At 43.2% G+C, this 123069-nt stretch overlaps 1 protein-coding gene across 1 annotated transcript; it reads left to right on the plus strand.

The window, feature by feature from the left end:
• Positions 1–30518: 30518 nt before the first annotated feature.
• Positions 30519–99391, plus strand: LOC146060774 (sodium/hydrogen exchanger 2-like). The gene is made up of 12 exons (XM_083174391.1): positions 30519–30920; positions 37663–38126; positions 70052–70302; positions 77392–77609; positions 79125–79330; positions 81437–81526; positions 83706–83776; positions 85285–85443; positions 86188–86284; positions 89565–89699; positions 96640–96730; positions 97823–99391. Exons 1-12 carry the CDS (start codon positions 30683–30685, stop codon positions 98191–98193), a joined length of 2391 nt encoding a protein of 796 aa, XP_083030517.1. The 5' UTR covers positions 30519–30682; the 3' UTR covers positions 98194–99391.
• The last annotated feature ends 23678 nt before the right edge of the window (positions 99392–123069 follow it).

The following is a 123069-nucleotide window of genomic DNA, read 5'->3' on the forward strand; positions in this document are numbered from 1 at the left end:
CTGAGGAAGATAATAAATCGAAACGTTGTATCACAACTTGGCTGCGGGGGTCATTATTGGACATACCCCACTAGCTATTCAAGGACCGAGAGTGCCGCCCGCCTACATATATATATATATAAAATGGAGAAGGCCTGGCACTCCCGCAGCTGGGTCCGAATACCCCGGTGCCTTCCAGGACAGGTAGGTAGAGGAATGGAAGAGGCGGCACTCAAATGGGATTTTTCAAAAGTGTATTGTGGCAAAAGAAAGGACCAACGTTTCGGGGTCTTAATCACCCCTTTGTCAAGGTGCAAGTGGAAATCCACTTGCACCTTGACAAAGGGGTGATTAAGACCCCGAAACGTTGGTCCTTTCTTTTGCCACAATACACTTTTGAAAAATCCCATTTGAGTGCCGCCTCTTCCATTCCTCTATATATAGCGTGGTGTTTGCACGGGGTGTTCATGTTATATAAGGTGAGTGTATTTACTGTATGTCATATCCTGAAGACGGTAAAATAAATTACCGAAACGTTGATTAAGAAGTATGACTACGTGTCGTTCATTATACCAGTGACGTGAGTGCCACATCTACCCAAGTATGCTGTATTGAACCTTCCCTTACCAGGCTGGTTTATTGGAGGCACCCGCCCAAGTACTTCTGGTTATCTGAGTGCCGGACTACTACCACTTGTATTGAAAACGGCAACTTCACATTTGCTGCTGTTTTGGTCAAGGCACCCGCCGCGATTGTTTGTCGACAGGAATTATCCCTGCACACTGGATTCGTCCACTTGCTTGCACTGAGCACTTTTTTGGGTGTATACACGGACTGTTACATATTATCTGCAATGGCGGAATCTACAGCTGATGACCTCCCGTTCAACCCTTCCCTCTTCAATGTTGGTGACACGTTTCTATTCTCTGACACGGATATCGAGGGTATCCTTAATAAAGAATGGCTTAAGGATATACCTGAAGTGACTGCCACCGATATCCTGTATCGCGACCTCCTAAGCTTGAAGAAAAAGGAGACTGATTTCACCTACCACGCCATATCGCTGAGCGATTATTACAAGACTAAGAAAATACCAAGGGGTTTCCGAATTAGGAACTGCCCCACAATCGGCAGAAATGACCCAGTCTTCTGTAAAAAGTGGGTGGGAATATTAAATCGTTGCTCCTATGACTTGATATTATTAGTCATTGACCAGTCCAACAAAGAACTTGCTACTATACAAAAGAAAATCCAAACCTTTGAGTCTATACATCTACCAAGCCTTTCATCCGACAAAGAGACAGATTGGATGGATAAATTGGCACAACAGATTGCCGGCTATAAACGTGAATTGATTAAATTCAAAAAAGAGAAATTACTCAAGGTTGAATTGGACTACGAATATCACCGTGTGTATCAATGGCTGATTGGTGGTAATCAAGATGGTCGTCGCAACTTCAATCGATCAAATCGATCTAATCGTGCCAGATATAACCGTGACCGCTTTGAGACAGAATCCTCCTCTGAGCAATTCAGCTCAGCAAGCGGGTCTGACAATTCTACTAAAAAGTATAATAGAAATCGACGTGTCCCTTTAGATCTACCCCCACGAGTCACCAGAAAAAATCCCACTGGTCAGAGAGACGCACCAGACGGGGGGGACAAAGGAAGAGGCAGAGGCAGGGGTCAAAAACCTCCATTACCCCAGAAGATTTAATCTTCAATTTTTCTTCATATGAACTCTCTGCATCAGAAATCAGTCTGTTAAACAAGGGCTTGTCCTTTGTTCCTTCAAAACCAGCTAAGGACTTAGACTGGCAGATAGAGGAATACAGATTGATGCGCCAGTTGCGTTTAAAGGAACATTACAACAATAAAGTACCGACTGTGTCGACTGGTTCTACTACTGCAGCTATTCCGACTATTCCACCTGCTTTGAAACAATTTAAGAAACGCTCTACTTTTGACCCTGGTTCTTTAAATGCGTCCATTAAAACATTTGGGCGCATGATTGATCTGGGGGTTAAACAGGTGATCAAGAAGAAAGAAAAAATGTTTTCCAATCTCAACGAACATGAGAGTAACGCATTAAGGCTTTTGACTAATAATGAGAACTTGGTCATACGGCCCGCCGACAAAGGCGGAGCCATTGTTTTGCAAGACTTACCTGCCTATAAAGCCGAAATCATGCGTCAGTTGAGTGATATTTCGACTTATATACCATTAAAAGGTGATCCTACTTCTGCATTTAAACGTGAATTGCTTGAATTTCTTATTTACAGCAAAGATAGTGGTATTTTAAATGATGATTTATTTGATGTTTTGATACCTGAGTTCCCTGTAATACCACTTATGTATACCCTTCCCAAGGTGCATAAGGGTATTATTCCCCCTCCTGGACGCCCGATTATTTCGGCGCGAGGGTCGCTATTACAGCCTTCATCTGTCCTACTTGACACTATTTTGCAGCCACTCATCCAACAGAATCAATTCTTTTTGTTGGACACCACTATGTTCCTTAACAAACTGGGTACCGTGGGTGTAGTACCCGAGGGGGCTTGGCTTGTGAGCGTCGATGTCACAAGCCTATATACCATCATACCCCACACCCTCGGTATCCAGGCTGTGCGGAGGATCTTGGTGTCTAACTCAGAATTGACAGCTGGTTTCATTGATTTTTTGTTGCAACTGTTGACATTTGTGTTGACTAAAAACTATTTCTTATTTGACGGGTTATTTTACCTACAGGTAGCTGGGTGTGCCATGGGCAGTTCCGTGGCCCCCAGCTACGCTAATTGTTTTATGTTTAGCATTGAACATGATATTTTTTTCTCTGACTCTGCTATTGGCTCATCCATTTTGTTCTATTCACGTTTTATCGACGACCTGTTTTTAATCTGGACGGGCTCTAAACAAGCCTTTCTTGATGTACTAGATCGTCATAATGCTTCTGATAGTACAGTTAAACTCACTGCTACGATGAGCCAATCACAGATTAGCTACCTTGATGTATCTGTATCGTGTACTGGAGGTATTATTTCTACATCTGTGTTCACGAAATTGACTGACAGAAACACGTTCCTCCATAAGTCAAGCTGTCATCCTGATAAACTTAAATTGGGGTTACCTTATTCACAGATGGTGCGCATTTGTCGCATAAATAGTGACCCATCTGTGTCATGTGCCCAAATTGATCTATTGATTGACAAATTTTGTGTAAGGGGCTATGATAGATCGTCCCTATTAAAAAACAAAACAAAAGCCCTGGCATTATCCAGAGTGGATCTATTAAAACAACATCCCAAAAAGTCTTTGGTTAATAAACTACCGTTTGTTTCTAAATTTAATTGTCAATCTGAACAAATTACCAGCATTATCAAAAAATCTTGGCCGATGATACAGACTGATAAAGCATTGGGGTTACAGAACCATGCCATTATGCCCTGTTTTAAGAGAAACAGTAACTTACGCGATCTACTAGTTAAAGCTGACGTAACAGGGATGGGTAAAGAACCCGTTAAATCCTTTTTGAGAAAGAAATTGGGGTGCATTAAATGCCAATGTGCCACCTGCAAATTTATGATTAGTGGAGATGTATTTCCCCACCCACATACTGGAAAACCTTACCGTATTAAGTATTCTTTAGACTGTAATTCTACTTACACTGTCTACCAGATCTTGTGCCCATGCGGCTTATCCTACATTGGCAAGACGCAATGTAGGTTTAAGGACCGTATGGCCGCACACAGATCTGCGATTAAAGCTGCTATACTTAGTGGTGTCAGCGAACAACCTGTCGCTAGACATTTTGCACTTTTTAAACACTCATTGTCTAGCTTAAAATATCGGATGATTGACTGGGTAGCCCCGCTAAGACGTGGGGGGGACCGTAATTTAGCTTTGCTTAAACGTGAAAGCTACTGGATCCATCATCTCAATACTATTAGCCCCAAAGGGCTAAACGAATATTTATCACTATCTTGTTTCTTATAATGGTACCTTTTAATTGATGACTTGATTTTGCAATTATTATAAGATTTTTGTATTACTATACATCTAACTATGAGTATTTGTTGTTTCTTAATTATATTGTTATGATATCACTGTACTTTTGATATTGTGCTTTTCTCATCTTTTTATATCTTTTGTACTTATATGTCTGCCCGTGTATTATAATGTTATGTATTTGTATATAGTGACTGGCGGTTGCTGGGGATACCGGCTGGCGTCCCTTGGCTCCGTTTGTCTTGGTGGCTGGTTGCTAGGAGACGCCGTTGTGCGTCCTGGCGCTCCGTACGCTGCCCCCGCCCTCTGGTTCTGACGGCGAGTGTGGCGCGCGGCGTCCAGCGTGGTGTTTGCACGGGGTGTTCATGTTATATAAGGTGAGTGTATTTACTGTATGTCATATCCTGAAGACGGTAAAATAAATTACCGAAACGTTGATTAAGAAGTATGACTACGTGTCGTTCATTATACCAGTGACGTGAGTGCCACATCTACCCAAGTATGCTATATATATATATATATATATATATATATATATATATATAGGAAGATGGGTGATAAAGAGGCTGCACCAGCCTTGAAACATTGGTCACCTACCCAGTCGTCTGGTCTGTTTATTTTGACGAGTGCCGCCGTCACCCAGCACCTATATATATATATATATATATATATACAGGTGCAGGGTTCGGCACTCACTGCTGCATAAGACAAAAAGTCCCGGTGCCCTCCAATGTTAAAGTAGATAGTCGACACAGGTAGCGGCGGCACTCACGGGGAGTAATGATCACAAACAGCCAAGTTTGGAGCTTAACGTTTCAATTCTATTGAATTTTCATCAGAAGCAATAGGAGTACACAAACAACATACCTTAAATACACCCGATAATCCCCACCACGTGAAAGCGGCAGCCTCCTGCTTCCGTCCCCGCTTGGCGCGTACACGGGCGCTGTGACGCATCATCCGTGACGTCACTAGCGTCTCCCGGTTGCTAGGTGACCAGCCGCTGTAAGAAACAAATGTAATGAGTTACATAGTGGCATGATATAATAGCACATACATACAGTAGATAGCAAGAGAATTACAAAAAGCAATTAAGATTTAATTGTTCATTTAAACCGTTCGGGCTATTATTTCTACATCTGTGTTCACGAAATTGACTAACAGAAACACGTTCCTCCATAAGTCAAGCTGTCATCCTGATAAACTTAAATTGGGGTTACCTTATTCACAGATGGTGCGCATTTGTCGCATAAATAGTGACCCATCTGTGTCATGTGCCCAAATTGATCTATTGATTGACAAATTTTGTGTAAGGGGCTATGATAGATCGTCCCTATTAAAAAACAAAACAAAAGCCCTGGCATTATCCAGAGTGGATCTATTAAAACAACATCCCAAAAAGTCTTTGGTTAATAAACTACCGTTTGTTTCTAAATTTAATTGTCAATCTGAACAAATTACCAGCATTATCAAAAAATCTTGGCCGATGATACAGACTGATAAAGCATTGGGGTTACAGAACCATGCCATTATGCCCTGTTTTAAGAGAAACAGTAACTTACGCGATCTACTAGTTAAAGCTGACGTAACAGGGATGGGTAAAGAACCCGTTAAATCCTTTTTGAGAAAGAAATTGGGGTGCATTAAATGCCAATGTGCCACCTGCAAATTTATGATTAGTGGAGATGTATTTCCCCACCCACATACTGGAAAACCTTACCGTATTAAGTATTCTTTAGACTGTAATTCTACTTACACTGTCTACCAGATCTTGTGCCCATGCGGCTTATCCTACATTGGCAAGACGCAATGTAGGTTTAAGGACCGTATGGCCGCACACAGATCTGCGATTAAAGCTGCTATACTTAGTGGTGTCAGCGAACAACCTGTCGCTAGACATTTTGCACTTTTTAAACACTCATTGTCTAGCTTAAAATATCGGATGATTGACTGGGTAGCCCCGCTAAGACGTGGGGGGGACCGTAATTTAGCTTTGCTTAAACGTGAAAGCTACTGGATCCATCATCTCAATACTATTAGCCCCAAAGGGCTAAACGAATATTTATCACTATCTTGTTTCTTATAATGGTACCTTTTAATTGATGACTTGATTTTGCAATTATTATAAGATTTTTGTATTACTATACATCTAACTATGAGTATTTGTTGTTTCTTAATTATATTGTTATGATATCACTGTACTTTTGATATTGTGCTTTTCTCATCTTTTTATATCTTTTGTACTTATATGTCTGCCCGTGTATTATAATGTTATGTATTTGTATATAGTGACTGGCGGTTGCTGGGGATACCGGCTGGCGTCCCTTGGCTCCGTTTGTCTTGGTGGCTGGTTGCTAGGAGACGCCGTTGTGCGTCCTGGCGCTCCGTACGCTGCCCCCGCCCTCTGGTTCTGACGGCGAGTGTGGCGCGCGGCGTCCAGCGTGGTGTTTGCACGGGGTGTTCATGTTATATAAGGTGAGTGTATTTACTGTATGTCATATCCTGAAGACGGTAAAATAAATTACCGAAACGTTGATTAAGAAGTATGACTACGTGTCGTTCATTATACCAGTGACGTGAGTGCCACATCTACCCAAGTATGCTATATATATATATATATATATATATATATATATATATATATATATATATATATATATATAGGAAGATGGGTGATAAAGAGGCTGCACCAGCCTTGAAACATTGGTCACCTACCCAGTCGTCTGGTCTGTTTATTTTGACGAGTGCCGCCGTCACCCAGCACCTATATATATATATATATATATATATACAGGTGCAGGGTTCGGCACTCACTGCTGCATAAGACAAAAAGTCCCGGTGCCCTCCAATGTTAAAGTAGATAGTCGACACAGGTAGCGGCGGCACTCACGGGGAGTAATGATCACAAACAGCCAAGTTTGGAGCTTAACGTTTCAATTCTATTGAATTTTCATCAGAAGCAATAGGAGTACACAAACAACATACCTTAAATACACCCGATAATCCCCACCACGTGAAAGCGGCAGCCTCCTGCTTCCGTCCCCGCTTGGCGCGTACACGGGCGCTGTGACGCATCATCCGTGACGTCACTAGCGTCTCCCGGTTGCTAGGTGACCAGCCGCTGTAAGAAACAAATGTAATGAGTTACATAGTGGCATGATATAATAGCACATACATACAGTAGATAGCAAGAGAATTACAAAAAGCAATTAAGATTTAATTGTTCATTTAAACCGTTCGGGCTATAAGTATTAAGAAGGTAAATCCATTTAGCCTCTTTTTGCAAGAGGCACTTAGCACGGTCACCACCTCGTATGGACCAGGGTACACCATCGATGATTTTGTAGCGAATTGATGAGGGTCCATGTTACTTATAGCGAATTGATGAGGGTCCATGTTACTTAAAGCCCGAACGGTTTAAATGAACAATTAAATCTTAATTGCTTTTTGTAATTCTCTTGCTATCTACTGTATGTATGTGCTATTATATCATGCCACTATGTAACTCATTACATTTGTTTCTTACAGCGGCTGGTCACCTAGCAACTGGGAGACGCTAGTGACGTCACGGATGACGCGTCACAGCGCCCGTGTACGCGCCAAGCGGGGACGGAAGCAGGAGGCTGCCGCTTTCACGTGGTGGGGATTATCGGGTGTATTTAAGGTATGTTGTTTGTGTATTCCTATTGCTTCTGATAAAAATTCAATAGAATTGAAACGTTAAGCTCCAAACTTGGCTGTTTGTGATCATTACTCCCCGTGAGTGCCGCCGCTACCTGTGTCGACTATCTACTTTAACATTGGAGGGCACCGGGACTTTTTGTCTTATGCAGCAGTGAGTGCCGAACCCTGCACCTGTATCTACTAAGCGAAAGCTTTCAGTATATGGCACCCTGGCATTTCTTCATTTAAATTTCATTGGTATCCTCACTGTTTGTTCCACACGCTGTACATATTCCTCACAGAAGGTGAACACAGTTACATCATGGCGGATATACAACCATCAGCGAGTGGCCTTCTGGATGTTGATCTCCCTGTTGGAGATTTATTCTCCTTTACTGAAACAGAGGTGGACAGAATCCTACGACGGGATAAGTGTCTACTGGCAGCCGACATATCGGTCCAACACATTTACCAAAACCTTCTGCACCTGAAAAAACGTGAGGTGGACTTTGACCTCCATGGTATTACTCTATCGGAATATTATTTAGAGAAGAAAATACCCAGGGGGTTTAGAATAAAAAACTCACCAACTATTGGCCGTAACAACGGTGAATTCTGCAGGAAATGGGCTGCCATATTAAATCGTGCATCCTTCGATCTAATTCTCCTTGTTATTGAGGAAGCTACAAGAGAATATACCCTCACAAAGGAGAAGATAAAATCCTATGAGTCCATACACCTAAACCGCCTCAAAGAGGATACCAATGACGATTGGATTAAAAAACTTCAAACCCAAGTGGAAAAATATAAACAGGAGTTAATTACGTTCAAAAAGAAAAAATTAACCCTGGTTAATAGAGACTATGATGAAAAAAGAGTCTACCAATGGGCGTCAGGTTCATCACGCAACTACAGGCAAAACAAGTTTCGCCAGAGAACTAACAACCGATTCCCCTTGGATGCAGAAACCTCTGACAACTTTTCCTCAAGTGAAAATGAGACCAACAGAGGAGCCACTGCCAGTACTTCAGCAAGACCCCCTTTAGGGGCGATTACACGAGCCAAAAGGGGAAAAAAAGATCTTACACCAGACGAGCTGGACAGTGTTCCCGCATCGCAAAAACCAAACTCAAAAACCAAAGGGAAAAAGTAATATTTAATCTTTCTTCTAGAACCCTCTCTCCCTGTGAACAAGCGGTACTGAAACGTGGCCTCAGTTTTGTGCCAACTAATAAATACAATTCTTTTCAAAATAGAGTGGACCTCCATCGATTAAATCGTCAACTTAAACTGAAGGAATTTTTTGGCGACAAACAGACTGATGATAATACCCTTCCAACAGGACCGTACTTGAAATCTAGACACCTATTTGACCCTCCATCCAATAATAATGCAATTAAAGCATTTATTACCTCAATGACCAATACCATTAAGGAAGAAAATAAAATGCATAGAGTGATTAAAAACAATATGTCTAACGCTGAAAGAATTTTTAGGGGTACTCAATTAGTCTGGAGGTTATTTTTTAGCTAGCCAGAAAAAATGGACTTTCTCTATTCAATTGCTGTTTTCAGATGTTTTTTCTGCTGTAAAAAAAGTGAAAACTGCATCGGTGGAAAATAGTCGATAAAGACTGCAGTTTCGACTAAACAACGTGGATTGTCAAGTAATTTGCTGATCTCCGTGTTTTCCAGCCGTGCCGATTTTTCCGACACTTTAATCTTTACTTTTTCGACACTCGAAAAATTGTCACTTTTCAACGACTCAAGGTAGATTTTACATTTAATGGAATACCTCCTTTGCAGAATGCTTGAGGGCAGAAACTATTGTGACCACTGTTTGCCATGGTGATCAGAAGTGCAGTACTCCTATCATCGCTGCTGGCAGGAGGTTTCCTTGTGGCTGTGCAATACCATTAAAATAAGAATGGTACTTGTTTCCTAGCACGGCGCCCATCGCATCGCATACCATAAGGCATACGATGGTATGTGATGCGATGTTAGCCGATGTTATTCAATTTTAAATTGTATACCATCGAATTGCATGCCATTGTATGGCATATACAATGGTATACGATTTTAAGTTGTATAAGCACCCTAATAGGTGTTTTCAATGTTAAATGTGCCCCCTATAAGATAAATAATTGTATAAGCACCGTAATAGGTGCTTACAATGTTAAAAGCACCCCCACGCCACCCGTACTATCAATGCCAACCCGAAGCGTGGCGAGCGCTGCAAGCCCGCGAGGGGCGGCGGTATGCGTCCTCTGACCTTTTCATACCCCCACTATCCACATCAGCGTGGAGTTGATTTTATATAGTGTGGCGAGCGCAGCGAGCCACCGAGCCCGAAGCGTGGGGACGCGCATTACTTCACATGTATTCCGCCGCCCCACCCGGGAGCCCGTCAGCACCCCCCCCCCCCCCATGCTGCTCTAGGATTTCTCCCGGGCTGGATTTAATTACCAATCCACCCCAGACTTAACCTAATTTGTTTCATGGTATCTACACCTGCATGCAGTCATAGATTAAGGCCTTTATTCAGATCTGATCGCACTAAAAATTTGTTCTCAAAATGGGCAAAATCATGTGCTGTGCAGGGAGAGTTACATAGGGGTGTGTTCAAACTGAAATCTAAATTGCAGTGTAAACTAATGAAGCCAGTATTTACCCTACACAGAAAAAAAATAACTCACCCAAATGTAACTTTCTCTGCACATGTTACATCTGCCCCACCTGCAGTGCACTTGGTTTTGCCCATTTTGAGAACAAATTTGTACTGCAACCAGATCTCAATAAGGGCCTAAGTTAGTTATACTTTCAGTATTTTCCACTCTGTTTATGTCATAAAACTTTAAAGTTAAAAGATTTATTCTCAGGGTAACTACCAATTGTAACTCTAAATAGATTATGCGAGTCATTTCCCAATACACAATAATGATAGCACATTAGTGTGCAGAAACGCCTTACTGAGTCACATACTGTAGTTATTATTTAGGAAACAACATCAAGTGTAAATGTTAATGTTAAAAGAATACTCATTGTATAAGATCTTAAGGAAGAAGGGGCTGTCAGACCCCAAAACTTTAAACAATAAATACTGGGTTGTGGTCTACAATAGGTAGGTATATGTACGCAAAAGGAAAAATGTAACTTGAAGTTCTGCTTTTTGACTGCATTGCCATCTCATTTTCTTTATTATTACCACATTATTGCAATTGTCCTAATTGAATTCTGTATGTTTATATTTATTTACTTTGATTAAGATGTGCTACTCTGTATAATGTGTTCCTAAATAGTGAAAAAGTCACCCCAATATTAGTGCTGGCAGTCAGACGCTTGCTTACTTCTATGTTACAGTGTAAGAATCAGTGTCATGAATTCTTCACAGGCCTGGATTGTGGAAATATCAAATCTCCTCGGGCATAGGGAAGGGCAGAAAGCATAATTAAATCTTAATATATATTCAGATAAACAGAGTTATGGGTATGTGTTTATCTTCGGATGAGAAACAGGAAGGAGCTACAAACTGAGGGAGAGAGCATGAGGTGACACTGGAAAAATATCTAAGCTGTTTATTTACTGTCCAGTCCAGTGGTTTATCAAAACCATTAATAATTTGTGACCATCACAGATGAGCTTAAAATGGCAACAGAAATATACGCTAATTCAGGTAAATCTACCACCTAATGTATAATTTACTACTTCAACAGTCATTGGGTATGGATCATTGGATAGACAGCAACTAGGTTGACAAGCATTAGGTCGACACCACTAGTTCAAAATGACTGAAGGTCGACATGACTGAACAATGACATGGAGGGGTTTTTCACTTTTTTTGTCCTGAATGTCAACACAGTCGACATGGACACTAAAAAAAAGTGCACTGCATGCCCTCGCATGGCTCACTGCACTCGCCATGCTTCAGCCACGGTACCTCGCTAAACTTGGCACACTATTTTTTTCCCACCATGACCTAGTGCAGGGCTGGGCAACACCGGCCCTCCAAATGTTAGTGAACTACACATCCCAGCATGCCTTGCATCAGTTTCAGCATGGCCACATAGCAAAACTAATGCAAAGCTTCCTGGGATGTGTAGTTCACTAACATCTGGAGGGCCGGTGTTGCCCAGCCCTGACCTAGTGGATGGTAGGGCATGAAATACCGCCTGTCGGCACATGTCAGCTAAAAAAAAAAAGGTAAAAAATCCCATGTTGACCTATAGTACGGATGGTGTAATGTTTAGCATTACCGCCTCACAGCACTGAGGTCATGGGTTCAATACCCACCATGGCTCTAACTGTGCGGAGTTTGTATATTCTCCCCGTACTTGCGTAGGTTTCCTCCGGGTACTCCGGTTTCCTCCCACAATCCAAAAATATACTGATAGGTTAATTGGCTCCCCCCCCAAAAAAAAATTAACCCTAGAATGTCTGTGTGTGCATGTACATGTGGTAGGGAACATAGTTTGTAAGCTCCACTGGGGCAGGGACTGATGTGAATGGTCAAATATTCTCTGTAAAGCGCTGCGGAATCTGTGTGCGCTATATAAGAAACTGCTAATAAATAAATTTACTGTTGACCTTCCCCATATTGACCTAATGACTGTCGACCTTCATGCATGTCATCCTAGTGGTGTCGACCTAATGCTTATTGACCTAGTTGTTGTAGACCTAGTAACCGTATACCCAGTCATTAATTAACAAATACCACCATGGTTACATGAGGTTGCACCTACCACTGTACAGGTATCCACTTTATAGCTCTCCAGTAATAAGATGGACAGTCAATATGTTCCATAGCAGGGTCAAAAGGTTGACAGGTAAAAGGTTGAATCACATACAGATGTAGCCACGCCCATTGTTGCCATGATACGGCTGCTCATGAGTGTTTGGTGTGCCAAAATCGCTCCCCCGGTGCAGAATCGTCACTCTGTGACATCACTGCTCAATACTTTTCTGTGTGCCGCGGGAGCATATTTGATCCAGTCTCCACGGAAGTCGCACTTGGCGATTGGCGCAGCAACAATGAGCAAGGCTACTTCTGTACATTGGACAAAAGTGTTTTTTTTATTTTATTTCATCAATTACCATCTATGTGAATGGTCACCTGTGGTAAGTGCAGCAGTAGCAGAAGAAGGCACCTTTCCTGAAGTGTAGTGAGCGAAGCCAGCCCGCGAGAATACATGTTTTTACAAATTTTACTCAGATATGGTGAAACATACAAAATGACACCAAAAAAACTTGGACCAACCCTTTTTTGTATCGACCATTTTCATGTAAAAATATTGACATTCAACCTTTTGTACCTGTCGACATTTTCTTATGTCTACCCCATGTTGAATTTCTGACCCTATCGACAATTGCATGTAAACCATTTGATGTCGATCTTTTGACTTTCTATCTTTTTACTGTAAAGTGCAGTGTGGCCAGGGAGGTGCTTGAAGTGCTATTTTTTCTGTATTTTATTCTAATGGTGCATGGCCACGCCTCCCACAATTAGGCCACGCCCTCTGAAAAAGTACCTGGGCTCTCAAATGCCCTAGCAATAGCTACTTTTTTCAAAATGACTAAAGTTTGCCTCCTAATGTTTGCTTATTTTATGTGACATCGTGAAATTTAAAAAGTCCACCCACCCCTCTTCTAACCGAGCTCTCTGAGGTGTTGTGTGTATGTTTATCAAGCAAGTCCCATAAAGGCTGTGCCAAGTATGGGTTTCTTTTGGACTATTTCAGAATGAGAACATCTTCCTCGTTATGCTCCAGGCGAACAATTAGATACTTTTGTGTAAACAAACACATTGTGCAACAACAACTGAGCTTTTTATGTGCACAGATCGTAATGGAAAACTGCAGGATCCTACAAAAACACATGTGCAATTTCTATGCATTGAAATATCTGTTTGTAATAAATTACCAGCAGCAGACATAAAAGCATTATTTTGTGTAGAACAAATTGGTCAGCTCACACCCAATTAACTTTAAATGTAAGTATCGTATTTGGGCAGTATGGATGGTGTAATGGTTAGCATTACCGCCTCACAGCACTGAGGTCATGGGTTCAATACCCATTATGGCCCTAACTGTGCAGAGTTTGTATATTCTCCACTGGGGCAGGGACTAATGTGAATGGTCAAATATTCTTAAAAAAAAAAAAGCGCTGCGGAATCTGTGTGCACTATAGAAGAAACTGTTAACAAATATTATACAGGAAGACTTTGCTATTAGTCATTGAGAATTCAATAGGAAAGGCTGCTATTTGGTTAACAAATCTGCCAAGATAAGCAACAGGCAGGTACAGAACTCTGATATAAAATGCATAAAAGATAACTTGTATCAATCTAGTTTGCCATTGCTCATTAACTGAAACTCAAACCGGTTTTCCTTGATATGTTACAAGTTAAACATGTTTGGTTTTGAAGCAGAGAAACTTGTTGCAATTACTTAACCATAGGTTTACTAACAATATCATTTTATGTTCTTGTATTTATATAGACAACAAATCATATAGACCTGACCTGGATAATTACATATAATTGAGAGATTCTCAAACTTAGGGCCTTATTCTGTTTCACTGTTAGAGGCAAATTCCTTCTGAAATGGACAAAGCCATGTGCACTGCAGGTGGGGCAGATAAACATGTGCATAGAGAAAACAATACCAAGCGCAAGGATCTGTTGTGTTTTAAATGAGCAATGTCCACATTTGTAGAACCAGGACTGGATTTGAATACTTTCCATACATTAACACAGAGAACACCTCACTCTAAACATGCTGCTGAGAGGGACGTGTCTATATGAAAAGTGCACGTTGCTCTGACGAATGTACATAAATGAGTAAATTGTGTATTTGGTTGTATTGTATTCCCCTGTTCATCCATGTTTTGACCTACTATTTGACCTAACACCTCCATGTTTGGTATTTAGTAGATTTCTGAAATTACAAATACACACGCGTCTGCCAAATACATTTAACACATGGGGGGTATTCAATCCCTGCCGCTATTTCCAACAGGGTAAATAGGCGGGCACCTATTCAATATGTTCCCAACAGCATTGAAGAGGCAGCACAACAGAACGGCCCCGACTTTAAAAGCAGTCAGGGCCCTTTTGCCGAAAACGCCCAAGCCGGGTCTCCACAATACAAGTTTGCAGGCCTGTTTTCGCTGATCGGTAGATGGGATATTGAATCTCGCCTTCCGATGAACTGGCGAGCAGACCAAAAACGGCCCAGAGTCCCAACTGTCGGGATGAACCGACAGTTGGGACCCTGGATTGAATGCCCCCTAAATCTCTCCTTTTCTCCACCATCAATGACTCTACAGTCCAATCTCCTCTCTTCCACCATTAGAGCTGTTACAAATGTCAGTGACCTTTCTGTATGGCCCTCTCAGTGCACTTCCTGGTACATACAGTTGTTCTAGCATTGACATTGGCCACTGATTGTTCCTCTGATAAAGTAGTGCATGGTGAGTATACACACAAAATATGCCTTTGAAGTATTATACCCCTTTCACATCGCACTTTTTAAACGGTATATTGCCGCTTTTTTTCCATTTTAAAACGTTTAAGGCTGCAGTGTGAAAGTGCCAGTGTTGATTTACCGGTTAAAGTTAACCGGTATTTCAACACGGTTAAAAAGCAGAGTCCTACACGTTTTAGAGCCATTTTTTTGGCAGTTTGAACAGCTCTATTTCAATGGCTTGAAAGTGTCCCTTGGGGGTTAAACGGGTTGAATGTTTGAATGGTATTAAATGATTTTTAAAACGGTTTTCACCTGCAATGTGAAAGGTCTCAAGGCTCAGACCCGTTTTAAAGTCCCATTTAAGAATACCGTGTCATTACCCATTTCTGCAATGTGAAAGCAGTATAACACTGTATCTGATGTACCAGAAACTGTTATAGTGCAACAGCATTCTTCTGATAGAACATTTGTTTTAGTGGAATAACTTTAACACATTCCTACATCGTGTCATAGGGGCACAATGTAAATAATAATAACCAACAGGAAAGATGGCTGCATATGTCAAACCCATAGTCTTTGAGGCCTTCCAGAAAACTGGTCCTGACTTCAGGTCAGCATACGCAATACAATTGCAGAGACTATGGGCCTGATTCAGACATGTTAGCAAAACTGCAAATTTTGCAGATGAACAAATCCATGCTGCACTGCAGGTGAGGCAGATGTAACATCTGCAGAGAGAGTTAGATTTGAGTGAATTATTTGTTTCTAAATACTAGTAAATGCTGTCTGCTTTATTTTTAAGGTCCATGCACACTGGGTGATTTTGCCCAGCGTGTAGGAATAACGATGATGTTGAAAATCGTTGGGCTGAACAAACGCTCCGTGCATACATACTGAGCGGTTTTCCCTGTTTTAGTGATTTTTCCCCAGTGTAGACAACTTTCCATAACAGGACACTATGGAAAGCCGTCCACCTGCTCGCTCATCTGTTGGTAATACATCTGCGGAGGAGCGGCCGGGACAGCGATGATACAGGTACATACTGGACGGTTTTCAAGTTGACTGAGCAGCTTTCAGCTCAACGTCGCCCAGTGTGTATGGGTCTTTACACTGCAATTTAGATTTCAGTTTGAACACACCCCACCCAAATCTTACTCTCTCTGCACATGTTATATCTGCCCCATCAGCAGTGCAGCATAGTTTTGTCCATCTGCAAAAATTGCAGCCTTGCTAACCAGTCTGAATCAGGCCCTATGAGTAGACCATATGGCAGTTTTGTGATGTTCCATTGAGATGCTTGGAGGTCTATCAATTTACAAGATTTTGTTTCACATTTCCAGTTCTTAGGATAAACCACTTGATTATGTGAGTCTGTGGAGTAAATTTACTAAAGCTTATAAAAATGAAAGGAGATGATGTTGCCCATAGCAACAAATCAGATTCAGTCTATCACTTCTCTATTGCATCCTAGAAAATGGTAGACAGAACCTAATTGGTTGCTATGGGCAACATATAGGGCAGCACGGATGGTGTAATGGTTAGCATTACTGCCTAACAGCGCTGAGGTCATGGGTTCAATACCCACCATGGCTCTAACTGTGCGGAGTTTGTATGTTATCCCTATATGTTTTTTCTCCGGGTACTCCGGTTTCCTCCAACAATCCAAAAATATACAGGTAGGTTGATTGGCTTCCAACAAAATTAACCCCAGAATGTCTGTGTGTACATGTGGTAGGGAATATAGATTGTAAGCTCCACTGGGGCAGGGACTGATGTGAATGTTTAACTATACTCTGCGCTGCATGTATGTATGTATGCGCTATATAAGAAACTGATAATAAAATAAATAAATATTTAGAAGATTCAATTTACCCCATAATGTTTGCTGTTTTAGGCTTTTCTCTTCCTTTAACCCAGGCATTTCCAACCACGGTCCTCAAGGCACACCAACAGTGCAGGTTTTAGTTATGTCCAGGCTTGAGCACAGGTGACTTAATTAGTACCTCAGTGATTCTGATTAAACCATCTGTGCTCAAGCCTGGATATAACTAAAACCTGCACTGTTGGTGTGCCTTGAGGACCGTGGTTGGGAATGCCTTTAACCATATTAATAAGACAAAGATCAACTGAGAAAACGCTGCCATCTAGTGGTAAGTATAAAAAAGGCGTGCATGTAAAGTTTGTAAGATGTGTGTGTGTCTAAAAGAAAAGCAGCACAATCGGGTTTACAGCTTTTAGTGCCTTACCTGTCTCTTATTCACACAGAAGTTGATGCATTAAATGAATGTATCAAATACAGAAGACCTTCTAAGGGGGTTTTAAGTAAATCTCATGGCAATGGGGAGTCAATGGGACAAATCAACAGTTTAATTAATAATTGATCGAGCACCACTCTGCTGCAGTTTCAACAGCAGGGGGAATAAGCTGCAATTGAGGGTTGTCAAAAATTATTGATATTAATATTAATAAAGGAATGAACCAAAAATTGGATACAATATGCAGATAAAAATATAAAAGATAAAAAGGGCATATAATAAAGGACAAGGAGTTATTACAAGTGCAATAATCAATATGAGTCCTTATGTGCTACTACTCTGGGCATTATATGTAAGCGGTGGTACTACTGAGGTCATTATATAAGTGATGCTACTACTGTGGGCATTATGAATTAGGAGTGGGGAGGTGGACAGGGGCGTTGGCGGGGAAGGGGCAACGGAGCGCCAAGCACTTAATATTAGAGAAATCATGGTTGCAAGGCGATACGGTGGTGGCGCGGGGCTGGGGGAGTTGGGGGTGTTGTCTTATCCCCACTGCAGGGACAATGCTTGCCCTGCTACTGGCTCTGGGCTGCGCTGGAGATCTTACGATAATACAGAGATCTAGCGCATGCCCTGAGAGCCGAATGGAGGAGGGAGAAGGGTTATTTAAAGGGTATTTAATGCTGCTGTGGCCGCTGATAAGAGCCATTAACGCTGCCTATAATGGATCTTTATCAGCGGGGGTTAATACACTAGGCTGCTTCTCCTCGTTATGCAGAAGAAACCGGACCCGTTATTTTACAAACTTTAAGGGCAGGTTAATACATTTGCCCCAGTGTATTTACGTGGGATACAGTTGATAGGTCGACAGTCATTAGGTCAACCACTATTGGTCACCAGTCAAAAGATTGACACATGAAAAAAAGGTCGACATGCATTAGGACATGGAAAAGGTCCACGAGTTTTTTTTTTTTAAAAGGCAGTTTTTCATTCTTCCACTTATGTCGACAGACACACAAAAATAAAAAAATCCATGTTGACATTTTTCATGTCGACTTATTGCATGTGTCGACCTTTGACCATGTACACCATGGGTCTTCAACCTATGGCCCTCCAGATGTTGTGAAACTAAACAGTAGAAACTGTTTCCAATATTTGTTCCCTAAATATCCATCCATTTACTACTTCAACAGTCATTGGGTATGGATCATTGGATAGACAGCAACTAGGTTGACAAGCATTAGGTCGACACCACTAGGTCAACATGACTGAAGGTCGACATGACTGAATGATGACATGGGGTTAGGTCGATGGGGTAATTAGGTTGACATGGGGAAGGTCGACAGTCAAAAGGTCGACAGGGGTTTTTCACTTTTTTTGTCCTGAATGCCGGCCACTGGAGGGCAGTTGTCTGGAGCTGGGAACCCCCCTGGATGTAGATAAGCGGCTCCCCCGCCACCCCCAGCAACCTAGTTGGCTGCCGATGCATCTCCCCCTGTCAATTCACTTCCGGCGACAACCCACCCGCCCAACGCCGCTGTGGAGAGACGCGGCACCCGGCAGATGAGCAGCTTCCCCCCACCCCCAGCAAACTCAGCGACTGCCGCATCACTACCCTACCCCTGCCAGACGCCGCTGTGGATCGACGTAGCAGGCACCCGGCAGGTGAGTGGGTTCCCCCCTACCCCCAGTAAACTCGGCGGCTGCCGCACAGCTCCCGCTCTGCCCCCCGGAGCGACTGCATCCGCCATCCCCCCTCCCGCAGCGGCCGCATCATCCCCCCTGAATGTCAACACATAGTGTCGACATGGACACTAAAAAAAAAGTGCGCTGCACTCGCCATGCTTCAGCCACGGTACCTCGCTAAACTTGGCACACTATTTTTTCCCACCATGACCTACTGGATGGTAGGGCATGAAATACCGCCTGTCGGCACATGTCAGCTAAAAAAAAAAAGGTAAAAAACCCCATGTTGACCTATTTACTGTTGACCTTCCCCATATTGACCTAATGACCCTGTTGAACTAATGACTATGTCGACCTTCATGCATGTCGGCCTAGTGGTGTCAACCTAATGCTTATTGACCTACCTAGTTGTTGTAGACCTAGTAACCGTATACCCAGTCATTAATTAACAAATACCACCATGATTACATGAGGTTGCACCTACCACTGTACAGGTATCCGCTTTATAGCTCTCCAGTAAAAAGATGGACAGTCAATATGTACCATAGCAGGGTCAAAAGGTTGACAGGTAAAAGGTTGCCTCACATACAGACGTAGCCACGCCCATTGTTGCCAATCGCTCCCCCAACATGCATTGCCACATTATTTACTATAAGAGCATGCCAAAACGGTCAGGGCATGCTAGGACATGTAGTTCCACAACATCTGGAGGGCCACAGGTTGAAGACCTGTGATGTAGACCAAATGCATGTTGCCCTTTTGACTGTCAACCAATAGTGGCTGACCTATTGACTGTCCACCTAATTATTGTTGACCCTATGACCCATACCCTTGTAACCGACACTACTACTGTGCAAATTGGGCCCAACTCAGACCAGCTCGCTAGCCTGCATATATTTGGAGCCTAGCGAGCAGGTTAACGTTGCCCTGCCACCCTGGCAAATGGACACCCCCCACTGCCTGAATCCCCTCGCTACGCATGCGCCCGCACAGAGGAAAAATCATACAATGGTCGCTCACCATCAAATTATTTTTCCTCTGTTCACAGCTAAAGTAAGCCAAGACCAGTATTCTGCAAATTGGGTCGGGCGTTGACATAATGAAGCTGGCAGGGGCACATCCAGTGTTTCTATGGCCCCACATGAAATGCTGGGTGTCCCCCCCCCCCCCCAATGTGTGAATGCCCTGTGTGAATGCCCCGGCAAATGCAAATCTTGCCGATGGCGTTCTTGCAGGGGTTTGCACATGCGCATTAGCACCTATGCAGACCCCCACCATCGGAGACAGGGCCTAATTTGGAGCTGAACAAACAAGTCTGAATCGGCCCCATTATGTGTAAGAGGCATTACTACTACTGTGGAGACAGAGGGACAGGGGGCATGGTCAGCAGTTCTCAGTTCTTGCCATGCCCCCACAGTGTTGAAAATGGGAGTGTGGCTCACAATCGCTGCCTCCCCGTAAAGCCAAACTCCTCTTCAGGAGTACATGGCTCTCACTGTGCATGAGAGTAATGCTACCTCATCTTTAAATGATGGGAGGTATGGGCTCCAGTGTCTTTTTCCAGGTGAGAGCTGCAGTCTTTCAATGTTCCAGGGGTTACGGTAAATTAGATCTACAATGTCTTGGTCTACAGTCAAAAGGTAGATCACTATTGGTTGTCAAGGTCAAAAGGTCGACAGTGAAAAGGTCGACTGGTCATAAGAGTGGCATTCAACAGTCATAAGGTTGGCATGATCAAAAGATCGTCATTCAAAAGGTCGACATGGTCACAACGTCGACATTGAAAAGGTCTACATGGTCCCAATGTCGACATTCAAAAGTTTGACATGAGTTTTTAATAGTGTCTATAGGTTGACATAGGTCGGTATGGACACCGCCTAAGTGCAGGTCGGTATGGACACCGCCTAAGTGTAGGTCGGTATGGACACCGCCTAAGTGTAGGTCGGTATGGACACCGCCTAAGTGTAGGTCGGTATGGACACCGCCTAAGTGTAGGTCGGTATGGACACCGCCTAAGTGTAGGTCGGTATGGACACCGCCTAAGTGTAGGTCGGTATGGACACCGCCTAAGTGTAGGTCGGTATGGACACCGCCTAAGTGTAGGTCGGTATGGACACCGCCTAAGTGTAGGTCGGTATGGACACCGCCTAAGTGTAGGTCGGTATGGACACCGCCTAAGTGTAGGTCGGTATGGACACCGCCTAAGTGTAGGTCGGTATGGACACCGCCTAAGTGTAGGTCGGTATGGACACCGCCTAAGTGTAGGTCGGTATGGACACCGCCTAAGTGTAGGTCGGTATGGACACCGCCTAAGTGTAGGTCGGTATGGACACCGCCTAAGTGTAGGTCGGTATGGACACCGCCTAAGTGTAGGTCGGTATGGACACCGCCTAAGTGTAGGTCGGTATGGACACTGCCTTAGTGTAGGTCGGTATGGACACTGCCTAAGTGTAGGTCGGTATGGACACCACCTGAGTGTAGGTCGGTATGGACACCGCCTAAGTGTACCGCGTCCCTTAGCAGGACTTGCTACGCTCGCCCTTCTCCAGGCTATTGTATTCTCCCACTATGCCATAGTGGATGGTGAGGTATGAAATCCCGCCTTTCGGCACATGTTAGGTCCAAAAAAAATTTCAGAACCTTTTCATGTCGACCTTTTGCACATCGACCTTTTGACAATGTCAATAGTCTGAATGCCGACCTTTGACCATGTCGACCTTTTGTCTGTCAATGGTTTTGTTTGTGTCAACATTTTCACCACGTCAACCTTTTCACTGTCTACTGATAGTTGTCGACCTTTTGTCTGTCGCCCTAGATAATGTAGATCTAATGACTGCATTCTGTTCCGGGGAGTATACTTTTCCAATCCCTAAGGCCGGTTTCACACGCTCCGGCTCCTGCCGGACGGAAATCCCGCACGGCCAGGGAGCCGTGCCGCACACACTAGTTTATCATGGAAGGGATGGCCACAGCCCGGCAGCCGTCCCTTCCAGAGTGGCGGGATCCGGGTGCAGCCGTGCGGCCGGGCCGTGGCCATCCCGTGTGAATGGACATGGGATTTCACCGTCCGGCAGGAGCCGGAGTGTGTGAAACCGGCCTTACCCTGTGTAAGGTGTAATACCTAAATGTGTCCTGCTAATGCTACGCCTTATGCAGACTTCTAGTCTGCTTCCTCAAGATAATGATATAGAATTGAGAAGAGCAATCTATTAAAACTTTTACGCAAAATAAGATTTGTGCTCTACACCAAGCCCATTGTCTGCAATAATTCAATGTGTGCAGCCACCTTAATATGTAATATAGTCAACCGATTCCTGTAGATTCAGTGATAAATACTATAGAGACACAGCTGCTTGCATATGATTCTGGCAGGGGGAGGCGGAGCCTGCCTGTTATGAACACCTTTACTGATTAAAAATAGTTAAGGGAGTTGCAGCACGACAACACTGCTGTTCTCCTGGCACAAACCATCTAAAGCTTTTATTGCACTTCATTAATAACAGTCCTTACTGTCTCTGTAGATCCCCAAACAATTAACAGCTATCATACAGTAGTTCACTTCTTAGTATCACAATAAAAGTCAATTACTGTAATAATCTCACATAAAGTAGTTGCTGATATGCTGACTGCCCCCTCTGGTAGGAGGCAACAAGCTTTGTAGGGCAGGCATAGTGAGGCATTCTATGAGCATGGTGGAATGAGGGTGATGCTAGGTAGGGGCAGAGCAGGGAGCATGTCTGCAAATTGTGAACTTCAACACAATGCCAAGCTTCCAGGCATTGTGAAGCAGGGGGCGGGACCACAATTACCCATTAATGGTGGCATTGGACCCATGGCCAGGTGGAAAGGGGGTTGGTTGTGTATGTGCAGGAAGTTTTTGGGAAGTCTCCCTGTTAGAGTAGGCAAATAACCTCAATCTTTACATACTATGTATGTAATATTGTAAAATACTGTATGTTCTACTATATTACTATTTATAAGTATGCAACACACACACTAAGAGTTTGTACTTATATGTTAGTTGGGCGCCCACTATAGTTAGTACGCTCATACCCCACTATCCATGTCGGCATGGAGTTGATGTTATATAGTGTTGCGAGCGTAGCGAGCCACTGAGCCCGAAGCGTGGGGAGCGGATGTGGAAAACTAAGCAAATAGCTTAGTGGGTGCCCAACTAACATATAAGTACCATGCATTATTATTGATAATATTGTAATTACAGCTTGTGCAGAGGTACTGTATTATCTCCATCCCCTTTCCCTTGTCATTTACTGATGGCCAGGGCCGGCTCTACCACTAGCCAGCTTTAGGCAGCTACCTAGGGTGCCAGCTTCTGGGGGGCCTTGCCGAGTCTGAATCCTGTGATAGAGCCAGTTACCTATGCGGGTGGACCGCAGAGCTCCAGTGGAAGAGCAGCGGTCACACTTGGATCCCACTGTGAACCGCAAAGATGCTGCTGTCCATGCAGGTGCACCTCCAGTGCTGTTAGTCTGGTGGCAGGTGACTCCATTTCCTCTGGTAGTTACGCCACAGTAGGTTGATGTTTTGCTTAGGGTGCCGAGAAACCTTACACCGACACTTACACTGACACATTGACAGATGCTAACACGAACAAATAGACATGTTAACAAATGCTCACACACAGACAGACACTGACACACGGATGCCTACACATAGACAGGTGCTGACATAGACACACTGACACTTACATTTGAACAGACACTGACAGATACACTTACCATTTTGCACAGGTTAGCCACAGCCGCTGGGTGGGATGTTGAGGGGTCGGCAAAGATACAGCCACCGGGTATGAAGGGGAGAGGACAGGAGGCACAGCCACTGGGTGTGAAAATGGGGGTGGAGACATTGCTTCTGAGTAAAAGGGGGCTGACACTGCCGAGGATGAGAAGGGGGGGTGGAGAGGCAAACAACAAATCCAAAGCAGGGGGAAAGCTTAGGGACAGGAGAAACTACTAGGTATCGGGGGGGGGGGGGGGGGGGGGGGGGACGGGGGGACGGGGGGGGGGGGGGGGCATTACATCAATCAATCAGTGCTTGAAGTGCCAGTATGAAATGTCACACACAAAACACCCACACCACTCCTATGCATCTGTGTTGTTCATTGAAGAAAACTATCATCTAATTACCAGATTAAGATAAAATATCCAGGATATAAATGTTGCACATCTTGCACAGTCTTGTACTATTATTATCCCATTACTCATCCTCCTCCAGTTGTATCATACTTAGCTAAATGGCACTGGCTTCATGTGATCATATTTCAAATGGAGTAAAATAAGCCTTGGCCTGCCAATGTCACTGTCACACAGCAGGAAGTGCAAAGTGTTACCTTTGCTTTGAAGTCACAATAATATTAATTCACATAATTTACATCATCATTTGGTTTGGGAAAACAAATAAAGCCACATTACATTTGCTGACACAACAGAGACTTACTGAATCAAAAAGAAATTCTAAAGACTAAATCAACCAGAAAGAATGATGAGTTAGTATCTGTGAGTTTTCCACTTACTATCACATACAAATGCAACATTAATGTAAAGGCTACTGTAGACATTAGTTGTACATACTGTACAGACCAACAAAAGGTGTCACTGGAATGTACTGTGTCACTAGTAAACAGTTTGTTAATATTTCTATTAGTATAGCGGATTTGCAGCTGAATGATTACAGTCACAATGTTACAGGCCCTAGATACGTCAATCGGAAAATCTGATTTATGGCTACTTCAGACATGGGAATTGCCACCAGCACGAGGGATTCAGTGCTATGACACTAGCTAGCCTTAAGGGGTGTACACATGGGGCAATTCTTCTAAGCGATTTTGACTTCATCGCTAAAATCGATTCGAAGGTTGGCCTGAATCTCCCCATGTGTACACAGCGGGCGATAGGGATGTGCTATTTGCCTGGCCAAATAGACACAGGGCCGGCGCCACCACTAGGCAAATCTAGGCATTCCCCCCCCCCCCCGTGCCGCGGGGGTACCTGTCCTGCGGCTGTGTATATAAAGCTTGCGGCGGCAGCGGGGGGTCCCTGCAGTCAAGAAATAACGAGCGCTATCCGCCTTGCTACGCGGAAGCGCTTCTGTTGTGGAAACACTGGCCGCACGCTGATTGGCTGAGATTCAGCCAATCAGCGTGCGCCGTGCGGCCAGTGTTTTCACAACAGAAGCGCTTCCGCGTAGCCAGGCGGATAGCGCTCGTTATTTCTTGACTGCAGGGACCCCCCGCTGCCGCCGCCGCAAGCTTTATATACACAGCCGCAGTACAGGTACACCCCCCCCCCCCCCGGCAACGGGGCACCCCCACCCCGACTCGCCTGGGGGGCGCTGCGGTGCCTTGCACCGGCCCTGAATAGACAGAGCAGGCAAGAATGTTCTTGCTAGACTATGTATTTGGCCGCTGCTCCCGGGGCTGGCAGGATATAGTTTGCCATCGCTCTGACGGCTTGACTACATCTTGATACACAAGGGGCTCAGCCGAAATTGCCGAGACACGGCTTTAGCTTCTACCTGCATGATCAATTATTAGTATTTCACAAAATAGGTAACATGAGTCACATAGGGTCATAGTTCTAAGAACACAAGAAATCTGAACTAGAAATTATGATTTAATATCAAGAATAACATCGGCACTTAAAGTTATAAAAAAAGATTGCAGAGAATATTATTTGGTACTTGTGTATTATCACGGCGCCCATCGCATCGTATACCATTACACTAAATAAGATATACGATGGTATGCGATGCGATATTGTACTATAAAATATCGCATTGCATCATATGCCATTAAATGGCATGCGATGGTATATGATTTTTAATTGTACAAGTACCCTGATGGGTCCTTACAATGTTAAATGCCCTCCATTGTCAATGCCACCCCCAGTATCAACGCCAACCCGAAGCGAGGCGAGCCCGCGAGGGGCGGCGGTACACGTCCTCCGACCTTTTCATACCCCCACTATGCACGTCGGCGTGGAGTTGATTTTAGATAGTGTGGCGAGCGCAGCGAGCCACCGAGCCCGAAGCGTGGGGAGCGCAGCGAGCCCCGTGCGGGGACGCGGAATACATGTAAAGTAATACTCGTCCGCTCGCCACGCTTCGGGCTCGGTGGCTCGCCACACTATCTAAAATCAACTCCACACCGACGTGGATAGTGGGGGTATGAAAAGGTCGAAGGACGTGTACCGCCGCCGCTCGCCACGCTTCGGGTTGGCGTTGATACTGGGGGTGGCGTTGACAATGGGGAGGCATTTCACATTGTAAGCACCCATGAGGCTGCTTGTACAATTAAAAAGCGCATTGCATCGCATGCCGCTTTATGCGATGCACATCGTGGGCGCCGTGACAATACACAAGTACCTATTATTTTATTAAATGTACACTCAGATTTCAGACAATTTCAGAGAAAATAATAAAAAGGATAAAACAAACCCAGAGTCTTCCTCACATATGATGAGAGCTCTTGTAATGAAGGGTCCATGTTAGAAGCGCTCGATACATAATCAGACACACTGTGATACCCAAAGGGAACAAATTCTCCCCAGACTTTATCTCTCAGTCCGCCTCTTTTGACCCCAATTCATATGGATTTTTGGAACCCTTTCAAAACCAGAATTGTTTGTTCCTAGGTACGTAAAGGTCCTTTTTGTACCTATCCCCATGGTTTTCCTGTCAAACAAGCATTGACCCTTCCTTAACTTGTTTCATGCTGTATGAAGTCTAAAGCTTGGTACACACTAGATGATATGTTGTCCGATCTGGCAGATTGAAACGCCACATGGGGCACATCCAGGGGTGCCGAGAGGGAGGGGGAGCAGGTACAGTTTACTTGGGCCCAGGCCTGTCAGGGGGGCCCAGGTCTGGACACACAGTTTTTTTTTAATTTGGTGGCGAGTGCGCTGGGTCTAAGTGCACCGTAATCAACTTTTCAGTGGCGGCATTGGGAGTGCGGATGTGGGTGGACGTGGACCAGCATGGGGGCAGCAGCATCACAGAGGTCCTTCCGCTCTCCGACCCCAGGGCCTGCTGAGAGACCGCCACGTGATTTGGGAGTTTGCTCCTGACAGAGCATGTTAACACCTGGCAGAGCATGTAACTCTGGGCAAAGCATGTAACCCCGTGCAGAGCATGTAACCCCGTGCAGAGCATGTAACCCCTGGCAGAACATGTAACCCCGGGCAGAGCATGTAACTCCAGGCAGAGCATGTAACCCCTGGCAGAACATGTAACCCCTGGCAGAGCATGTAACTCCAGGCAGAGCATGTAACCCATGGCAGAGCATATTAACCCCTGGCAGAGCATGTAACCCAGTGCAGAGCATGTAACCCCTGGCAGAACATGTAACCCCTGGCAGAGCAGGTAACTCCAGGCAAAGCATGTAACCCATGGCAGAGCATGTTAACCCCTGGCAGAGCATGTTAACCCCTGGCAGAGCAGGCTAATCCCATGGCAAAGAGCATGTTAACCCCTGGCAGAGCATGTTAACCCCTGGCAGAACATGTAACTCCGGGCAGAGCATGTAACCCCTGGCAGAGCATGTAACCCCTGGCAGAGCATGTAACTCTGTGCAGAGGATGTAACCCCTGGCAGAACATGTAACCCCTGGCAGAGCATGTAACTCCAGGCAGAGCATTTAACCCATGGCAGAGCATGTTAACCCCTGGCAGAGCATGTTAACCCCTGGCAGAGCAGGTTAATCCCATGGCAAAGAGCATGTTAACCCCTGGCAGAGCATGTTAACCCCTGGCAGAACATGTAACTCCGGGCAGAGCATGTAACCCCTGGCAGAGCATGTAACCCCTGGCAGAGCATTGAACTCAGGGCAGAGCATGTAACCCCTGGCTGAGCATGTAACTCCAGGCAGAGCATGTAACTCTGGGCAGAGCATGTAACCCATGGCAGAGCATATAACTCCAGGCAGAGCATGTAGACCCATGGCAACGAGCATGTTAACCCCTGGTAGAGCATGTTAACCCCTGGCATCAAGCATGAAGCCCATAGCAATGAGCATTTAGGTAAGTGGAACTTACAGTACAGGTATGTGGCATAATATGTGTGGTATTATATGTAATAGACATTACAGTGTGTGGCATAATATGCAATGAGCATTATGGTGTGTGGAATAATGTGTAATGGGCATTATGGCATGTGGTAAACTATGTAATATGTATTACAGTGTATGGTATAATGTGTAATGGCCACTACAGTGTGGCATAACGTGTAATGAGCATTATGGCATGTGGTATAATATGTAATGGCATACCTCCCAACTTCTATAGTTGGGAGGTCGTTGCCAGGGGTTACATGTTCTGCCAGGGGTTACACGCTCCCACAAAGGGGGCACGGCCTCGAGAAAATGGGGCATGGCCTCGCGGGATGATGCGTCCTCCGGCCACGCCCCCATTTTCGCCGCTCGTCGGCACTGAATAGATGCTGTGCACATGCGCACAGCATCTATTATGGCAGGCCGGGGGGGCTCCCAACTGTCCCCCCCACCACGGGACAATGGCGGCCCCGGACGGGACGTGGGAACGTCCCCGAATATCGTGACGTTCCCGCGGTAAGCGAGACAGTTAGGAAGTATGTAATGGGTGTGTGACATGTGTAATAGGCATTAAGGTGTAAATTTTTGTCCCTGTATCCACCTTGGAAGCAGTGGCATAACAAGGGTCAACAGAGTGCGGGGAGCTCCGTCCGTGGGGGCCCCAGGAAGTTGTTGTACCGGGGCCCAGGATTTCTCTTGGCGGCCCTGGGCACATCGTCTAGTGTGTACCCACTATGATGCTCACAGTATGCGCTCCCAGAGGAAAGGTCAATGGAAAGTCCGCTCAGAAAGATGCTCTGCTTTGTGGTGAAACGAGTTGAAAATACAGGCCTTTCTGTAACGTATGCACTTATTCTGGACTTTATGCACCTTGGAACACCTTTACCTGTGCCTCTCTATGGCAGTGGTACTGCTATATCTTGTATGTAATCCCTTGAGTACCAACATTGCTGTGAGAGCTCCTCAAAATATCCTTAATTGGGTTTACGTCGGGCCACATCATTCTCCAGAATTCTACAGAATGCTTCTTGAACCAGCTCTGGACAACTTGGGACCATTGACATAGTACATTATCCTGATGGAATATTCCATAATTATGGGGCATACATGAAATCATGAAGGGCTGCAAATGGTCATTAAGCAATGCAACATAACGGCAAGGGGGATTACATGCTCATTGTCAAAGAGGATTGTATGCTCATTGCTACAGGGTAGTTAAATGCTCGTTACCAAAGGGTAGTTAAATGCTCATTGTCAACGGGGAGTGAAATGCCGTCAAATGTGACCAAACCTCTAAAAAACTGCATTTCGCACCATAGAGATGCCGGCGTCCGTATTCTGATCACCAACATCTTCACCGCTGGTCATTTGTATGTATCCACCATCTGGCAGTTATTATTATTACCACTATGACTGTATTATGCAAAATAAATAAAAAAAGGTATATATACCTGTGTATGGTTTATATACTGTATATTTTAGATAGGATGGGCACCCTACCTATTGAGGGTTGGGATCATTTGGTCTACAGTAAGTTGGTCGACAAGCTATAGGTCGACATCGTTAGGTCAACATGGGTCTAGGTCGACATGGGTTTAGGTCGACAGGTCAATAGGTCGACACAAGCATTAGGTTGACAGTAAAAAAGTCCACATGGGGTTTTTCACTGTTTTTTGAGTTTCCAGTGCACCGCATCCCCTCGCGATGTTTCAGGCACGGTGCCTCGGTGTGCACACTATTTTATTCTCCCACCATGCTCTACTGGATGGTAGGGCATGAAATACCGCCTGTTGGCGCATGTCAGCTCAAAAAACAGCGCAAAACCCCAAGTCGACCTAGACACTGTCAACCTAATGCTTGTGTCGACCTGATGAGCTGTGAACCTAAACCCATCTTGACCTTGACCCAAAACGACCTAACGGTGTCGACCCAATGCTTGTCGACCAACTTTCTGTAGACCCAATGACTGTATCCCCCTGTGGATACTCCTCCTTGCTTGGAAAATTACAAACCAAATTGTACTGTACTGTATATGCTTGATCTTTACTAAACAATTGTTTCACAAAATAAAAAACAGGTATTTATATAACATAATGATAATCAAATATAGAAAGAATTAAAACCCTGTATAAAGCAACATCATTACAGCTGCAGGACATGGTTATGAGGACAATGCTACTGCTGTTTCTTTGTAGTTCTATATCCCTACCCTATCGTTCCGTCAGTAGCACTGCCATTAATGCGATCACCCCTGTGTGCTGATGTCGGTGTCCTGTGTGAATACATACGTGCAGAGGCTCCCGTCCCGGGTGACGAGACAGGCGGCGGAGGGGAGGGGTCGCCGGGCTGTGCCAGGGCCGGTGGGCAGGTCCCGCACTCAGCACCTGTTCCCTCTGTGTGTGAGACTACTGCAGGAGAGACGGGACAGGAAGTCAGCGCAAGGTCTCCCAGTCCCAAATCAGTGCCGGCAGCGTCATGTGTCAGTGCTAGGCTGCGGGGGTGTGCGGGGACTGGGTGCCTCTATCCCGGGCAGAGCCTGCCAGTGTGCGCTGATTCTGTGCCATGACGCCCCAAGTGCCCAGAGCCGGGCTCTGCCTTATGCTGCACTTCTTCATCATCACACTACTAGCCAGGCTAGTCAGCTCATCCTCTGCTCCCAGCACAGAGCTACACACCGTACCCCACCATGGGGTCACCCCCGCCGAGACCCGGCTGTCAGTCTTTACCCTGGACTACCCCCATGTACAGATTCCTTTTGAGATCACACTTTGGATCTTGCTGGCCTCCCTTGCTAAGATCGGTGAGTAGATCCAGTGTCTCCCTTGCTGCCACTATCCTTTGCAAAGGTGCTAGTGATATTGAGGAACAGTTTGGCCACAGGGAGCTTGCAATATAGTAATCGTACAGTATGTAAGCTCGTGCACTGCCAGGCAGGTGATTATTATAGAATCACTATCATTATATGTGGCAACATCTTTTTTTAGAACATCTAGCATATGTATTATGTTTATGAATGCCATATTTATATTATGCAGTAACTTTAGGGCGCCTTGGTTCTAATTAACGTGTATAATCCTGCCGAGATGAAACTGTCCTAATTCTGCAGATCCACAAAGAACCTACCATTCACACACATGTTATTTTTAAATGCACTTGTTACCTTGTTCAATCTCTTGAGAGACCTGTGGTTATTTAAAACCTGACAAAATCTGGGATGCTATATAAAAATGCTTCTTCTGTGATTGGTTAATGATTATTTGGGTTCATTGAAGTTTACACATTTAATTTCATTTCCATCAAACCTGCAGTTGCCTGTACTATTTGAAATGATTATACAGAAAAACTTCCCCAATACTGAGAATATACTGTATACTATACTATATGTGCAGGCAGGTATAATGTGCAATACTTTATGTAAAAATGAAAATAGGTCTTGCTAGGCAATGTATTATTTAGTACTGTAGAGGTAAGTATTTGTTGGCAGGTTATTGGAAATGAATAATTGATATATGCATTTCATAATTTTCGAAGCTAAGCTACAATATTGACAAAACCTAAAAAGGCTTTAATTGCACTGATGTGACACTCCAACAAACAGCATCAGCTCATTAGATAAAGTGATGCTCTAAAGGGAAACCTTTTAGACTGTACATGTTTCAATTGCTAAATTGTGGATAACGTTCTAATATTCTTATTCACATGTAATAACTATAGGTCTAAATGAGACAAGAATGGAGATGTTTTGAAAAGATTATAAGTGTATTATTATAGTACATAAGCAAAGTCTTTCCTTTATTTAAGTTGTCTACCCTACAGTATGTCCTTTTGGAACTTGTACAGTCTGCACTTGAGGACAGATATCCCACACAACACAATGTGGGTCATGTGGTTTGTGTTTTCGGGGAAACAATCTTACCTATTGACAAGACCCGTCATATGAAGAGATCCTTTCTGTTGCTAGTGTATTCACAAGGTGGCTTGTTTCAGGTAGTTTAGTCCTCACTAAGGCCTGCAGTCCCACTGCATGCTGCACACAGGAATGTCATGGTTACTACTGTACAAAGCTGCCCACTTGTTTCTTTCATTTATTTCAAATACATAAATGACATGTTACTTAATTATGGTTCCTTTTTTTTAAGGTATGTACACACGGTGCAATATGGTCGCTGAGCAATTTTGGCTTATTATCGCTCAGCGACCATATTGCACAAGGTACCATATTTATCATTGACTGACTGACAAGTCAGCACTAAAAAGTCAAAATCGCAGGAGCATCCTTTTGCGACCAGTGACCATTAATTCTTTGAGTGACAACATCTATGTGAGATATGCGCAAAATATCCGCTAATAATGCCAGCGTCGCTCACATTTGTCATATAAATTAAAATAAAAAATGTTATGTAAAAAAAGATTTTGGGGAAAATTTAATAGAATGATAGATTCAGATTGTGAGAGATTAGGTACGAAATCTTCAGGTTTTTTTAAAGCGGCAATCATTTTCACGGCAAAACTAGTTTGATTGTGAAGCGAAAATGATTGCCGCTTTTAATAAATGGAGATTTCTAACCAAATCTCTCACTTTCTGAATCTCTCATCCTATTATATTTCACCCTATATTTCCTACATAAGGTAAACATTCCACGTCATTATGATTAAATTTTCACGCCTATTTTGACAAATTTACTTTGCACTTAAAGTGTTAAGGGCTGGCTGTGGCAGTGCGCTCCTTACAATTTATCGCCCTGTAAAACACGAGTAATATGGTCGCTCAGCACCATTTAGCCAGCGATACTGGCTAATATCGCCCCATGTGTACAGGGCTTTAGATCACGTTCTCACCAAATTATATTTTCTCTGCAAACATAAAATATCAGTGTGAGCCAGACAGTTTAATATGACCTGCAATAATTGTGTTCCTTTATAACACTTTACGACTGCACAGCAACTGCAGTAATCATGTGTACAAAACCTGTTTTATTAAAGAAACTGCAGTGAAAGTAACTGATTTCTAAGTATGTTAAATATATATTGTTAGTCAGGCTCTACTTTACAAAAATATTGTTAGAGGATTTACCCTCTGGTACACCAACTGTGTAAAAACAAAAAAGTGAAAAGGGAAAACCGCATGTCATCGCACATAGAAATACAATGCATTAGTACAGGGGTATGGAACCGGGGGCACGGTAGTTGCTAAATTCTAGTGGGCTAAAGGACCTTTGATGCCCAGGGGAGGAGCAAGGCCAGGGGGCTTGCTCTTTTCTCTCTCCACGCCACCACTGGTTGCCTTCAGTAACCAGGTGGCGGGTGAAGTTGAGCCAGCGTGCCTGAAGCGTGGTGAGCGAAGCGAGCCCACAAGGGTCTATTTGGGTGCCTTATTCCGACCCTGCTCCTCCTCTCTCTGCCCCCTCTCCTCCCCTGTCATGTGACAAGGTCCCTCAGCCCACTTGAATTTAGACCTAACCCTTGTGGCACTGCAACTACACATCCCAGCATGCCATGCCACAGTTTCAGCATGACCAAGCAGCAAAACTGTTGTCGGGCATTCTGGGATGTGTCGCTGCATAGCAGCTGCAGTGACGTATATTATCTTCCCTTTGCTTTATTACATGTATTTGATATGTGGATATAACTGTGGTTGAGATGCATCAGGTACATTTTCTATGTTTTTGTGGCTTAGAGCTTTTAAAATGTATTTCAATATCCCTTTCATTTTAATGGAAGTTCCAGTATGTAATAACCCAATTAAAATAAATGAGTAATATGAATGGAAGAAACTTCAGTAGCAAAAGCATTCCTTTCTCCCAAGTTCCTCACAAGGCCTCACTGACAACAGCTTTGGCTAGTTTCCACTATTACCAGGAATGTATCTGGGGCTTTCTCTCTTTCCCATGCTGGTCAATGTTGTTCTGCAGGCTGAGGTGTCTATTCCTCAAGCCATTTGGCAGTGCTAACTTAGGGGGTAATTCAGATCTGAATTCCCACTGCGGCCGATTATCAATCGACTGTGCATGCCAATGGGCCACAATGCACGTGTGCGACGCCCGGCAGCGATGAACTCCTGCTGCTTTTCTTGATTGATGCCCGTTCGCAAGGTGATTGACAGGAAGTAGGTGTCTGGGGGTGGTAACTGGTCGATTAGTGGTAGTGTAAAGAGTGCTAAGAAAAAGGCAGGCATGCCAAAAGAAACACAAGGTTTGCCTAGGAAAACGCTAAATTAGCGATTTAGGGGAGGATGTGTGAATTTTTGGCCGTGCAATCAGGTTTGCATTTCCCCCAACTCACAGTGAATAGCAGTGGTGTATAGTAAAACACCAGAACAATTCTCCAGTGAGGAGACAGCTGATTTAAGAATCAGCTTTAAACTTGTTCCCTATCATTGCTGTTCCTACTCTCCTCTCATTTGAACGACTCGCATTCTAGTACTTGTGTGCACCCATATTCTGAACATTACACATGGCATATAAAGGCAAAATATACTTTCCTAGACATGATGGAAGAATGCCGTTCCTTTCACAAGAATTGTAATTCTGCTCTGAAAACAAACACACAGTTTTGTGTAGAAACGGGTGGAGTTTTCCTTTGCCTTTTGTCATTGCCATGAAGGCTAGTGCTACTACTTGGAAAACTTAAGGGGTGTACACACAGGGCAATCTTCTAAGCAATTTTGACTACATTGTCAAAATCACGTAGAAGGTTGCCTGAATCACCCCGTGTGTACACAGTGGGCTATAGTGACACTATAGCTAGTGTCAGCTGCCCACCCCCTGCACCCGCCACACCAGGCCATTACCATGCGAATTCCCAGTGTTTTCATGGAAACAACCATGAAACGCTGGGCCCATAGGCTGCACCCCCCTGCCTGCACTGCTAGGTGCGAGCAGGACAGTGAACATGCAGTTTGCCGCACCTGCTCGCATCCAGCATCTGCACATGTGAAGAAATGCGCCTGTGCATGCACAGATGCGGAACATCTGTCCCCCGTGCGAATGCGTGCGGGACCAACACATTTAGAATAACACCCTTTATCCTTGTGCAATCTTTGTCCTATTTCATTTAAACTTCATGCAACATTGTAGAACTAGGTATGGATCGTTAGGTTGACAAGTTTTAGGTCGATCGATATTGGTTGACAGGCAGTAGTACATCCACTTATGAAAAAGTTCAACATGCATTAGGTGGACAGGGTCAAAAGGTCTACACAAGCAAAAGGTGGACATGAAAAATGTTGACATGTTTTTAGGTTTTTATTTAGTGTCTATGTCGACGTAGGTCGAAATGGGCACCGTATAGGTGTACCGTGTCCCCTCATATGGCTCGCCATGCTTCGGGCACGGTGCCTCACTGCGCACGGCACACTATTATATTCCCTCTACACCTTCACTGGGAAGGTAAAGTATGAACAAGTCCTTTTTAAAAAAATTTGGGGAAAACATGTCGACCTTTTGATCGTGTCAACCTAATGCATGTCGAACTTGTTCATGTGTCGAGCTACTGTCTGTCAACCTAATGTAGATGTAATGACCACATACCATACGAGCTAGGTATAACAAGAACATGGCATTACATTTGCATATAGGGCCAGATTCTGACCTGATTGAAAGTTGCAGATGTCTGCAAGTAGATAGCCATCGCTCCGACAAAAAAAACTCGCCCTGTGTAAATTTGCGCATCGACTTGCACATCCAATACACAATCCCCGATCATTGACAGATTATTGCACTCTGTGCCTTAGGGGGTTATTCTAGTTCATTCTTTCTGACAAAATCCTTCTTAGATGGATAAAACCACGTGCACTGCAGGTGGGGCAGATGTAACTTGTGCAGAGAGAATTAGATTTGGGTGGGGTTTTTCTTCAAAGTGAGATCTATATTGAAGTGTAAAATCATGCAGTCAGTATTTTCCCTGCACAGAAACAAAATAACTCACCCAAATCTAATTCTCTCTGCACATGTTACTTCTGCCCCCCTGCAGTGCACATGGTTTTGTCCATCTAAGAAGGATTTTGTTAGAAAGAATGAACTAGAATAAACCCCAATGTGAGTAGCTCTGATCCTTCCACTAATCTGCGACTGAGACAGGCTGATCATGGCCAGCGCTGATGTCACGGACCCTCCCTTAAAACAGATGAGCGCACCTGCGTTTTTCTGACACTCCCAGGAAGCTGTCGGCTACCGCTCCAAAACGCCAAGTTACTGTCAGTCAATTTCCACCCGCTTTGCATTTACGATGCACGTGCATTTTCTTTCACTAATTAGGCTAATTAGGCTCACACATGCGTAATGCTCAGTCATTCGTTAATCGCTCGCTTCGCAAATTCTCAAGTTTGCAATCAGCTCTGAATCAGGCCCACAGTGTGGCTACCAATCCAATGTATGGGAAACAGCATGGGAAAAACAGCGGGAACCTAGATATGCTGATTTTCTGGTGGAAGCTGCTTATAAATCTGCTGCAGTGGGTCAGATTCAGAAATTCACAGAAAAATATTTACATAATGATCTGTGCATGTGCAGGAGTTACACCGCAAATGTGCAGATCAGCTGCTGTTGCCCTAGAAGCCACAGCATTATGCACATGCAGTGGTGCCTAGGGGTGGGGAGAGCGGTGTACTTTTTACCCCGGCCCGCAACTGTTAGTGGGACTTAAGTCTCTCCCCCACATTCCCCATTACAGGGACAAGAGAGAACTAACTGCTACAGCAGCCTCTCTCTCCATCCCATCTCTGCATAGTGCTGTGTGCTGAGCGGGGGATAGAGGCAGCTGCAGCAGTAGCCTGGCCTCCCTTTCTCCCTGTGTGCTACACCTGCATCCCAACGGATTATACTGCTTTCACATTGCAGAAATGGGTAATGACACGGTATTCTTAAATGGGGCTTCACATTGCAGGTGAAAACCGTTTTAAAAATCATTTAATACCATTCAAAATTCAACCCGTTTAATCCCCAAGGGACACGTTTCAAGCCGTTGAAATAGAGCTGTTCACACTGCCTAAAAAACGGCTTTAAAACGTGTAGGACTCTGCTTTTTAACTTTAACCGGTAAATCAACTTTGGCACTTTCACATTGCAGCCTTAAACGTTTTAAAATGGGAAAAAAACGGCAATACACCATTTTAAAAGTGCAATGTTAAAGGGGTATTAGACACCAGTGTCCACCTGGGTGTGTGTGACACCAAACAAACTAATACATTTTTTTAAAGCACACCTCCTCCCATTGGCCACCTCCTATATATATGTACTGGGTCTGGCTGGCCTGCAGTGCTCCTGCTGATATGCTGCTGGCATTTGGGAGAGGCATCATTAAATGTTCCAGAAAAAAGAGGCACATGGTACCTGTTTATTAGGCATACCAAAACCAGCAACTGTGTCATTGGATGCAGCTTCACTCGCCAAGACAGTGTGCTTTTGTCATACATCCTGAGTAACCTGAGGGTTTATTATTTCATTTTCATGTGCACGAGGAAAAAAACTTGAAATGAATATTAATTGTATTTTTCTATCTAGCAGTTATATGATATATCACCTTTTTGTATCTTTCTCACACAGGCTTCCATCTATACCACAAGTTGCACACTATAGTACCGGAGAGCTGTCTCCTTATCCTGGTTGGATTACTTCTTGGCGGAATTATATTTGCAGTTAATGAACGTTCTCCGCCTGCAATGAAGACGGATGTCTTTTTCCTGTATCTTTTGCCACCAATTGTGTTAGATGCAGGTTACTTTCTGCCCACACGCCCCTTCTTTGACAACGTGGGCACGATATTCTGGTATGCAGTAGTGGGTACATTATGGAACGCTATGGGTATTGGCATATCACTCTTTGGAATCTGTCAGATAGAAGCATTTGGGCTGTTAAATATCACGTTGCTGCAATGCCTGCTGTTCGGAAGCTTGATTTCAGCTGTAGACCCAGTGGCCGTTCTGGCTGTTTTTGAAAATATTCATGTCAATGAGCAACTCTACATCTTAGTATTTGGGGAATCCTTGTTGAATGATGCTGTCACTGTGGTAAGTATGCTTATTTTACCTATTGCATTTGAAGTAGAAAGAGAGATGTTTGTGTGTCCAGCGCTTAAGCTGTTCCCATATACTTTTCACACCAAATGTGAAAAGTAAAGTTATACAGTCACCATCAATCAGTCCGTCTTTATGATAAATGAATCGGGAGTGATGATAGTTGCAGATGACGTCCTCACACTCTCCACGATGTATATGAAATACAATTGGAGCAGAAATAGTGCAAATACGTTTTGATAAACAAAGTGATTTATTTTAAAAGTTGCACTTACAATTTAGACGAAAAAACAGGCATAAAAGGGATTTCTTTGGCAGAACAGCAACCAGCAACCAAAGGATGGAAATGTGGGGTAGCCACAGCAGCGCAGGGTCCGGACCAGTCACTACTATGAACCCCGTATGGAAGGTCGGTTCGCCCAGAGGAAATCCAGTTCAGATAGAAGCCACACTTAACGCGTATCGGTATAAAACCTTCATCAGAAGTGTGGTTACATGAGCTCACTGCTGGCTTTAAATAAGCCGCCGCTCAACATGTCAGTGAACACTAATTTCCGGTTGCCGGAGACGCTAGCCCGGAAGCAGTATGGCTGTGCGTTCCAGACAGCCGGAAATGCGCTCCATCACAACACGTAGTTGTAGCGCTCGTGTTTTTTTCCTTTTGTTTAATTCATACCTTAGACGGTGTTACCGCTATAATGATTATAACTAGGGAGAGGCGACATCCTTTAAAGTATAAAATGATCTGTCGCTATGTACTGCTTAATATTTTGATGGAAAGAAAAACATGGCCGTGCGTTCCATAGGTAAATGGTGCATGACAGATTGCGTGTCAATGACTATAATACAGTACAATACCCGTTATAAAATCATGAGCAAGCTAAAAAGTGAATATTATACACATATGGAGATGAATAATTAATAAATATGTATACATTGGTAATATATTCAATAAAAATGTGTACAATAAAAAAGAATACATAAATAATCTACACAGAGTATTAAAAATAGTCTATATGATATCTTAAAAATATAGAGGAATTTGGGGATAAATACAATGGATTCACAGGAAATGTCGTAATTCAAATTCTACGTTTAACCCATTGGGAACAATGGTTTTTAAACGATGTATCCAGCGCATCTCTGTTTGAGATAATCGCTTATCCAGATCCCTTGTACGCCACTTGGACGTCAGCTGCTGAATACCCCAGAAATTAATTAAAAAGCATTCCTTGGAATCATGGTATTTCTTAAAATGCATGGAAACATTATGAGTGACAAGACCTTTGCGTATGTTGTAGATATGCTCCGCTAAGCGGATCTTCAACTGTCGGGTAGTCTTCCCTACATAAAATAGGCCGCATGCACACTCTAATAAATATATCACATTCTTCGAGTGGCATGTGATAAAATTTTCAATTTTAAATTCTTCTCCTTTTACCTCAAACGTTGTTATTTTTCTTTCTTTGGATTTCACAGTTTTACAGGCTAAACAGCTCCCACATCTATGAAAACCTTTAGTTCTCTCGCTTTGCCTTTGTTGCGTCTCAAGGGTACTTTTAACTAAATGATCTTTCAGAGATCGGGCTTTTCTATATATAAAAGTGGGTTTTTGCGGAAGTAGGTTACCAAGAATTGGGTCCTGTTTAAGTATAAACCAATTTTGTTTAAAAACTTTTTCTATTAGGTTGTGCTGATTTGTAAAATTTGAAATAAAAGACCACTGGTGTTTGTCAGTGTCATTTATCATATTTGGTTCCCTTATTCTTAGGAGCTCTTCTCTATCTTTGTTATTTATTTTATTTTTTGCTTTTCTGATGAGTTCCTCAGGGTAACCCTTAGCAGATAGACGATCAGACACTTCCTGTATTTGCTGTTCGCAGATTACCGGATCTGAGCAATTTCGCTTCATACGTACAAATTGGCCATATGGAATGCCATTAAGCCAGTTTCGATGGTGGGCACTGGTTATATCTATGAAGCTATTTGAGTCAGTCAGTTTCCTGAAGGTCTTTGTATTGCACTTTCCATCTTTTATAAAAATTAGTAAGTCTAAAAATGATATTTCTTCTCTACTCTTTTCAAACGTGAGGTTGATGTTAAAAGTATTTGTATTCAAATTATCACAGAATGTTTCCAGTTCTGCATCACTTCCCCGCCAAATAAATAAAACATCATCTATAAAACGGAACCATGACACTAGACCCGCCCCCAGCGTGCCTCCCTGCCAAATGGACTGGTCCTCCCAGTAGGCCATGTACAGGTTGGCATAGCTGGGGGCGAATCTAGTGCCCATTGCAGTGCCTATGCGTTGAATAAAAAAGGAACCATCATAATAAAAGTAATTATTAGATAGTATAAAATCAATGCTCTTTAAAATAAATTGTTGTAGTTCTGCATTGTACTGAGATGTTGAAAGGAAGTAGGTGACTGCTTCTAAACCCTTTTCCTTGTTAATTATTGTATACAGGGTGCTTACGTCTGCACTGCATAAGATATCTTCATTTTGCCATTCATAGTTAGACAGTTTTCGTAGGACATCTCCCGTATCTTTGAGGAAAGCTTTAGTGGTTATGACTAAAGGTTGTAGATAGTGGTCAACCATAGCCGAGAGGTTACTGGTTAGGCTATTACACCCAGAAACTATGGGCCTTCCTGGGGGAGCAATCGGGTCCTTGTGCACTTTTGGTAATATATAGATGGTTGGTATCGATGGCTCCTTAATATTAATGAAATCAAATTCACTTTTGGTGATAACTTTACTCTGTAGAGCGTCGGTGGTTAGGTCAATCAAGGATTTAGAGATTCTAGTGGTAGGGTCTACTTTCAATTTTTCATATGTGTTGCCAGCTCTTAGTTGTTTATCGATCTCATTTTTATAGAAATCTTTAGTCATCAAGACTACCCCTCCCCCCTTATCAGCGGGTTTAATGATTGTATTTTGATCATCTTGCAACATCTTAAGAGTTTGAAAATCTTTTTTACTTAGATTAACTTTATTTGTGTAGCGCCCTGCCTTTGTTTTATTAATCTTCTCAATCTCCTCACATACTATTTTATTAAAACATTCAAGAAAGCTGCCTTTACAGTGTGTTGGATAAAATAATGATGGCGGTTTGAATCTTGAAGTGATAGTTGGTGGACTATCCTCAGTTTCAGTAGTTTTTTCTTTATCTTTTGTTTCAAAAAATCTTTTAATGGTAAGCTTTCTAATATATTTTTGGATGTCAATAAAAAGATCAAAAGAATTGGCTCTACAAGTGGGCGCAAATTTTAAGCCCTTCTGTAGTATCCTAATTTCTGACTCATTTAGGTCTCTTCCTGTTAGGTTGAAAATTTTACCTTTTGATTGGTCATCTATGATGTTAGATATTTTTGCTTTTGGGTTTTTAAGTGATTTTTTTGAGGGATTTTGCCTTCTTTTTTGTCCTGCACGTTTCCCTCGTTTTGTTTTCTTTTTTCTTTTTGCTATCGTCTTATTGGGGTTTGTTGCTCCCATTCTAAAAAAGACTGGCTTTCTTTTCTTGTCTTATCCTCATATCTATCCAAGTTACTGAACCGGTTTCTGAGTCTTATAGGGTATGAGTCCTGTGGTGCATAATTAGGTCTAAACGGTCTCTTCGGTGTTTCCCACATATCTTCCCTATAATGATCCTCATCATAGTTTCTCCATTGATTTTGTCTCATAGGGCGTCTATATTGATACCTCTTTTTATATTGGTTCTGTCTATTGTTTGAATTTCCATAAACTGGTATTTGTGAACGGTCCTCTAATTTATTGTTAAATTTTTTCTTTTGTACACGGGATTTTTTAAAAGGGGGTACATATGTGTTAGATGGTTGAGAAGAGGTAGTTCCTGAATTTGATGGTACTGCTGTTTCAACTTCTTTGACAGGATTTGTATCCCTTAAATACTTCTTTCCCTTTCTTTCTCTTAGTTCACGAGTATTTTTACTAAGTTTGTCCAGTAGGGCTTCCTCATACATGGGAAAATCATCTAAATCTTTGAAGGGGCGTACCATATTTTGAAGTGTTAAGATTTCTTCATTTAATGTTTTAAGTGTTTTTGCTCTATCTTTTAAAATGAGATTCATTAGGGAGTAAGAGCAGGTATCTAGGATAGTGTCCCAATCCTTTCTAAAGGATTCATCTAGTGTATTAAATGATGGTGGTTTCAGAATTTTTAACCCTTTAGGTATGGTTTTGGAAGCAATATAGTGCTCCAGGGTCACTATTTCCCACCAAATCTTGTTTTCTTTGATCATCACAGACTCAAGTTTAAAAAATACAGAACCAAGGTTCTCATTACTGATGTCGATATTTGCATCCTGTGATGTAAACGTGTTTTTTACCAGTTGATCACGTAATTCTCTAAAGGCGAACATATCAGCAGCACTAACCCCAAAAAACAATGGATGTGCAAAGGAAACAGAGTGGAGTGGTGTTTCAGGGTTCTGTGCGCTCAATATAGCGAATGCAGCTTAACACACATAACAATGAGTGACATCCAAATACACTCAAAAAACAGTGGAAGTAGAAAGAGAGATGTTTGTGTGTCCAGCGCTTAAGCTGTTCCCATATACTTTTCACACCAAATGTGAAAAGTAAAGTTATACAGTCACCATCAATCAGTCCGTCTTTATGATAAATGAATCGGGAGTGATGATAGTTGCAGATGACGTCCTCACACTCTCCACGATGTATATGAAATACAATTGGAGCAGAAATAGTGCAAATACGTTTTGATAAACAAAGTGATTTATTTTAAAAGTTGCACTTACAATTTAGACGAAAAAACAGGCATAAAAGGGATTTCTTTGGCAGAACAGCAACCAGCAACCAAAGGATGGAAATGTGGGGTAGCCACAGCAGCGCAGGGTCCGGACCAGTCACTACTATGAACCCCGTATGGAAGGTCGGTTCGCCCAGAGGAAATCCAGTTCAGATAGAAGCCACACTTAACGCGTATCGGTATAAAACCTTCATCAGAAGTGTGGTTACATGAGCTCACTGCTGGCTTTAAATAAGCCGCCGCTCAACATGTCAGTGAACACTAATTTCCGGTTGCCGGAGACGCTAGCCCGGAAGCAGTATGGCTGTGCGTTCCAGACAGCCGGAAATGCGCTCCATCACAACACGTAGTTGTAGCGCTCGTGTTTTTTTCCTTTTGTTTAATTCATACCTTAGACGGTGTTACCGCTATAATGATTATAACTAGGGAGAGGCGACATCCTTTAAAGTATAAAATGATCTGTCGCTATGTACTGCTTAATATTTTGATGGAAAGAAAAACATGGCCGTGCGTTCCATAGGTAAATGGTGCATGACAGATTGCGTGTCAATGACTATAATACAGTACAATACCCGTTATAAAATCATGAGCAAGCTAAAAAGTGAATATTATACACATATGGAGATGAATAATTAATAAATATGTATACATTGGTAATATATTCAATAAAAATGTGTACAATAAAAAAGAATACATAAATAATCTACACAGAGTATTAAAAATAGTCTATATGATATCTTAAAAATATAGAGGAATTTGGGGATAAATACAATGGATTCACAGGAAATGTCGTAATTCAAATTCTACGTTTAACCCATTGGGAACAATGGTTTTTAAACGATGTATCCAGCGCATCTCTGTTTGAGATAATCGCTTATCCAGATCCCTTGTACGCCACTTGGACGTCAGCTGCTGAATACCCCAGAAATTAATTAAAAAGCATTCCTTGGAATCATGGTATTTCTTAAAATGCATGGAAACATTATGAGTGACAAGACCTTTGCGTATGTTGTAGATATGCTCCGCTAAGCGGATCTTCAACTGTCGGGTAGTCTTCCCTACATAAAATAGGCCGCATGCACACTCTAATAAATATATCACATTCTTCGAGTGGCATGTGATAAAATTTTCAATTTTAAATTCTTCTCCTTTTACCTCAAACGTTGTTATTTTTCTTTCTTTGGATTTCACAGTTTTACAGGCTAAACAGCTCCCACATCTATGAAAACCTTTAGTTCTCTCGCTTTGCCTTTGTTGCGTCTCAAGGGTACTTTTAACTAAATGATCTTTCAGAGATCGGGCTTTTCTATATATAAAAGTGGGTTTTTGCGGAAGTAGGTTACCAAGAATTGGGTCCTGTTTAAGTATAAACCAATTTTGTTTAAAAACTTTTTCTATTAGGTTGTGCTGATTTGTAAAATTTGAAATAAAAGACCACTGGTGTTTGTCAGTGTCATTTATCATATTTGGTTCCCTTATTCTTAGGAGCTCTTCTCTATCTTTGTTATTTATTTTATTTTTTGCTTTTCTGATGAGTTCCTCAGGGTAACCCTTAGCAGATAGACGATCAGACACTTCCTGTATTTGCTGTTCGCAGATTACCGGATCTGAGCAATTTCGCTTCATACGTACAAATTGGCCATATGGAATGCCATTAAGCCAGTTTCGATGGTGGGCACTGGTTATATCTATGAAGCTATTTGAGTCAGTCAGTTTCCTGAAGGTCTTTGTATTGCACTTTCCATCTTTTATAAAAATTAGTAAGTCTAAAAATGATATTTCTTCTCTACTCTTTTCAAACGTGAGGTTGATGTTAAAAGTATTTGTATTCAAATTATCACAGAATGTTTCCAGTTCTGCATCACTTCCCCGCCAAATAAATAAAACATCATCTATAAAACGGAACCATGACACTAGACCCGCCCCCAGCGTGCCTCCCTGCCAAATGGACTGGTCCTCCCAGTAGGCCATGTACAGGTTGGCATAGCTGGGGGCGAATCTAGTGCCCATTGCAGTGCCTATGCGTTGAATAAAAAAGGAACCATCATAATAAAAGTAATTATTAGATAGTATAAAATCAATGCTCTTTAAAATAAATTGTTGTAGTTCTGCATTGTACTGAGATGTTGAAAGGAAGTAGGTGACTGCTTCTAAACCCTTTTCCTTGTTAATTATTGTATACAGGGTGCTTACGTCTGCACTGCATAAGATATCTTCATTTTGCCATTCATAGTTAGACAGTTTTCGTAGGACATCTCCCGTATCTTTGAGGAAAGCTTTAGTGGTTATGACTAAAGGTTGTAGATAGTGGTCAACCATAGCCGAGAGGTTACTGGTTAGGCTATTACACCCAGAAACTATGGGCCTTCCTGGGGGAGCAATCGGGTCCTTGTGCACTTTTGGTAATATATAGATGGTTGGTATCGATGGCTCCTTAATATTAATGAAATCAAATTCACTTTTGGTGATAACTTTACTCTGTAGAGCGTCGGTGGTTAGGTCAATCAAGGATTTAGAGATTCTAGTGGTAGGGTCTACTTTCAATTTTTCATATGTGTTGCCAGCTCTTAGTTGTTTATCGATCTCATTTTTATAGAAATCTTTAGTCATCAAGACTACCCCTCCCCCCTTATCAGCGGGTTTAATGATTGTATTTTGATCATCTTGCAACATCTTAAGAGTTTGAAAATCTTTTTTACTTAGATTAACTTTATTTGTGTAGCGCCCTGCCTTTGTTTTATTAATCTTCTCAATCTCCTCACATACTATTTTATTAAAACATTCAAGAAAGCTGCCTTTACAGTGTGTTGGATAAAATAATGATGGCGGTTTGAATCTTGAAGTGATAGTTGGTGGACTATCCTCAGTTTCAGTAGTTTTTTCTTTATCTTTTGTTTCAAAAAATCTTTTAATGGTAAGCTTTCTAATATATTTTTGGATGTCAATAAAAAGATCAAAAGAATTGGCTCTACAAGTGGGCGCAAATTTTAAGCCCTTCTGTAGTATCCTAATTTCTGACTCATTTAGGTCTCTTCCTGTTAGGTTGAAAATTTTACCTTTTGATTGGTCATCTATGATGTTAGATATTTTTGCTTTTGGGTTTTTAAGTGATTTTTTTGAGGGATTTTGCCTTCTTTTTTGTCCTGCACGTTTCCCTCGTTTTGTTTTCTTTTTTCTTTTTGCTATCGTCTTATTGGGGTTTGTTGCTCCCATTCTAAAAAAGACTGGCTTTCTTTTCTTGTCTTATCCTCATATCTATCCAAGTTACTGAACCGGTTTCTGAGTCTTATAGGGTATGAGTCCTGTGGTGCATAATTAGGTCTAAACGGTCTCTTCGGTGTTTCCCACATATCTTCCCTATAATGATCCTCATCATAGTTTCTCCATTGATTTTGTCTCATAGGGCGTCTATATTGATACCTCTTTTTATATTGGTTCTGTCTATTGTTTGAATTTCCATAAACTGGTATTTGTGAACGGTCCTCTAATTTATTGTTAAATTTTTTCTTTTGTACACGGGATTTTTTAAAAGGGGGTACATATGTGTTAGATGGTTGAGAAGAGGTAGTTCCTGAATTTGATGGTACTGCTGTTTCAACTTCTTTGACAGGATTTGTATCCCTTAAATACTTCTTTCCCTTTCTTTCTCTTAGTTCACGAGTATTTTTACTAAGTTTGTCCAGTAGGGCTTCCTCATACATGGGAAAATCATCTAAATCTTTGAAGGGGCGTACCATATTTTGAAGTGTTAAGATTTCTTCATTTAATGTTTTAAGTGTTTTTGCTCTATCTTTTAAAATGAGATTCATTAGGGAGTAAGAGCAGGTATCTAGGATAGTGTCCCAATCCTTTCTAAAGGATTCATCTAGTGTATTAAATGATGGTGGTTTCAGAATTTTTAACCCTTTAGGTATGGTTTTGGAAGCAATATAGTGCTCCAGGGTCACTATTTCCCACCAAATCTTGTTTTCTTTGATCATCACAGACTCAAGTTTAAAAAATACAGAACCAAGGTTCTCATTACTGATGTCGATATTTGCATCCTGTGATGTAAACGTGTTTTTTACCAGTTGATCACGTAATTCTCTAAAGGCGAACATATCAGCAGCACTAACCCCAAAAAACAATGGATGTGCAAAGGAAACAGAGTGGAGTGGTGTTTCAGGGTTCTGTGCGCTCAATATAGCGAATGCAGCTTAACACACATAACAATGAGTGACATCCAAATACACTCAAAAAACAGTGGAAGTAGAAAGAGAGATGTTTGTGTGTCCAGCGCTTAAGCTGTTCCCATATACTTTTCACACCAAATGTGAAAAGTAAAGTTATACAGTCACCATCAATCAGTCCGTCTTTATGATAAATGAATCGGGAGTGATGATAGTTGCAGATGACGTCCTCACACTCTCCACGATGTATATGAAATACAATTGGAGCAGAAATAGTGCAAATACGTTTTGATAAACAAAGTGATTTATTTTAAAAGTTGCACTTACAATTTAGACGAAAAAACAGGCATAAAAGGGATTTCTTTGGCAGAACAGCAACCAGCAACCAAAGGATGGAAATGTGGGGTAGCCACAGCAGCGCAGGGTCCGGACCAGTCACTACTATGAACCCCGTATGGAAGGTCGGTTCGCCCAGAGGAAATCCAGTTCAGATAGAAGCCACACTTAACGCGTATCGGTATAAAACCTTCATCAGAAGTGTGGTTACATGAGCTCACTGCTGGCTTTAAATAAGCCGCCGCTCAACATGTCAGTGAACACTAATTTCCGGTTGCCGGAGACGCTAGCCCGGAAGCAGTATGGCTGTGCGTTCCAGACAGCCGGAAATGCGCTCCATCACAACACGTAGTTGTAGCGCTCGTGTTTTTTTCCTTTTGTTTAATTCATACCTTAGACGGTGTTACCGCTATAATGATTATAACTAGGGAGAGGCGACATCCTTTAAAGTATAAAATGATCTGTCGCTATGTACTGCTTAATATTTTGATGGAAAGAAAAACATGGCCGTGCGTTCCATAGGTAAATGGTGCATGACAGATTGCGTGTCAATGACTATAATACAGTACAATACCCGTTATAAAATCATGAGCAAGCTAAAAAGTGAATATTATACACATATGGAGATGAATAATTAATAAATATGTATACATTGGTAATATATTCAATAAAAATGTGTACAATAAAAAAGAATACATAAATAATCTACACAGAGTATTAAAAATAGTCTATATGATATCTTAAAAATATAGAGGAATTTGGGGATAAATACAATGGATTCACAGGAAATGTCGTAATTCAAATTCTACGTTTAACCCATTGGGAACAATGGTTTTTAAACGATGTATCCAGCGCATCTCTGTTTGAGATAATCGCTTATCCAGATCCCTTGTACGCCACTTGGACGTCAGCTGCTGAATACCCCAGAAATTAATTAAAAAGCATTCCTTGGAATCATGGTATTTCTTAAAATGCATGGAAACATTATGAGTGACAAGACCTTTGCGTATGTTGTAGATATGCTCCGCTAAGCGGATCTTCAACTGTCGGGTAGTCTTCCCTACATAAAATAGGCCGCATGCACACTCTAATAAATATATCACATTCTTCGAGTGGCATGTGATAAAATTTTCAATTTTAAATTCTTCTCCTTTTACCTCAAACGTTGTTATTTTTCTTTCTTTGGATTTCACAGTTTTACAGGCTAAACAGCTCCCACATCTATGAAAACCTTTAGTTCTCTCGCTTTGTCTTTGTTGCGTCTCAAGGGTACTTTTAACTAAATGATCTTTCAGAGATCGGGCTTTTCTATATATAAAAGTGGGTTTTTGCGGAAGTAGGTTACCAAGAATTGGGTCCTGTTTAAGTATAAACCAATTTTGTTTAAAAACTTTTTCTATTAGGTTGTGCTGATTTGTAAAATTTGAAATAAAAGACCACTGGTGTTTGTCAGTGTCATTTATCATATTTGGTTCCCTTATTCTTAGGAGCTCTTCTCTATCTTTGTTATTTATTTTATTTTTTGCTTTTCTGATGAGTTCCTCCCCTGAGGAACTCATCAGAAAAGCAAAAAATAAAATAAATAACAAAGATAGAGAAGAGCTCCTAAGAATAAGGGAACCAAATATGATAAATGACACTGACAAACACCAGTGGTCTTTTATTTCAAATTTTACAAATCAGCACAACCTAATAGAAAAAGTTTTTAAACAAAATTGGTTTATACTTAAACAGGACCCAATTCTTGGTAACCTACTTCCGCAAAAACCCACTTTTATATATAGAAAAGCCCGATCTCTGAAAGATCATTTAGTTAAAAGTACCCTTGAGACGCAACAAAGGCAAAGCGAGAGAACTAAAGGTTTTCATAGATGTGGGAGCTGTTTAGCCTGTAAAACTGTGAAATCCAAAGAAAGAAAAATAACAACGTTTGAGGTAAAAGGAGAAGAATTTAAAATTGAAAATTTTATCACATGCCACTCGAAGAATGTGATATATTTATTAGAGTGTGCATGCGGCCTATTTTATGTAGGGAAGACTACCCGACAGTTGAAGATCCGCTTAGCGGAGCATATCTACAACATACGCAAAGGTCTTGTCACTCATAATGTTTCCATGCATTTTAAGAAATACCATGATTCCAAGGAATGCTTTTTAATTAATTTCTGGGGTATTCAGCAGCTGACGTCCAAGTGGCGTACAAGGGATCTGGATAAGCGATTATCTCAAACAGAGATGCGCTGGATACATCGTTTAAAAACCATTGTTCCCAATGGGTTAAACGTAGAATTTGAATTACGACATTTCCTGTGAATCCATTGTATTTATCCCCAAATTCCTCTATATTTTTAAGATATCATATAGACTATTTTTAATACTCTGTGTAGATTATTTATGTATTCTTTTTTATTGTACACATTTTTATTGAATATATTACCAATGTATACATATTTATTAATTATTCATCTCCATATGTGTATAATATTCACTTTTTAGCTTGCTCATGATTTTATAACGGGTATTGTACTGTATTATAGTCATTGACACGCAATCTGTCATGCACCATTTACCTATGGAACGCACGGCCATGTTTTTCTTTCCATCAAAATATTAAGCAGTACATAGCGACAGATCATTTTATACTTTAAAGGATGTCGCCTCTCCCTAGTTATAATCATTATAGCGGTAACACCGTCTAAGGTATGAATTAAACAAAAGGAAAAAAACACGAGCGCTACAACTACGTGTTGTGATGGAGCGCATTTCCGGCTGTCTGGAACGCACAGCCATACTGCTTCCGGGCTAGCGTCTCCGGCAACCGGAAATTAGTGTTCACTGACATGTTGAGCGGCGGCTTATTTAAAGCCAGCAGTGAGCTCATGTAACCACACTTCTGATGAAGGTTTTATACCGATACGCGTTAAGTGTGGCTTCTATCTGAACTGGATTTCCTCTGGGCGAACCGACCTTCCATACGGGGTTCATAGTAGTGACTGGTCCGGACCCTGCGCTGCTGTGGCTACCCCACATTTCCATCCTTTGGTTGCTGGTTGCTGTTCTGCCAAAGAAATCCCTTTTATGCCTGTTTTTTCGTCTAAATTGTAAGTGCAACTTTTAAAATAAATCACTTTGTTTATCAAAACGTATTTGCACTATTTCTGCTCCAATTGTATTTCATATACATCGTGGAGAGTGTGAGGACGTCATCTGCAACTATCATCACTCCCGATTCATTTATCATAAAGACGGACTGATTGATGGTGACTGTATAACTTTACTTTTCACATTTGGTGTGAAAAGTATATGGGAACAGCTTAAGCGCTGGACACACAAACATCTCTCTTTCTACTTCCACTGTTTTTTGAGTGTATTTGGATGTCACTCATTGTTATGTGTGTTAAGCTGCATTCGCTATATTGAGCGCACAGAACCCTGAAACACCACTCCACTCTGTTTCCTTTGCACATCCATTGTTTTTTGGGGTTAGTGCTGCTGATATGTTCGCCTTTAGAGAATTACGTGATCAACTGGTAAAAAACACGTTTACATCACAGGATGCAAATATCGACATCAGTAATGAGAACCTTGGTTCTGTATTTTTTAAACTTGAGTCTGTGATGATCAAAGAAAACAAGATTTGGTGGGAAATAGTGACCCTGGAGCACTATATTGCTTCCAAAACCATACCTAAAGGGTTAAAAATTCTGAAACCACCATCATTTAATACACTAGATGAATCCTTTAGAAAGGATTGGGACACTATCCTAGATACCTGCTCTTACTCCCTAATGAATCTCATTTTAAAAGATAGAGCAAAAACACTTAAAACATTAAATGAAGAAATCTTAACACTTCAAAATATGGTACGCCCCTTCAAAGATTTAGATGATTTTCCCATGTATGAGGAAGCCCTACTGGACAAACTTAGTAAAAATACTCGTGAACTAAGAGAAAGAAAGGGAAAGAAGTATTTAAGGGATACAAATCCTGTCAAAGAAGTTGAAACAGCAGTACCATCAAATTCAGGAACTACCTCTTCTCAACCATCTAACACATATGTACCCCCTTTTAAAAAATCCCGTGTACAAAAGAAAAAATTTAACAATAAATTAGAGGACCGTTCACAAATACCAGTTTATGGAAATTCAAACAATAGACAGAACCAATATAAAAAGAGGTATCAATATAGACGCCCTATGAGACAAAATCAATGGAGAAACTATGATGAGGATCATTATAGGGAAGATATGTGGGAAACACCGAAGAGACCGTTTAGACCTAATTATGCACCACAGGACTCATACCCTATAAGACTCAGAAACCGGTTCAGTAACTTGGATAGATATGAGGATAAGACAAGAAAAGAAAGCCAGTCTTTTTTAGAATGGGAGCAACAAACCCCAATAAGACGATAGCAAAAAGAAAAAAGAAAACAAAACGAGGGAAACGTGCAGGACAAAAAAGAAGGCAAAATCCCTCAAAAAAATCACTTAAAAACCCAAAAGCAAAAATATCTAACATCATAGATGACCAATCAAAAGGTAAAATTTTCAACCTAACAGGAAGAGACCTAAATGAGTCAGAAATTAGGATACTACAGAAGGGCTTAAAATTTGTGCCCACTTGTAGAGCCAATTCTTTTGATCTTTTTATTGACATCCAAAAATATATTAGAAAGCTTACCATTAAAAGATTTTTTGAAACAAAAGATAAAGAAAAAACTACTGAAACTGAGGATAGTCCACCAACTATCACTTCAAGATTCAAACCGCCATCATTATTTTATCCAACACACTGTAAAGGCAGCTTTCTTGAATGTTTTAATAAAATAGTATGTGAGGAGATTGAGAAGATTAATAAAACAAAGGCAGGGCGCTACACAAATAAAGTTAATCTAAGTAAAAAAGATTTTCAAACTCTTAAGATGTTGCAAGATGATCAAAATACAATCATTAAACCCGCTGATAAGGGGGGAGGGGTAGTCTTGATGACTAAAGATTTCTATAAAAATGAGATCGATAAACAACTAAGAGCTGGCAACACATATGAAAAATTGAAAGTAGACCCTACCACTAGAATCTCTAAATCCTTGATTGACCTAACCACCGACGCTCTACAGAGTAAAGTTATCACCAAAAGTGAATTTGATTTCATTAATATTAAGGAGCCATCGATACCAACCATCTATATATTACCAAAAGTGCACAAGGACCCGATTGCTCCCCCAGGAAGGCCCATAGTTTCTGGGTGTAATAGCCTAACCAGTAACCTCTCGGCTATGGTTGACCACTATCTACAACCTTTAGTCATAACCACTAAAGCTTTCCTCAAAGATACGGGAGATGTCCTACGAAAACTGTCTAACTATGAATGGCAAAATGAAGATATCTTATGCAGTGCAGACGTAAGCACCCTGTATACAATAATTAACAAGGAAAAGGGTTTAGAAGCAGTCACCTACTTCCTTTCAACATCTCAGTACAATGCAGAACTACAACAATTTATTTTAAAGAGCATTGATTTTATACTATCTAATAATTACTTTTATTATGATGGTTCCTTTTTTATTCAACGCATAGGCACTGCAATGGGCACTAGATTCGCCCCCAGCTATGCCAACCTGTACATGGCCTACTGGGAGGACCAGTCCATTTGGCAGGGAGGCACGCTGGGGGCGGGTCTAGTGTCATGGTTCCGTTTTATAGATGATGTTTTATTTATTTGGCGGGGAAGTGATGCAGAACTGGAAACATTCTGTGATAATTTGAATACAAATACTTTTAACATCAACCTCACGTTTGAAAAGAGTAGAGAAGAAATATCATTTTTAGACTTACTAATTTTTATAAAAGATGGAAAGTGCAATACAAAGACCTTCAGGAAACTGACTGACTCAAATAGCTTCATAGATATAACCAGTGCCCACCATCGAAACTGGCTTAATGGCATTCCATATGGCCAATTTGTACGTATGAAGCGAAATTGCTCAGATCCGGTAATCTGCGAACAGCAAATACAGGAAGTGTCTGATCGTCTATCTGCTAAGGGTTACCCTGAGGAACTCATCAGAAAAGCAAAAAATAAAATAAATAACAAAGATAGAGAAGAGCTCCTAAGAATAAGGGAACCAAATATGATAAATGACACTGACAAACACCAGTGGTCTTTTATTTCAAATTTTACAAATCAGCACAACCTAATAGAAAAAGTTTTTAAACAAAATTGGTTTATACTTAAACAGGACCCAATTCTTGGTAACCTACTTCCGCAAAAACCCACTTTTATATATAGAAAAGCCCGATCTCTGAAAGATCATTTAGTTAAAAGTACCCTTGAGACGCAACAAAGGCAAAGCGAGAGAACTAAAGGTTTTCATAGATGTGGGAGCTGTTTAGCCTGTAAAACTGTGAAATCCAAAGAAAGAAAAATAACAACGTTTGAGGTAAAAGGAAAAGAATTTAAAATTGAAAATTTTATCACATGCCACTCGAAGAATGTGATATATTTATTAGAGTGTGCATGCGGCCTATTTTATGTAGGGAAGACTACCCGACAGTTGAAGATCCGCTTAGCGGAGCATATCTACAACATACGCAAAGGTCTTGTCACTCATAATGTTTCCATGCATTTTAAGAAATACCATGATTCCAAGGAATGCTTTTTAATTAATTTCTGGGGTATTCAGCAGCTGACGTCCAAGTGGCGTACAAGGGATCTGGATAAGCGATTATCTCAAACAGAGATGCGCTGGATACATCGTTTAAAAACCATTGTTCCCAATGGGTTAAACGTAGAATTTGAATTACGACATTTCCTGTGAATCCATTGTATTTATCCCCAAATTCCTCTATATTTTTAAGATATCATATAGACTATTTTTAATACTCTGTGTAGATTATTTATGTATTCTTTTTTATTGTACACATTTTTATTGAATATATTACCAATGTATACATATTTATTAATTATTCATCTCCATATGTGTATAATATTCACTTTTTAGCTTGCTCATGATTTTATAACGGGTATTGTACTGTATTATAGTCATTGACACGCAATCTGTCATGCACCATTTACCTATGGAACGCACGGCCATGTTTTTCTTTCCATCAAAATATTAAGCAGTACATAGCGACAGATCATTTTATACTTTAAAGGATGTCGCCTCTCCCTAGTTATAATCATTATAGCGGTAACACCGTCTAAGGTATGAATTAAACAAAAGGAAAAAAACACGAGCGCTACAACTACGTGTTGTGATGGAGCGCATTTCCGGCTGTCTGGAACGCACAGCCATACTGCTTCCGGGCTAGCGTCTCCGGCAACCGGAAATTAGTGTTCACTGACATGTTGAGCGGCGGCTTATTTAAAGCCAGCAGTGAGCTCATGTAACCACACTTCTGATGAAGGTTTTATACCGATACGCGTTAAGTGTGGCTTCTATCTGAACTGGATTTCCTCTGGGCGAACCGACCTTCCATACGGGGTTCATAGTAGTGACTGGTCCGGACCCTGCGCTGCTGTGGCTACCCCACATTTCCATCCTTTGGTTGCTGGTTGCTGTTCTGCCAAAGAAATCCCTTTTATGCCTGTTTTTTCGTCTAAATTGTAAGTGCAACTTTTAAAATAAATCACTTTGTTTATCAAAACGTATTTGCACTATTTCTGCTCCAATTGTATTTCATATACATCGTGGAGAGTGTGAGGACGTCATCTGCAACTATCATCACTCCCGATTCATTTATCATAAAGACGGACTGATTGATGGTGACTGTATAACTTTACTTTTCACATTTGGTGTGAAAAGTATATGGGAACAGCTTAAGCGCTGGACACACAAACATCTCTCTTTCTACTTCCACTGTTTTTTGAGTGTATTTGGATGTCACTCATTGTTATGTGTGTTAAGCTGCATTCGCTATATTGAGCGCACAGAACCCTGAAACACCACTCCACTCTGTTTCTATTGCATTTGAGTATTACATAATACAATTTGAAAATGTTTGACTCATGTTTATTCTGATTAGGTGATGTATATTTTTTTAGCTATAGTGAGTTAAGTAAATAAATTAACAAATCTTACCTATTAACCCTCAATTAGCATACATGCATTCCAATCATAGACATCAAATTCTGTAATACTAAGGAATTTACAGATGAATCTACTAAGTACCAACCAGCTACTTACTGTCAATTTTGTAACACTTTTGCATAATACGGTTGCACTATACATGCAAGTGATTGAAATAACCATTATCATTTGTGGTTGTTTTCAGGTGGCTACCAATATGGCTGGTATTCAATTAGCCTCTACTTTTTCTAAAAAAAAAATATATATATACCATTCTCAGGCTAAAAGTATCCGCATCCCATGTTTAATCACAGTTCCGAGACCTGGTTATTGCTTACTGTGTCTTAGGCAGCTATATGTATCAGTTTGCTGCTGTAAATTACATCAGCTTATTGAATACCTTATTAAATCTTGTCTGTAATATTCTGTTAGATTATCATCATTGGGCTATAATATTTAGCACACCATTGGCAACCAGCTACATAGGGCAGTATTTAATGCTGGGGGCCAGCTGTGACAGCATGCAGGTTCAGTACTCAACTGCATACGGCAATTCCCCCTCGCTTCATTTTTGGAGCGAGGAGGAAACGTCTGACAACGAGGATTACTCCGGATCATCGAATAGGGTGAGCGGCCGGCGAGGGGTTAAATGGCGAGGCTCACTTGTTTTCTGCCATCCCCGCCATTTAACCCCCCGTGGGCCGCATTGAATACACTCTATAGTATTTTCTGCTTCTGTCACCATGACGGAGCCTGTGTCAAGGGCACTCTACACCGTCGGAAACTGTGAGTGTGTGTGTGTGTGGGGGGCCCCCCCCACACACACACACTCACAGTTTCCGACGGAGGATGCTTTGCCACGTTCCCCTGTGAGTCCATGCCCAAATATAATTGGCTGCACCATTGAAGCGAGAGACCATGCCATATCACATGAAGCCATACCCCTTTTATAGTGAGTGTCCAAGCATTAAGTGATGCCACTGATCTGTACATTTAACAATGTTTAAACTTTCTATTTTATGGTAGTAAAGCTTTACTTATCAGAACATTCCAATCCTTGCACAGGTATCTGCGTCCCCTCGCGGGCTTCACAGGTGTCCGCGTCCCCTCGCCATGCTTCTGGCTTGGTGGCTCGCTGCGCTCGCCACACTTTCTATTCTCAACTCCACGCCGACGTGGATAGTGGGGGTATGAAAAGGTCGGAGGACGCGTACCGCCGTCACCCTTCGGGTTGGCGTTTATAGTGGGATTTACAAGGTCGACAGCTGTTGCGTCGACTAGTGCCACTGTGGACAGGTTTAAATAGTGTACCCCTAGACCCAACTAAATTTAGATGCTTTAGCGTCTAAATTTAGATGTACCCCTAGTCCCAAATAAATTCAGAGGATTTAGCGTCTAAGTCCAGAAACCCCCAGCTTCTTAGCATCTAGCAGTTAGTCTGGTTTCAGACGCTAAAGCGTCTAAGTCCAGAAACCCCCCCGGCTTGTTAGCGGCTAGCAGGTAGTCCGGTTTTCAGACGCTAAAGCGTCTAAGTTTTAGCATCTGCATGGGGGACACAACCCCTTCGTAGTGGCTAGCAGGTAGTCGGGTTTCAGACGCTTTATCGTTAGCGCCTGGGCAGCGCATTGCTGCTGCCCGGCCGCTACACTGTTAACGTAGCTGTCAATACGTAGCTTACAGCTAGAGCAGCACAAGCACAGTCAGGCAGAGCTAGAGCGGCACGCCCACAGTTAACAGAGCCTCTGGCAGGCTGCCAAGTTTCAGAGACAGAGTGTGCGCGCGGTGGCGCCGTGAAACTACACAAGCAGCGTGTCAGCTCCACAGAAGGGGGTAGCTGCACAGTTCAAAATTCAAATACAGGAACCACACCAGCTGCCAGTGAGTCCTGAACAATGATGTTTGGCAGTGGTTGGGATGTCAGTTGGTGTGTCTTCCCTATTTGAATTTTGGACTGTGCTGCAGCCCCACCTCTGTAGCCACCACGGTTCCTCATACAACTAGCCTCAATATGCCATGCACTGCGAGATGCCTGGCATGAGTAAGCCAACAGTCCCTGTGCAACTGTGCTAATGTCAGACATCTTTTTTTGCTGAAAATACAAAGTATTCGCTCTGCTGTGCAAAATATACACACATACTCTGCTGATCTTGCTGATAAGAACTATATACAGCATGCCTATATTCGGTGTGCAACTTTTTTCCAAGAAAACACTGTAACATAACATTTTTTATACAGATATAGCCAGTTATTTGGAATATAGGCATGCTGCATTTCATTTTTAACAAGATCTGCTTGTTTGTCTTATTCGCTTTTGGGGACAAATGTGCTAAAAACACACCAAACGTTAATATATGCGCTCACAGCTAGATGTGCTGTTTAACGTGACTGCAGCAATGATGATAGAGGACACAGTGTAGGAGATTGCATGAAGGAGGCGATAATGATTACCAGACTGTAGCTGGTAGTGCTGATAGATCAGCAGGTATCAGACAGCACACTGCTGTATAGGATGAGCGCTGATTACAATGGAGCACAGATGACTATTACTTTCTGCAGAATGGAGAGCGATTAACATGAGGCATTTACCCCTTTCTCATCGCAAATGCCGTCTCGCACCCAGGATTTAGACACAGGTCCATCCCAGGAGCGACCCAGCATTTGCAAGGTGAAGCTCACCTCAGTGACCCGGCAGGTCGCTGACGTCACACATGTAAATGGGACCCGGGGCTTTTAACCCGGGTCGAAATGCTGGGTTGGTGGACCTGGGTTTTTCCTTTTGGCACTTGCACACTGCACAGGTCGACCTGGCAACAACTCTGGTCGGACACGGGTTATTTGTGCAGTGTGAAAGTGGTTTAACAGGTCTGTTCATGAAGCAATGAAAAGAGAAGCGAGGCAGTGGAGAAGTTGCCCATGGCAACCAAACCGTGGCTATGAATAATTTTGTAGAATCTGCTCGATAAATGTTACTTAAAAGCTGATTGTCGGCCACGGGCAACTTCTCACTGCCTCACTTCTCTTTTCACTGATTCCTGAATAACCCCTGTATCAGTAGCAGAAATAGGAGCACTCTGCATAACACTGGAAAGGAACAGGAACAGATGCAGGAAGCTCAGTAACAGAGAACCACTTCTGACACATGAGATCAGGAAACCTAGAAGATTAGCAGGTGGCAGCTCCCTGCACAGTATTGTACAGTACATTGAAGTCGTTTTCAGGGTAGATACTCTCTCACTTGCTCCAGACTAGGGAAGCCAATCCCGGGGCATTTTTTCAATCCTGGGATTCGGAATTGAAAAATGCTCAATCCCGGGATTCCTGGGATCCCGGGATTGGCTTCCCTAAAAAAAAAAAAAATGCCCCGCATGTTTACTTACTTGGGCATGGTGATGTTGCTGGGTGAGGTCGTCGGGAGGGTGGGCATGGAGCCAGGAGGGGTCGCCGGGAGCAGGGTGGGTAGACGGGGTCTCGGACCGGAGCAAGCCGGGTGGGGGAGAGTGTTTTCCGTGAGCCGGGTGGGTAGGCGGGGTCTCCGGGAGCCAGCACATTCTTCAGAATCAGGATGCTTCTTAGCTGTCTGTGCGGCCTGTGCAGCGTGACCTATGACCTCGTCACGCTGCGCAGGGCCGCACTGCTGGGTACAGGGGAAGTCGGGCAGCATCTGAGCGATGCTCAGATGCTGCCCGGCATTAGACTGCGCATGCGCAGTCTAATCCCGAAATCCCGGGATTGGATACACCAATCCCGGGATTGAAATCCCGGTGTTTTGGGGGCCAAATCCCGGGATCCCGCCGATCCCGATCCCGGGATTGGCCACCCTACTCCAGACCAAAGCAACAGGGGAATATTGAGGAGACTGAACAACAGACACAGGCCAGCCAGGCAGTGACGTTTATGAAAAGAAGATGTAACTTGAGACAGTGTTGTATGTATATCTATCTATCTATCTATCTATCTATCTATCTATCTATATATATATATATATATATATAATATATACACTTAACATCGGCACTCACCTTTCCTAGTTTTGGGGTGCTCTATGGCTTGTGACCACATTGTTTAAACAGACATTGGAGGGGCTCTGCACACACTAAATTAACTGATAATAATAAATAGTGGAGATTTGGTTCATGAATTGATCAATGCATTTAAGCCTGCAGCCCCCGTCAAGGGACCCCACTGTTCTGCAGGTCCTACCACTATCGCTGAAAATGGCTACAATACACATAGCTATCACATCCTAGTAGGAACTAGGGGGGGTCGGACCGGGCCCGCCGACATCACTATTTTGGGCGTGCCCGGGCCGCCGACGTCACAAAAGGGGCGTGCCCGGGCCACGCCGTGATGAAAAGGGGCGTGCCCGGCGAGCGGCGTCACGCAAAGGGGTGGGCCCGGCCGGCGGCGTCATGCAAAGGGGGCGGACCCGGCCACCCGGAAGGCTGTACACTGCCGGGGAAGTGCCGGGCATCGCTATGTACAGCGGCGCCGGGCTTCCCCTGTCACAACAGCGGTGACAAAGGCAGGCTGTTTAAGCGGGGCGCTGCCAGAGGGGCAGGGTGCATGTTGCACTTTAAAAATCGGGCATGGCGCAGCGCCCCGCTAAAACAGCCTAGCGGGAACACTATATATATAGTCCGGGGGGACGCGGCACTCGGGACTTCAACAAATAAAATCAACACGTAGCCAGTTGCGTATGTTGACGTTTCAGTCTTTACTTAGACTTTTTTCAAAACAGCTTACATGTAAGCTGTTTTGAAAAAAGTCTAAGCAAAGACTGAAACGTCAACATACGCAACTGGCTACGTGTTGATTTTATTTGTTGAAGTCCCGAGTGCCGCGTCCCCCCCGGACTGTATACAAGGTTGCTTGTTCTCAAGTAAACCCAGCAGGCGAGGGCACCGGGACATTTACAGGACTAGAGTGCCGGCATACAACCACTATATATATATATATAGTATATTGTCACTACGGTTTTTCTCATTTGGTGGTGGAACTACATACCAGGGGCGCACTCTGTTTTTCTATATCCATCCTTTTCCCCATATCCCCCACTAACAGGGGGGACTAACGGGGTTGCTGCCCGACCAATATCCTTATAGCGCATTGAAGGGGTACCTCTTTTTTGTGTGATATATATATATATATATATATATATATATATTTATATAATTAGGGCAGGCGGAGTGAAAAAATTTTAATTGAGAAATTCAAAATCGGCTAGTGTGGAAAAGTTGTGATGACCTGAATACGAAACGTGCAAAAGCATTTTGATCTGAGTCAACATCTTCTGTTCTGGCAAGAGGCCTAAAGTTTCACTTTTTAGGTGAAAATAACGATACCTATGAAGATGCTCCGATCTAGTTAAAATTATGTCAGGATGTCTTAGAGTGGTTCATTATTATACTTTAGTATAGCAAAAAAGAGTACGAGCTTGTCCTAGTGCAAAGTGACTGACTTTGGCGGTAGAAAAAATCCCTGATAACTTGCCTATTTTCATGGACACAATAGTGAATATTGTGTTTTCTCCCAAACATTTTTTTTTTTTTTGGAGAGGATGCTCTGTAATTGAAGTGACCAAAAAAAAAAACTTGGGGCAAAAAATCTGAGTAAATCCCTTTTGTTTGCCCTTAATAGAATAATGCACACCTGTGTCTTCTAATGTCCAACACACTCTTTACTAAATGCTCCAGTGCGTTCAGGAAACATTGCATTACACTCTGTTCTTTAGGTGCAGTATTTAAAACACTCCTGTTTATTGTCTTTACTTGTGGCAGTTTATTTTAAACATGAATTGTCCTGAAAAACAGTTTTGCATCCCCTATGCTGGGAACATGAATGGGCTGCTTTACTGCATATGATTATACCAAAGATAAGCCAATATATTAACAGTTAAATACATTGAAGTGTATTATGATGTAATAAACAAATACATCTAATGTTTAGAAAAATAAAATCAGTTACTGTTTTTCAATAACAGACTGCAACAGTTATTTCTTATTTGTGTACACAGGATTGTCTATCTTTGTATATGCACTGCAAAGAGAGCAGCATAAATCCAATTACCTCCTCGCTGGGATAGAATTAGCAAGATCTAACAACCAGACACTGTTATTGATAATTACAAATTTTAGGTGCCTGCGCACAGCTCTCGGTTGTTCGGTGCTAGCTGCTTCACTTTACAGATGACCAGTCTGGGTTGGGTTGTCAGATTAACAGTAGATTAGTGCAGCGCTCTGCTCCTTGGTGTGTGTGGTGGGATAAAGGAAGCCTTTCCTAGGTATGGGTGTTTAATGCTTTACTTAAAAAAGTGCAGACATATAGTACATTCACATGGGTACGACGGGATGAAAAAAACATAAATGGCAAGGTTGATGATAAACAGATACAAATATAAATGAATATTGATACAAAAACAATACACTGACAATCCAAACAAATAGATACAGTTGTGTTAAATAGTGTAAGTGCTGTACACTTATCTGATTAGAACTGTATGGTTGGGGGGGTCCTAAAAAGGTGGCGGTGGGTATGGAATTGGGTATTAAGTATGGAGTGGGGGTTATAGGATTGGAAGTCCAGGGGGTGTTTTAACTTGCCGGTCGGCACAGGTGCGGCGTCTCGCTTTCCTGCGCCGCTGCCCGCTTTCCTAAATGGAGACTGAGCACTCATTTAGACTTTGACATTAATTTGAACACCGATGTGCCAATAAAGGCTAATTCCCAAGCCCTGTCAATAAAGGTTCTGGAACCATTACCCCTGATTAAGTCATTCTTATGACGAAATGCGTTGGGTCTGTTCCCATCCTGACAGAATTGCAGCTATCATGTCTGATGTAAATTTGATTTGAATTTGTCTTAATAATGAAAAAAAAAAGTTTTTATACACAAAGAATGGTTTACATGGTAACAATCATTTATTAAGGTGGTGGTAGTGCACTTTACAATTATTACCATTTCCATTCAACCCACCCTCCACTAACAGGGAGGTTTTGTAAGGTGCAGCTGATTTACACAGCGCAAACAACGGTCTGTTCTTATATATATATATATATATATATATATATATATATATATATATATATATATATATATATATACACAAGTAACAAATTCTAAATTGTTCACCTTTTTTAATACTGTTTTTTTAATTGTTGCTAATAGTAGTTTAACACATGAGTTTGTTACTAATGTATTGAACTACCTTACCAATGTTATACAGCGGAAAGTCACATACAACATATGTGCTGTAGATTATCCAGATGTCTATGCATTGTATGGTTAAACATTATCATTAGTCCTTCCATGCCATATTTGTTTTTGTAATAAGCGCTTTGTGCCAAAAACACTACAGCGCTAATTGTCAATATGTACATAGATAGCAAGGAGGAAATAAGGCATAGAGAATCACAGGATGCATTTAGCATATAGAAAGCAGCATTCTCCATTAGAAACCATACTGTAAGGCACTTATCGGAAATATAATAAGCCTGTGTAAAGAGCAAAAAGAAGAAAACTGGTTCTGTGGGGTACGGGTTGTTAGGTTGACCTTTTGACCTTCAATCTTTTGACTGTCGACCTACTGTAATGACCACATCCTGTTCTGTGTTAGATGATTTTTCTATATGGCTACTATGCTATCACTGTAAGGTATGAGTCCTACAGCGCCATAGCTTTTTCCTGCTAACACTCTCGAACTAGCCTAACGATCAGAAGGGAGTTGTCACTGGAGACTTTCACTGGAGATTGGTTTTAAGCTGCCCAGTTGACACTGTAGAACACTGTACAAAAAGTAATGGGAGCATCAGTAAGTTATATTGGTACAGCCATCTTGCAGTCACCTTCAGAATGTTACCTCCCTCAGTGCTGTACATTGGGATGGGTTATAGCTAAGAAGCATGTAATAAACTAGGCCTTCATTTTATTTCTCTGCTGTCATCTGCAAAGTCGACAGCTTGAGAAGTTTGGCATGACAATGGTCGATATACAAATTGTTTTAACACTTTTTTCCTACTTTTGGGTCAAATCTTGTATATTTTGTAATATTTGACCACCATCAAATACAGTATATCTTCACTGGAATCGCTGTCACTGCTACGCATGCCACAAGTTATCATCCCAATCGTAGTCCGCTTGGGTAGTAATTCAGGCAAATGTTTGGAAAACATGTAGAAATCCCAACCATGTCAACCATTGTCATGTCAACCTTTTGAACCTGTTTCCCTTAAGCACGTCAGCCTTTCATCTGTCAGTCTTTTGTACCTGTCAATCTTTTGTACCTGTTGGCCACATGGTGTCGACCTATTGACTGTGATCTAGATATCATCTGGATACCTTGTAGAACAAAGCAAGCAGAGGGCATGCAGGATAACAGGTGCATCTAAAAACATATGACATGTATGCTTACCTCTGTCTAGCCCGCAAGTCTGTCAGTATCCATTCGACAGTGACAGTGTCTAGGCTGACAGGCAGTAGGTCGACACCATCAAAATGTCGAAGTGCAAAGGTAGACACAGAAAAAGGTTGACACAAGTTTTTCATGATATTTTTTAAAGCCGACATGTTCTTACTTCACAATCCCAGTGGGCAGAGAAGGAGAATATACTAGTGTATCGAGCGCAGCTTGCCTAAAGCATGGAGAACGTAGCGAGGGGACGCGGTACATTAATACAGTGCCCTGTTGACAGATGTCGACACAGACAACATAAACGTGAAACCCCTTTCATGAGTCGACCTTTGGCATGTTGACATTTTGTTTGTCCATGTCAAACTATACCATGTCAACCTTTCTCATGTATCAACCTATTGCCTGTCAACCAATAGAGGTCTAGGTCTACTAGCAATCCACACCCAATTCTGTTAACTCTCTCACCACCCGCTCACACTAATCTTTGCATACTGTACATGCAAATATTTCGCTACTATCTAGTTACACCCTATCAGACGCAGCTGAAGATACTGCTAAGTTACACCTGACTCAGCATCCCCAGTAAATACAATGGGGGATATTCTGATTCATTCGGTCCCCCACGCGTTCGTGATGCTTCTAAAACTCAGTCCCTGCTACCTAATCCACTTATTGTAAGGTACAACCGTTATACTGTATGTAACTAATTGTACAAATAAGTAATCCGACTAGTAATCTAATGCATTTTTGTATATTTTATATTCACAAAAGAATATAAATAGCTAAGAATTGTTTTGTTTCTTTCTGTCAAACTTGTATTGTAGCAGGTCTTAATTGGAACTCACTACACAATATAATCCTTTCTAGTTCCCCGCAGTGCAAACTTCCGCGCTGCATTCTCAGCTCATTTCCTTTGCTGGCTTTATCTTACATGCATTGTGACAGAATGCTAGAAATTCTGTGGGGCACATTTAGGGCCTGATTCATGTTTGATCGGTCGGTGCCGAATTTGTCCCCATTTCCAATGGTGCTGGTCTGCGTGTGGGAGAATATGCGCATTTGCAGACCCCTTGTGTGAATGCCTTCGGCAAGTATCACACTCACTGAGGCGTTCGCATGGGCATGCAAGAAAAGGAGGTGGGCACGGGCTGGCAGCAGGGGAGCGGCCAGCGTTTTATGGGCATCCCCATACAAATGCTGGGCGTTCCTCTGCAAACGCAGGTGGTTGGATGTCTGCTTGGGGCGGGCGGCTGACCCCCTTTTTGGCCATCTTCTTTAAAAATAAAAGTGAGTTCAGATTTTTATTCGCTAGGCTGTGAACATGCGCCGCCTATCAAACAGTTCTGAATCAGGCTCTTCGTTTTCAGTGAAACCCTTACAGTATGAATTAAGCCTTGGAGAGAGACAGTGTTAAATAAGTATTGTCTCACTAGGGGCCTTATTCTAGTTCAAGAAAAAAAGCAGTGGGGCTGCGCTTTGCAAAATAGTAAACAGTTTATTAAAACATAAAAAATATATAAATGTATGCATAAAACTTTTTATAATACAATTAATGCTAGGTGACCACTGAGACATACAAGACAGACACACACATAACAAATAATGCTAGTATATTGTTAATTGCTTTCACAGCTGTTAAAAACTGAATGTCCCCCACTCATGTGCACATGTTTTAGTGGTTTGTACCTCACATTAGGATTTGAGTGGCTGACACGTGGGGATCCGGCTCTGATGCTTGGGAATCGTAGCGACCAGTTTTTCAGCAGTTTTTTCATCTTATTAATTCAGTACGGAATGTCTTTTCCTTGAGAATAAGTTAGGTTAGGTTGTGGGAGAGGACAGTTAGGGTTAGGCTATGTGAGGAACGGTTAGGGTTAGGGCTATTTCACACACTCCGGCTCCTGCCGAGTGGCGAAAACCCATACAGCCAAGAAGCCGTGCAGCACACAGCAGTTTAGAATGGAGGGGATGGCCACAGCCCGGCAGCCATCCCTTCCAGTGGTGGGATTCGGCTGCAACCGGGCGGCCTAGCCGTGGCCCTCCCATGTGAATGGACACAATAGTGTCCATTAACAACTACTGTGCACAGCCATGCGGGATTTCGACACCCGGCAGAAAAAGCCCCTAGGCTGCAAAAGGGATGGGCTCAGGGTAGGACTAGTAAGGGCTAGAGTTAAAATACTTAGTGGGGTCTGTCAGGATTTTGACTGCCGCGATAACAACCACCAGGATTTTGTACTCAACCCCTTGCGGGAAGTCATGGATCTTTAATTGGCATAACCAAGGTGATTGTGGTGCTCTTTCCAAATCTCTCTCTGTTGAGTGCAAGAGCCAGCAATTTATCAAGCAACAGAAATTTCAGCTTTTCATTCATTGTATTAAAGCTGCATGCCCATACTCCTTTCCTTTAGCTCAATCTCCGTATGATCTGCACCTGCAAAACCGGTTATGTTTCACTGCATGCCATAACTACGTTTTACAATAATAAGTGCCTATTGTTAACATTCTAGGATTTACACCAATAGCACATACAGATTCACAAACAAAATGCACAACAAATCTTTGATTCCTGTACATTCACTTGGACATTAGTAAATTCTACCGACGTTTATCCTATATTACTCTAACCAGCAAGTTAACCTCTGGACATGTTTCTATATACTGTACACATACCTCTAGCATGCTGCTTCCATATGGATGCAGGTATGCTGCTTGTTACCTGTCTTACCTGCTCCACACTGAAACTCTCACAAGTTCAGCTGAAGAAGTTTAATTTGGCTGCTATCAGCATTTCCTCCTAACTGAATTATTGTTTTCCACTACTGTAGCGCATATTACAGAGTATGAGTACTAGTATTATTGCATAGAGGATTCATGAAAATTATTTCCCAGTCAGCTATATTTCTCTCAGTGGACCTACTGTAGTTTTTAATTATGTAGCCCTGGGTCAGCATTTACTTCAGAGAGAAGTTATGTGGAGATTGAGAACCTGAATCATGAATTTGCTGTCAGCATTTGTTTAGTGCACTGTAGGTCCTCAGAGTAGAGTTAAAATGACCAGATAAATGAAAGAAAGCAATATACCTACTGTACTTGTCTAACAAAATTCATTCGTTTTTGTGTGAAACTGATAGTACTGTTTTGTAATAGTTGCCAGGAGTGCTGGGCTAGGACTAGTACACATTATACAATAGGCTGCCTGTTCTCAAGTCATTTGTGTACACTGTAGTAGACTTTATTTTATCTAGTACGTGCACAATTATCACTGCTTTAACGTCTTTCTCTATGAACACAAAACAATTAGGGGGGAATTTACTAAGATGTGTATTCTGCTTCACATGTGATGTTGCTATGAGCAACCAATCAGAATCAACTTATTTATTTAGCACCCTCTAGAAGATAGTAGACAGGATCTGATTGGTTGCCCATAGCAACATCACATATGAAGTAGAATACACATCTTAGTAAATTTCCCCCTTAGTGTCAAAGTGTCGATATCACAACTAGTATATAAATATCACAATGGGAATAGACATAAAAAGTCCTATATAAAGCAGGGATGACCATCAGTGAAAGGAGCCATTGGATGAACCAGTACTGTATTTGTACAGAGAAGATACCTGCTTGCCGAGCTGCTGATAATAATAGTAGTAGTAGTATACCCACTGGGCGGTATTCAATGAGCCTGATTCGCCATGTTTTTATGGCGAATTTGTGCTGTTTGGCGAATTTTGGACTAAAACGGTAAATCACCCTATTCAATGACCAGATGGCGAATACATTTGAAGGTTTTTTTCGCCATGATTTACCGAGTAGCAATCGCTATCTTTTTATGGAGAAGTGGAATGTGAACTTTTAAAATAAAGTGTTTTTTTTTTTACATTTGGTGTCAAAAAATCAGGAATTTTATTCTGAGGAGGGGCATTCTACTTTTATTCATGTGCCAGCAGGGGGCGCCGGAGCCGAGAGGCTCATTACATATTCATATATTCACTGCACCCGATCGTTACGATCGGGTGTAGTGAATATAGGTCCCCTGCTGGCACCCCCGGGGGGCAGCCTGTGCTGCCTGGCACCCGGGGAGCCCACCTCCCCCCCACAAACGTTCTGGGGCAGGCAGAGAGACTTCCATCTCTCTGCCTGCCACCGTCCTCATGCTCCCTGCGGCATTCGCCGCAGGAGCTCATATTCGCTGGTCAGGGGCTCGCTGCCCCTGACTCGTTGAATACCGGAGCCGGTGAAGCTCCGGAACGTGGCAAATGTGCAGCGAATCCAAAAAAGGATTCGCTGCACCTCGCAGGTATTCTCATTGAATACTGCCCAGTACATGACTACTGCAGGACAAATACAGAGGGTAGTAAAATATTATTTATCTCAGATGTGATAAGCAAGTGTTAATATGATGACATTAATAACACTCATTGTAAGTCCTTTTGTAAGCAAATTAATAAACTCTAGTCTATGGGTTGTATTTACTAACCGTTGGTTTTGTGAATTTGGTCAGTTTCCTAAACGAACACCACATATTTACTAAAGTCAAAGCCATTGGGATTCTAAGAAACACAACAGAGCTTAAAACACTTTAGAACATTGGACAAACAGAATAATTTTATATAGACAATTTTGTATTTCTGGAGTTGGTACCCACCACTACCAGCAGTGGCTGCAGCATAACAGTGGGAGGGGGGGAATCGGTAGAGGGCTGGCTAGGTCACCGTGCAGTGAGGGGACGTAGCCCCACGAAACGATGAGCATCGATATCCACAACATTCATTTTGTGCAGGCTACATGTAGGAAGTCCTGTTTAAATGCACCTGACAGGAATTATCCTGATGTGAGCAAGAGGCAGATCATCATGCCTCACTCTATCAGCCTGTGGTGACGCTTATAGCACCGAGGGCAGGGGCAAACCCAGGTGGCCCAATCCCTCAGCAGCAGTTCTGCACCTGTGACTCCACCTTGCACGTGCCTAGGACTTCCATCAGAAATTGTAGGACTCAGGACTAAGAAAATAGTCAGGGCGCCCTTCCCATTTAAGGGGCATAGCCACACAATAGTACCAATTCAAATGATGCCACAGTAGTGCCCTGCATTATAAACCTTACACCAGAGTACGGTACTCTGTAGTTCTCATTCACAATTACCACACAGTAGTATCCTTTATGACACACAGTAGTACCCATTATACCACCTATATATTGCAAAAGTCACCAGTAGCTCAGGCTATTGTACAGTGCACAGAATGCGACCTTGGCCTAATGCCAAGAGTTACTTATACTTATGGCAGGAGCCCTCTGTCCAACTAACATGCCCCACAGGCCTGATGTTTGATTGCACCCATGGGACTTATGCCCATCACCTGGTGGTCCCTAACTCCAGCCACCACCGTTCTAGCAGCAGTGGAGGGCAATGGGTAGCAGAGGTGCTGGGATCTGTATAACTGCTATACTGCCTGTCAGTAGCAGCAGTGGGCACTTTTCATCAAAACGAAACGAGGGCCCCCTTTCACCATGCTGTAGTACATAGTCACAGTGCTATGCACAGACTGTAAAGGATTAGAGGCTAATAAATCAAACCTCCTAACTGTCCCGATTACAGTGGAACAGTCCTGCTATTTGGTCACTGTCTCGCTGTCCCACCCGCAGGTCACAGTGTTTCTAGGGTGGAAGGGGGAGCAGGTTGGGGCAGCCGGTGATCTGGGACGCTGGCGCGTTCCAGTCAGATGGAGCACCGGTTCACCAGAGGAGGTGGTCTGGCAAACCCCAGCGCTGAATGAAGGGCGCTCCATTTGTAACTGGCACTAAATATGTGCAAGAAAATGATTGCTTGGCATTCACATTCAGTGTCTGAGATTGTACACAAACTATGTTTCATTTTTTAAAACCTTGTTTTATGCACAAATAAAATATATGTTTGTGTATTTCATGTGTTTGATGTGCTTATACAACATAAATGCAAGATACCTCATTCAAATATAAAAATATTCCAAAATATGGAATAATCCATTATCCAAAATTATTCTGGTCCCGAGCATTTTGGATAAGTTATACCCAACCTGTACAAAAAAAAAAAGTTTGTGTTTATTATGCATTTGACTGTATTTTTGTTACAAAATAATATACATGTGGACATTTTTGTTCTTAGGTGCTGTATAATTTATTCAAATCATTCTGTGAGATGAGAACTATTGAAACGACTGACATCCTTTCTGGAGTGGCTAATTTCTTTCTGGTGGGAATAGGAGGAGTATTAATTGGAATCATTTTTGGATTTATCGCTGCCTTCACTACCCGTTTCACCCGCAACATCCGTGTGATTGAGCCTCTCTTTGTTTTTCTGTACAGCTACTTGTCCTACTTAACTGCAGAAATGTTCCACCTTTCAGGAATTATGGCGTAAGTAACTCATGAAACATATACTCGGTATCTTCAAAGTTATACTGTAGTTATATTACGGGAAATTTACTAAGATGCGAGTTCAATTTCACACGAGATGTTGCTATGGGCAACCAGCCAGAATCTTCTAGAAGATAAAAGAAAGTATTGGGTTTGTTGCCCATAGCAACATCCCACCTGAAAAATAACTCCCATTGTAGTAAATATACCCTGTTGTATTAGTCTATTTGCAAAAAGTCTTGCAATGATTAGTATACGAGCACTGCAGGAGTCAATATAGTCATCTCCTATCTATTGCTTCTACTGTATTACAGTACTTAGCTCTTTTAGGCAAATGTCAACTTTGAAACATGGAGAATAATACACATCTATAGCTAGAAAGAAGATTATCACATTTCTAGACATATAGGTTTTTTAGGTACTTATGTAATATCTGGGCTCCCGTTTTTCTTATGAGACCGCGTCCCCTCGCGGGGCTCGCTGAGCTCGCCACGCTTCGGGCACGGTGGCTCGCTGCGCTCGCCACACTATATAAAATCAACTCCATGTGTAGTTGGATAGTGGGGGTATGAAAAAATGGGGTGCATTTAACATGGGAGCCCAGATAATACATAAGTACCGTTTTTTATTATCTTTTTATTACCTTACAATACTAAAGCTACAAAGAAGTGAAAGGGAAGCGAGGATGATGTTTACACTACAGCTCCCTTTAGAACATTATTATTACTGGTGTTCGTATCACTGTTGTGTAACATAACTTACCTGTTTGGCGAGGTCACTCTCTTTGGCAGACTCTACAATTTCACTGGTGATGGGTTGCTGGTTAATTGCGTATACACAACGGATGTTTGCACATGCCTGTCTTTAACCCTGTGGATATTCTGGAAAGTCTTTACTGAAGCCAAGAAGGCCTTTGTAGGGTCTATATTGCTGCCACTTATTAAATGGAGCCCTGAATGATTATAACAGTGGAAAGATAGGTGCATTATCCTGCTGGAACATTCCACAATTGTGGCGGTACATGAAGTCTATAAAGGGCTACAAATGGCCATTAAACAATGCATGGAGTCTATTCAACATCCCAACTCTACCATGACTCATCAGACCATGTCACATGTTGCCAGCCCCCCAGGGTTTAATTAGCAAAGTCACAAGCCCAGGTGAGACATTGTGTCTGGTGTAGTGTTAACAGTTTGAGTCTTCTGCTCCCATATACCATGAAAGCTAAAGAACGCTGCAAACATGCCCCATTTAAATTCTGATGTTTCTCGACACCTTGCCATGAGCAGTCTAGCTGGTGTTCAAACTGACTCACGAAATTTAAGATTATAATTGATGCAGGTCTGGGCATTTTCAAGATATCACAGTATGGTACAGTGGCTTAAGTTTCGCCCAGTTGCCCGGAGGCAAGATAATATTGGTTCCCCCCCCCAAATAGCTCAAAATCAGTAAGGTGTCTGTCTCCAGTAAGACAAGTCATGGGTTCTAATACAGGGTGTGACACTTGCAAAAATGATGCTACAGAAGAGATATGAATGGCTTTCAATTAACTGATTCAAACTGGCAAGGAAGGAGAGGAATTGGGTGCAGGTGCCCAGCAGCAGATGACTCCATAGCCTCCAGAGATGCCGGTGCAAGGCAACTCTGCGCCCCAGGCAGGGGGTGGCGGGCACCCCGCCACTCACCTGCTCTACCGGGGGGGGGGGCAGTGGTGGGTGCTGCGATGCCTTTCACCGGCCGCGGCCGCCACCCGTGGATTACCACTGACCATCTCCGGGGGGGTGCAGCAATGGGCTCCAGCAGTGGGCTCCAGGGGGGTGCAGGAGCCATCCACCGCTTGCCGCTAACAATTAAAATCCGGGGGCGAGGCCAGATCCTAATTGAACTGCTCCTCGGGTGGGATCTTTCCTCCTTGGACGGGTGGCTGCTTTGCTACATCTATGCTGCAGCTCAGCACCGGCTCTCCAGTGGCCGGCACCCATAGTCAAAAGCCTGAAGCTGCCTAGTGGTGGCGCCGTCTCTGTGCAAGGGTATGATAATGTACATTACAAGGCATCCGTGGCTATAGGAGCCACTCTTAGGTGGCTTGTCTGTCACAACTACAAGAGAGATGTCCCCTTTGTCTCGCTTGTATCTCTTATCCACATATTGCCCTACCATACCTTAGGTCCAGTTTGTAGAACCATATAATCAGTGATGGCTGCTTACGGATACTGTTCTGGGCCCAAGCTTTATCCTTATACTCATCATTTCAAATTGCTGTTTTAGTGTGTGGGTAGAGAATAGCTTTAGTCACAGACCTGTCTCAAGAAGCAAGTAATATAATAATACACATGTAGTCAACAGGTAGTCAATGAATCATTGTCATGATTTTGCTCTAAAAAAATACATTTTATTACTTTTCCGAAGTGCATTTATTAGATTTTATTACACTAGAAGCTAGAAGCTAGAAGCTTTAAGTAAAATGTAGAAAAGTTTTATATAGACATAGTGATAATAAAGGACATCTACGACGTTTCAAGGCCCACTGGCCTTTTCATCAGGATGCTGTCCAAAAGTGCAATGTGTGCTGTGCGAAAACAAGTAAGTGCACATTGCACTTTTGGACAGCATCCTGATGAAAAGGCCAGTGGGCCTTGAAACGTCGTAGATGTCCTTTATTATCACTATGTCTATATAAAACTTTTCTACATTTTACTTAAACCCTTGGAGTGCCGCCTTATTTCCTCAAGCTCATATTCAAGAGCCAAAGGAATCTGCAGGACATATCTACAAACTATTGGGAAGGCACCAAGGTAAATTGACCCATCGTCCGGAGTGCCGAGCGCACCAACCTACTATATATATATATATATATATATACTATGTATCACTCATGGTTTTCTTGGGGTGGGTCCTGCGCACTGGGGTTTTCCTGGGGGGGGGGGGCGCGGTGCTAGCTGCTGCACTTGTCCGGTGACCGATCCGGATAGTTTGGCAAATTGTTTTCTTTCTGGTAGTGCTGCGCTTTGCTCCTTAGGGTTGTGTGGGTGATAATGAATGGATGATTGCTGAGTGGTTGAGAATTACGTTTTATTTGAACAAGGTGCAGGTTTATACAAGGTGCATACAATGTGAATACAAAGTATCGGTTTGCTTGTTACATAACGTGCAGTTGTAAATATATAATGATAAAAAGTAAATACAATCAAATGCGTAATATGGGCTCAATAATGCGGGATTTGGCAGTGGTGACTGTTGTTCCGTGTCACCTGCCGGTGGGTCAGGTAGCGGCGTCCCGCTGGCCTGTGCCCTGAGTATCCTCGATATCCTTAGTGCGGTGGTGGTAAGTGGCAAAAGGTTCTGAGTCTTTGGGTGCCCAGGTGTGTTTTAGTGGGTAGTGGTACAGTTGTAGTTGGGGGTACAGTTAAAGAGGAGCCGGCGATGTTCTTAGACCTCCTCGTGTGTTCTCCTGACAGGTGTTTTGGGGTCAGGGCTCTCAGTTGATGGTTGCGGACGGGCAGGGAGGTTTGCTATGGCCGGTCTGGACTCACCGTGTGCTGTTTCCCCGCGGGTGGGTCTCCCCGTTAAAGGCTGGATGGTGTCCTGCCTCCCCCGGTGTGACTCGCCGTGGGTACCGCTAGCGTGGCGTGTCTGGCGAGGGTCGCGGGCGGGTGATGCTTGTGATCGCAGTCCACCGCCCGTAGTTTCCCGCCGACGGACCTGTCAATACTCACCTACCCTGGATCCGTCTTCGGGTTCGGCGTGTGTGACTTGCTGCGTGCCGGTCTGGAGGCGTCTCGGTTCCTGGCTTGTCTGTACTTCACGCTGTGATGTTTCTTCTGCTGTGCCGGTGGGATTGCACAGTGCAGTTGCGCGGATGTCCGTGATGGCGGTGGTGACGGGGATATCGGGGATGCCTCTTCTGGTTGCTGCCAATCTCGTGGGTGCTTCTTTGAGGTTTGCTGTGTGTGCTCCAACGCGTTTCGGCCTACTGGCCTTCTTCTTGGGAGTTTTGCAGTTGTTTGTGTGGCTGGGTTTAAATCAGCTGTGGGCGGGTTCTCTGTGGTTCAGTGTCGTCATCTGATTGGTGGATGTTGGCTGTGGGGGCGTTGGTGATTTCTTACGTGCTGGTCTGTGCTGTCAGTCATTCATTCTGTATATTGTCATTGATTTGGTAATCAGCTAGCGGTTGCTAGGTTTGTTTGCAAGGGAATTGGGCATTTTTGCATATATTAAATACAGTTGTTACAGCTCAGCGTGTGGTGTTGGCATTGTGTGTTATTTGGCTGTATAGGTAAGTTGGGTGTTATAGCATGGAATGTGGTGGATGTGTGGGTATTGATATGATGTTCTGGAAATTCCAGCAGTGTTACCTGTGTTGAGTTTATACTGTTGGTGTTGTTTTCCATGTGTTTTATTTGCGTTTTCCTATTATGGATTTGACTTCATTGTCCAAGTTTAGGCCCCTTGGGTTGAAAGTTTTTAGTTCATACATCCATCGAAGTTCTGCGGTGTTTATCAGGTGTGTGTAGTGTCCTCCTCTCCAGTTCGGGTTGACTTTTTCAATTCCTATGAAGTGTAGTGAGGTTGGGTCATTGTTGTGATGGTCTTTGTAGTGCTTGGAGAGGTTATGGTCTTTCAGGCCTTTTCTGATGTTCCTGATGTGTTCGTTTATTCGTGTTTTTAGTGGTCTTGTTGTTCGTCTGACATTTTGTTTTTTGCACGGGCATTGTAGAATGTATATTAGTCTTTTGCTTTCACATGTGATTTGGGATTTTATTGGGTATGTGGCTCCTGTAGTTGTTGACGAGAAGTTCGTGATTGGTTTTGAAGCACAAAACCAATCACGAACTTCTCGTATATGTATATGTTTATACAGTATGTTATCCTTACGTCTAATTATGTGGGGAGGGACAGGAATCACTTCTGTTCTTCTATATAGATTATGATTTGTAGCTACCAGCACTGGTTTTGCCTATTACAATGACAAAAAATAATCTAATTTGGTCTTGGTCCACCAACCTGGGGCACCCCTGCAAGGGTCCCGAGGCACCCCAGGTTGCCACGGCACACAGTTTGGGAACCACTGTTTTATTGTATTACAAGAACCTAGAAGCTTGTGTTAGGCTGCCTCTCATCCCCTATGCTCTCCTTTAACCCCTCATTCACCACTGCTGTACTATGCCTCCCACATTTATGCCCCAATTAGGACAAAGGATAGTTAGACAAGGTAGTACAGGTGGTAGATATGTGTTAGCACACCAGTAATAAAGAGATGTAAATAATTCAGTCCAGTATTCTAGTAAGAATAGCAGATATATCACACCTCTGACCCAGGATATTGCCAGTGCATCCAGATTCCTGGCTTGGTGTGAAAAGAATTACTCAGGTTCAGTGCCCTGGGAACACCAACCATGTTGCGACCAGGGTTGAACCTGGGACCGACCCAAGTAGTCCACTTCGTGAAAGCACGACCAATGTTATCCAACCCGGGTCACGCTAAAAGTAGCAGAGAGACAGATCATTGGGTCTTGTAGATGATGTCATCTAAGCACCACTAAAACAGATGGTCCAGCCTGCAGTGTCAACATGGTTTCTAACAATTGTGACATGGTTTTAAACTATGTTCAATAACCCAGGTTGGATCCAGGTTTGTAGTGTGAAAGAAGTAATAGTAATGTCAGAACACAGGTATCCTCAACAATCAACGAAACTGGAGCTGCAGGATATAAATAGTCCAGTGATCTTCTAAGAGGTGCATTAAGTAAGCCTCAGTAATAGTTTCTCAAGGCCTGCATTGTCAAGGAATAGCTTTCAGTTTCAGATAACCAAGGTAACATACCAGCAACACAATACTGTTCAAAGCTCAGCTTTATGGTCCCGGACTTTCTGGCTCCTGGAATTTGTTTGGTTAATAATGTTTTACCTGTTATGTAAAGCAGAGAAAGAGGAAAATATAAGAGAGGGAACTTGGAGGTGGATTTCTTAAGAAAAGATTCATAATTGGGGAATATTCTGTGCTTCTACAACAATTGCTGCAACAGTAGCGTGGAAGAAGAGTTTATTTGAATCAAGTGACTATTCTGTATTCTTGCCAAGTGACTCTTCTATTCTTTAAGATGCATTAAGGCCCATACACACTGGGCAACTTTGAGCTGAAAGTCACTGAAAACACCCAGTTTGAGCGGCTTTCAGCTCAAAGCCGCCCAGTGTGTATGCCCCGCCGATGAGCGGTGAGTGCTGCTGCGTGCTTGCTAATGCGACAAAATTACAATGAACAGGTATATCTCCGAAGCTAGCAGTGGATGAAGCTGCTTTGTGCGACTTGGCTGCTAACCTCAGTAAGGGCGAGATGTACTAAATCATTAAAAGTGATAAAATGGAGAGTGCTTAACCACCAACCAATCAGCTCCTACCTGTCTTTTTTTCAAACACAACCTGTGGCATGGCAGTTAGCAGCTGATGGGTTATGTCAGTAAATATTTAAAAAGAGAGGACCAATACCATATGGGGCAAAAAGGATAGATCATGTACAAAAACACATATGTATGTCTGCTGAATTCTAAAGCAACACCACACACCTTGGCATGTATCATAGATATGCCATCTAGCGCCTAAAAGTCTGTGCTTGTAAATATCTGCACATACCCTATATAACTGTATTGGATGTATTACTAAATGGAGTTTTTTCAGGTGTGTATTGTATGCAATTTATTGGTAAGTAAGAATAAATTATTAATATATCTTAAATGTTGTTATATTTTTACCTGTTATTTTATTTAACTTTTCCTGATCTGTTTCAGCAGAGTTTTAGAATTATACTGCTTGATTATACACGTGCCAACACACCCTAGATTCCACTATACTCCAAGCTTTATAGCAGAAATGCTAACATACAGTATACTGTAGCTGGGATTGTGAGTCCCGGAGGAGAAAGGATAGCTATTATGTAATAACCATAGATTACTACATGAGTAAAAAAATAAAAAGGTTGAACTCGATGGACTTATATTTTTATTTAACCTTCCTTACATGTTATGTTACTATGTTAGTAGAGATTGTGAGGGCTCATATTACCATTATGACCCCAAATGTTTTTTGTTTCAGCATCACAGCATGTGCCATGTCTATGAATAAGTATGTGGAAGAGAACGTTTCCCAGAAATCTTATACAACAATCAAATACTTTATGAAGATGCTGAGCAGTGTCAGCGAAACCCTGATCTTTATCTTCATGGGAGTTTCCACAGTTGGAAGAAACCATGAGTGGAATTGGGCTTTTGTTTGTTTCACATTGTTCTTCTGCTTAGTTTGGCGTGCAATGGGTAAGTGTAATTGACGTGAGAAAACAATACCATAATGACTTATCGTAGTGCATGTGAGTCAGTGTGAGTTCTCTTAAATCCATCATTCGCATGCATCATTGTCAGGTTTCTTTACAATACGTTATTTCCAGATGTGTCCACATTTACCCAGGTGTGAGACACTTGGCACCACTTAGATACCTCCCATGAGTAGTGATTCGTACTTTTCGTACATATTTTGACTTATTCACATTAAAGGTATGCTATGTTTTTACTTTTTGTACATAAAAATTTGCATAAAGGGCCTGATTCAGACTAGACCGCTAATGAGAAAATTCGCAAATTGAGTGATCATCAAATAACTGCACATGCGTACCATACACAGCTCATTCGCAAGGGGAAACAGCGCCAGAAAATGCATATGGATCGTAAACACAATATGGCTGGACTTTGGATAACAGGAAGCCGGCGTTTGGGGTTGGAAACCTGCCATTTCCAACACAGGCTTGCCCAGGCATTTTTGGGGAGGGTCTTTGATGTTAGTACATATGGCAATAACTGTTCAATGATTCAGGAATTGCAAATAGATTTGTGAGAGCATAGCAATTAGCAATCCATATGCAATTTAGTCGAATGAGTTTTCTCTTTTTGTTTGGGCAGCGGCTCCTCGCAGTCCACTACGAATTCTCACATTAGCATTCAAGTCGGAATTAGACCCAAAGTCGTAGATTACGCATACATGACACCAGGCATTGCCCGTATCACCACTATTGTACCCAAATTAGCGATTTAGGGGTAGATTTATTAAGCTCGGTGAAGTGGTAAACTGTCTGGTTTTTTCACTGGCGAATCAGCTCCTACCTGTCATATTTCAAATCAAGCCTGTAACTTCACAGGTAGGAGCTGATTGGCCGGTGATAAAAAACAGACAGTTTATCACTTCACTGAGCTTAATAAATCTACCCCTCAGTTACACCATAAATATATAAAATGCTAGCATCAGTAGTCAGTATACCTTGTATTTACTGATGTCAATAAGGTGCATATATTGAGAATGGTGGGAATTTGGGAACTCTAAGGGGGGTATTCAATGGGTGTCGTGCTCCCGCAGCCATCTCCCGACGGTGGAGATGGCTGCAGGGCCCTATTCAATGCTGTCTTCCCCGACAGCATTGAACAGGGTTTCTCGGCAGAACGAGCCCGACATCACAAGCTGTAGGGCTCGTTCTGCCGAGAAAAGCCGGAAATAGGCGAGCTCCCGGCCGGAGCTCGTCTATTTCCGTCCTCAGCTTGCCACGCCCACTTCTCGCCGCTCATTGAATCCCGACTGCCGAGCTCCAGGCGAGCAAAGCGAGAACGGGACAGGGGCACGGCTGTCGCGCTAGCTCGACAGCCGTGCCCCTGACATTGAATACCCCCCTAAGGCTGCATTATTGTAAATATTGAGCCCACACAAAACAACCATCTCCGCAATGATTAGGAGACAGCAAGACGTTCATATACCTATGAGGCTATAATCTTATTTCTCCCTTTCAGGTGTATTTGTTCTGACTCTGATAATCAATCGGTTCCGAACAATCACACTGACATTAAAAGACCAGTTTATCATTGCCTATGGAGGGCTTCGCGGAGCCATATGTTTCTCCCTGGTGTTTCTCCTCCCTGACTCCCCTGCATTTCCACGCAAGAAACTCTTTATCACGGCAGTAATAGTGGTGATCTTTTTTACAGTTTTTATTCAGGTGAGATTGTAATGTTTGTTTGCATTTCATTGGAAATTGCATAATGAAATTGAATAACATGGCTTTCCAAATGATTCCAATTCTATGTATCTGACAGCCGTTTAAACCATTTCACACAAAACCTTTGATATTAATGTACATGGGCAGAAATTCGAATTGCAGGTCCTGCTCCTTGGGATTTGTGTGAGCATTGAACTGTCAATTTTTAGACAAATTGGCCATAGATCAGGGCACATAGGATGTTTGGATGAATCTGTCCATTTATCCTAGCTTAAGGGGAGGACTACCTCAAATGTAATGGGTGCTGGGTGACTCACCGACAGTATGGATTTTTCTGACATTGGAATCCCAATTTACACTGGCTATTTTCCCTCATGGGGGGTCACAACCCCCATAGAGGGAGAATATAATAGTTGCTACTGAGCCCTCAAGAAGCTCCAATGCATATGCCCCTCTGTCGGCCCCAGGTCGTTGGAATTCCGATATCAGAGAAAAGGCCGTCGGAATCCCAACTGTCGGTAAGTTATACCCAATCTAATCATAAAACAAATAGCTAGTGAGAAGTCATTCTAGCCTGAGTATCCAGTCATTAAATCTACAGTGTATTGGTCGACAGTCAAAGTTCGAAAACTATTGGTCGACAGTATAGCAGAGAATAGAAGAACAGAAGACTCTTTTTACTGGGGTACTCTTATAACAGAATTTTGTTTATTAAAAAATAATGTTTATTGATATGCATTAAAATAATATCAACCGCAAGTCAAATATAAGTATTATTACAAGGAGAAAGGAGCAGTGATCAGACAGATCTTTATGGGTGCATCAATGTAAATACCATACATATATCAACGTCCATTAGAAGAGTGCCCCAGTAAAAAGAGTTTCTTCTATTCTTTGCTGTACTCTTTACTTAGGACTCGTGGCAGCACCACCCACTGAGTAATCTTAACTCATATCGGTCTAACCTTATTAGTATAATATGAAACCCCTTGGGCGTTAGCTATAATACCACCTGCAGAACTATTGGTCAATACTCAGAAGGTCAACATGGGCAAATGGTCGACATATATTATTTCGACATGGACAAAAGATCAACATGGACAAAATGTCAACATGGAAAGGGTCGACAAAGGACAACATGTGAGTTTTTCATGATTCTTTGTAAAAACCAGCTTGTTCATACTTTACTATTCATGCGGACATAGAGTTTGATTATAAGAGTGTGCAGGGAGACACACCATACCCGAGGCATGGCGAGCACAAGGTGAAATGAGAGGGGACTAGGTACATTTATATGTAGACATAGACACAAAAAACATTAAAAACTCATGTTGAACTTTGTCGACCCTTTTCATGGTGACATTTTGACCACCTGTTTATCCATGTCTACCTTCTGACTGTATAGTTGTAGACCTTTCACTGTGGCCCTAAACACTGTAGATCTAATATACAGTACCATAACCTCTAGCCTGATCTTATGAGCATTTAGAATGGGTATAGTATACTGTAGGAATCTTGATTATACTTGCAACTATAATTCAATATAATTAATTCAATATAATTCTGCACCCACTCCGATTCCTGCATACGACAAGCATTTGAAATGATGACCACACAGACATATTATTATAATTATTATTATTATTATTATTATTATTTAATACTTGTTTACATGATTGCTGATTTATATGCTGTAGTTAGCCCCATCAAGTAGCATGGCAATTAATACATACACCAATGTCAATTCATGTATTTCCTTCCATAAACACAAATACAGACATGTACAGTGCAATTGAATACTTTCTTTGTATTTGAAATGCAAATGCTTTTTCCAATATGCTACAAAGTAAGTCTATGAGTCTGGTATTTAATGAGCCTACGTGTGATGTAATTTGCATTGTGGATTTAAATAGTTTGTAATATATTATCCGAAGTCACTGCTACTCTAGCACCTCCAATCTATATTTGTACTGTGTTGATTGGGTGTGGAGCCATTCTGGGCTATACTCCTGCTGAAAGGTCAATTGTTAAGCAATACAATGAAGCAACTGATTACACAATATGAAAAATATTATATGTTCAGGATTTTTCTTCTTTTTTTTATAGGGCATTACTATTCGTCCATTGGTAGAATATTTAAATGTGAAAAAAGCAAATAAAAAGCAGGAGATCATCAGTGAAGAAATCCATAACAGGGTATTTTCAAGGAAAATGTTTAAATGAAAACCTAAATTTAAACCAAGAGTGAATGTTGTATTGTGTGTTTTATGTGTTTGTATATACTGAGTATACTGAGACTTCTGAGAGGATAGATGATGTAACAGAATAATTGGAGGATCTTCTCAAAATGGGTGATACTTATACCCAACAGAAGTGGTGATCCCATTAGCCACATGAGATACTTGCCTAGGGACACAGCTTACTGGTGGCAGCTCTTGAATGTTTGTTTTATTACTGTCTGCTTAAAAGGTTTTGAAAAAACAATTTTGACATTTTAGAAGCCCCTGTAAACTCGCCTACCTAGTAAATACAGTAGGGCAGATGTATTAAGCCTTAACAAGAGATAAATGCAAGAGTGATAAAGAGATAAACATCCAGCCAATCACATCATAACTGCCATGTTACAGGCTGTGTTTGAAAAAAGTCAGTAAGGAGCTGATTGGCTGGATGTTTATCTGTCTTTATCACCCTTGCATTTATCTCTTGTTAAGGCTTAATACATCTGCCCCAGTATGTATACTTAAATTAGAAAAACAATTAAATGTCTTGTTACTGTATTATAATTTCCTGCACCAAAATGGAGGTTAATCCATTACTGTTTTGACTAGGGGCATCTGACCTTTAAATCCACTGTGCTGCCACAGTTACCTATAGAGTCAATGTCAAGCCAGGGGGACTGGACTTTGCCAGTGTGTTAGGAGGGCAATCAATCATTTTACCTGCATTAATTTGTATGGAAAATCCTGTGAAATCATCATGTGATGTCACAGGTATTTCATTGCAGGTAAATGTACATACTGAACCGGATTCAGGTGTTCTATGCAAAGTATTACTTATAAATGCATACTGTAGTCAGGACCACCATCAGGGGGGTACTGGTACAACCGTACCCAGCCTGGCTGCTCTGACAGAGAGGGAGAGCCCAGGACACTCCGCAAACTGCCACCTGCTGACTCTTTGGCTGCCTGTGCCACTGTGTGATGGCAGGGCCTGTCAGCACCTCTCACTGCAGCTGTACACCTTCTGGCAGCCCTGCGAGCCCCGTTCTCTTATCAGTGCTGGGCCATGGGTCATCCACTGCCCACCACACACTGTCTGCTGGCATACCCCAACAGGGTATGTTGACCACTCTTTCAGCTTCACTTTTGATTCCAGACGCTCACTGTAGGCACCAACTCCAAGTGAGTAAAGAGGAACCTACAGCACCTGTGCTCAATAATTGATACTGTATCCTTAAAATCTGGACTGTAATGATGGAGTTTGGGAAACTGTGAACATTGTTTTTATGTGGGACCTGCTGTCTTGAGGGAAAACAAATGTGTATGTCATTTTGTTAAATAATATTTTTGAGTTTATGGTATTGTAAATGTTTTACTCCCATTTATGTGTTTGAGAATATATTTGGAATCTTTTAATCTAGTCCATATAAAAATATCAAGATCACAGTATTGTAGAAAATCTGTCATTAGCAAATGATGACCAATTTGCATAAACAGTATAACATGTAATATATATGTAAAATGTTGGTTTGCATAGTACAGGATTAAGGGCCTGATTCTGGTTTGATTGGATGGGGCCGGATTTGGCCCCGTTTCCAATGGTGGGGGTCTGCACATGTGCGAATAAGCGCATGTGCAAACCCCCTTTGCGTTCACACTGTCACACTGGGGGCTGGTGCAGAGGAACGGCCAGTGTTTTATGCGCGTCCCCATGAAAATGCTGGGCGTTCCCCCGGGAACGCAGGTGGGTTGATGCCTGCTTATGTCACATGATGTCAGCGCCCGCCCCCTTTTTGTCCATCTCAGTCGGAAATAAAAGTCAGTCTAGACTAACTTATTGGCAAACGGGAGAAAAATCATTCGATGGGTGGCGACCATCAAACGATTTTTTACCGGTATGGCCGCATGCGATGGGCTGTGTAAGCATACTCATACCCTCTCATACAAATGTAGGGAATCACGTGGCGGGGGAGGGCGGGCGTTTGATCGGCCAGTAGGTGAGTGGCATATACCTGTTCCCTAGGCTGCAAAAATACGCAGTCTAGCGAACAAGTCTGAATCAGGCCCTAATGTCCAATGGATGTGCAATAATCATATATTGTGGAACGGTGCATTGTGCTCACTGTACCAACACGCAGATGTCATTTCACCCACAGTTCTTGGACCATGTAAAGGCAGGCATTGAAGATGTGTGTGGTCACTGGGGACACAACTACTGCAAAGACAAGTAAGATGGCTGTCTCTTCCATTGTGTTAGACAATGTGCCTGAAGCAGAGTTTAGCATAAGTCATCTGTATTTAGTGAGTCACATCTCAGCAGTGCAACCACCTGCTGCTATCTGTGCACTTTTATTCCGATCAGCAGCATCAACACACATTTATACCAGCCAAATAATACAATATAAATGCAAATAATACAACTGCCAACAGACATATTTATGCTTCCTTACAGCCCTGCATAGCGCACACAGTTGCTGTAACACACCCTCTCTGAACTTTGAATACATCAGAGAACCTCACTGCAGCCCAGTTACATCCTTTTAGGCACAAGTTAAGATATGACTGAAATGCGTTCATATTTGTGTAGGCTCTGTTCCAGAGCGTGCACAGCGCAAAACCACACAAGAGACACTCTGCAAACAGGCTTAAGTTCATCTTTACATCTGCCCAAATGCCTTTACACTGGACGAGTCTTCATGCATGCATTGTCCAGGGTTGAAATCAAATTAGGAGTAATATTAAATATGGTTTAAAAAAATAATAAAAAAATCACTTGCTAACAGCCCTGCAAACTACCACAGGGGTGACTCTATTGTACAGCAAAGAATAGAAGAAAAGAAGACTCGTTTTACTAGTGCACTCTTATAACAGAATATTGTTTATTATTATTATTATTATTATTATTATTAACAGTTTCTTATATAGCGCACACATTTTCCGCAGCTCTTTACAGAGAATATTTGAACATTCACATCAGTCCCTGCCCCAGTGGAGCTTACAATCTATATTCCCTACTACATGCACAAACATTCATTCTAGGGATAATTTTGTTAGGAGTCAAATAGCCTACCAGTATATATTTGGAATGTGGGAGGAAACTGGAGTATCCAGAGGAAACCCACACAAGTACAGGAAAAATATACACACTCCGCACATTGGGGCCATGGTGGGAATCGGACCCATGACCTCAGTGCTGTGAGGCAGTAATGCTAACCATTACTGCATCCGTACTGCCCAGTGTTTCAATGATGTTTATTGATAGGCATTAGAATCATATCAACCACAAGTCAAACATAAGTCATTAAAGGGTGTCTTATAGTGAAGCCCATCATTTGTAACATTAGCATAATTTTGCAGTAATAGTTATGACAAAAGTTGCTTGGTGTTCAGCATTATATTGGGCCCATCATTACCTAACATAAGCAGTTATTTGCTTTTTTGGGATATTAAGGTTCCTGAAAAACAATTCCATACTTGTAACCAATTAAGGGGCTGATTCATTTAGACCAGAGCTGCTGATAGTATCTAAGCACAGTTACAGTAGGCTGGCTCTGCTTACACCTCCATAGGCTGTGAGCATTGGTCAGTATCTGAGACATATCCCAAATAGTTTTAGTGGCACTAACAGGTAATTGACTCAGCCACATATTCTGTTATCTGTTGTACCCAAAAAAGTTTTTTTACATTGCTAATGTGTGTCTTTTGCCTAATTAAATATTTATATGTTTCACGCAGATTTAAACAATTTGATGAAAAATACCTGCGTAAACTTTTGATCAGAGAAAATGAGCCAAAATCAAGCATTGTGTCCTTATATAAAAAGCTGGAAATAAAGCAAGCTATTGAGATGGCAGAGACTGGTATAAGTAGGAATCCATCTTTATCTTCATTAGGGTAAGTACAGCAAATACTTTTGTAATAAATACAATCTACTGTCTAAGGGGTTTTTATGTTTTCAACTATATTCAGGGGCATATACAGTATACTTGAATCAGCAATCGCATCCTCTTAGTGATATTTGGGAAGTTGTGCATGTAGCACAGTATCATAGACTTTGCTTTGTCTGTGCTGTGCAATTGTCACAGGGAACATGGAGTAGTTGAGGAGGAGGAACCAACTTCCCGGCAAAAGGAAAGTTTACTCTGGGTGAAAGGTGTTCAGCACAGACTGCCCCTGGATCCAGGATCCTGTGTGCACACACAGTGCACACAGTTCTGGTACTGGGGTGTTTGGTGTCCCCATGCAAACTATAAATTTGTTTACTCCAGCCCATACATTATAATAGGAGAGTCCTCCTTTGGCAACAGAAGGGTATGTGATCTCACAAGGATGGGGTGTATCTACATAATTGTACCCACATTTCAAATTACACCACACAGGAACATTCATGTTACACTTCACAGTAGAGCCCATTAGACACATTACGCTACACAGTAGTACCGCTTATTCACATTATGCTACATGGTAATGACCTTTATCCAAATTATGTTGCACAGTAATACCCCTTATACACTATACAGTAGTACCCCTTATACATAATACCCACAATAGAAGTGCAGCTTATGCACATAAAATGCCCACAGTAGTACATTGTTGTTGTGGTCAATAAAATAATTTTGTTTATTTTTGATAAATCAGAACATATGAAAAAAATAAAGTGAAACCTCTTTCTACAAATGAAGTTAATGAGATGCGAGACGTACTATCAAAGAACCTCTACCAGATACGTCAGCGGGTAAGCTTTTTGGTACTTGTGTAGTTTCACGGCGGCAGCATACGCTACATTTGAAGCTACGTTATTAGCATAGCCCAACGGCTGCCTTACTTGTGGAGTTACACGGTGGCAGCCTAAGCTACATTTCAATCAACATTGTCAGTGTAGAACAGCATAGCCCAATGGCTGCCTTACTTGTGTAGTTTCACGGCGGCAGCCTAAGCTCCATTTTCAGTGTAGCCCAACGGCTGCCTAGCCTAGTGACTCCGCGGCAACCCGCTTAGTCAGTGTAGTGTCCCTGTGAGGCAGCTACTCACCGTACTGTTGCCGGGAACTGCATCTCTGTTCCTGATGTCCCTGGCAAGCCTAGTGAGCGCCTCTCACACCGTGCCGGCGCCCGCATGATCCCCTCTCCGGCGGAGAGAGGATCATGCGTGCACCGGTGGAGAGGCGCTCCATCTGTCTGAGACGCAGGAGCATCTGATATGCTTCTGCGTCTGAGTAACTATTGCGGCAGAGTACAGCAACCCTGCCGACAGGGTTAGGGGTTCGGTAGCATGTGCGTCTCCTGCACAAAGAGGGGGTGCAGACGCAAATGCATCTCAGGCACAATAAAGGAGGCATTTGCCAGTGCTCCATGTTACATACTGGCAAATGCCTCCATTTGAAAGCCACAACATCCAGGCCAGCTTGAAGAGTGGTCGAGTGCAGCGAGCCCTGCAAGGGGATGCGTTACGTGTCCTCCTGACCTTTTCATACCCTCACTATCCACGTTGGCGTGGATTTGATTTTATAAAGTGTGGCGAGCGCAGCGAGCCACCGAGCCCGAAGCGTGGCGAGCGGCCGTGGATTATATGTAAAGTAAATCTGCATCCGCTCACCACACTTCGGGCTCGGGGGCTATAGTATAGTGTGGGTGTTTTAGGAACACATTCACACCTGCCATATCATACATCTGAGACAGTAATGACGACATGTATTAACTGGTAACTGTTTTTTAGTTAATAATAATATGAAGAACGCAACTGAAACAAATTAAAATAATATCGAAATTATTAAAAAGAAAGAAATGAAACTGTTATTCTTCTGATTCTGCATTGACAGAAACTGCAGCAGTAGTGGATGCAGTTGTGTCTGCTTCTGTGTCGTCAAATTTCTCTGCCTGTGGGAGCAGAGTTGAGGCATAAAGTATACGCCGGAACGCGTTTTCTGCGCCAACAGTCTTTCACCAAATGAATTCCTGTAGGTAGGAGTCCAGATTCTGGCGCGCAGTGCCCCTTTGATGTTTGCTACGCCACTTACACGAGCCCCAAAGGCGTTCAATATTTTGGGTGTGAACCCCAGTGTCCGGATCAACAAAATTGTAGCGGTGGTACACCCATGCATGGTGGTACCCTGCCGGCTCCAGCTGCTCTGTGTGATATGCACGCCAGCAATCCGAGTATATAGTCATCCCCGGTTTGATGAATTTGTTGATGGCGGCCATCAGGGGGCTGGCGTCACGTCTTTCAACAGGTGTTACGAAGCACTCACCGGTGTCTCTGGAAATGCCTCCAAACAGCCACTGTTGAGGCAGCATGCATCCCACAGGACTTTTCCTCTGTACGAAGAGGCTCTCCTCTACCTTAACTATTTTCTCTGGACCGCCAATCTGGCGTTGAGGCTGCAACATTAGGTCCACGGTGCAGGCCTCCCGCATTAGGTTGTTACACTGCACTGTGTTTTTTTTAGAAATGGACAGATGACGCTCACAGAACATGATTCTGGTTAGCTCCTCCGCCCAACAAAACACAAAGCGTATAAGTGTCATGAAGGTCCAGACACTAACCTTTTTGTCACAGCTTCTTATGTGGCAGTGCCACATCTGCTCCTTCACAATCAGTCGCATTGGATGGCCATTAGGACACGTCTTGGTCTCAGGGAGAAAGTGGTGAAGCTGCAAGAAATTCACCGACTCCTCCGTCTGCGGCAGGTTAAAAATAGTTAATTTGTCGGCAGCCATAACTGACACAATGTATACTGCTGACTGACTATGCACAATGTACTGCGTACTGCTGACTGACTACGCTGGGGTACAGTACACTACGCTGATTCTGACAGGGACACTCGCGGAAACACTATGCTACCTTTAACTACGCTGGCCGCGGGAACACTACGCTCATTCTGACAGGGACGCTACGCTGACTACGTAACTGCCCCCCGTGAAACTACACAAGTACCGATTTTTTTTTTGTTTTATTTAGGTGAATTTATTGTTGGCCTTTTTAAAAATCCATAATACAGTAGAATATCATTTACCATAGTTCAATCAAAAACAATAGTTAATCCACTTTTGCATTTATGGCATAATTGTCAACAGAAACTGCACATTCAACTAAGCCAATACTATAAACAGGTAAATCACTAACTTACCGTATATACTCGAGTATAAGTCGACCCGAATATAAGCCGAGGCACCTAATTGTACAACAAAAAACTGGGAAAACTTATTGACTCAAGTGGGACCCTCACTCGAGTATAAGCCGAAGGGGGCTTTTTTTAGCATAAAAAATGTTCTGAAAAAGTAGGCTTATACTCGAGTATATATGGTATTTATAAGACATTGTAATCTAATGTGTAACAAGGAAGCAATTGCATTTACAGATTTAGCATCACACTGCTATTAGACCCCTTTTATTAAAATACCTTTATTCATTTTGGTAACAAAATCTATCAAAAATAAAAATGGGTTAGCAGGTCAGCCGTAGGCCGCAATGACCTCTGAGGAAGCACCGTTACAGACACAAAACTAATCAGGTTACCACCGATTACGATTACCTTTTTTGTTGCTAATGGCCCAAGGTTTGTTACATCCTGAATCACAAGCCTTAGGGCCTAATTCAGAACTGATTGCTGCTGTGCGAATTTGCACTCTGCACAGGGGCCGATTATCAATGAACTGAGCATGCATATGGGCCGCAATATGCATGAACGACACCTGCGAGTGAAGGACTCCTGCTGCTTTTTTCGATTGCTAGCCGTTTACAAGGTGATTGACAGGCAGTAGGCGTCTGTGCACATTTATTCACAACGTGGGATTTCATTATAAAGGGGCGGCATCTAACTGTTAGCTGACCGCTGCACATTCCCTCAGCAGTGATCAGGTCTGAATTAGGCCCTTAGATCAGTAACCAGTTGAAGCCAAAGATTAACAGGGACTATAGTATATCATTGACAGTAGACTGGTACATCCTGTGAAACATTGTAACCTTGACTGTATGAATTGTAGCATTTCAGCTGCTTTTTATTTTTCTTTTTCCAGACACTTTCCTATAACAGACACAATCTTGCAAGTGGGACCAATGAAAAACAAGCAAAAGAAATACTGATTCGTCGGAGGCACAGCATGAGAGAGAGTTTAAAGAAGCATAATAGCCTAATAACAAGGAACAGAGCGGTACTTTTTTTTTCAGATTTTTAATGTCTGGGTGTGTTTGCATACCAAAGGATAGCTGATATGTAGGAATTAGGCCTTTCACCCTAAGCCAGTGGTGTATTTATAATGGGTGTAGTGTGCGCAGTGTCTCATGGGTGCCCACACTGCACCCATTTTTAAATACTTACCCTCCAGAAGCAGCAGTGCTGAGGAATTTGCTGGAAAAATGGCCTCGTCCCAATTTCACAGAGATTTGCACAAGGGAGCGCAGGCAGCCAAGATGGCGCCCGGAGCGGCATAGGGGGGCGGGGCAGTGGCGTTCCGAGGCCGAACGGCGGGAAGCTAGGGGGGACAGGCAAGTATGCCTGACCCCTTTTCACACCTGGCACTACGGCCAGCCAGTCAGGGGGGAGCGGGGGAGAGCCCGGCCGGGAGGGGGTTAAAAGGCAGAGCTGGCGGGGGAGGCTGCATTCCACGAGGAAACGCAGCTAGGCAGCAGATACACGAGTCCCTGCAGCAGCAAAGAAGGAGAGGACAAAGGGCACGTTTTCCCCTACCTGCCTAGCACCGAGCGGAGCATCCATCAGCCGGGGGCAGAGTATTCACAGGTCACCCTCCCAGCGGCAGATCAGTCGCAGGCCACCCACCATCTCCCTCACAGCTGCTGGCATAGCATAAGGGAGACAGCTGCATCATACACCCAGCAGCCTCGCAGGTCCAGGAGAAAGGCCACGTCCAGAGGTCACAGGGCAGCATGGAGGTCTCTGCAGCCAGACCGTGCAGATCCAGGAAGCAGCCGAGAAGACTCATGCAGGAAGCGGAGGAGGGGCCCAGTACTAACAAGGGAAAGCACACAGCTACAGGTCGGCAGCAGCAGCAGCACAGAGGCCCACGGCAGGGGAGGGCTCCCCCTGGTGGACGGAAAGCAGCAAAGCAGCCAGCAGCAGCAGCACAGAAAGTTATGGAGAATTCAGCACTACAGGTACACAGCCCAGAGCAGCCGCAGGAGAGAAGAGTTGCAGCAGCAAATGAGGACGACGGGCCGACGGCCACAGAATCGGACAGGCCAGAGTCCGACAGCGGTGAGCAGAATGCACCCATTTCCACGCACCCAAGCAGCACCCACTCACCCTTCACACAGCGCACGGAGTACACCCACACGGCATCGGAGGAGCGAGCGGCGTGGGTACAACGGGCAGCGACGCAGCTGTATGCTGTTTTGTCGCAGCCTCCCACCACAGCAACGGCATCTGCAGCCCATCACGGCAGGGTGCCTTTCCAGCACACGGCGGCAAGGGGCCGCTCATACCAGCGTCAGGCCCTATTTGATTCACTACCGGGGAGCAGGCATCGCCACCCCAGGTCCCGCACCGAGCATCATGGCCGCCGCAGTTGCAGTTGCACACGGCGGTCAGAAGGGCGGGAGCAAGCTTACCATCATACCGAGCGCGATTTCCAGCTCGGGGAAAGGGAGAACGTCAGAAGGCGGAGAAGTCCACTACGTCATTACAGCAGAAGTCCGACACGGGGATACTTTAGGCCAGAGGCCAGGGGATCCCCCCGCAGATCACCACAAAGGAGCAAGAATCACCTTTACAGCACGCCAAGAAGGTATCACGACAGGCACTCAGGCCGAAGGGAGCAGGAGCAAGTACATCAAAGCACGGCCAACGCTATGGTCGGCGTGGCTCCAACACTCACGCCCCAGCGGATGGAACACACTCGGTCACCTCCTTGCGCTTTGTTCGGCGTAGGTAACGGGGGACACGAGCGAAACCTCCCGAGTATCAGCACAAGAACGGACCAGACGTCGCACAGGATTGGTAAGACAAATGTTGTTAATGATACCCAGCATAGCATGTTTAGCACACCAGAAAATGTATGCAATAGCCTGAATGTTAGCAATGCTATAGGCGAGGGTTTGAGGGTACCCAGTGTTGTTTCACAAAATGTATGCATTACATCGGCGGGGGCTCAGAACTTTAGCAATGCCACAGGTAATGTCGTAGGTGTAGCTAGTAGTTTGGGGTTGCAGAATCCATGCGTTCCACCGGAAGGGGGTGGGAACGGGTCACAAGGGGACATTAATTTAATGGGGGGCACCACGGAATCAGACGAGGACGAGGCATGCAGAGTTTTAAGGGAACAGTGGAGGGCCGCAGTAGCTAAATGGAGAAGCAAGAAGGGCAGCATCCCAGGAGCGGACGCGGTCAGGGATCAGCTGGGCGGTATACAGCCGGATAAGGTGGCATCCTTTGCGCAGGGCAACACCGCCATTGGATATGCGTTCGGGTCATTAGCGGCACATCTGCCACCGGTGACCCGGAAGGAGATAGAGAAAGGGGCATTTATAGACATATGTTCTTTAACTAAAGAAGGACTAAAGGATAAAGAGAAGGCCAAGCTGGAAGGGGGGGAGCTGGATGATAGCTACAAAACAATTGAGCATTGGCTGAGCGGCATGTTTGCTTACACAGCTTGCTATACTGAGGCCTACCCTGGGGCACGGGTAGGGTTATCAAGATATACTGATTTTATTTACACAGCTTACAAGGAGCAGGGGGGGTCGGTATGGCGCAAATACGAGGAGGATTTCAGGGCAAGGGCGGCGGGCCAAAAGCCCATAGACTTCGGGTCTAGGGACGTTGACTTGTGGCTGAATGCGCAGTCAGCAGGGTTGGCAGAAAAGGCAGCAGCGCAACAGGAAGGGGGCGCAGCGGGGCCTAGCAGCCAGGAGCAGGATCGTAAATGCTGGGCATTTAACGATATGCGCTGCACCCGCGTGCAGTGCAAATTCAAACACGCATGTAGCACATGTGGCGCTAACCATGCAGCCAAGGAGTGTACCAGGCAAGGGGGTAGCGGCAGGAAGAAGGTTCCCGTAGCAGCAGAAGAAGAGAATAGCGGTGAGCCTCGTCAATAATGCGGACGGGGCTAGCCACATATCAAAGGGCAGAAGCCAAAGGGCTACGGGGAGGGGGAGAGAGGTTTTATTACCATCGTTGCCTCCGCAGTCGATGGTTGACATCGACTGCGAAAGCGCAATTACTCATCGATGGTGTATAGCCATTCAATACGGGACAATCGAGGGGGGAATATCGAGGGTCTTCCATGTTTAATGAAGCGGGCCAGTCAAAAGGCGGGGGCGGTGCATCAGGGGCGGAGCTATGCTCCATATACCTGCACTTTGGAAGCAGAAAACAAGGAAGGAGCTATTTCTTTAGGTTTTACATCGAAGGCGGGAAACCAGCTGGTTCCCCGCCATCGATGGCAAAACTATTAGACGGCGGCCGTAAACCATCGACGATTGCTTATCGTCGACGGTCAAGGGCCATTCCTAGAAGGCGGATCGGCAGGTAAGACCGGTATGCAGCGGTGCAATCGGGCGACGGGGTGCACCAGTCAGAGGTCGGTGCAGAGCCGTGCAGCAACGGGCGGCAGGAGGCGGGGGAGGGTCGAGCTAAGTGCATAGTGCAGGGTGGGGGGTGTTCGGCCCCGGGTAGAGGGGCCTCAGTGGCGGGAAGAAGCGGTGCGCAAGGCATCGGGACAGGAGGAGCCAGCTGAGGTTCGCAGATTCACCCTCGGTCGGGCCGCACGCCAGGCTCTAGCTGTCGACGGCAGGCCGTCCGGCTGCGCGCCAGGAAGGGGGTGATCCGCAGGGGGCTGGCTCACGGGAGGGGGCGTAGCCGAGGGCCTACAGCGTAGGCAGGGGCACGCCCCACGTCATAAATCAATGAAGGTCATTGACAGGTTGCTTGCCTTGCCCACCGTTCTCTGTCCCTACCCTGCATTATGTAATTAGGAGCCTAAATAAACTGTGGCCAATGATTCAATCCCAAGTACTGTCTCGGAGCATTATTTCGGTTGGGGTTGGGAGTGAGGTCACACGAGGGACACAGCACACAGCCCTCGCACCCTTAAGGGAGCGCAGGCAGCCAAGATGGCGCCCGGAGCGGCATAGGGGGGCGGGGCAGTGGCGTTCCGAGGCCGAACGGCGGGAAGCTAGGGGGGACAGGCAAGTATGCCTGACCCCTTTTCACACCTGGCACTACGGCCAGCCAGTCAGGGGGGAGCGGGGGAGAGCCCGGCCGGGAGGGGGTTAAAAGGCAGAGCTGGCGGGGGAGGCTGCATTCCACGAGGAAACGCAGCTAGGCAGCAGATCCCACCCACCCATCCCGCCTCGTCCCAATTTCACAGAGATTTGCACATGTGCAGTGGAGTTTAAGCACTCTTGTGCTCAGACTCCACAATGCTGTTGCTGCATAAATCTATGGGAAAATGTCTGACGTGCCATTTTTCCAGAGATCTGCGCATGCGAAATAGGGTCTGAGTGTCCAGATCCTACTATTTAACACTACTCCCAGCAGAGAGGAAGGGGCCCGGCCGGAGGAGCCTGCACACGCGCCTCCTCCTCTCTTAAAATACCCTGTCCTAACCATTTTGTGAAAAAAACACCTTCAAGAAAACAATACCAAGTACATGTCTAATAGCGATGCAAGAACCCATAGTACAATGACCAATATAATAAATGTACTGTAGCACAATAGTTAGAAAAAGGGGTACTTGTTTCCTAGCACGGCCACAATCGTGTGGATCGTGTACCTTTAAGTTAAAGTACACGATCCACACGATGGACCCGATTTCCTTTGAAATCAGGTCCATTTTGCCGGCAAAGGTACAAAATCGGGGGCATCGCGTCGGTCGGGACCATTAACATTGGTCCCGACGCGACCGACGCGATGCCCCCGATTTTGCCATAGGCTTCAATGTTAAAATATTTTTTAACATTGAAATCGTGAGGATCGCGTCGGTCTTGTGCCATTGTAATGGCACAAGATGAGATGGACTTGATTAAGTCCATCTCACCTTTAAAAAAATGTGAAAAATGTGAAATGGGCCAATATGACCCATTTCACATTATAGATGTCCCCGTCGTCACCCCACGATAGACGCCAACCCGAAGCGTGGCGAGCGCAGCGTGCCCGCGAGTTGCGGCGGTGCGCGTCTTCCGACCTTTTCATTCCCCTACTATCCACGTCGGCGTGGAGTTGAGAATATATAGTGTGGCGAGCGCAGCGAGCCACCGCGCCCGAAGCGTGGCGAGCGCAGCGAGCCCCGCGAGGGGACGCGTATAACTTCACAGGTATACGCGTCCGCTCGCCACGCTTCGGGCTCGGTGGCTCGCTGCGCTCGCCACACTATATATTCTCAACTCCACGCCGACGTGGATAGTAGGGGAATGAAAAGGTCGGAGGACGCGCACCGCCGCCCCTCGCGGGCTCGCTGCGCTCACCACGCTTCAGGTTGGCGTCTATCGTGGGGTGGGGTTTACGTCGTAAAATTTGGGGGTCTAGGGAATATTTTACATTGAATCCAATGTAAAATCGGGTCCCAGGGACCCGATTTACATTTCATTCAATCAAAAAATCGGGTCGGTCGCGTCGATCGCATCGCATGCGACCAAATCGCATGCGATGCGATCGACGCGATTTTTCCGACACGACCACCCCGATGTAAATCGGTGTGGCCGTGCTAGGAAACAAGTACCGAAAAAGGATTCAAAGTGGACTTTCTACTTTCCACCACTGGCATTTCCATATAGAGCAGCAATAAATCTAAATGTTGAGTGTTTTGATGATGGCAGTCCCCAAACACAGTCTTTTAAGGGGTGTTCACGCTGGACTCGGCTCTGCGATTTTCACTAAGCCGAGTCCTTAACCAAGATGTAGTTAGCCTTCAGAGATAAGACAGCTAACTTCATCCTGCCTTCCCCCAGCCGCAGCCAAATACAGTGTGATAGGCGACTTAGACCCTTATTCTAGTTGATTCGGAAGGATGCGTATTTCGGACAGGAACCGAGTGCTCTTAGCCCTGCCTACCGTGCGGATCACTCACACTGTCCGAATGCGGTAAGACGCCGAGCGCACGGACCGCGAGTGGATGTTTCATGTGAACACCTCCTCCATTTGTGGGAACCTTTCCCATCCTCCGATGGTCGCCGACCTTCGAATGATGGACTGAGCGGTCAGGCAGCACCGAGTGCTCCAGACCACTTGGACATTTTTCTGTATGAAAGCAGGGATATGGGCGGGACATCCGGCTATGTCAGTTGTCTGCCCCCCCCCCCCACATGTGCGTCACGGCCGCATTACCATACGTACGCCCAGCGTTTTCATGGGAACGCCCATGAAATGTGGTATATGCATATGGTAATGAGCCCAAACAGCCCTTCACGCCCCTCTCCACCCTCTAGTCGGATGGTTCTGTACGATCATTTTCTGCACGGATCTCACTCCGTGTTCGGACGTGCGAGGCATTCGCACATGTGCAGATACGCCTCTGCACATGCGCAAGTACCAAACATCTCCCATCCGACCGCATGCGGAGCCGTCCGACTCAATCGGAATAAGGGCTTTAGTGACAATTGCCTTGCCTGCACATTTGGCCCGAGCAATAGCGATGCTGCGGGCCTGCGCATTGTTATCACAGGGTGATTCTGGCTAACCTTCTAAGCAATTTTGACAATCTAGTCAAAATTGCCTGGTCGAAATGCACTATTTGTACACTCCTTTATACACAGGTTCTCAAATTCAGTCCTCAGGAACCCAAACAGAACCCAAACGTTTTCCAGGTCTCCTCATAGCATCACAAGTGAAATTATTAGCTCCATCTGTGGATCTTTTCAAATGTGTCAGTGAGTAATAAGTTCACATGGGCACTTGCAAGATGACTTAGAAAATGTGAAGCATTTGGGGTCCTTAGGACAGAGTTTGGAAACAGGTCAGCAGATAGTATATCACCGTCTGTGATGTAAGCGAGGCTTACTGTATACCATCGTTGCACATTTTAACTTCCATACCAGCCTAGTCTTACATTTTCTTACATATAATACTGTTCAGTGTATAATGTGGAGATGGTGATCGTATAACCATGAATTATCCTGTGCATTTTTGTTGCCTAGGCCACTGCCCACCAGGCACGGTATTTGTCTCTTCCCGGGCACACAAACCTCTCTGAAGGACAAAGACAAAAGAATGCAGCTTCTTTCAAAGGTGAGACATGCAAGAGTCAATGGTAATTCATCTTGTTATTGTGACTGTCTTAGGCCAGATGCACTAAGCTTCAAAAGTGATAAAATGGAGAGTGATAAACGTCCAGCCAATCAGCTCCTGCCTGACATTTTTTCAAACACAGACTGAGACATGGCAGGTAGGAGCTGATTGGCTGGCTGTTTATCACTCTCCATTTTATCACTTTTGAAGCTTAGTGCATCTGGTTCTTAGTGAGTGCGCAAATGCACATCATTTATACACTTCCAGACATGTATAAATGATGTGAAATGTGATCACAAAGTACAGTGCTGTAGATCAGGACTGTATGATAACTAGTTACTTCTGAATCAGTGAACAGCAAATGAAAAAGTTAATTGCACTTAAAACCATGACACTAAACTATTATATTATTAATGTCATATAGTAGATGGCAGTGTAAGATATTACTAATATATTAGCTAGTCTGGGGCTAATGGATAACATGACCCATCTGCAGTGGCGTAAGTTTGTCCCAGTTGCCCGGAGGCAAGATAAATATTGGTGACCCCCACCACCCCCCCCCCCCACACACACACACACACACACACCAACCATATATAAATTTATGTATGCATGTGTGTATGTATGTTATGTTTATTATGTTTAAAAAATAAAGAAACTGTGACTTCTATGGTCCTGCTGGGAGGGGGAGTCAGCTACAGAAGTGATATCAATGGCTTTCAATGAACTGATTCAAACTTGCAGGGGAGGAGAGGTGCCCCCTTGGGAGCAGAAGCCCGGTGGCAGATGACTCCATTGCCTCTGCTCATCTGTAAATTGTAATATTCCATCGAGTCTGAAATTGCTAGTCCATGGCTATGCATATACCTTTATAGGCATCATTTAATCAATGTTACTGCAGTTCTATTAAAAAAAAGAGAATGTTCTTTTCAGAATACAGTAGATTCCTAGACAGCAGTATAGGATTCAAAATCATGGCTTAGTGGTAATATGAGTGTTTTGGAAATCCTGTTATCTTTTGTCTGCCAAAATCAAGTCTGTAACATTGGCATCATTTTCCAACTGTTTGTTCTATGTCTTTGTTTTGTGCAGTAGGTGACGGCGACTCTGATGCTGGTAACTCCAGCCAAGAGTTGAATTTCTTCCCCAGAGCTGCAGACATACTGCGGAAAGAGAGGAAACAACGTGCTCCATACATTAGCGGACTTGAGTGGACAGATGAAAGACTACATGGTAATATTCAGGAATCCGGTTCAGCAGATAAACCTCCCCTGCAAAGAGAACTTCGGGAGCCCCTCTTGTCTAAGGCAAGGTTTGGAACTTTGAGAGAAGACAGAGAGCCATATGAAGAAACCGTGACACCAGTACCACCACCGAGAGTTAGGCGCGCCTCTGAAGCAGAGAGACAAAATCAGAGATACGTGTATGGCGAAAAAAGACCTCACTTCCGAGCACCAAAGTAGTGACATCCGCAGAGTTTTATAAAACAAATCAAAAGTTCCATTTTCAGGGCATGAGGCCATCTGCAAACTGAGGCCTTAACTTTTATAATTTATTTTCAATCCAGAAGGGCTGTAATACATATGGAAAGTATATATGTTTGTTTTTAAATGCTACCCTATAATCCTTGACTGAATGGGCTATTCTAACGAGCACAGACTTTTAAAACACTGTTAGATATACGCCTTGGCAGTTATTTATTATACGGTTTCCTTGTTAAATAATTTCAATTATGAGGCAAAACCGTGGAAGCTGAATAACTTTGAAATATTTTCATATTTATAAGAGCAACTTACAGCACTATACAAGTCACATCCTGAGAATCTGCAGGCTGGAAAGTTCAGGTGTGATATCAGAGATTGTTTTCCAGTAGCGTCGGTTCTTACAAAGCAACAATTCCTATCTTGTCTGCTACTGGCATCGCCACTTTCATACAAGTTGTCTTAATGGAGTGATTTAGACCCAAACAGAAATATTTTCTACTCCAGCATGATGTCAGTCAGCATTTGTATAGAAGTTACATGAATGCCTTGCACTTTTTGGAGCAATACTGTTTTGATCGGTTGCTCTGGTCTGCTATTTCAGGACCAGGGAAATCTGACTATCATGGTCAATCGCACTGAGATTTGCCAGACATCCTACTGTATGTGTCAAGTCTTCAAGTAATTCTCATAGGGCAGTATTTAATGAAAAAAATTCTCCGTGCATGGCGAGAGATTTTTTCTCTCGCCATGCACTCGCCCTGTTCCGGAGGGCTTGCTGCCACTCCTGCTCCCACTATTCAATGTGGTTAAGACTCGCCGCCACTCTTAACCCCTGCAGTAGACGAGCGTCCGCGGCAGGGAACCGGGGGACGGTGGCAGCCAGGGAGATTAAAGTCTCCCTGGCTGCCTCAGAACATATGTGGAGGGGAGGTGGGCCCCCCTATAGCCAGCGGGGGACCCAGTATTCACTGCACCCGATCGTGCATATGTAATGATCGGATGCAGTGAATATATGAATATCTAATGAGCGGCTCGAGAGCTCCGGCCCCCTGCTGGCTGCTCTGTGTAAAAAAATATGGTACTTGTGAGTTATCCGGGCGTCCGATTTTTAAATCGGGTCGGATCGGGACATCGCATCGCATCGCATGCGACCATCGGATGCGATGCGATGTGATGCGATGCGATGACCCGATTTTTCCATAGGAATCAATGTTAAAATGGACTGAGTCCATTTTAACATGGAATTCAATGGGAAAAAGGGGTCCTTTTCATACCCCTACTATCCAAGTGGGCATGGAGTTGGATATAAACCTGTGGCGAGCGTAGCGAGCCACCGAGCCCGAAGCGTGGCGAGCGTAGCGAGCCCCGCGAGGGGACACGGAATACCGTCCCCTCGCGGGGCTCGCTTCGCTCGCCACGCTTCGGGCTCGGTGGTTCGCTACGCTCGCCACAGGTTTATATCCAACTCCATGCCCACTTGGATAGTAGGGGTATGAAAAGGACCCCTTTTCCCCATTGAATTCCATGTTAAAATGGACTCAGTCCATTTTAACATTGATTCCTATGGAAAAATCGGGTCATCGCATCCGATGGTCGCATGCGATGCGATGCGATGCGATATCGTATCGCATCGCATCTGATTGTATGCCTTAACTTAAGGCATACAATCAAAAAATCGGACGCCCAGATAACTCACAAGTACCAAAAATATATATATATATATATATTTTAAATATATATTCATGTGCTATAAGCACATGAATAAAAATAACATCCTGATTTTTTTACACCAAAATTAAAAAAAAAAAACTTTTATTTTAAAAGTTCACATTCCAGTTCTCCATGAAAAGATGGAGAATTGCTACACGGAGAGACACGGCGAAAATCACATTGAATAGGGTGGTTCACTTTTGGAGAGCAAAATGCTCCTTCCAACGCGAAAACAGCACAAACTCGCCATAAAACAAGGCAAATTTTTCTCATTGAATACTGGCCATAGTGTAAAAAGTATTTTTTCAGTTGTGGAATCTAAGTCATGCACTTATTGTCTTTAAACCTGTTGACTGTATGTATTGTTTTATATTGATCATGATTATATTTGATGAATGAGGTTCTGCTGCACAAAGATAATCATACATATTTTAAAATGGATTTTAATTTTAGAATAATATTGGTACTTATGTAGTATCTGGGCTGCCGATTTTTTGATTGTATGCCTTAAGTTAAGGCATACAATCAGATGCGATGCAATATCGCATCGCATACGACCATATCGCATGCGATGCGATGCGATGACCCGATTTTTCCATAGGATTCAATGTTAAAATGGACTGAGTCCATTTTAACATGGAATTCAATGGGAAAAAGGGGTCCTTTTCATACCCCTACTATCCAAGTGGGCATGGAGTTGGATATAAACCTGTGGCGAGCGTAGCGAGCCCCGCGAGGGGACGGTATTCTGTGTCCGCTCGCCACGCTTCGGGCTCGGTGGCTCGCTACGCTCGCCACAGGTTTATATCCAACTCCATGCCCACTTGGATAGTAGGGGTATGAAAAGGACCCCTTTTCCCATTGAATTCCATGTTGAAATGGACTTAGTCCATTTTAACATTGAATCCTATGGAAAAATCGGGTCCATCGCATCGCATCGCATGCGATATGGTCGGGTGCGATGCGATGCGATGGACCCGATTTCAAAATCGGCAGCCCAGTTACTACATAAGTACCATAATATTTATTACAATGTACTGTAGTGAAAGTAAAATAGACATATTAAATTCTGATGTATAAGGCTGGAATTCAGAGCATATTTTCTGTAATAAACAATAAATAACCTGCTCCAGTGCTCCTAGAGATCTGCCCATGTTATGCTTCACTGATCACTTGCAGTGAAGCCAGGGCCTGATTAAAGGTTCCAGGTGCCCTAGTTTAATACACATGTAGCTTCCCTTGTAATGCTGATAAAACACACGTGTATGGGCGCTCAGGGACTCGTTATTCATACTGCCCATGTTCATGTAACAAAGGTTATACAACTGCCATTTATGATTTAGGGCGAGATGTTCTAAGCTTCAAAAAGTGATAAAATGGAGAATGATAATCTACCAACCAATCAGCTTCTAATTGTAAATTTTCAAACACAGCCTTTAAGTTGGGGGCTGATTGGCTCACTCTCCATTTTATCACTTTTCAAGCTTAGTACATCTGGCTCCTAATGATTGTGGTAATTGAAGGAGACTTAGGAGGTAAAGGCGCCCATAGACGGTCCGTTCCCGGACCGTCTGTTTAGTACTATGCGATGCGCGCTCCCGCGCATCACATAGTACGGTACAAAAAGTATGTGCTGCACATACTTTTTGTACTAGCTAAACTTAGCATCGGATCGCAGTGCACACCGCATGCACTAGGCATGCGATCCGATGCGAAGCGTGCTAATTGAGACCCGAACGGGTCCGTCTAACGGACCGTGTATGGGCCCCTTTATTCTGGTCGATTCGCTCGGATGCAAATATGCATTCTTGCGAGTCAACCAGATCCCGCCTTGCGAATGGTGGTACGCCGGCCCATCATTTGCACAGTGTGTACGTTTGCACGGCATTACAGTCCCACAGTACATTGGGACGGATGATAGCTAACAAGCATGGAATAAACTAGGCCTTCATTTTATTCTTCAACTTCAACTGCAAACTCCCCCTTCCAAGTCCTGGCTCCCTTGGCTGCAGCCTAATTGGTTAATAAGGCACTATGGGGGTAAAAAAACAGTGAAAAAATCCATGTCGACCTAACCCATGTCGACCTAACGTATTTGTCGACCTAAACCCAGGTCAACCATGTCCCATGTCGACCTAGACCCCTGTCGACCTTCACCCATGTTGACCTATAACCCTGTCGGGTCGAAAATACGATCCACACCCGTTTCAAGTACACCTCCCACCCAAATCTAACTCTCTCTGCACATGTTACATCAGCCCCACCTGCAATGCATATGGTTTTGTCCATTAGAGAGGGATTTTGCCTTTCCAAGTGAATCAGAATAACCCCCTATGTAAAGCCTCAGATAGGTGTTCCTAGACTAAAACTAATTATTTATTGCCAAAGTGATAGGAAAAACCTCTGCTAGTGTGTGCAATCATAAAACATGGGAACAATCAGAAGCATAACTGTACACCACCATATAACTGAACATAAGGATGACAGGCACAAGATACTTTAATATTTTTTGTTGCACATTTACCAAATGTTTTATCCTAGGGGTACCTCGAAAAAATTGGTTATTCTCTAGGGTACTGTGATTCAAAAAGTTTGGGAACCACTGGGGTAGACCATTTACAAAGTGAAAGAGGTCCACAAATTCTTCTCAGGACCTATTTGCACAAGTGCATGGAGATTTTCACCAAGGCATGGAGGATTCTGAAGTGAGGAGGTGGCACAGAAAGGTTCACCTGCTGCAAGGAGGAGCTGGGCAGAGTGTGAAGATCATACTGTATAAGTAGGTACACTGGCGGCACACCGTATGAAGCAGTGTACAAAATATTTCTTCTGTAATCATGCAAAGAGCCATCTCTGCTCCACAGTAGGACTTCCGAGAAGAGAGACGTGTATTTCAGCTATAGTACAATCAATGTAATAAAAAGCTTAAAATACAACACTGACACTTCTAAACACAATCCTTGACACCGATGACTGATAGAAGACATATATGGGGGAGATTTAATTAGATGGGAGTTCTATTTCAGAAGGGATGTTGCTGTGGGCAACCAATCAGATTCTATCTAGTATCTTCTAGAAAGTGCTAAACAATTAAAAAGTAGATTATGATTGGTTGCGCATCTCAGTACATTTCCCCCATATGAGTCTAAAGTAAGCTGTAATCTAGAGGAAAAACTAAAAAATGTTTCTCTGTTATTGAAATAGTTCTAGAATGGTAGGAATTTGGTGACTTTCACAGAAGCCACTGGAGGGTATAATAGCTCCTGTCACTCCTAGGCACATTTCTAGTTTGTGGAGTGCTTAGTTGCTCGTCCATGCTCACTGTTGCAGCACAAAGTTATTCGCTGTGTCAAGTGTAAATGACCTCCACCATATGTGGTCATTCAGGCTTTCCAAGTTATTGGGCAACAGCCACTGAAATGCCGGAAAGTTTTACTCTTGCTGTAAAAAAATTAGGTACTTATGTAATATCTGGGCTCCCGTTTTTCTTATGAGACCGCGTGCGCTCGCCACGCTTCGGGCACGGTGGCTCGCTGCGCTCGCCACACTATATAAAATCAACTCCATGCTTAGTTGGATAGTAGGGGTATGAAAAAATGGGGTGCATTTAACATGGGAGCCCAGATAATACATAAGTACCAAAAATTAGTTTAAATTGCTAATCGGAAAATATACAGTATGTTGCAGCGCTGCATATGTAAATTAGCATACAGCAGTAATTTCCATTAAAGGGGTGGTAAAGGCACAACGTAAATATACATAATTAATATGTCTTTGCGGAGTTCCCTTTCACATACAGTACCTTCTAGCGCTTACTATGTGCCTCATTCCTGCCATCAAATAAGTAAGGGCTTTCATTACAGAAACTGATCTACAGCACAGTACTTCCGGCTTCCGCACATTTGTCGACAGTGCAGAGTTTGTGAGTCGGAAAAATAGACCTGACATTGAATAGGTTGAATGTCAATTCAGCCTAATCTTGTCGGAAATGGGTGGCTGAAAATGGCTGGCTGAAATATTGGGGCAGATGTATTAAGCCTTAACAAGAGATAAATGCAAGGGTGATAAGGAGAGATAAACATCCAGCCAATCAGCTCCTAGCTGACTATTTTCAAACACAGCCTGTGACATGGCAGTTAGCAGGTGATTGGCTGGACGTTTATCTCTCTTTATCACCCTTGCATTTATCTCTTGTTAAGGCTTAATACATCTGCCCCAGTGTCTGGAATTGAATACCCCCATAATGGGGAAAGAGATAGCAAAAAATGGGAAAGCACGGACTGTGTGAGGGTTAGCATTACTGCCTCACAGCACTGAGGTCATGGGTTTGATTCCCACCATGGCCCTTAATGTGTAGAGTTTGTATATTCTCCCCCTGCTTGCATGGGTTTCCTCCGTAAAATGTCGCTGTGTGTGTGTGTACATGAGTATAAGTTCCACTGGTGCGGGGTGTTTGATGTGAATGTTCAAATATTCTCTGTAAAGCGCTTTGGGTAATAAATTAAAATGAATAAATAAAAATGATTTGGTTTTTTAAAATGTTCCAATTCACTCCCTACTTACTCTTATACTTAGTTATCATAAATATGCAAGTAACGTATTTTATTAGGGATTACACATTTATTCCGGTACTGGTGTTGCATAATATTTAGTATAAGCTGTGTGCCTACCTTGAGAAATGTATTGTTCCAGGAGTGTCTCCGAAAGATTCAAGGGGCACTTAAATGTGACCATGCCAAACTGATCTTTCCCTGCCACAGATGTCAGAAACACCCAACTGAATTTTTATCTCATAGGATTTTTTAAATATTATAAGTGCTGCGGTTTATGTTCCAATGAACTAAGTTACTGTTATGTGTAATACAAAATTTAATACCGCAATATTTACCAAACATGTCCCCAAAATTGTTGATTTTCTTTTTAAAATGATTAAATTGTGTGAATAATTGCTAGATAAAACTCATTCTGTATTATTATTAGCCAGTTAAGAATAAAACACATTTGCATGCAATGTTAGTTGAAATTGTAAAAGTAACAGATTGGGTGCCAAACAGGTAGTGTATGATTATTTTACCATGAACATCTTGTGGGTTATTGCAGCATGTAGTCCTGTTACTTATTGTACAGCCATGTGATCATGCTTTTATATGAGCTTGTTACATGTCAGTTGTAAATGTGACATGTCCATAGATACTGTAAATATGATATGCGATTTAGAGTTGGGAACAAATCAAAAAGGAGGGATTTGCACCTTATTAAAACCATGTACACTGTGCAGGTAGGTCAGATTGAGCGCAGATAGTGGAAATAGTGACCTAGCTCAATTCTAAAAAAATAAAAAAATAAAAATAGCTAAATATGCAAACAGTCAAGAAATTACCTGTGTGCAAAAATATTATTATTAGCATTTACTCCACTTGCAAGGCAACACATATTTTGATGCAAACTCCTTTTTTTCAATTTGTTCTTTGTTTGTTCTGTGTTATAGCAGGAATGTTAAGGTAGCCTCAGAAGAAAAAACCTCTGGTAAATACAGAATAGACCACTGTCCTATAACACGTACAGTAGTTGTTGTTGTTGCAGTGGCTACAAGGTGGGGTGTATACAGGTCAGAATCATTACTGGATCATTACCGATGTTAAACACATATTGAGTCAGATGAAGCAGGAGGTGAGGACTGATGTATACGGCAGTGTCTTGTCTCAGGGTAGGGGTAAAGCACTAGCAAACAAGAAAAATGTCTCAGCGACTATGCCCAATCCACCCCAATCTAAATACAATTTGAATATTGCAGTCTACACCTTGGTTTGAAATGTCTAAGACCTACAGTAACAGCACCTATGATAGTGATCGTAGCACCTAAATGGAAGGATATACAGTAGCAGTCAACATACATACAGTGTGTATATATATATATATATATATATATATATATATATATATTATATTATAATTAAAGCAGGGTATAGTTTGCAGCTATCTTTATTGCATGAACTTAATGTTGTGCTTGTCCTTTTGTGCAAATATTTGTCCATTCAAAAGAAGTTGTGAGTTGCACTTGTACATAGAAATAAGCTATTTGTGTTCAACAGCATCACTAGCAACAGTTGTAACACATGAGCACTCCAGTGCGGGGTCATGTGTATCTAATGAGCACAGAAACTGTATATAATCTAAGATGGCACTTAAAAAAATGGCAATTTGAGAGGGCTTTCTGGGACTGGTAGTGAGGATTTGATGAATACCAGTGGATCCTGTACAACTTCTGGGGGTTATTGGGACCCCATAGGGCCTAGCCCTACACTGCCAGTCTGTGCAAAATGCTGATAATGTACAGGCCAACATTGTGAACAAGTCATCATGTTATAGGTACCGATATGTTGACATCATAACTATATAACATGCAGCACATATACACAGTAATCAGAACATTTTTTTGGGCACAAACACTTATAATTCATCACCATTCTTGATCACACAATGTGTCCATCAGTATAATGGACAGTGGCTGGCATTTTCTTTTGCACACATGCTCCTCATTCTTCTGACTAGAGTTTCCCCAATGGTGAACAGAGAGTAAGGATGCTCACTGTGTTGTGCAAAACCATGGTGAATACATTGCTAATCTCTTCAAGAAGATCACAAACTTCAGTCTCCCTGACATTTAGGTACAATTGGAAAGTAGAGACTATAGGTAGAGTTTAAACGAAAATGGTCCATTGATTATGCTATGTGGCGAGGTTGTGGTAGGGCTATGAACATTTAAAGCAGGGGTGTCCAAACTTTTAGCTTCCCTGGGTGACAATGGAAGAAGACTAGTTGTTTTAGGCTGCATATAAACACCAACGATAGTTGATCATCCAAAAACCATTTAAAATATATTAAACTTACTTGTAATTGAAGTTAGTGAGATGTTATACAATGTTTCTGGGCATCAATGCTTCCATTTTTGCTGCGATGGAAGTAGTTGCAATTCTCAGTACGTTCTCAAGGTGCTCATCAGATATTTTGGTTCTAGTTTTATTCTTCGTGTGCTTCATCCTTGAAAATAGCTGCTCAGAAATGTAGGTACTTCCAAATAGGGATGCCACGAATAAGGCATGATTGTGAAGTGAGGGATATTTTAATAACAGTAATGGGGTATAAGGGGTCACTAGATTCCAGAGAACGGAGTGGGTCCACCATTCTAGACAGACGGAGGAGGAACAGGGCCTGAGCGTTGATGGCGTTTCTAAGTGCTGTGTGAGAAGTCATCGGAAGGGATGCACGTTTGGCATGTCTAAGCACTGCACAGTGAGGAGAGAGGACCTGCGATGCACACCACTTAGCTTATCACTGTGAATGCCCAACGGGTGTACTTACGCTGGCGGCACAGTGATGAAGGGGAGAGATTGGGGATGGGCCGGGATGGAATATCAGCAGCTGTGGGAAGAGTTCCAAAAGTTGGCGGCTGCTCCGAATTCAATATAAAATCTAATAGTGCATAGGCTGGAATTTTAGATAAATAGGCTTTGAGATCCTAACCCGTCTCACTGTAACCAGGTACAGCTTTGTCAAAGGTATGGACATGAGTGCCAAGGGAGGTCTTCTATACATCTATCGGTCATAGGCGAATCTAGAATTATGGTAATGGGTGGTCCCAGATCTAGACATAAAAGCAGCGGGACCTTTGCGCGGCGTAGATGCGCGCCAAAAAGGGGTGTGGCCTCATGGGAAGGAGGCTGGCATCACAAAAAGGGGTGTGGTATTACACTTTAGACCATACACAGTAATGCCCATTACACATTTTAGCAAACTCCGTAATACCCATTACACATAAGGCCACACACCATAATGCCCATTACACATTGTGCCACACATCATGATGCCCATTACATACTACAGTATATAACAAACCCTAATGCCCATTACATATTTGCCACATAAGTGCTGCTTACCTACGTGCTCATTGCTAGGGGGTTCTTGCTTGATGGCACCATAGTACTCATTACACATGATGCCGCACACCATAGTACCCATTACACATGATGCCGCACACCATAGTACCCATTACACATAATGCCATGCACCATAGTACCCATTACACATGATGCTGCACACAATGTCCCTTACACATGATGCTGCACACCATAATACCCCTTATACATTAAGCCACACATTATGCGTAATGCCCCCACATACCGCAACTTGTAGCGTCCCTTAAGCAATGCCCCCAAAAGTGCCACTTACTGTCAATTTTTATATGAGCCTTTTCTGCAGGGAGAGATGGAGAGCGGTGCAGCTGCTTCTATGGGGAGATGAGCAGAGCGCAGCGCAGAGCAAGCTCCCACTCCCCTCCTGGTGTCCCCTCTAGCCGAGTGGACATTTGAAATATTGTGCGCGCTGTTGTTGTGCGTGACGTCGGGGGAGCACACCGGGCACTGGCACCACATGATTAAAGGAGGGACGGGCTGAGGTGAAAGCGGGGAGAAGAATTGGAGCGGAAGCTGCAGGGGTGACAGTCATTGACAGCCGGGCAGAGAGCAGGGGGCTGCCCGGCTGTATTCAGAGCACTGTAGGTCACGGCTGTTTGAAATAATACCCCTTTCACAACAAAAATTGCAGGGATTTACCCGAGAATATGGTCCCAGGATCATGCAGGGACATTCTTGGCTGACCCCTTATACACCAGCCTAGTCCCTGCATTTTCTGGTGTGAGGGGGAGAGACAACCACTCCGCTCTCCCTACCCCCCTTTAACCAACCAGCTGTATCTTCGGAACCAACTGACCCATTTACATGAGATCAGTATCATATTGAAGAACTTTTGAGTTGGCTTCGAATGATTTTGGTCCCATGAAACTGGGTTGTTTGGTTCCAGAGAAATCTGCCCTCAAAGAGCATAAACAGTCATGAAATTACATTTAAGAAATTAAAAAAAAAACGGTTTAATCTCAATATCCCTGGATCCAATTAACCCATATGGATCCAGCCTGGTATCAGATTGAAGGCCCAGCGATTTGGGTTCGACTGAGATCAACCTCGAGCTTCAGTGATGCCGAAGGGGGAACTGGCAGCCTTTGAACTGGGTGGGGGTCGGAATTAACAGGTCCCATGTTATCCTATAGGGAAAACGTTCCAGCTTTGCCTGGCAGTATCTCCGGTTCCCAGGGGGCTAAAGACACGGGGCTGGGCTCGTTTGAAAGCCCCATCCCTCCTGTGCACCCCTGGACCACCCCCTAGATTCGATTATGCTATCGGTACACCTGTGTAAATTTAATAACCTCATTGGTGTAAAACATATATTAATAGTGAAAAAATTAACATAGAAGGCAAAGGACACTAGATAAATCAAATGGTACATGCTAAAAAAAAATAATATGCAAAATAGATGCTTTATTTCATAAAAGTTCAAAGGGTAACATACTGATTGGCTGGAGAATCGGTTGTTATGTGCAGGCATTTCCTGATTATATGGTTAGTTATCACAGTTACCGATAAACAGCGATTATAAGCCTATCAAAGCCAACAGAAAACTCCATGTGACATTCGGAGTCCATACAGTTCACATGATAATTCGAAAGGCAGGGGTGGATGGCATTAGTTTCAGGCATCATTCTGGAAACAATCATGTGGTACCGTGTTTTAATCACGTGACTGTCACACGGCAGTTCTGGGAAGAGTCAGCAGCACGATTTTATCAATAAAGATTGCGAGCGCTCCATTCGTATCATATCCCATAAGGACACACGTCGCAGTAGCCATATATAAAATATTAAAAGTTTTATTTTAGAAAACCGCAACCCAAAACCACTGCACATTGTTAAGTCTGTTTGGGCCGCATCCATAGGCGACCTGGGCCGCGGGGTTGGACAAGCCTGATTTAAAGCTAAATTTCCTCAAACTAAACAACATTTTTCAGCCAACATAGAATGAGGTGATTATTTTGCAGAATAGCACTGAAAATGTCATTAATCTATAGAAATTATTGTTAGACTTGCTCGTCTTCCAGCTACTGTATGAATACTTGACTAAAGGTAAAACCTGTAACAGCGACAAGGAAAGAAGACTTTTTTTTTTTTTAGGGGCACTCTTGTGATTTTAAAACGTAAAATTTTAAAGGGTTGATTTAAAATGAGTGGTAGAATAGAATGAAATGATGTGTATTTGTGTGTACAAGAGTAGAGTATAGTGACACTTCTGATTGTAATACCTTAAATAAGGAAGTGGCATCGGTAACACTGTCATATACTGTAGGTTCAATGACATGATGAGTAGTGACTCTGGTCATGGCGAGGTGCCTATATTAAATAAGGCATATAAGATTCTCCTTCTAGTCCATCTGTGACAAGGAAAAACCTGGTCAACCTTGTCTATTTTCTTTTTAGTTATACATCCCGTAACTCTAATGTAGTAAATATCTGTGAAGGGAAGACTTTGCCTACAGTGAAGGACTCTGTCTATCCTAGTGAAGAGATTTATTGCAATACTGAAAAGAACTGGGTAGGAGCAATGTGTTTAACTGCCCTGTGACAGAGAATGCGATGTAATGCACAGCGCTGGCTCCTAATTTCAGGCATTGTGGGATCACAGAGCATGTAATCCCCATCTGGCAACATGTGGTTGGCAAGGCCTCAGAATGGTTACAGTGTTTGAAATTAACCCTCATTTCCTCCTGTCCCATACCATCATGTGCACCCTGCATTTCCTGAAGTCGGGACTCAGGAGCCAGCTTCCATTAACAGAAACGTCCTGGGATGCCATCTGGTGGATAATATCTTGGTGGCTTATCCAAAAATGTATACTCCTGTCATCTGCATGCAGCTGGTGTTAATGTGTTTGCAGAATGCCCCATTTTACAAGCAGCTTCAGCCTTGCACAGTGATAGCCCCTCCCTTTCTGGGATACAGTCATTAATATAGACATTCACAATGTAGACAATAACACGTCGAAACAACAATGATTGCAACACAGTCAAAATGTCGAGATACACAGAATCTTAGATGTTCACAGTTCTAAAAAATGAAATGACATGAAATCCTGACATTCTCAGAATTAGGGTTAGGCTGTGGGAGATTAGGGTATAAATATAAGTGATGATTTGTCATCAATAGTTTTCAACATTTCAGCAGTGCCCACAAGTTGAATTTTATACCATACCCCTTTGATAGTCCAAGATATTTAATCCAATGTTTGCTGGCATTTAAAGTATTCACTGTGTGGAAATAGAGGAAAAGTAAAGCTGCAGCACCATCTTGTGGACATATTACATGACATCTACATTTCCAAACCAAATTATTTTCATTTACAGTACATGTAACTAGTATAAATTAATAAGACTTACTAAGTTAATTTTGTTCTGCATTGTGGGTAAAGATTTATGGGGTTTATATATTTACAACAACAACAAAAAATAGCACCACAGACAACTATAAATAAAGTATTTTCACTTTATTTTTTTGCCAAGAATACTTTCCCACAATACAAAACACCAATGGTGGAAATAAATCATGCTAAACATAGTGTTCAAATCATCAAAACTGGCACTTAAACAAATGGGTAACAATAAAAATCTGCTGTGGCCCCCTGGCAACACACACCAAAGCAGTCACTGTAGCAGTCTTTGGGGCTGTGAAAATGATTGATGAGCTTAAGGCAGGCATGTCCAAAGTCCGGCCCGGGGTCCAATTGCGGCCTGTGCTGTCATTTCAAGTGGCCCACAGCCTCCAGCCAGAAGCAGGTGGAGCATCAGATGCGGGACACAGCACTAAAGGTGGGGCCCCGGTGAGCGTGCCTTTACCTTGCTGTCCGCAGCATTGAGGAGGTGCCGGCCACCTCAGTGAGATGTGTTTGGTGTCTTTTGGGTGAGTATGCATCCAACCCCTGCAGCTTCAATTTTATATCACCCTCAGCAATCAGTGACAGCAGTGTGTGGGGAGGGGGTGCAGCAAGGGGGAAGCTTGCTCCCATAACATGCAGTGTGGAGGAGAATGGCAGCGAGAGCCCAAGCATATCCTGTCCTTGCAGTTCCTGGTTTGCCTCTCTGTCCTCTGGTCTCACACAAGGGGCTGGGAAGCATACAGAGAAGGGAGGGGGCAGGCAGGTGGAGATACAGTGAAAGAGGGTCAGGCTGGAGAACATACAGTGATGGATATTCAGAGAGGGGGGGGGGGGGGGGCATAGTGAATGGAAGTCATACAGTGAATGGGGGCAGATTGGGGGACATACAGTGAAGAAGGGTCAGGCTTTGGGACATACAGTGAATGGAGGCAGTGATGGACATTCAGAGAAGGGGAGACAGGCTGTGGGACAGAGTGAATGGGTGCAGAGTGGGGAACATACAGTGAATAGTGGACATAAAATGAAGGCGCAGTCTGGGGGACATACAGAGAAAGATGGTCAGGCAGGGGAATATACAGTGAAGGGGCAGGCTCGGGGACAAAGTGAATGGGGGCAGAGGGGGGGGGGGACATACAGTGAATGGGGGCAGGCTGGAGGAAATACAGAGAAAGGGGGGGCAGTCTAGGGAATATACAGTGAAGGGGCAGGCTCGGGGACATAAAGTGAATGGGGGCAGAGTGGGGGACCATTCTGATGCGATTAAGGATTCAAAAAAAGTCAGGCTGAATGGCGCAAAAAGTTTGGACACCCCTGGCTTAAGGTCTGGGCTTTCAATTGGCTACCACAGCAGTTCACAGACTGTGTGCCGTGGCACTCTGGGGTGCATCAGAGCACTTGCAGGGGTGCCCAGAGTTGGTGGTCCAGGACCAATCAAATTATTTATGGATACTGTAATAGGGAAAATAATTTATTATGGCTTCCAATCATAAACTATGTGGGCAAGCAGAAGTGAATACTGTCCCTCAACACGTAACGGAGCATAAGGATGACATCTAAACACAATTTACTTAATTACATTTTTTCTAATTTACTCAATAAGAAACGCTGCTGTAATATAAATTTTCCCAGTCATATATCTCTGCAGCAGATTTCCCTACAAAATAGGTTTCTTGTGACATGCCTTGGCCCAGTGTACAATCCCTGTAGTAGGGGGAATAGCAGTATCCCAAAGGTTTGCCCTCCTATCACCAAGCTTTATGATATAGTTTGCATTGGCTTTGTTAGTCTTGAGGGGTTTATTTATAAAGAATTAGATTCCAAAACCCAGCGAATCTAGCAGTGTTCTAGCAAGCATTTAAAAGGGCAAAGCTTTTACTAGTAAAACATGGCTATCAAACATTTCCCTTTTTGTATTTCAGGTATAAACAGGAATGAGTGCGACATTCTCCCCAAATGGTCAGAGCACACCAGCATTGTCCGCATTGCACCCTGAAAATGATGCGCAGCCGCCCCGCTGTGCATGCACAGTGTAACAAAAATCCTGATCTTCGGAAAACGGCAGGGTTAGCTGAAGTATCCCCCATAGCAAAACCATGGTCTGCCCCACATTTGTCTGTTTACCAGGCAAGATGTGATTGGAGTTTTCATCAACAATGGTTTCCAGTTATATAGGGTTGGTTGTTATACCTGTGCTGTGCCGATTACATTTTTCTCTATTGTGTGATTTCTACAATCTGGCTTGCAAGGATTATATTTTCCTACCTTCAGCTTTATAGCAATATGGCCAATAAGGGCGTGGTTTCACAAAGGTCTATAGATATTTAATCATGGGGCCAAAGAACATGTCTAATGAAAATGCACATTTTCAGCAAGCATAGACCATAGAAATAGGCCTACAGTCTATTTGATTGGTTAACTAGAATCCATTGAACATTGTTGGGGAAATAAAATGGAAATACAGTAGGACAACATGCACAGCCATGCTCTCAGTGTGGACAAGAGAACGTGATCCCCCGATACAGTAGTGGTCAACCACACCTTAGGGGACACCAACATTTGTACATAATAAAAGGTGATATGGGAAACTGCATTTTATAGTATTTTATTTTGCAGACAAAAAATAAAATTAAATAAAACATTACATTGTAACAGAATGGCAATAATTCCATATAAAAAAAATATACACATTTCAAATTATTTGATAACATACTCATAACAGATATTGGAGGTCATATGAAGTACAATCTAGTGCAAAACTAACATTAATTTGTGCAATTACTCCACTGTGCAAAATAGACAAACTTACATACCTAGTGAGGAGAAGTTGGGCAGAGTATAGGTTACATACTATAGCGTGGAGCATCATGCACCAGAGAGTTTAACTGGGCAAAACCATGTATACTGCAGGTGGGGCTGGTGTAACACGTGCAGAGAGAGCTACAGTTCTGTGGGTTATATTTTTTCTGTGCAGGGTAAATACTGGCGGCTTTAGTTTTACACTGCAATTAAGATTTCAGTTTGAACACATCACACCCAAATCTAACTTATGACATACAGTAGTTTTCTTTTTGCTAGCAAACCTGAATCCTGCCCTGGGTCTATCCAAGTAACTTGCCAAATACATCCAGGTTGAGCGAGCATTTTGCGATATGCCGTAGATCAGATTTGCAATGTTCTGTACACCTCATGCGTACCCTAGTTCTACATACTAAAGGGTTTGGCCAAGACCAGAGGGGCACGGATAATTGTCAGGCATGCTCCACTATTTCAGAGCCCCTACCCCATTACTGGAAGTTACATGGCAACTGCATGCCCTGCTCCTCAACGATTCTGCAGCAGTGCTGTACTGCAAGAGCGGTTATGGCAGAGCTAGAAATGAGAGTGGAGAACGTCCATCTAGGAGGAACAAGAAGCCCACTTTAGATACCTTGATGCCTAAAACAAGCTGAAGATCAATGTTTTACAAGTCAGCTAAATTTAAAAGGATAAACACACTAACTTATGATACGGGCATATTTAGATCATAAGGGGCATATGGAATGACAACATTGGCATGTGAAGGAGTAGGATGGCATATAAGGGCACTGGTAGCATGTAAAGAGAAGGTGGAAGAGACCAGTGACATAAGTAGCACGTGGAGGGTGAGTGCTGTCCTTGCAGGGGTTGATCAGCCTGCTGCTCGTGACATTTATTTCAATTGCTGTTCGTACTAACTTTTCCCTTTATTCATTTCAGTGTTGTGGGGTGTCAATTTATAAACCATAGTCATCTTAAAATTCTTACACGTACATTATTTATTTGCTTACAAAATTACAAGTATTTTTTAATAGAGCACTCAACAATTCCTTTGGGTAATGCCCACATTTTAGTAAACATAGTAACACACACAAAAACAACATGTACAGGGTAAAATCACAGTATTTAAATAGTTTTCAGTAGTTCAATTTTAGATTATCTTCATAAACTTAAAAAAGTAGACTGACATCCCTGTCAGCACCTTCTTTTCATTAACATCTCTGTGTGAGGTCTATTTACAGTGACAACCCAAGTTTTATGCTCTCCAACATCATTTATATGCACATCCTATTGTATACTGTATATTACTGCTGTTATGCATATACTCCACAGGCTGAAAAGGTCATCTCTAAGGTCTTGCCATGCCTCTTCCCTGGCTACACACACTTTGGGCATATGGTAACAGCCCTTCACTGTGCAAATCTTGGGCCCTTTATGCCCGAGTCGGACACTGCACACTACAGATGGGATGCAGTCACTACAAGCATTAGGTCTACCAATATAGGTTGACACATGAGAAATGTCAACATGGTCATTAGGTCAACTTGGAAAATGTTGCCCTGCAAATGGTTGACATGAGTTTTTCCATGTTTTGTCAAAAAATGTGGTTCTTTATAGTTTACTAACCAAGTGGGTACAGAGGGCCTTATTCTGGTCGGTGCGTACATTTTCGAATACTTTCGGATGGCGTTTTTTAGCCGTCTGCGCATGCGTGGGGAACGCTATGCGCATGTGCCACGTATGGTCTCCGTACTTGTACTCCCCAATACCGTACAGAAATGTGCACCGCATTCACTCTGGAAATATGGGCGTATTATGGGCGTCATTCGGAACTACACAGGGGCGTACTTTCAAAGTGGGCTAAACTGGGCGGAAACATGGGCGGACACGAGGGAGTGCACTCATTTTGGTAGGCGTGCATTCGGACAGCACACCGAATGCACGCGAACAAAACGGCTAGAAATATGCGGTGTCCATAAGCAAGTATTGCTTTGCGGACACCACTCGTTCATGCGCTAGGCAATCGGAACGCCTAATCACTACAACCAATGTCAGCTGAACACAATACAATCCATTCCTTTACTCATTACTCACACGCTTGTCACTGCTTCAATTGGAACCATTGCAGCTTAAATGGACCATTACTAAACACACACATATATGCTGCACTTTTCACACACTTTTACACTGCAAATAATGGACACAACTTACTATTAATAATAGAAATACACATGTCACTTCTACATGTATCAATTAAGCCACACATTTTGGGGGGAAAAAAAAAACATTTATTACCAGAACTTATAAAATAAAATGGAAACCTTAACAAATTAAAAGGTACCATGCCAGGAATAAAAATAAAAAATATATAATAAAGACATGAATTTTTGACATACATAGCCACAGCAGAATCATTGGTACTTGTGAGTTATCTGGACGCCCGATTTTTTGATTGTATGCCTTAAGTTAAGGCATACAATCAGATGCGATGCGATGCGATATCGCATCGCATCGCATGCGACCATCGGATGCGATGACCCGATTTTTCCATAGGAATCAATGTTAAAATGATTCCTATGGAAAAAGGGGTCCTTTTCATACCCCTACTATCCAAGTGGGCATGGAGTTGGATATAAACCTGTGGCGAGCGTAGCGAGCCACCGAGCCCGAAGCGTGGCGAGCGAAGCGAGCCCCGCGAGGGGACGGTATTCCGTGTCCCCTCGCGGGGCTCGCCACGCTTCGGGCTCGGTGGCTCGCTACGCTCGCCACAGGTTTATATCCAACTCCATGCCCACTTGGATAGTAGGGGTATGAAAAGGACCCCTTTTTCCCATTGAATTCCATGTTAAAATGGACTCAGTCCATTTTAACATTGATTCCTATGGAAAAATCGGGTCATCGCATCGCATCGCATCGCATCCGATGGTCGCATGCGATGCGATGCGATGTGCCCGATCCGACCCGATTTTGAAATCGGGCGTCCGGATAACTCACATGTACCGAATCATTAGGAACACATCAGGTGGCTTCACAACCAAAGTATAGCACCAACACTTCAAGTACAGCAGACAGTAATGGTAGCCGAAAGAGGGCAACAGGGGAACCAAACATGACATTCGAAACGAGGGCAAATGTGGGTACCCTCTGCACAGAATTGGACACAGGAAGCTGACACACAAAGCTCAATGAAAGATTTGGGAAGACATAAGGGTGGAGATTAATGCGGACACAAGTTCATCTGCGGGCACGTTTGCCCCTGGCAGGCTCCTTGCCACGTGCAGCAGCTCTTCGGCCACGGCCACGTTCAGATGATGGGCCAGGTGGAGCAGATGCTGGTGAGGGGGGGGGGATGGTGTTCCCCCTCTGCCAGCAGGGAGTGCTGATGGTGGGAATGCACCAGAAACGGATGACAATAGGACCCTATTGCTGGCAACTAGCTCCACCATAAGCTCATTATGGTGGAGGAGGAGGTCATTTTGGGGCAGGGCTTATCAGCCAGCACCTGCAGGCTAGCAGCAAATGATTGCTGGGTGGCAGCCATAGCCTGCAGGCTCCCAGCGATAGTCTGCTGGGTGCTGACCAAACCCTGCATGACCTCCTCGGTCCTACGCATCCGCTCTGATGCCAAGTCTCCCTGCTGGTGAATATGGGAAAGCACCTGCACCCACCTGTCGAATTCAGCCTCGGGCGGTGGCTGCTGCTGCTGCACGAGCCTGGCACTGGTGGCAGGTGGCACAGACTCCTCAACCTCAAGAGATTCTGGACCAAGCGTTGGGGATGCTGGTGAAAAGAAAATTACAATTACAACACATTCCATGCAAAATTAGGACCAGCTACTTATGGCATGGCAAATAATTACCTTCAAGAAAATAAGCCATGACTTCGCTGGGGCCTCACTGTCGACGTTGCTCACCCCCGGACCTCCTCTACTGCAATGCAGCACTCTGCCATCTCCTCCAGGGGAGTGAGCTTCAGCTTTCCAGGCATGGGGCCAGCCCCAGAGGTGTGGCTGTGTTCCCACCGCTGGGTCAATTTCGTCTTGAGGTTGGTTTTGAAGTCGTGCCACCTGCAATCAAAGTTTACATATTAATACATGTCACTCCTCATGTTTGCTGTAGCACACATTGCAATCTGCAACAGATGACAACATGTGCTTCATTACACACAACTTACATTCAATGAAAATATAAAAACAACCCTTAGAAGATACATTCACACTCACTCTACAATAACTATTGATTAAATGACATGGCAAACATGTCTGTGGCTCCAAGCAACGTGACCGGCCATTGACCAACTCCATCTAACATCTAATGTAAACATTACTGGTCTTGTACTGCTCAAATGTAACACACATGAACTTGCCTCTTCTTAACGTGCTCCGTCTCACGAACTTGTGGAGCCACCGCATTAATCTCCGCCGTTATGTCCTCCCAAATCTTCCATCTCCTTGTGTGTGTCAACCTGTCCTGTGGACACTCGATCCAATCCCGAGCGCGGGGTACCAGGATGGCAAGCTCCTGCGCTTCGAATGCCATGTTTCTGCTGCTTGGTTCCTCTGTTGCCCTATTTCGGCCACGGCCACCTGTCGCTGTACTCGAAGTACTGGCCAGGCTACTCTGTTGGGAAGCCACCTGTTGTGTTCCCAATGATTCTGCTGAGGCTGAAGATGGGCCAGCTGCCGATTGGCCTGATGTAGATGGCCCATCTGGCTGCTGTTCTCCCAATGGCTGGTCTGGGTTGAGGGGGACATAGCTGGTGTTGGAGTCCATGTGGGCAAACAGGTCCTGCAACACCTGGTCTTCCTCAGATTCTGAGCCAGCCATGTTTGCAACAACATTGCAGTTTTCTAACACACCTTTATATCCTATTTCTGTAATTGGCGTTCCGTACGGCGCATAGGCCACGCCCCTACCTGCGGAAAATAAAAATTCAAAACCTGGCAAACTTAGTAAGTCTGATTTAGTAGCTAATTGCAGATTTGTACTCCAATGACCAAATAAAACTGAGGTCAGACATGAAATGTATATGTGAATGTACATCTGTACTGTGCACTTAAAATAGGGTGGATACAAATCAATAGACCATGCGCTTGTAATAAGCAGCTCCAGAAACAAAACAGATATTTGGAGAACCACTCCAAAAGACAACAAATACAATACCACAGGTAGGTTCTGAATTATTCCAGAGCGCTTTGAATCAAGATGAGGTATATGGTTTTTCTCCTTTTTCTCAGGATTTTAACCCCAAAAAAGAATATAGAGAGAAAAAACAGAATATAGTGTAATACTGCGGATAACACACAATATGTTATAAGCCAGCCAGGTAGATGTTTGATAAAACCCGTACCAAAAAATTATGTCTACTATTACCGTAGACTTCAGCGTTTAAATTGAGTGGGATAGATAGCCCAGGATGGATCCTCCTTTTTTCCTTCACTCCCTGTTTCCCGGAATGTGGTCAACACTCAGAGATAAAGAGAAGAGAGAATCCTCTTGGTGCAATTACGTTTTTAATGACATAAAAAAAGTATATAAAAGGAACAGAGATGGATTCACAGGACTCTCACCATTTGTGAATGTCCACAAGGCAAATTGCAGACAAACAAAGCATGTGTGTTTTTTGTCTGCAATTTGCCTTGTGGACATTCACAAATGGTGAGAGTCCTGTGAATCCATCTCTGTTCCTTTTATATACTTTTTTTATGTCATTAAAAACGTAATTGCACCAAGAGGATTCTCTCTTCTCTTTATCTCTGAGTGTTGACCACATTCCGGGAAACAGGGAGTGAAGGAAAAAAGGAGGATCCATCCTGGGCTATCTATCCCACTCAATTTAAACGCTGAAGTCTACGGTAATAGTAGACATAATTTTTTGGTACGGGTTTTATCAAACATCTACCTGGCTGGCTTATAACATATTGTGTGTTATCCGCAGTATTACACTATATTCTGTTTTTTCTCTCTATATTCTTTTTTGGGGTTAAAATCCTGAGAAAAAGGAGAAAAACCATATACCTCATCTTGATTCAAAGCGCTCTGGAATAATTCAGAACCTACCTGTGGTATTGTACTGTGCACTTGTTTGGTATGTAGTACAAATGACACTAACCATTCCATATGTAAATCCAGCCCACCACTTAGGCAATAGTAATCAGTGCTAGCATCCAAATCACATGTGAAAGGTCTCCAAATACTGGCTTGATGCTAGCTACATTGCATTCCACATCTCTAGTGTTGGCCAGTAGAAGGTAAGTGTACACATGGCACCATGGCCTAATATTGGGAAAAGGTCTTGCACTATTTGCTACAGTATGTTTCTGCTGTATAGCTTTCACTATAATAAAGCTGTTTAGTACCTTGTACAGTTAGGTGTAATTGGCCAGTGATGCAGACTATTTCACCCATGTTTGGTGAATGTAATAGATTACATATAATGGATTGCAAACTTCTTTCACACTGTCTGTTTAGGAGATACTAAGTAATGGCATGGTCTGCTCAACTATGCAAAGGTACAGCATGTGTTGTTTTGCGATGCAATGGGTTAGCCGTCTGTTGAGGCGCATACACGCTGTTAATGTCAAAATGAACAATAAAGTTAATACCAAATATCACACTGAACAACCAATTACAGGACATGATTGCTTGAATTGTGCCATTGCTAAGATGGCGGCCTATGGGAGAGCAGCACCCTTCTCTGGCGCGGAGCTGAGGGCACTGGTCTCCGTTATGGAGACCAGGCTGGGGCGTGCGGGGCCCTTCATTATAAACCGCCAGAAGCACCAGGCGTATGCCGCTGCCCGCAGGCGCATATTCGCGCGCACCCAGGTGCGCAGGACCATCGCCCAGCTGGAGCGGCGATGGTCTGATGTGAGGCGCCGGGAGCCAGAAAAGCTCCAGCAAATAAGGGCCAGCATTGCACGATGTAAGTGTTTACACATTAAATGGACAATTGTACATTAATGCCTACATGACCTTTTTTTTGACAATAAGGTAACCTGGTTGATCATGAGTTAAACATGGCATACACTATTTGTGTGGTACTTCATGTTTGACATGCTGTAATGTGGGTGTAATATGTCATTTTTTGGGATGCATGATGAATGAACAAATCATGTGACTTATTTAACACTCTGCATTTTGATTTTCCTTACAACACGTGACCGTGCAAGACGGGCCCGTGAGCAGGGCCAGGAGGAGGAGGCCCCTGAAGAAGTGTCGGAGGAGGAGGCCACTGAAGAAGTGGCGGAGGAGGAGGCCACTGAACTAGTGGCGGAGGAGGAGGCCACTGAACTAGTGGCCGAGGAGGAGGCTGCGCAAGAAGTGGCCTCGGAGGGATTGTACGAGGAGGAGGCATGTGAGGTGGTGGAGGAAGAAGTAATTGGTAGGTAAACATAAGGCATCATTAATAATTGGTGGTAGTACTTTTTGTTAGGTACCACTGGTGAATCTTGTGTGTTTTACTCTATTATTAATTAAAAAACAAAAGTGGGTTACAACAGACACACTTAGGGGTTATAGGCCCAAGCTGCAAACGTGGAATCTGGAGGCTCAGGTAGGTGATGCGTGTTTATTTATGGAGGGCCTTTCTATACTAGCAGAAATAAAACATCAATGGAGTACGGTCAGGCGTGATTTATAATGGAGTCCCAAGTGGGCAGTTCCCCTGGGCCCCCCTCTAGCCAGTTGGCCTGTGTTGTTGCCATGTATTTTGTCAAGCTATTTTGTAGGATGGATTGACTTTCGAAATTGTTTGGTGTAAGGAAGCGGATTAGTGCAGCAGTTTCACCTATCTGGCAATGTGACAATGATTCCGGAAGTAAGGGGTAGAGGGACTAGGCTAGCCTTTAAATGTGGTATCCATCCATCCATCTATGTATCCATCCATCCATCTATGTATCTATGTATCTATCTATTATGCAGTTTAGCTATTAAGCAGTGACATGCAGGTATATATGTATGGCAAAATGTGGCATGTTGTATTGGATGTAGCTTTGTAGTAGATTGGTGATTGTTAAGGCAGGAGATTTTTATCAGTCACATATTCAGTAGTGTAAGCCAGTGTGTGTGTGTGTGTGGGCCCATTTTATTTTTTACCATTACAAACAGTATTGCCTATGTAATTGTTTGTATGTATGATTTCTCATGCTGTAGGTACTTAGGATTGACAGTACAAGGTCTACCTGATTAGCATAATTAATGTTGATCCCCCTTTAACAGATGACCAGATGCAAGAAGGCGAGGGGTTGAGAGGGGCCCTCCTCAGACTGCACCAGCACCTTCTGCTCATGGCAGAAGAGGTGAAAAATGTTTGCGACCTCCTGGTCTGAAGACCTTGTTTTCAAATTGTTGTAAGATGTAAATAAATTTTTCCAGTTAAAGTTATAAGTGGTCTGTGTGTTATTGTATAATTTTACAGTATAAGTATAAATATAAGTATCTAAGTATAAATAGTGGTGTTTATTTATGTAAGGTGCAAAAGGGATATACAGTATATATAGATGGGTTTAGTGCATAAAAGTGGTTGAAAGTGAAGGGTAATGTAAAGATGTACATAGTGTGTTGATTTGTATGTGTGTGTTTGCAGGTGAAGAATAATTGATGATGTAATATGCATACAAAGAATGTTGTGAACTTAGCATGATGAAAGGGTTAATGTAAAGTGGTATTAAAGTGTTTAATTATCAATTAGATAAATAATAGATGACCATTAGAAACAATCCCTTTTTAATGAGGTTGCCTAATTGCATAAGCGGGTCATGGTACAGATTTGGGTGTTCTGATAATAGTGGTGATTTGTGCATAAATACACTGCATCGGTGCGTACGGCCAGGTTCCCGACTGTGCTTACGCTGTAAGACCGTGCAGAATCTGTGCGTGTCCACCGCACACGCAAGGTTTGTATGTCGTCCGTACACACGCCCTCTTCTTAAAGAGTGAGTCCGTCCGAATGCGGAGGCTCGGGGGGCGTTTCTACGGACGATGTCCGCACAGCGTGGCGTGCGGCCCGCTACGTAAGAATTCGGGAAAGT

Source organism: Crinia signifera, chromosome 2 (genome assembly GCF_055691185.1).
Source record: "Crinia signifera chromosome 2, ASM5569118v1, whole genome shotgun sequence".
Lineage (NCBI taxonomy): Eukaryota > Metazoa > Chordata > Amphibia > Anura > Myobatrachidae > Crinia > Crinia signifera.

What these genes read in the sequence shown, in the direction of transcription:
- LOC146060774 (XM_083174391.1), top strand. Translation starts at nt 30,683, where the DNA reads ATGACGCCCCAAGTGCCCAGAGCCGGGCTCTGCCTTATGCTGCACTTC. An exon ending in GGCCTCCCTTGCTAAGATCG is followed by an intron (nt 30,921 to 37,662) that starts GTGAGTAGATCC and finishes TTTCTCACACAG; the next exon opens with GCTTCCATCTATACCACAAG. An exon ending in CTTAGTTTGGCGTGCAATGG is followed by an intron (nt 77,610 to 79,124) that starts GTAAGTGTAATT and finishes TCTCCCTTTCAG; the next exon opens with GTGTATTTGTTCTGACTCTG.